The sequence below is a fragment of the Pelobates fuscus genome, chromosome 8, assembly GCF_036172605.1.
Source record: "Pelobates fuscus isolate aPelFus1 chromosome 8, aPelFus1.pri, whole genome shotgun sequence".
Lineage (NCBI taxonomy): Eukaryota > Metazoa > Chordata > Amphibia > Anura > Pelobatidae > Pelobates > Pelobates fuscus.
In genome coordinates this window covers 7,213,762-7,357,940 of record NC_086324.1, presented here as the reverse complement: position 1 = coordinate 7,357,940, position 144,179 = coordinate 7,213,762, and the positions used below count along the sequence as shown (strand labels likewise).

Below are 144,179 nucleotides of genomic sequence, written 5' to 3'. Positions count from 1 at the left end.
AACTAGGTTAGTCACCACCGAATGTTCAGCACCAGTGTCGATCATGAACGCACTCCTTTTTCCCCCTATTGATACATCGACCATAGGCTCCGCTCGACCAAGGGGGATGGAGCCCGGTCGGTATCAATAGTCCTCCATGACCGTATCAGCCAATCCTACAAAGTCCCTACCTTCTCTATCGCGGGACATTTGCGCTGCTGGATAGTACCTATCTTCCCTTACACTTCCTCTGTTCCCATTACTTCCTCTATTACCATTGCTCCCTCCGGGGCCTCCTCTACCTCTCGCTCTGCCTCTAAAGTTTCCGTAACCTGCCCTGGGTAGGTCTCTCTCGTACTGCTCTCTTTGCGGACACTCGTTTCTCCAATGCCCTTCTTCCTTACAATACGCACACTGATTCCTACTCAAAGGCTCCCTATTCGATCTACTATCGCCTCTATCTGTTCCCCGTCTATCTACGCCTGCGATCGCTACCGCTAGCATATCTGCCTTTCTACGCATCTTGCGCTCTTCCTCTTTCTTACTTTCTGTTTCCCTGTTCATGTACACTTTATTCGCTACCTCCATTAGTTGGGTGATAGACATACCTGCAAACCCTTCTAACTTCTGCAGCTTGCGCTTAATGTCTCCGTAAGCTTGGCTGACAAAGGCGGAGTTTACCATTCGGGAATTATCAGCGTCTTCCTGATTAAAGGGGGTATACAAGCGGTATGCCTCCAATAATCGGTCATAAAAGACACTGGGCGCTTCATCACTTTTCTGAATCACCTCAACTGTCTTCGACATATTAATAGCTTTCTTCCCTCCGGCTTTCATGCCAGCAATTATAGCGTCTCTATAGGCTTTTAGTTGAACCATATCTGCGCCATTAACATTCCAGTCGGGATCGGTATTAGGATAATGTGTTGCGGCCCATGCTGCTGGATTGGCTTGGTTTAAAGCACGGGCTTCATCCTCTAGCGCTTTAATGGCCGCTTGGTTAATCCTAGTCCTTTCCTCATTATTGAACAATGTCATTAATAACTGCTGGCAATCAGCCCATGTCGGATTATGTGTCTGAACTATCGAGGTGAACAGATCGGTCATAGCTTGTGGTTTCTCAGTGTACGAGGAGTTGTGGGTCTTCCAATTCAAGAGATCGGTAGTCGTGAACGGGACATATACGAAGACTGGGTCAGCATATGCCATTTGCCCTGCGGCATCGAGATAGGCTGACCCAGGATTCAGACGAAGAGGCATCTGGTAATGTTTGAGTTGTTGGGTACCGGTCAGTTGTCGGGTTAGTATAGGGCTACGTAAAGAGGCGTCGGTTAGAGGTTCCAGTCGGGGGGTAATAGGGCATGAGGATGTGGGAGCTTGATTTTGGGAAAAGTTGGTAAATAGAATACTCCCAGCCGAGCTAGAAGAAGCTTGACCGGAAGTTTGAAGTGGCGCCAAATCAGGATATTCAGATCTAACGGGGGTTGGTTCTGGTTCCGGAAGGGAAGGTTTAATACGAGGGGGGGGTGGATTCTGTACTGGAGGAGGAAGCGGAAGTGGATGGGGGCAATGAGGGGAGGGGTATAGAACTTCCTGCACTCGCGTCACCTCTTCCTATAGGGAAGTAAGGGGGCGGCAAAGGGATCTCGGACTCAGGGGGCGTGTCCAAAATGGGCCTAACCATAGCCCTAGTGGACAAACAAGTCCTGGCCACCATGAGGCGACATTGCTCCTCGTGGCATATCTGAATCCATCTTGGCGAGTCGTTTACGGCCTGTCTCCAACAATCAATATATGGAAACTGTCCGTAAAGTTCAGGCCTACCTGATACAGCCACGTGTACACGCTGTACCAGAGCTGGATCCAAACTACCACGTGGCGGCCATGCCGCAACCAAAGTAGGCCACTCCCTAGTGCACAAAGTGACCAAACGTACAGGAGACATTTTAACCCCAAAATCACATGTTTTAAATCCTTTTTTAAAATTCTTTACCATACAACCTAAGCGATCCAAAATCGTTGACTCCGACACGCCCATACTTATCAATGGAACGTCGTTGACAACGAATACTATGCACGCGTTCTATTCAACAGTCACACCCGTTTCCTTCGGCAACAGCACCACGTGGTACGGTTACCAAGTGAAACGTACACAATAACACAATAAACACTCAGGGAATTCCCGTACACACACAGCTGTTACACCAGTCACTAAATAATCAATATTATGCCCTTTGGCGAAACTATACAGTCACCCACGCTATAATTTTATAACAAGACACGGAGGCTCATATTGCATATCCCTTTCTTTACTGTTCACAAATAGCAGCAAAGGAAACAAACAGAATAAAAAAAAAAGAATGAACATGTGATAACATAGGCCCCTCCCCACTCAGGTCCCAGTATAACAGGCAGCACTTCCCTTCCATTTCCCTCTTTCTTTGCTGCTCTGACACAAAGATAAGTACATGCCATATTTTTTCTCTTCATATTCTCTTAATATACTGATTTTGTTCATTGATATTTTCTCTTATTTACTTGTATTTATTTATCCACTTATTTATTCGGTTATTTATTTATTCTTTATTTCTAAAGTTAGTATTTGTCTCATTGTACACTAGCCTCAGGGCCCAGACCTCCCCTGCCTATGTAGTCTTGTCTCCTGTCTGTTTCTTCTGCTCGGACTCCTTTCTGCGCATTTTCTCCTTCTTGTTTGGTAGTTTTACCGCGCATCTCGCGGGTGCCGCGAATCCCGTGAGATTCCCGGCGGCCATTTTTCTGACATCCTGTCCCTACATCTTAGTGTGTCACTGGTCTGGGCCCTGGTGAGAGCGTTTTTTTCCTTGCTTAGCTTTTTGGGTGACTAACCCATACGTTCTTTATTTTCTTATTACTCCTGCTAGTTTCCCATCATGCCTAAACCCAGACTATCTGCTGGGTCCGCTCACTCTGGGGAGTCGGATACCCCACTAATTAGAACTGAGGCCCCTGTCACCTCAGATATCTCGCCTTCTATGGCGGATGGAAATACCCACCCCGGTGGGTCACAGTTTCTAGCGCTACAGCGTTCAGAACAGACGCCATTATGGCAGCTATGGGGTCTATGTCCTCCACCCTCTCCCACACCATTTCACAGGCCCTCTTGCCCCGTCCTTCAGACGAGCAACGCTCGGGCCCATTGACACCCCAGGGAGAGGTGTCTAAAGAGGGTTTCAAAAAGGCTACCCGTAAGTCCAAACATTCCTCTGCCTCCAGAAACACCATGACTGGCGTACCTTCGGTCGCCCCAGAAAGCGTGTCCCATCCACGCAAAAGAGCCTTTCCGCGCCAGGCAGAACGGGCGCGGCTATGGAAATGTGCCAGAGCACAGATTGAGAGCGACACCGACTCAGAAATCGGGTCAAATGAGGAGGCTATGAACAAGTCGGATACCGACTCTGATGCGGATTCCGCCGATGGCGCTCTTGACCACCTTTCCTCTGCTCAGGCAGAGATGCCCGGAGGCGAGATAGGGACCAGGAACCCCGCGGCTGCGGGGCCCTCCCTCGTGGATCCTTCGGGGGTCCCACTCTTCGACCCGGATGACCTACACCATCCAAGGTCGGCGGAGTGGCTCCCGGCCGACCACGTTGCCACATACCTAGAAAATTGGGTCAGAAAACCCTTAAGCATGGCGGCCCGCAACAAATTGAGGGCGGAGTGTCCTAGGCCTATGGTGCCCAACAAGGTGTGTGACACCCCTGAGGTTGACCCCAAAATGACTCAGTTCCTCACTAAAATGGGCTGGAATCCCCGTAAAGGACTGGAGTCCGCTTTGAAGTCCTGCCAGGACAAGCACCTGGACATATTCGGACCTTTGGCCAAATTATTTGACTTGGCGGAAGACGCCAGAGCGGAGAACCGCATGGTCGACCCTGAAGACCTTAGAGGTTGGGTCCAGAGAGCAATTTGTATTGCTGGGAGTGTAAATACCTCCCTATCTATAGAAAGGCGTAAAGCCATATTATTCAAAATTGAGCCCAAACTGGCCAACCTCGCCCTTACGGAAGCGGGCAAAGACGCCCAAGGAATCCTCTTCGGAGATTCCTTCATTAAAGATTTAGGGCGCTTTGTGGGAGCATTCACGGCTCTAGACAAGGCCCAAGCCTCCATGAGGCGAGTATTCCAGGGGCGGGTCTCTACCAGGGCCGGCAGACTCAGGAGCCGTCTGTCCGGCCGCAGCTACCCCAATCCCGTGGCACGGGAAGAGGCTCCTTTCAACACCATAACCAATACCAAGAGGCCTCCCGCCCCATGTTTTTTCCATCCCGCGGACGTCAATGGCGATCCAGAGGCCTTCGGGGTAACCCAAGCTCAAGACGACCATACGGTGAGTTACCTCATACCACACATTTCTTCTCCGGGTTGCGTAGGGGGCAGACTCCAACATTTTTTCCCAGCCTGGTCACAAATCACTTCAGATCCCTGGGTACTGAACACTATTCGGGGTTTCAATGTAGAACTCACCAGCCACCCCATTCACATTCCCCCTCCTCGACCGATCCGCTTTTCCCTCCAGGATCGCGGACGGATCGACGAAGAACTTTCAACCCTCCAGTTCAAAGGGGCTATAGAACTAGCACCCCCCAACCCTGCGGGCGTAATAAGCAATATCTTCCTAGTGGAAAAGAAAGGCGGCCAATTGAGGCCAGTCATAAATTTGCGCCCCCTTAATGCCGTAGTCAGGTACCGCCATTTCAAGATGGAGGGTATTCACCTGCTAAGGGATCTCCTCCTCCACGGAGACTGGCTAGCAAAACTAGACCTAAAAGACGCGTACCTGACAGTGCCAATAGCGGAGGCCTCTCGGGACCTCCTACGCTTTTACTGGCGGCACGAAACATGGCGGTTCACCTGCCTGCCCTTTGGCCTATCCTCAGCCCCGTGGTGTTTCACAAAGCTTCTACGGCCTGTTATGGCCTGGCTACGCAGTCGAGGAGTTCGGCTAATCGTCTACCTAGACGATATTCTCCTCATGGCTCAGGAGCGTTCCACCCTCCTCACACATCTACGGCTAGCCATAAACCTCCTGTCACGCTTAGGTTTCATAATCAACTGGGAGAAGTCATGCCTGACCCCCGCCACCCGCTTGGAATTCCTAGGATTCCAAGTGGATTCGGGGGCAGCAACGCTGAGCCTCCCGATATCCAAAATTCGATCCATCCGCAAAGAGTTACGCAGGGCCCTTATCCGGCCCCAGCTCACCTTACGCCAACTGGCACGCCTCATAGGCCTGCTGGCCTCCTCAATCCAGGCCGTGTTCCCAGGCCCACTCCATTACCGAGCGCTACAGCGCCTAAAGATCGCTCACCTAAGAGCCGGGGCATCCTACGCGGATCTGGTATCTTTGGACAACGAGACGAAAGACGAGTTGCGATGGTGGATTCTCAACCTGTCCGCATGGAATGGCAAAGCCATCTTCGGCTCAATGCCAGAATTCACGATCGACTCGGATGCGAGTCTACACGGTTGGGGAGCCCACTGCGAGGGAATCTCAACTGGGGGCCGGTGGTCGGAGTCCGAATCCCGACTACACATCAATGCCCTGGAACTTCTGGCAGGCTCCTTCGCCATCCGCAGCTTCGCCAAGGACCGTGCCCTATCATGTATTCGGCTCCGCATGGACAATGTTTCGGCGGTGAGATATGTCAACCACCTGGGTGGTACACAGTCGGCGGTCCTGGCCAGATTGGCGAAAGACTTTTGGGAATTCTGCCTGGAACGGAACCTGATGGTCTACGCGGAGTACCTACCTGGTCTGCACAACGTCCAGGCGGACTGGGGTTCACGTTATCTCTCAGACACCAGCGACTGGAGATTGGCCAGGAAGGTGTTCTCCAATATATCATATCTCTGGGGACCATTTACCATAGACCTTTTCGCCTCCCGGCTCAATGCCCAACTCCCACGCTTCTTCAGCTGGAGGCCGGACCCAATGGCGGAGGCAGTGGATGCCTTCCTACAAGATTGGAAGGGAGGCCTCCTTTATGCCTTCCCCCTGTTTTCCATGATCCCTCGCTCACTCCTGCAGGCCCGCAAACACCGGGCGGAACTAGTCATGGTCACCCCATTCTGGGAAACGCAGTCTTGGTTTCCCCAAATGCTCGAGATGACGTTGGACTACCCTCGACTCCTGCCGGGACACCACGACCTGCTGCAAGACCCGACGGGACGCTATCATCCCCTCCGGCTAGAGGGCTCTCTCCCACTTCTGGCATGGCGAATCTCCGGGGACCCTGGGAAATCCAAGGAGTTTCGGACGCAACTAGACACTTATTGGCAGCAGCATGGGCTCCCGGCACTAGACGGGCATATGGGCCAAGGTTTCGAGGGCCGCCCCGCGGGACAACACCCACTAGTGTGCCGACTCGTCAAGGGTTCTAGATTTTCAAGGCCACCCAGGCCCCGCTACTCCACGACCTGGGATGTTTCCGTTGTATTGGCTTTCCTCTCATCCTGGCCCGCTAACGCAGGACTCTCCCTCAAACAGCTGTCCGCCAAATTGGTTTGCCTGCTCTGTCTCATCTCATGCAAGAGAGTCTCGGATGTCAGTGCACTGGACGTCGATGCCAAGTCATACACCCCGGACGGGGTAACTTTTAACATCAGCAGGCGCACTAAGACTTCCATCAAAGCGGTATCATACCCTAGTTTCCCTGCCTCTCCTTCACTATGCCCAGTGACCTGCCTTCGCGAATATGAAACTCGCACCGAACCACACCGCTCTACTGTCTCTCCTCAGTTGTTCTTATCTTTCCGTCCTCCTTTTCATCCAGTTTCCAGCACTACCTTGTCACGCTGGGTGAAATGGCTGCTGGCCCAAGCAGGCATTGATACTACAGTATTTGGCGCCCATTCAGTACGGGGGGCATCAGCCTCTTCTATGATGTCGGCAGGCGCCCGCCTAGAAGACATTATGAGGACAGCTGATTGGTCTAGGGAGTCTACCTTCCGAGAATTCTACTTTCGGCCGGCCCCACACACATTCGCTGTGGTAATGGATCAGCTTTAAACTTGCAATATGAGCCTCCGTGTCTTGTTATAAAATTGCATGATTTTGCTATTACATGACGAAAAGTCATGATTTTATTAAAGACACGGAGGCGAGTATTGTCCCACCCTTTTTTGTTGTTCTTACACACTGGTAAGTATATATCTCCCCACCCAAATTACTCATACCACGACACGCCGCATAGTATGGTTTGATACGGTAAGTGGGGCCGTCCTTAGACTTTGTTGTTTTCAATAATACTGGATATATTAATTGTTTTGTGGGACTGTACATACGGGGGTCTTTGTTCTCACTGGTGTAACCTTGAAACTAGTTGCAAGTATCGACTTTAACCTGTTGGCTCCTGTCCTTTATATCTTCACAGCTTAATCCGGCAAGACATCTAGCAATGGTCCGGTTTATTGTTCTCCTCCCGCTGTTCTCCATCGGTCCTATGGATTCTACGGTCACACTTCCCAGTTTTTGATGTTCTACCTTCTTCGGTTTTATGCTATTACCTTGGGACTTTATTCTCACACTACTCTAGTTATGGACATTGTTCTTTGGTCGCATCTGCAGAAAGAGGGAAATGGAAGGGAAGTGCTGCCTGTTATACTGGGACCTGAGTGGGGAGGGGCCTATGTTATCACATGTTCATTCTTTTTTTTCATTCTGTTTGTTTCCTTTGCTGCTATTTGTGAACAGTAAAGAAAGGGATATGCAATACTCGCCTCAGTGTCTTTAATAAAATCATGACTTTTCGTCATGTAATAGCAAAATCATGCAATTCTCTATATATGAATTACCCGTCTATAACACACCCCAGTAACATCGTCTTTTACAAATAGCGGTTACAGTACGGTTAGCATAGGTCAAAGCACAATTTAAGGTCACAATACAATTATTAGTGGTTATGGTGTTAAACATGCAATAGACGACAATGATTAGTACTTATATACAGTGTCAGTAAATATACAGGGTTATGGTACCGTGCACTATGATACAGCAACACACTATTAACACTCTCGCTAGACGGCTGAGCTCGCGCTATCTAACAAGATATACACTTTACTAACAATCTTTAACACATATACAATCCCAACTAAACTATTGGCCAGTACCTTGAATGGACTACCTAAAACTATTTACACCCGTTTTGGTTAGCCACACTGCCCAAGCACCACATATAGCGAACTAGAGGGCGGAATTTACAACAGAACCCTCTTAGTCTATTTACTCTATCAATAGTCTAGTGGGTTCCAAATTTACACGCCTTCCCACTTAGCCAAGATAGGTTGAGATCTAGCGAACCGAATTTACACAGGCGCCGCTTAGTCTCCCGGTCCCTCCGACCTAGCGAACGTAATATACACCCTAGAACGCTAGTCTAGACAAGACACCGGTGTCCGGCTAGGGCTATTTACACAGGACCCCGCCTGACTCCAAACCAAATCAAACGGTCTTACTAAAGAGCGTTCGATTGAGCGGTGCGCCTTCGCTCCTTCCCTCCGACAGAGGGGGCAGATTCCATACACAGATTTAAACCCCTTTTGGGCCTACCGCACAATCGGTATACCCCTAGTGGGTCCGCCGTCTAAAACAGCGGTCGTCTTACCTCCTCGTTCCTGAACCTGAGTTCACACTCATCGACGGGGACACCCCAGCACTTCTTACGTAGAGGCCGATGATCTCCTGGACAACAGACCAGTGGCGCCGAGACGAAGGGAGGTCCACGCAGAAGTTCAGGGGTGCAGCCGTAGAGAACGTGGGCAAAGATAGGCCGTCTCACGCCTCTGCCTCTCAGCTACCGTTGAACGATGAGCTTCCCGGCCAATGCACCAAATTATACCGGAGAAACTGACGGAAGCCAAGCACAGAGAGATGGACACAGGTTTCTTCAGGAAGGAAGAGATTCTTTATTGGATCACCGATCGGGACTCAGAGGGACTAATGTCACCAAAATAGAGCAAGTTCTGAGCCCCGGACAATAGTGCAGGCTCCTTATATAGGCACATAACTCCACCCGCACATTCTCTTGACCAATCAAATACAAATAAGAATTAACTTCCTGCTTGACCGCATGGCCTGTCCAGCACAATGGAGGAGGGGAATACTATATCCTGTTTTCTTGCACATGCTCCGTACACTACTGATCGTATCTTGCCTCGTGCAACCAACTGATCGATACGTCAGCATATGCACGTATACATGCCACGTGGTAATCTCGGCCTACTAAATTTGTTTTTACCGAGATTCCACCACATTACTTCAGACCATTATATATGATCTTAAAGTACATTCATTTTTTATCCAGTGTACATATCACTGATTGTGACCAGGGCCGGCGCGTCCATAAGGCGGCACAGGCGGCCACCTTAGGGCGCACCGGCTCTGGGGGCGCAAAATTCCAGTGACCGGCAGGAGGGAAGTGCTCCCTCCTGCCAGGTCACCTCCTGGATCCCCGGAGCTGCTGGGAGGCGTGCGGCTGCAGTTGATTAGGAGGCGGCGAGGGAGCTCTCTGATCTCTCTGACCGGCTCCCTCGTGCGCCTTTTGCTGATGCCGCGGGAGCCGGAATATGACGTCATATTCCGGCTCCCGCGGCATCAGAAAACAGGCTGCGAGGGAGCCGGTCAGAGAGATCAGAGAGCTCCCTCGCCGCCTCCTAATCAACTGCAGCCGCACGCCTCCCAGCAGCCCCACTGGACCACCAATGAAAGACCCACGCCAGCACTCCAGGTAGGGAGGCTGGGTGGGAAATTTACATTTAATTTAGATAATTAATTACTGTGTGTGTATGTGTGTGTGTGCATGTGAGTGTGAGTGTGTGTGTCTGTCAGTGTGTGTGTGTTCGAGTATGTGTCTGTGAGTTTGTGTGTGTGTCTGTCAGTGTGTGTGTGTTCGAGTATGTGTCTGTGAGTTTGTGTGTGTGTCTGTCAGTGTGTGTGTGTGTGTGTGTCTGTCAGTGTGTGTGTGTGTGTCTGTCAGTGTGTGTGTGTCTGTCAGTGAGTGTGTGTGTGTGTCTGTCAGTGTGTGTGTGTGTGTATGTGTGTCTGTCAGTGTGTGTGTGTTCGAGTATGTGTCTGTGAGTTTGTGTGTGTGTGTGAGTATGTATTTTTCTGTAAGCCTGTCTGTATGTATGTATCTGTATGACGGTATGCCTCTGTATGTATGTATGTGTCTGTATGTCTTGTACGTATGTTTCTGTATGTCTCTGTATGCATGTATGTAACTGGATGTATGTTTGTCTCTGAATGTCTGTATATATGTCTCTGTATGCCTGTATGTCTTTGTATGTATGTATGTGTCTGTATGACGGTATGCCTCTGTATGTGTCTGTATGACGGTATGCCTCTGTATGTATGTATGTGTCTGCATGCCTGTATGTCTCTGTATGTATGTTTCTTTATGCCTGTATGTCTGTATGTATGTGCCTGAATGTCTTTGTATGTATGTTTCTGTATGCCTGTCTGTATGTATGTGTCTGTATGCCTCTGTATGCATGTATGTCTTTATATGCCTGCATGTCTCTGTATGCATGTATATCTCTGCTTGTATGTCTCTGACTGTATGTGTCTGTATGTCTCTGTATGATTATTTCTGTCTTTGTATGACAGTGTACCTGTATGACTTTGACTGTGTGACTGAAAAATGATGCCTGTGTGCCTGTGGCTTGGGAGGAAAGACACACAGGTGAAGATGCATTTTTTTTTTTTTACTGAGGGTTGGGGGCGCCAAAATGCATCTTCGCCTGTGTAACTAAAAATCCTAGCACCGGCCCTGATTGTGACAGTTGAAGAAGATATCACTGTTATTGTACTATATACAAAAGCTTGTTCAACAGACAAACCCCAGCTGGTCCAATGGCTGGAGCTCTCTGATCCAAGCTAACATTGTATCAACATATTGTTATGATACTTGACCAGACTGAGACTTTAACTGTTGCAAACATTGGGACTTTCTCAAACATTGGGACTTTCTCATTCACCAATTCATTGGTATTTTAATTGAATTATATTAAGTTTTATTCAGCTTTATACGTTTATTTCTTAAAGGTATATTTCACTCACCATAACTACTCCTGGATCCTCATTAGATGATATCTAATATCTTGTTTTAATTCTGCATTTTGGGGTATTTTAGTGGGAGCCTGTCATTTTCAGTAGAGTAGTATCTCTAGCCATACAATTGAAGATTATACTAGCTTTAGTGTACTAATAATCTTAATTTTAGTAATGACAGGAGGCGAATATTTGCATATCTTTCTTTACTGAAAACTCCAGCAGCATAGAAACAGTAACAACCAATCAGAGAAAAGATATGATGCCCATAAAAGGCCCTGTCTATGACATCACTTCCTCTTTCTTTGAAGCGAAACAATAAATAGCAACAATAAACATAATCATAATACGTCAACAGTTCCACAACATATTAGAATAATCAACTCCAGTAGTTCCGTGATGTAGAGGTATGGAAGGTGAGTCTTTGTCTTGATGAGAGAACGTTCACGCTGCAAGAAAAAGAAAAAGGTGAAAGGACTCTGGCGTGATAACTTGTCCGCATACAATAAACATTAAGAATCTGATATACCAATGGATACTAGAATGAGTAACATATCAATATATATTAATTCTAAAGCAATGATATTTAAGAGTCTATAAACACAACATAATTCAAGGTACATGTCTAAATATTCAACCTATACAAGTCTCTCAAGCCACATATCTAAGTAGCAAACATACAACAATAACGTACTTACCTTCCTGAACATAAAGGGCATATTCTGTTCAACCCAATAAAACATGGGAGGGATCCTATAGGGTGGGAAATATTCGCCTCCTGTCATTACTAAAATTAAGATTATTAGTACACTAAAGCTAGTATAATCTTCAATTTTACCACATGACAGGAGGCTTCATATTTGCATTTTTAAAGCTTAGAATTGACCAGTGTGAAGGAAGTATGAGATGTTTGCCGAAATAGAGCGTTCTAAACGTACCCTCTCGCGCTCAAACCGCGCATCGTATAATGTCGGTTAGGGAAGCGTCGGCCGAGAAAGACTTGTGGGGCCACCGCTCCCTTGACCGAGTGGGCTCTGACACAAGGTTCGACGCCCGCTAGATGCAATAGCCAGCGGCTCCATCTGGCCAGTGTAGTGGTAGGCACCCCTCCATGAGGTTCCACGTAAGAAGTCAGGAGTAGACCCGTCGCATGAATACGAAGGGGAATGATTTCGGTATACCCTATTAGTGTTCCGACCACACCTAGTTTGGTGTCTGACACAAAGTATGGGTATGACACCGAAGATGAACTGGACTTAGTTCGTCTCGATATGGTAAAGGTAATCCCGTCTGGTGTGATAGAGAAAAACCATCCATGTCGAAAGCCCTAACGTCCGTCACCCGTCTAAATAAGACGAGGCATAACAAGAGGGCTAGTTTGGCTAAAAGTCGTTTCCGTGACAAACAAGGATTGTCCTGCTATTCCCCCAAGGAATCACAGCACCACATCCACCTGCCAGAGGTGTGAATACTTGGGTGCCGGGTCTCGATAATTCGGCACCCTGTAGTAGTCGACAAACCAGTGGGTCTTGACCTACTGGTCCGCCCTGTACCGGAACGTGCGCCACCGATATGGCGGATCCGATCACGTTGAGGGATCGATATGACCACCCCAACGAGACCAGGTGTGACAGATAGTTAAGGATCGGTGGGGCAGGTGCGGCAAAGGGATCGGAATCCCTTTCCACCCAATAAACACTCCAGGCCAGACAGGCAGAAATATAGCATTTCCTGGTGCCGGGGGCCTGAGTCCCATCAGAGGTCTTAGTTGATGCAATAGGTCGTGGACATTTCAGGAGGCCCTGAAATCGTCCAGTCCACTAGTGCCAGTCGTCCTTCCATGACAAAGGAGTGGGCTTCCCCTTGAGGTCCCGTCAAACTAGAGGGGAGGTAGGGAGTGGTAGAGGGTCTTCGCGAGACGTCCCCAGGCGATCCGGGAACCACGGTTGGCATTATCCGAGGGGTGTCATGAGCAGGAGCGATATCCTGTGTGTGCATGTGTATCGAAGCACCCTTGCCATTGTGGAGAGCGGTTGGGTCCGTTTGTATGGGTTCATCCAACACTTCGCATCCGGAGGAAGAGTAAAAGATCGATTTGCCGATCCAAGTTTGCAAGTGAAATAGTCACTATTGAAATTCCGTCCTCACTTCTGCCGACCGTGGGATCCAGTGGTCGCATGAGTGACCGGCGTGTACGTATCTAGCCAGCAGTCGTTGCATGGCCCCGTAGTGTAGTGAGCCAGGGAATATCGATTGTATGGAGGAGGAGAGGAGGAGAGGAATCCCACAATCCGGTGAATGTTCTGAGAGGAATCGTATCCAACCTTAGAGCGTGTCCGACATCCATCCGTATAGGGGTGATCTTGTCGGGGACCGACGCGGAACGTAGTTCTCCAAGCCGATGTCGAAACCGAGGAACTGACCCGACACAGATGGGGGAGCGATTTGTCTGCGTACTACCAAAAACACGTGTAGTCCAGAACATGAAAGTCAACTTGGACTGCAAACGTAGCCTGGATTCGCAAGGGGTCAGCAAGTCTTCCGTGTACACGAGACATCGCACATCCAAATTCGCGGATGTGAGCCCTCGCCGGCTTCAGTAGCTTTGTGGGTACCACAGCGTCGTAAACTGCTGTATTAGTCCTCATCACTGGGATCGGAAGAAAAAATAGGTAGTATAGGGTAGCGGATATTGACAAGTATGTGTCCTCGGGGTCCCGATGTGTAAACCAGTCGCTATCGTTCAGGAGGTCTAGTAGAAGGTTGATTTTTTCTCTATCCTGAAGCGTTTGCATACCACGTAGGAGTTCCCTTGATGATAGGTTGACTCACTAGTAGATGAAGCGGTTGATGGTTCGGTTCCACTACCGACCAGTCCTCCAACAAACACCTTTCCCCGAAGGGGTGTGGAGGATATGCTTCAGGGAGGTGTGGGCTAAAGTTAGCGTGGTGGGTAAGTTCCCGCCGTCAAATAGTAGGTCTTGTGCTTCTGGGCCGAATACTAGTCGTTCTTATGCCACTCCTCAGATGGCGAGTTGTCTTCGTGTGAGTGATCTATTATGTCCAACGTGCGTGGTGGACAGGGTCGCGGATTCCCGGTGTTCTGTCTACTTGGTTTGTTCAATGGGCCACTGAGGCCGCTACTGCGTCGTTTAACAATGCCTAGAAGTCCTAGGGGGTTGAGAGTGTTCTCCATGACCCGTTCTCGTCCTGTTGGGGGATAGTGGCAGTCAGTGGGAGTAGTGTTTGAGGGTCAGCCCATAGGGGTGCTAGACTCCTGGTAGCACTGGGGATCACCCAGGTAAAGCGGCTTGAATTGCCTGCCTCAGATTGTCTGAATGTATGAAATACTCGTGTCAAGTGTAGAGGGGTCATCTCCATTAGTTTAATCCGGTTATTGGGAGCTGTGGCGTAGGCGCGATTGACCGGTAGTGCTGGTCCGGTTAGCCGGGTTCACCATAAATGCACGCCAGAGCTGTATGCACGGGTGTAACTATACAGGCTTATTATAGAAGCGCGTGGGACCTGTCTCCATAAGGTCTGCAGCCGTAGGGCCCACGTGTATTCGACTGGGGTCATCCCAGGTGGTGTGCCATGGTAACCCAGAGGACACCCACATTATAGTTGTTGGCACCTTACAAGTATTGCATGCATGTCTGGGGGTCACCCCAGGTGGTGTGCCATGAAAATTCACTCAGAGGACACCCACGTTCAATATGTACGCCAGGTACAGTAAATGTACAGATATGTGTCTCTGTGAAGGGTACTCCGCAATACACTCAGTACACTCATGATCCTGCCTGCAAGTCGTATCCAGCAAGGTTGTACCGTTGCTTTAATGTAAAACTGCCAGGCAGTGTTTGAACATCCATATATGTATGCAGTAATCAGTGATAAAAGTTGAGGCGTAGGACTTCGTGCACTCCATCGGGGTTCACCCCGGGTGGCGTGCCGTGGTAATCCAGAGGACACCCACATCAACGTAAAGGTCTATGAATGACCTTGCATGCCTATCTGGGGGGTCACCCCAGGTGGTGTGCCATGAAAAATACCCAGAGGACACCCACATCAACGTAATGGTCTATGAATGACCTTGCATGCATATCTGGGGGGTTACCCCAGGTGGTGTGCCATGAAAAAATACCCAGAGGGCACCCACATCAATGTAATGGTCTATGAATGACCTTGCATGCATATCTGGGGGGTTACCCCAGGTGGTGTGCCATGAAAAAATACCCAGAGGGCAACCACATCAACGTATTGGTCTATGAGTGACCTTGCATGCATATCTGGGGGATCACCCCAGGTGGTGTGCCATGAAACAATACCCAGAGGACACCCACATAAATTTGCACCGTCAGGTACAGTAATATAATATGACCCTTTGTAGGGTACAATAATATAATATAATATGCCCTTTGTAGGGTACAGTAATACAAAACGCCCTTTGTAGGGTACAGTGATATAGTTGATCTTGTTATAGGTACAGTATACGTTTCGTATAACAACTGCGATATTGTATGGCTTCACAATAATACATAGATTGTGTGCGTGCTCGACATATAATCATCCAGTGTAAGGCACCATAAGAAAATATATCCCTGAGAATAACAAATTATAATAGTATCAATAAATGAATGTGCCCAGAGAGGGGAACCCTGCAGGGGTTAATCCAGATGCAGGGCGCGGTGACCGGGTGATTCCTGTAGGGTATAGTAATATAGTATAACCCTGTGCAGGGTGTAGTAATATAGAGTGACCCTGAGTAAGGCACAAAGAGATAAAGATCCTGGGGTATAGGAAAAACATTGTGTCTCCTTTAATGCCTGCCTGTAAATATTTGTTTGGCAGACACTGTTGGCAGACACTGTGGCAAAAATCGCAACAGGGAAACGTTAAGGAATATCAGCACACGATCCTCTAGCCAGAGTGTAACTACACAGCAGATTGAACTCTTGCTGCACAGGGGAGTTGAACTCATGGAGGAAAAATCCCAGTGCAGAAGGGTATGGTAGTACCAGATCCCCTGAGGGGAGGTGTAATGTTATATGTCCCTGCAGGGATCCCTGACATAGTATGTGTACAACAATACACTTCACAGCCTTATAAATCATAAATAGTGCATGCTTTTTACATCCTTCACATAGATTCCGTATAGAAAAAGGTCCTTAGAGGGCTTGAGGATATTATCACTCAGTGGTATACAACTGCAAGTGAGTGAGAATTAGGGCAGAAAAGAATGCTTTAAGAGCAATCTTTTATGTTCGTTGCGGCGGTCGGGTGATTTCCGAACTGCCGTGTGTGAGGTAGGGCGGCCGTCGCGGATCTCGCGAGCCGCGAGATCCAAGATGGCCGCCGGCCGCGTGTGTAAGAACTGCCCGCTCGCGGCCGCGAGCGGACTGGAAGAAAATGCGGCAAACAGCGAAATTAACCCCGGCTACCCCCCACCCGTCCCCACCCGGCCCCCTGTATGTAAAAGAGAGCAGGTCCGCGCGGCGAGTGCGGCACGGACAGCCGTGACGCCCGCGGACTGCTGAACGGAGACAAAATACAAATACACTAAAACAATAAATCTGACAAATTCGATGAAAACAGGGGACTGTATATAGGGAAAGGAAAGGGACAGGTTATAGGTAGTCAGGGTGAGAATAAAGTACAATAGTATTAAGGAATAATTGATAAGACAGGTATATAGATAGAGAGGTAATGATTACTCTGACCTGTTGATGGCTGGAGCAGCAAAGAAAGAGGAAGTGATGTCATAGACAGGGCCTTTTATGGGCATCATATCTTTTCTCTGATTGGTTGTTACTGTTTCTATGCTGCTGGAGTTTTCAGTAAAGAAAGATATGCAAATATGAAGCCTCCTGTCATGTGGTAAAATTTACTCTAAATCTCAGATTTTCAATCTCAATCACAACCACTAATTTTTTTTTTGTATTTGGGCAGTGGAGTGTAAGAAGACACCTGGTGGACAGGTGGTCCAGTCTCCAGAGCCCAGGCCAAACCAGTACAAGCCTTTATTATTTATTTATTTATTCATTCGTTAGCATGTTTTATATCTGGCCTTTATTTGTTTTAGCATTTCTTAGCTCTGAGTTAATATTTTTTGTTTTGAGAATCTGGGGCACAATGTGTACATGTTATAGGGGTGAAGATGTAGATTCGGGGTTAACCCCTTAAGGACATGTCATGATTCCCTTTTATTCCAGAAGTTTGGTCCTTAATGGGTTAAGGTCGTATTTTGATGGTAATTTCCAGCACTTCGCATTGAGGTTATTTTTGAGGACGTTTGAAGTTAATTTGTCCTGAGGCCGCGTGCGATGAAGGACTCTCAGAGAGCGAACAGACGGCTCGGTGAATTATAACCCTATAGGGACCTAGGTAATAGCCCCCCTCTCTGCTCTCCCGAGTTTCGGCTCACAGTCACTGCTCCTGATTGAACTAATCTATCACTGATACATTTTGACATATGTTAATATTCCTGGATTCTGGCTGCAACACTTCAGGTTCGATAATAAATGAGGAATCTCCTGAGCACTCACAGACTGCATGATTTATATCCAAAGCCGTCCTATTTAGGATTTCATTGTATACCAGTCAGGCCCAGAGCAAGTGGCAAACCTCAGCCTGACATATTCTGCATTATGGATGGAGAAGCTGCCAGTTTGGGACCATATGCCTGGAGTTTATCCGCTAAACTGAGAATTAATCTGAATTAATCTGCACGTATTGGACTAAAACAGTCGGGCAGGAAACGCTGACCAATCAGTTATTTGGACTAAAAATTGCAATTCTGCGATCTGGCCAATTCTCAGCAATTTGCAGTTTTTTTTTAACTCAAGTTCTATTGTTTTTTTTTGTTTGTTTAGTTTTTTTAAACAAAACCTCATAGAGATAAAACGGAGGAAGGTACACATCTTGGGAAATAATATGGGAAATCTAAACTGCCACCATCTTTATTCCCTGTAGGGATTTTCCACAATAATTTAATATTTATACTTTAATAATAAGCCCCATATACCAACAGTGAAAGATGACCCATGTCGCCTGTTCAATACCCAGTGCTTTTTTCTGCTGAAAGGCTGTTCCAGGTATCTACTACCCTCCGCATATTGGAATGCAACTTCACGTGTAATTTATGATAATTTACATAATATTTTATGTCTTTTATTTATGTCTGAGATGTTTGCCTAATTAATACATGCTCCTTAATAGTTATAAATGGGACAACAATATTTAATTATGCATGCTTGGGGCATGTCTGATCCCTGAGCTTAATGAAGTGAATAAATGACTGACGGGAATTATCTGAGGATTCAACAATTTGCATAAATTAAATAAAGCAAATACCTGGAGCAGCCATGAGAGGGCGCCCTACACTGAAACGGTACAGCAAGGAGTTATATAGCGCCAACACATTCTGCAGCACTGTACGATATGTAAATAAAAGAAACATTTCATTCTAATAAACACTTCTGACATTCCGGATCAGTAGATATTTAAATCCGATCATTATTTGGGGAATCTGGGTTTCTAAAACGCGTTAGGGAGCAATCTGTTGTTTTTCAAGAAATATCAGGTTTTAGCAGTGACCGCATTCTAAGCGACAGTTCGTGGGTTTATTCCTCTAACCGCCAAATCGAATCGCAACATTTAGCTAATTAGGTGCGAATTCTGTAACTCGTTTACCGTAGCTTAAATTTTACAATTAGTTTTTAAGTCCCATTTCTGTATTTATTGAATAACCCCCTAAATGTTAGAATTGAGAGAGTCTTTGTGTTACTGCGCTCTCTCTTTCGTTGGCGCTCTATTAATAATAATTATAGTAATACAGTGTGTATGTCACATTACGTACTGCTACATTTTAGAAATGTCCATACTTTACTCGGTGCCTTTGAGCAGTAGTTGCGCTGGGTCACGGCACGGACCGATACATCGACTATGGTCAATAGAAGAAGCGTATTGTGACCTGGGGATACTATTTTTTTTTGTGTGGATGTGATAAGAGTGTGAATCTGTGATAACCACAGAAGGGTTAACCCCTTGCCCATAGACTATGTGAGTAGTGTAGAGGGGACACTCTTTTAACCGGCGGGGGGGAGGGAAGGAATCGAGTGTGGCTAGTACTTGACAATGATGTGCGTTTAGCATTAGTTACGAAGTGGCAAAGCTTCCTCTTGTTGTAAGCTCGTTGTGCTTGCATATGAGACTACATGGAGTAACAGCATATTAGGCTGATAGGCTTTGCAAGGAAAGTAAAGTTAGCAAAAAATAAAAAATAAACGAGGAAAGAAATATAAATAGAAAGAACAAAAAACGAAAAAAACTCGAACGGTGGCAGACATGTTGTACGATAATGGTGGCATTCAGAGTCCCCTTGGGTGGGGGTCAGCCTCTACTTCCTCAGGTGGGTGGCCTGGCATGTGAGGCTCTCTGGTTTTCTCTCGGGGTAAATTCCCGAATGGTTGCCGAGTTCAGCCAGGACAGGCCTGTTCCAGTCGGCGTTAAGGCCTGCAGTATGCCTGTTGATTTTAGGTGGGATTCCAGCTCCTGATATCCCTGTGCTCTGTGGGAAGTCCCGTTATGTGTAAACAATACAGCTCGTGGTGTCCCCCATCTGTAGGGAATCTCTCAGGCGCGAACTTGTTGCAGGAGGGGCTGCAATGATTTCCGCCAGGTTAGGGTGCTCTTGGTGATGTCTGGGAATACTGTTTTTATATTTATATAGCGCCATCACATTCCGTAGCGCTGTACAATGGGTCTGAGAGGGCTTGAAATCTAAGTATAAGGTCTGCAGTCGCCGACGCTGGCGCTCTAGTTGGCTTTGGTAGCCGGAACATACCATCCAGCTTCAGGGATTTCACCTGCTTTGGTGGGAGCAAGACTCCAAAAAGGCGCCGTCTGTAGTGGGGTAGGTCAGCGATGTCAACCGACTCAGGTATCCCCCGGGCTTTCAGGTTGTAACGCCTTCTCTGATCTTCTAAAGTATCCAGTCTATCTGATGTGGCGATCTACTGCTGTGCCAGGTCTGCTACCTGCTGTTCCACCATGGTGAGTCTGGTGTCGTGAGTACTTGGGCAGGCCTCCAGCTGTGAGAATTTTGATCTTTATAGAAGGCCATGCCTGCCGCCAGGTCTTTGTGGAGATCCGCCAGCATCTTTTTAAGTTGGTCCGCAGTGACCGGGTCCCCGATTTTCTGTGGTTCAATTTTGCAGTCTGGCATGGGCCCAAAGGATGCTCCTTCCAGGAGGTCTGAGGCAAATCGGCCAGCACCATTTTGGACCACGCGGCCTGCTGCGAGTTCCGCGGCATGTCTCCTATATCCCTGCCATGGGAGCTTTTGCTTTTTTTGTGTTGCGGCCCATAGTTTACCTGCCAGCTGTAGTGAGGTTTGTGGGGTCTTTTAGGCTTGGATTCCCCCATATAAAGCCACGTTAGAGCGGGTTAGAGCCAGAGCTCAGAGAAGTGCGACCACTCCGATGCACTGCTAGATCCGCCCCTCCGGGGGAATACTAGTTAATCTCCTCAATAAAGCCTTAAAATACATAACCTACACCCGCCATACTCTCAATGTAATCATTATTAAACCAGCTCGCAGATACAAAAACGATTACAACTTTTATACAGAATATGTATTACTACAATAATCACCAAGTGTAAAACCCGATTCTTTCACAAAATATTCTGGATCCCATTGTTCCGGCAGGGAATGTTAATCAGGGATTGCACAGTACAGGTAATCGATGGAATATAACACTCAGACACAGACAGAGAAAGGCTGACACTTTATTAACACAATTTAATAAAAACTGAAAATATCCAGTTGTCAGTAACACAAACACACTCACAAATTATAACTATTTCCGTAGATTGGCCGGCCACACATTAAAACATTCGTTTTTAATTTTGGCTGTTTAATTCATACCCTGCCCCTCCCCATTCCTGCACATTTTATCCACGAACCCTAGAATTTGGGGAATCCGAGACGGTCTAATCCCTAACTTGGAATACAATCTCCAGCTCGTGACTCCTGGCCGCCAATCTGCAGTTATCATTTTAGTTCATTTCCCCACTGTTTCATTTCTCCCAGTTTAGAGAATATTATTATTATCATTATTTTGCTACAAAACTATTCCCTTTGTCCTAATTATCAATCTAAACATTGACATACTTGAGCCATTCTCATTCTAAAATCAGTTTAATAAATCTTCTGGGCCATTTTGAGAAAGTCTCAGTTTTAACACACCAAACATCCCACGTATTTCTCGCCATGGCTCTCTATGGCTTCATGTCTCATACAGTTGAAGGCTGTGACGCAGTGATACAGAGGGTGTTTTAATAGATTCGCGGTGAATTAACCCTGCGAGATGCAAAGTGCAGGCTACCATAAGTCATTTGGGAAGGTTCCCCGGCTCAGTTCTGAAGGGTTACTCCAATCATTATAACCACTACTTCCTGCTATACAGCCCGCTGTAGTGCTTATGGTGCCTGGAGTACCCTGGCCCATACCCCCAGTAATGGGGCAATACGCTTGGAAACGGCAGGCTCTGATGCTCCCTGGTGGTCCAGTAAGGCGCTGCCAGTTTCTACAGACTACCACAGGACACAGCCATCACCATTCTTTGGCTGAGAGTGTTGGCTGACCGCTCTGAACCAATGACTGACATTCTGTGCAAGAGAGTTGCCCAGAGTTGACATTAGCCAGCCTGAAACCTTAGTCCTGGGCTGGCTAATCACATCCCAATAATGCTGCCAATGGTAGAGTTACGCCTCGGGCAGCACATGGGTTAAACTCCATATGTACAGCATCGCATAGTAAATCGCTGCGCACACAGTCTCCAGGCACCATAACCACGTCAAATCACGGAAGTTGTTGTGGTGTGTGGAGTAACCCTTTATGATCGCACAGCCTCACAGAATCACTGATATTTAAAGCAGCCTTGGTTGGCGTTGCCATCTCATGATGCCTCTCCCTGGCAGGCGACGGGTTAATGTGTGGCACATTCGGTCCTCGGGCCGCACTCTCCTGATCTCGCTGCTTTATGATGCAGAGATTTCCGTGGGGTTTGGAAGCGCTGAGTCGGCAGAACACCCTGGCATTTGCTCAGCACATTTGAAGAAGCTAAGTGAAATTACAGCCATTACAATACATTTTACATACAAATTGGGAGGAAACTTTCCTTTTAGCTTCCTTCCTGATGTGACTTTCGCTTTCAGCTTCTGTGACTTTCCTCCGAGCTGCACTTAACGTCGCTTTGGAAAGGTCAGGCCGATACAGAAAATTCAATCAGCGCAAAATGGATTGATAGAGGCTTAATTAATTTGCTGTTTGTCGCAGAAGGTTTAAAACCGAAATAAATGCAATAAATGGCAGCAGTGAACGCCACCGCGCAGGGCCCATCGTAAAATAAACGCTGTTTGTATTTGTCACGGCCATTACCGTCTTTAAAAAAAAAAAAAAAATTTAATTCTTTATTTTTGGTTTGTCGTCACTTCAGTTGCAAGTTAAACAGTACAACATGTTAGCATTCAGGTTACATTGCATGTTTACATATATGGAGTTACACAATTGTTGTTTCTGGTTTCGTTGTCTCGTGATTGCCTGAGGCGTTTGTTTTGTCTCAATCTGGGCTTTATACTTTTAGACGACAATTTTTATTTTATTTTTTCTCAAAAAAACATGAAAGAACATATATTATCGTCCTTCTAAAGAAAGGATTTTACAAGTCAGTGACCAGTTCCATGCAGTCGCACACATTGAATAATCTACAAGCGGAGAAATCAGTATCGCTACGGGTAGGATGGGCGATTGAACATAACCCCCCCACTCAAAAAAACAAGTGAAATAGAGGACATATTGAGGGACAGAAAGCAATGCGCACGTTTTAATTTAATGTCTTTGTCTCTCTGTCTCTGTGTGAAGATCCTATTCACGTAGAACGTGTAATATTCAGCTATGACATCATAATCCTTGAATTTCTCATCTGTACGATCTGTGCAGCATGGCGCAGCGTACACACAGATCTACCCATGCCTCAGAGACCCAGATTTTCGTGACTCCATTGCCACGACAGCCGACGTGTCTCATCTCAGCCCACAACTGGGAAGAACGTCTGATCTTCTGTATTATCACTTATTACTCTCTGTATTGTCCCCCAGCCCCCCATTCTTGCTCTCTGTATTGTCCTCCAGCCCCCCCATTCTTGCTCTCTGTATTGTCTCCCCCAGATCCCCCATTCTTGCTCTCTGTATTGTCTCCCCAGCCCCCCCATTCTTGCTCTCTGTATTGTCTCCCCAGCCCCCCCATTCTTGCTCTCTGTATTGTCTCCCCAGCCCCCCCATTCTTGCTCTCTGTATTGTCTCCCCAGCCCCCCCATTCTTGCTCTCTGTATTGTCTCCCCAACCCACCCATTCTTGCTCTCTGTATTGTCTCCACAGACCCCCATTCTTGCTCTCTGTATTGTCTCCCCAGCCCCCCATTCTTGCTCTCTGTATTGTCTCCCCAGCCCCCCCATTCTTGCTCTCTGTATTGTCTCCCCAGCCCCCCCCATTCTTGCTCTCTGTATTGTCTCCCCAGACCCCCCAATTCTTGCTCTCTGTATTGTCTCCCCATCCACCCTCCCCCCATTCTTGCTCTCTGTATTGTCTCCCCAGACCCCCATTCTTGCTCTCTGTATTGTCTCCCCAGCCACCCCACCCCCATTCTTGCTCTCTGTATTGTCTCCCCAGCCCCCCCATTCTTGCTCTCTGTATTTTCTCCCCATCCCCCCATTCTTGCTCTCTGTATTGTCTCCCCAGCCCTCCCCCCCCCCCCCCCCCCATTCTTGCTCTCTGTATTGTCTTCCCAGTTTTATAAACGTTACTATTTTGCCGCCATACAATGTCCAAGTACAAGCCCTTGCGGATACAGTTTGATGAATGACACTTACATTTTAGGCTGAAACATCAAACTGCCTTAAGCTTTATTATTATTATTTTTTTTTTTTTTATTCTTTATTTTTGCACACGATAGGTAAGGCAAGAGGAATACAACTGTGAGGCTTGCGCAGAAGCCGAAATACAAAGAACAATAGTGTAAACATGATAGTTAACATCAGCACACCCGACAAGCCACTCTATACTTCCTGTATCACTTGCCTCCCATCGGGGATTTTTAATTTTTATAATTCTTCGTTTTTACGCAAGATAGGAACAGCAAGATTTTAGTAATGTTTAGGCTTGCGCAGAAGCCCTCTTTGAAGAGAATCTTACAAAGATGTAGTGAACATAAGTACATATAAATAAGCCTCTCTTTGGTTTCCTCATTCCTTGCCACCTATCTAGGGTTTTATAATTATTCCAGGCTACGCAGCTGAATAAGGAGCTCTAACTCTGTATACGCTAGGTCTACCTTTAGGCATCCTCGTTTCTCCATTTGTTGGAACATGCCCGGGAGTATTATTATTTTTTTTTTTTTATATAAGTCAACCTCTTAGCTGCCTCCGTTTTGCCACTGGGAGATTTTGATAAACAATTTCAATCAATTCCAGTACATAAAAGAGAGGAACATTTGTGTGGGTGATGGGTGCAGTTTTAAGTCTGGACTGGTTACTGTGGGCAGACTGGCATTTATTGTGCAATGTCCCTAAACTCCCATTAGGTGGCAGTAATGGCCCAGATTTTAACTCATGCAAGGCGCTCAGTACATGTCTTCAATCAGGGCGTCAGATAAAGTTCTGCTACATTTATTGGGTTTTATAGGAAGTGATGCTGGTTTTAAAGGAACACTATAAGCACTAAAATCACGACATCTTAACAAAGGGATTTTTTCTCAAAGTAACTCCAATTCTAAGGAAACGTCACTATATACATTTGTCTGGAAATACGTTGGTGGGCGCTAAAGCAGATTCCCCGTAAGATTTTCTATTCTTGAAGGTCTTCAAATTCTACGTCATCACACACAGCACGGTGACGCAGAATGCAGCTTCTCATAGAGACGTGTTGGATTCAGCGCTTGTCTATGGAAGTATCGGACGGGCGGAATGCAGCTTCTCATAGAGACGTGCTGGATTCAGCGCTGTCTATGGAAGTATCGGACGGGCGGAATGCAGCTTCTCATAGAGACGTGCTGGATTCAGCGCTTGTCTATGGAAGCATCGGACGGGCGGAATGCAGCTTCTCATAGAGACGTGCTGGATTCAGCGCTGTCTATGGAAGCATCGGACGGGGAGAATGCAGCTTCTCATAGAGACGTGCTGGATTCAGCGCTGTCTATGGAAGCATCGGACGGGGGGAATGCAGCTTCTCATAGAGACGTGCTGGATTCAGCGCTGTCTATGGAAGCATCGGACGGGCGGAATGCAGCTTCTCATAGAGACGTGCTGGATTCAGCGCTTGTCTATGGAAGCATCGGACGGGGAGAATGCAGCTTCTCATAGAGACGTGCTGGATTCAGCGCTGTCTATGGAAGCATCGGACGGGCGGAATGCAGCTTCTCATAGAGACGTGCTGGATTCAGCGCTGTCTATGGAAGCATCGGACGGGGGGAATGCAGCTTCTCATAGAGACGTGCTGGATTCAGCGCTGTCTATGGAAGCATCGGACGGGCGGAATGCAGCTTCTCATAGAGACGTGCTGGATTCAGCGCTTGTCTATGGAAGCATCGGACGGGCGGAATGCAGCTTCTCATAGAGACGTGCTGGATTCAGCGCTGTCTATGGAAGCATCGGACGGGCGGAATGCAGCTTCTCATAGAGACGTGCTGGATTCAGCGCTGTCTATGGAAGCATCGGACGGGCGGAATGCAGCTTCTCATAGAGACGTGCTGGATTCAGCGCTTGTCTATGGAAGCATCGGACGGGGGGAATGCAGCTTCTCATAGAGACGTGCTGGATTCAGCGCTGTCTATGGAAGCATCGGACGGGCGGAATGCAGCTTCTCATAGAGACGTGCTGGATTCAGCGCTTGTCTATGGAAGCATCGGACGGGGAGAATGCAGCTTCTCATAGAGACGTGCTGGATTCAGCGCTTGTCTATGGAAGTATCGGACGGGCGGAATGCAGCTTCTCATAGAGACGTGCTGGATTCAGCGCTGTCTATGGAAGCATCGGACGGGGGGAATGCAGCTTCTCATAGAGACGTGCTGGATTCAGCGCTGTCTATGGAAGCATCGGACGGGCGGAATGCAGCTTCTCATAGAGACGTGCTGGATTCAGCGCTGTCTATGGAAGCATCGGACGGGCGGAATGCAGCTTCTCATAGAGACGTGCTGGATTCAGCGCTTGTCTATGGAAGCATCGGACGGGCGGAATGCAGCTTCTCATAGAGACGTGCTGGATTCAGCGCTGTCTATGGAAGCATCGGACGGGCGGAATGCAGCTTCTCATAGAGACGTGCTGGATTCAGCGCTTGTCTATGGAAGCATCGGACGGGGAGAATGCAGCTTCTCATAGAGACGTGCTGGATTCAGCGCTGTCTATGGAAGCATCGGACGGGCGGAATGCAGCTTCTCATAGAGACGTGCTGGATTCAGCGCTGTCTATGGAAGCATCGGACGGGCGGAATGCAGCTTCTCATAGAGACGTGCTGGATTCAGCGCTGTCTATGGAAGCATCGGACGGGCGGAATGCAGCTTCTCATAGAGACGTGCTGGATTCAGCGCTGTCTATGGAAGCATCGGACGGGCGGAATGCAGCTTCTCATAGAGACGTGCTGGATTCAGCGCTGTCTATGGAAGCATCGGACGGGCGGAATGCAGTGACTGTTAGATTGGACACAGATTATCTGACCAACGTTGTTAGGAAGTTGCAGCTGCTGAGAGTAGAGTGTCTCAGCACTGGAACATGGGTACATTTAAAGAATTTATATATAAATTGAAAAAAGGGCTCGGAACCTGAAGAAAAAGGGAACTCCATCATTAATCATTTTTAATATTAGCGTGTTCTTTCAATAAGAAATAAAATAAATCAGGAGTGTGATATTTTATGGCTAGTCAGTACTCATAGCATTTTGATCAAACGCCCTCATTACCTGCAGCAAGTGATGCGTAGCTCCCAGCACTGGTCACAGGGACACCCATAATGGACGGGTCTGACCCTAAGGCCTGCAGTACCAACTACTGTGCGTGGCCTAAATATTTAGCTCTACTGACATTTAAACATAATAATTATTATATTTGTGACATGCGTTGGTAACAGTGTAAAGTAGATAAATCAATGTATGGGAGTGTAGAGATCTACAGCGACTCCAGTATCTCTGTTTCGGGAGAATCTCTGGGGGACGCAGAGCGTATTTCAGGGCACGACGATGCTAATTGATGTCTCATTGTATCCATGCTTCCCTTATTCTCCGCTCTCTAGCTAGCCCCAGGCTAGTTATCTCCACGTGTTAGGTAGCCCCGGGTTAGTTATCGCCGCGTGTTATCAGTGATGCAGAATTAATTATTTAGTTCAAAGTGCAGGACCAAACACCCTGCCATTATTTTGTTTAATATTTACTGGGACCGGCACAGCGAACACCACCTGACGTGCCAGTGGTCACAGAGTTATAACTGCATTAAGAGGGGCCGCTGGGATTTGGGAGAAACTACTGTGTGTGATCTTCCAGACGGGCATTGATGTAACGTGCTGCTTTGTATAGTCTGTCCTTATCGAATGCTGATAAGCCCACTCAGATACCAAAATCAATGCAGAAAATCCATCATGCTCAAACATATTCTGTGCTGTTTCATCAAACACAAAAAACTCAATTGTCTCTTAATCATCTTAGTTTCCCATCTCAACGAGGCTCAGAATTTGATTAAACATGCTTTTTTCATTAAAGGTACAGTAACGCACAGTAATGCCACAATGAATAAAAAAGATGAAAGTTTCAGTATATATAAAGCTAACGGCACCTGGAGGCTGTTTTTAGCCTTTTGCTGCAGTAAGATACGTTGGATGACTGGGATTTAGAGAATTATTTAAATAAGAAGAACAGGGGTAGAATCAATACAGTGACAGCTATATCTGGTGTTGCTACTGCCCCCTCTCAATATTTTGTAATATTTCTACTGAAATTCTGATTGTTTGCTGTCACAAAGGACATAATCAATGATACATGCGGAGTGATCGGTGTAAAGGAGCGAATTCTGCCTCTCCGAGGGGGGATGGCGGAAGAGAATCTCAGGATGAAGATAACAGCGATCCCTTCCTGTAATCCCCATTGAGCTGGAGAGAGAGAGGAATATTCTCAAAAAATATACGGCCTGCGGTATGAAAAACTAGGCGGTCTGACCCCGGTGTAGCGGACCACGGGTAGCCTGACTGTTTAGCTCCGCTAATTCCTTCCTTAAGCCACTCGGGAACCATTAAAGCATACAGACATCCATTCCCCCCAGTAACCAGATGAAACATTGTTCTGGGAGTCAACTGACTTTACTAGACATAGACATAGTGTAAAACCCCAACAGCCTTATTTACATACAATGGTGCATAGAGTACTATAGTACAAGGAAGGGTGGGGTCAGACAATAGCAAGGGCTGATGGGAGATTGAGGAGGGACAGGGCAGTTAGTTTAAACTGGTCTTGCAGTGTCCCTGGGACAACGCCCTGCTGGGGAAACAATAGGACAGGAAAAAGGGGGAGGGGGAGAGGCACAGACAAGCAATATATTCAATATACCCTGCACAAATAATGGGCACAGGGTGAGTTATCCAAAATACAGAAGGAATCTCCAGAATTCCGCTACACCCGGGCACAAGCAATCACTGAGCAGCTGACTTCAAAAATAAAACCCACCACACAGGCTCCGTCAGACGAAACACTGAGTTACGCTTTAACTGACGACACAAAATCACCAAATCAGGAGGAAAATATTCTTAGAAGTAATTCCGGATAAACTGGACATTCTCTGTGAATTCCTGACAATTCCCACTTTAGTAAATAACTCTGATGGTTTTCCCTCAGTCCTCCCAATCCCCCAACAGACTGTCACCCAGCGTTAGAACCTGAGAGAACATGCGCTGTAATAAGGAAGACACGCCCACTTTATGGATGACCTCAGACAATACGTCCTCCGATCCTGATATCACACCTGCCAAAGCCGGCATGTCTGCAAATGTCAGCATTTTAAAAAATAGTTTAAAAAGAGAATGGGTGTAATGCAGCCTTTATTAGATGAAAACACCGTCATACTGCACCGGTATTAAAAAGGATTCATAGATGCACTATTTATACATGTGTATCGTGTAAGAGTACTCGCCAGAGTCGTCACTATTGTCTGTGTGCAGAACACCAATAATATAATACTATAGATATATTATGGGACGTGCTCCACTCTCCCTGTGGTGTGATATCTGACAGCTCTGTGGGGCCCAGTCATTGTGTGGCCCCCCCTGTGGCAAGCAGTGTTGGAGTAAAGTCCGTACGTGCTCAGAATGGGGGGACCGTATCGCCATTTACTTGCGGGGAGATTGATGTGAAGAATCTAATCACGGGATACGTATTTCCATATCAGAACAGATAGCTACAATCCCGTAGGTTCAGTTCAAGGACCTACATGTTAACTATAAGAGGCGAGATAGAACGCAATCTTTATAGCACTTAATTATTAATAGCTGGTATATATAGAGGGAAAATAAATCAATCTGATCTCGAGCTAAACGAAAACTGCAACTTAATTAAATGTTTCTCTTAAACATGTCTGCTATTCAGAGCAGTTGTCTTTGAAGCACTTGAGATAAGTAACAATGCAGGGATGAGTATTTCCTCGGGGGATGAGTATTTCCTCGGGGGATGGAGGGGGTAGCAGGCGGGTATTGCCCACCTCACTGGTGCTGAATGGGTCCTGTAAAGCAGACTGAGTCTACAGAACAGTAAAATAATTTTAATATACGCTAGAAGCTGATAACATGCTTTATATTAGCTAACAGCACTGACTATCCTACTTTTCCAAACAAGCTTCTAGATATTTACTGAATGCGAAAAAAAAACCAACCTCTTCATGCACACACAGTGTCCACATCTTTAAAGAACGCTTTCCTCTTGTATATGTAAAATCTCATTTCTTCAAGTCTCATTGTGTGGCCTATGGGTGTTTGTATAGTTCTGTTAATGAGCAGGTCAGCAGGGACCCATTGTATTGATCCTGTTATGTTTATATAAAGACTACGTCACAAAGTGACTCAGCCAATCACCAGCCTCCCACATTTTTTAGTGGAAGCTGAATGAGAAGGGCTTCATGGGCACAACAGAGGGGATTCTGCTATTGTGACAGGGGAAATGCTAAAATGTTCACTTGTTTGGTTAGAAAGTCTTCAAGGTTTTCCAATCTTTTATGTGTTTATACCCTATCTTTTGCTTGTTGATTTGGTCACATTGTTTTTTGTGTCAGGTTGTATTCTGTGCCAATAACTGTATTTATTTATCATTCAATAAAAACAATCACTGTATTGTTTGATGAGTTAGAAGAATACGATGCCTGTTACCCGGGTCGAATACTGCCCGGATCAGCTGGAATGGTTACTGGAGATGAAGGTGCGGCTGGGTATTCTATAAATAAACATTTAGCAGATGAAATCGCTCACCTGCAAAGATTACGCACTGATTGCAACCACCTCGTCACGGTGAAACCGTACAGAACCTGCTGGGAGTAATGGTGGGTTCAGAGCTTCAAATGACCCAGTCAATGTCAGATGAGATTCGTTGAGATATAAAGAGAGATCATGACTGGATCATTGCAGCTTTAACGCTGGTATAATCAACCTTTATTATAAATTATTAAATGATTAACAGTGATAGTAGGAATCACGGCAGACACGGGGGGAATCAGCAATTTATCACAGCCATTTAATACATGATAACGTTTGGTATTCATACCGTGCTCGCCCTATGGTGGAAGTAATCTTATAAACTCCCATTCCACGTTACTGAGAGCTCAGGGCTGGTACACAGGGCCGCGCGGAGGCCACGTTGGTTAAAGGTATAAGTTGGCGTAAATGTGGAAGTTTTCCTGTATTGAGGGATAGTTTGTATTGAAGCTGCCAATGTCTCAATTTGCCTCGGAGTTGCTGGATCAATAAATAGGATTCCCTCCCGCTAGGACTGAGAGGTTAGAAGAGAGTTTAACTGGAGACAGATTAACTGATTAAATGGAAGAATTGCAGCAAAACATTAAATTATCAGCTGTTTGTCTGAAATATGTGAACAAAAAATACAAAACCAGAACAAACAATCACAAACAATGCACAAACATCGCACTGTCTATATTTAGCGGTGTAACTTTACAATGTCATTCTGTTCAACGTAAAAATGTGCCTGTCTAACGAATGTCACAACCTATGTTATGTACTGTACTTATACATACCTTGATACCGCTGTTGTGGCGAACCAAGGCTGTTTGTTACACTTGTGCACGACAAAAATAAAACATTTAAAAAAAACAGCGCACAATATACACACAGAGTACACAGCGTGGACACAGTGCATACAATATACACACAGTGTACAAAATATACACACATAGTATAATATACACACAGTGCACACAATATGCACACAGGACACACAGTATAGACACAGAGTATAATATACACACAATATACACACCGTACACACAATACGCACACAGGGCACACAGGATAGACACAGAGTATAATATACACACAATATACACACCGTACACACAATACGCACACAGGGCACACCGGATAGACACAGAGTATAATATACACACAGTGCACACAATATGCACACAGGGCACACAGTATAGACACAGAGTATAATATACACACAATATACACACCGTACACACAATACGCACACAGGGCACACAGGATAGACACAGAGTATAATATACACTCTGAGTACACATTATACACACACAGTGCACACAATATGCACACAGAGTATAATATACACACAGTGCACACAATATGCACACAGGGCACACAGTATAGACACAGAGTATAATATACACACAATATACACACCGTACACACAATACGCACACAGGGCACACAGGATAGACACAGAGTATAATATACACTCTGAGTACACATTATACACACACAGTGCACACAATATGCACACAGAGTATAATATACACACAGTGCACACAATATGCACACAGGACACACAGTATAGACACAGAGTATAATATACACACAATATACACACCGTACACACAATACGCACACAGGGCACACAGGATAGACACAGAGTATAATATACACTCTGAGTACACATTATACACACACAGTGCACACAATATGCACACAGAGTATAATATACACACAGTGCACACAATATGCACACAGGGCACACAGTATAGACACAGAGTATAATATACACACAATATACACACCGTACACACAATACGCACACAGGGCACACAGTATAGACACAGAGTATAATATACACACAGTGCACACAATATGCACACAGGGCACACAGTATAATATACACACACAATATACACACAATAGTAACAGGAACACACACGTTTTCCTTGAACCTGTTCTAATCCGATGAGTTTCCCCCGTGTTAAATGCCTCGTCATGAAAAACAGACTTTACCTCATGATATGTACAAGTCTTTTCCGGCATATCCAGCTTAATACCCATCCCAATAAAACACAGACTACCACTTTTACATTGGAAAATTATGTCCACAGCTTTATTACACATCGTATAACATAAGGTCATTGCAACCACTTAACACACATACTAAAATACCCCTCTTCCACCCAAGGGTAATTACAACCCTGGCAATGACCCCAAAACATGAGTATAAACCTTAATATAACAAGAATAATAATCACATAAAACATAACACACCAACCAAGTGGCATGTTTACCAATATGTAACAAACTGTAGGGGCATAACGAGGCACCCTTACACCCCCAGGTTCGGAGCCACTGATGAGCTCGAACCTACAAAATCACTGTAAACCCCGTGAGTATTTTCCACTCAACCTTACCCTGCACGTTATTGACTCCCTTTACCCCGCCGCAGCTCAGGTCTTGACCACCTCAAGCCACCTGAGCGCTTCCACCCAGACAAATTAGCGCCTTAATGATACTCTCCTGAAACCCAAGGTTAAGTAGATCATTCCCCACCTCGGAGAGATGCACCCCGTCCACCCGATAATACCCAGGTAGCATTTCTTCAAGGTCCCGATGTCTAACCATAACCCCGCCTGTCCGCCTTATGAAAATTTACATTGTCTTATTGATCTTCCCCCGACACCGAGCCACCGTGGTAAGGTCCCAAGCATGTCTCCAATGCAGCCGAGGAATCATCTCGGTCCACACCACAACCACTTCAGGAGCTAATTCCCGTATCCAGTCCACGTCCCTCCATTAGCTTCAGTAACTCCCTCTGGAGAATAAGCGCTAAATCAGGCAAAATAGGCAGGCAGCAGGACCTGGTCGTCAAGTTTCTGGAACTACAAGTCGGACACTTGACCACACGAACACCGGTGAAAGTATACGAACGCCTGTTTCTTTCAGCAAAAAGCCAGGAGAGCGCTGTTCGGTAGGTTTGTTTGCACAAACAAGGCGAACAAACGCTACCTATGAGCCAGGGGAACCATTCGACTTTTTGTATGTTTTGGCTACTTAATCCACCAAGCTTTATCCATTGAGCAGTCTGCCTGCTCAATAAAATGTGAGTAACCACTTGGTATTTTATTATTTCACCTCTGGCTTTTAGAGCTCTGGAAACCGTGAGTAGGACCATATAGACCTCTTACAATATAGTACTTAGTACCTGTTGGGATATACTGCACCATTATTTGCTGTCTTTTTATTATTTCATACGGATTTCACGAATATCCCATGTCCATACCTTACTGAGGAATACTTCCCCTGACAAGATTGTGATTGACTTCTTATACAAGGTTTTATGTGGACTTTTTTGCTGTATTTATCAGGCATAGACTTTTTTGGACTTACTTTTTGGACTCTTGATTATTATTCATTATCCATATTTTGAACTCTTTTTGTTTTTTTAATCTTGTATGTATTTTCTCTTACATAGTGTCTTGTATATGTGCTTGTATAGTTTACAATCAGGTTTTTTTTTTCACCTGTGGCGCCGCCTCCCCCTTCACCTAATTATTCTATGATGACGAGGATGTAACAGGTCCCTCCAGGAGGCAAAGTGATTAGGAAATTCCTTCCCCTGACTTGACTTCTGTGAACGCGGTATCTTAGTTAAGATGAAGATATAGATATGGCCTAAAATAACAATTACCAGAAAGGACGAATAAAGATAAGCCGGCCCCAACTCTCTATGAAGAACAGTCATTAAACCCCCTCTGATGCAAATTATTTTATTGATATAAACAGCCAGCCACTGTTACGTCAAATCTAACATATATATATATACATACTCCTGATGTTTATTGTTGGGAATAAATTAATTATGGCCTCACAGGTATCCTATGTATTTGTTTAGCGGTATAATTGTTGATGTTCATGTTGTATCTTTATATACGTGGGGATGCCAGATACTACCCTGGGCCGGGAACGTTGGGTTCCGGGGTTACTGCTCATATGTGGGTTGGTCAGGGTGACCCCCTGAGAATGTGAACATATGGGGGTATGTTTGAGTTTGGGAGGGAGGCCATGGCAACTTCATGGTGAGCTCCCTTTCTATGCTTCCCTGTCTCCTGTCTAAATCACCCTGTGCTTAATGGTGTGGCTGGGAGGGCTCCATGTGGCCGGGAGGGCTCCATGCGGGTCGGAGGGCTCCATGTGCTCAGGGGGGCTCCATGTGGGTCGGAGGGCTCCTGCCGAGCTGATCGATCTGTGACACGCTCCGCTAGAACTTTAGGGAGAAGTAGCACTGCCCCCATGGTATGGATTATGTTGTTATTTTAACAGATTGGGCGCTCTGAGATGATTTATTCTGTGTTTCAGGAGATTTTTCATTTTTGGGGAATAATTATATTAGACTCTTGTGTACCAGGGGCTTAATTAAGTTAGTGGTGCTTGATCTGACACCCAGAGACGCCTGGGTGGGGTTACCACCTCCTCTCCCTCAGCCTCCTCTCCCCCAGCCTCCCCTCCAACGGCCTCCTCTCCCTCAGCCTCCTCTCCCTCGGCCTCCTCTCCCTCGGCCACCTCTCCCTCGGCCTCCTCTCCCCCGGCCTCCTCTCCCTCAGCCTCCTCTCCCCCGGCCTCCCCTCCCACGGCCTCCTCTCCCTCAGCCTCCTCTCCCCCGACCTCCTCTCCCCCGGCCTCCTCTCCCTCAGCCTCCTCTCCCCCGGCCTCCCCTCCCACGGCCTCCTCTCCCTCAGCCTCCTCTCCCCCAGCCTCCTCTCCCTCGGCCTCCTCTCCCCCGACCTCCTCTCCCCCGGCCTCCTCTCCCTCAGCCTCCTCTCCCCCCAGCCTCCCCTCCCACGGCCTCCTCTCCCTCCGGCCTCCTCTCCCCCCGGCCTCCCCTCCCACGGCCTCATCTCCCTCAGCCTCCTCTCCCCTCCAGCCTCCCCTCCCACGGCCTCCTCTCCCTCCGGTCTCCTCTCCCCCCGGCCTCCTCAACCCCCATCGTCCTCTCCCCCCAGCCTCCCCTCCTCCCGGCCTCCTCTCCCTCAGCCTCCTCTCCCTCGGCCTCCTCTCCCTCGGCCACCTCTCCCTCGGCCACCTCTCCCCCGGCCTCCTCTCCCTCAGCCTCCTCTCCCTCAGCCTCCTCTCCCCCGGCCTCCCCTCCCACGGCCTCCTCTCCCTCAGCCTCCTCTCCCCCGGCCTCCCGTCCCACGGCCTCCTCTCCCTCAGCCTCCTCTCCCCCGGCCTCCTCTCCCTCGGCCTCCTCTCCCCCGACCTCCTCTCCCCCGGCCTCCTCTCCCTCAGCCTCCTCTCCCCCCAGCCTCCCCTCCCACGGCCTCCTCTCCCTCAGCCTCCTCTCCCCCGGCCTCCCCTCCCACGGCCTCCTCTCCCTCAGCCTCCTCTCCCCTCCAGCCTCCCCTCCCACGGCCTCCTCTCCCTCCGGTCTCCTCTCCCCCCGGCCTCCTCAACCCCCATCGTCCTCTCCCCCCAGCCTCCCCTCCTCCCGGCCTCCTCTCCCCCAGCCTCCTCTCCCTCAGCCTCCTCCTTAGGATTCTCTGCAGCTCTGTATAATGTTTAAATCAAACATACAAATAGATCATAACAAAATTTAGTTCAACAGCGACAAATGGTGGCGATGGCCGTGCGCTAACAATCTCAGAGTGTGAAGATGGCGGCAGATAAAGGGTTTGGGGAGTCCATAACTTTTTATCAATGAACCAATTTCAATGATGTTACATACCCTTAATGCTTAACATATGGAGATGTGTCTGACTAGCTATGGAAGATGACTTCTTTAAATGAGTTCCACTGGCCACCTCGCACTTTCGATTCCATTGCTCTTTACGTTAGTTAATGTTTGCGGTTTTAGCTCCTGATTTTCTCACATACATTCTCCTTGAGCTGCTCAAGTACGCAGTTTGATCACGTACACGCGCTCCTTCAGATATACCCACAGGACATAATCGGGAGCTGAAAGGTCGGGCACAAGTGACGGCTAATTAGTTTAAGAATTCTATGAAATTATTTGTTTGCTAAACAGGTTTTGAAAACAAAATTCCACTATTTTTACTCTTCAGTACACACGGTGTAATTTATGGTATACGGGCAGTCAGTACACACTGTATAATTTATGGTATACGGGGCAGTCAGTACACACGGAATAATTATGGTATACGGGGCAGTCAGTACACACAGTATAATTTATGGTATACGGGGCAGTCAGTACACACGGTATAATTTACGGTATACGGGCAGTCAGTACACACAGTATAATTTACGGTAGACGGGGCAGTCAGTACACACGGTGTAATTTACGGTATACGGGCAGTCAGTACACACGGTATAATTATGGTATATGGGGCAGTCAGTACACACGGTGTAATTTACGGTATACGGGTAGTCAGTACACACTGTATAATTATGGTATACGGGCAGTCAGTACACACTGTATAATTTATGGTATACGGGGCAGTCAGTACACACGGTGTAATTTACGGTATACGGGCAGTCAGTACACACAGTATAATTTACGGTATACGGGGCAGTCAGTACACACGGTGTAATTTATTGTATACGGGCAGTCAGTACACACTGTATAATTATGGTATACGGGGCAGTCAGTACGCACGGTGTAATTTACGGTATACGGGCAGTCAGCACACACTGTATAATTTATGGTATACGGGGCAGTCAGTACACACGGTATAATTTATGGTATACGGGGCAGTCAGTACACATGGTATAATTTATGGTATACGGGCAGTCAGTACACACAGTATAATTTATGGTATACGGGCAGTCAGTACACACAGTATAATTTATGGTATACGGGGCAGTCAGTACACACGGTATAATTTATGGTATACGGGCAGTCAGTACACACAGTATAATTTATGGTATACGGGGCAGTCAGTACACACGGTATAATTTATGGTATACGGGGCAGTCAGTACACACAGTATAATTTATGGTATACGGGGCAGTCAGTACACACAGTATAATTTATGGTATACGGGGCAGTCAGTACACACGGTATAATTTATGGTATACGGGGCAGTCAGTACACACAGTATAATTTATGGTATACGGGGCAGTCAGTACACACGGTATAATTTATGGTATACGGGGCACTCAGTACACACGGTATAATTTATGGTATACGGGGCAGTCAGTACACACAGTATAATTTATGGTATACGGGCATTCAGTACACACGGTATAATTTATGGTATACGGGGCACTCAGTACACACGGTATAATTTATGGTATACGGGCAGTCAGTACACACGGTATAATTTATGGTATACGGGGCAGTCAGTACACATGGTATAATTTATGGTATACGGGGCAGTCAGTACACACAGTATAATTTATGGTATACGGGCAGTCAGTACACACAGTATAATTTATGGTATACGGGCAGTCAGTACACACGGTATAATTTATGGTATACGGGGCAGTCAGTACACACGGTATAATTTATGGTATACGGGGCAGTCAGTACACACAGTATAATTTATGGTATACGGGCATTCAGTACACACGGTATAATTTATGGTATACGGGGCACTCAGTACACACGGTATAATTTATGGTATACGGGCAGTCAGTACACACGGTATAATTTATGGTATACGGGGCAGTCAGTACACACGGTATAATTTATGGTATACGGGGCAGTCAGTACACACAGTATAATTTATGGTATACGGGCAGTCAGTACACACAGTATAATTTATGGTATACGGGCAGTCAGTACACACGGTATAATTTATGGTATACGGGGCAGTCAGTACACACGGTATAATTTATGGTATACGGGGCAGTCAGTACACACGGTATAATTTATGGTATACGGGCAGTCAGTACACACAGTATAATTTATGGTATACGGGCAGTCAGTACACACGGTATAATTTATGGTATACGGGGCAGTCAGTACACACGGTATAATTTATGGTATACGGGGCAGTCAGTACACACAGTATAATTTATGGTATACGGGCAGTCAGTACACACAGTATAATTTATGGTATACGGGCAGTCAGTACACACGGTATAATTTATGGTATACGGGGCAGTCAGTACACACGGTATAATTTATGGTATACGGGGCAGTCAGTACACACGGTATAATTTATGGTATACGGGGCAGTCAGTACACACGGTATAATTTATGGTATACGGGGCAGTCAGTACACACGGTATAATTTATGGTATACGGGCAGTCAGTACACACGGTATAATTTATGGTATACGGGGCAGTCAGTACACACAGTATAATTTATGGTATACGGGGCAGTCAGTACACACAGTATAATTTATGGTATACGGGGCAGTCAGTACACACGGTATAATTTATGGTATACGGGGCAGTCAGTACACACGGTATAATTTATGGTATACGGGGCAGTCAGTACACACGGTATAATTTATGGTATACGGGGCAGTCAGTACACACGGTATAATTTATGGTATACGGGGCAGTCAGTACACACGGTATAATTTATGGTATACGGGCAGTCAGTACACTCAGTATAAACAGTCCCGGGAGTGTTGTTGAATCATCTCGTTTTTGTACTTTGTGCCACTTTACAAATGTCTTATCTGTTTTCAGTTTCAGGACCCGTGAGGAGGAAGATCACGGACAGGGGGGAGTTTAAGGGGAAATCACAGGCTGCACCATTCCCAATACACTACAGCCAGTGGGTCTAACTGTTGTTAGACTAAAACTCCCAGGATTCTAAGTCAGCACATTTACAGTCTGACAACTATGGAAGCTCCGGGGATCTTGGGAGCTAAATACATTGCTACAGCCAGGTCTTGGTAAAAGCCTGAAGGTGCCACGCATCCATGGGAGCCAGCAAAAGTGATCATTGCCTGAATTCATGCCCCCTAATCAATGGTTTAAATGAGCCCCGTACATGCCACATGCCACCATTACCATCCATTAGTGGTAAATAGGCTAAACAGGCCCCCTATACCATTAAATATAAATATGAAACATGTCCCCTATACCATGTTCCAGTGATTAATGGGTTAAACATTCCCCTATATCATGACCCAGGGATTAATGGGTTAAACATGCCCCCTATACCATGTTCCAGTAATTAATAGGGTAAACATGCACCCTATACAATGCTCCAGTAATGAATGGGTTAAATTTGCCCCCTATACCATGACCCAGTGATTAATGGGATAGATACGCCCCCTATACCATGACCCAGTGATTAATGAGTTAAATATGCCCCCATACCAGGCCCTCCTTTGCCATCCCCCATGCCATGTTGTCCTTGCTATGCCCCCATGATATCCCAACATGACACGTTCCCTTATTTAAATGTTTTATGATTTATTTTAAAAGATTGTTTATTTATGTTTTGTTTTTTTATGTTTTAATGTTATTTTTAAAAATAATAAATGAATAACTAGTGTAAGCGTCCTCTGGATCAGTGTCACACTCTCTGAGGTCTGGCCTCCGATGACACACAGTCACAGACAGGATCCCACAAACAGCCGTGTTTTAACATTCCTGGCTGACAGACTGTAACAGAAAAGGCTGTCTGAGGACACACAGTGCGGCTGACAGGACAGATATTTGGGGAAATGTTTGCATTCAGAAGCGATTTGACTACAGACTAATGAATCCGAGGCACAGGAAAAAGTCCTCTGCGCTCTGTTAAAAATAACTGCTGTGATTTGATCAGTCAGAGCGGAGGAATAAAACTCTCTATATTTAGTTCAATATTCAGCGAAATAAGTGAAGCACACATTGAAGTCGAAACTTATCAATACAAATGTATTTACTCATTTATATCTTTGTCAGTTCTCGTCAATTCCTGATTTGGAGGAAACTCCAGAAGTTACCATTACCATTAGGTACACCACACTGGTAGCAATGTGAGCCGCGCAGGTTCCTGGGCCTAATATTTGTAGAAAATGTTTGGAATCTGAGACATTTAATCTTGAAATTCTAATTCCAATATAATACTCAACTTCACCCACAGAAAGCAAAGTTGTTAATTTAACACAGACATTAGGGATTTCTATATTTAATAGCATTGTTAAAAATTACTATTTAGTAGATATACCCCAATGAAAACACCCATGCATTTAATTCAGATTTTTTCAATTGTGATTATATCTAAAAGCAGTTTGTAGAAACTGTAGATCTCCTATCTGCAGCCTTTGCAAGCCCTCCCCTTCTGACCCCTCCCATACGTTCTGTGTCTGTCCAATCACAGACTTCCCAGTGCAGCTCAATGAGAAGTCTACACAAGGCAGTTGCTGTCTCTTGAGTTGATCTTCACTCAGCTAAACAAACCAGGAAGTAACATGACCGGTTGTGTGATTGACACCCAGCGGGGAGGGGTAACAAGTGTAAATATCTATTGAAATCTGCACTTTTTGCAGAACGAACAATAGCGTACACACTCGCTGAAAATTGATTTCCTATTCACTTTAATTTAATTCTGCTCTCTTGCCGTGCTCTCTGCATAGTCCTGCATGTTGGGGGCTGGTCTGCCCCTTACGTCAGTCATGCAAGTTATACCACTGGCCCACTTGACCAGAATCCCTACTTCCTAATGTTGGAGGAGAACTCACAAACTTCTCTAAACCCTAAAAGCACAAGGTGATTTCCGAGGCTTAATTCAGTAAACTCTGAATTTCAGCAAATGAAACCCATATTCTAACGTTCAGGTTACAATTATCAGACTAGACTAGAGCTAAATTGGAAAATATGTTTCCACGGCAGCAATTTTCCCCCTGTATTTTACAATTCAGACTTCGTCTGCTTCAAATTGAAGTTAAGTGTATAACCCAGAGAAGACCTTATTTACCAGCGTTTATAATGAAGGGTAGTGTCATTACATACAGGGGTTTATTCCCTAATCTGATAATGTGGGGGATTGAGGCCAAAACAGTTGGATCAGAAATATTCTCCAATTCGCAGTTTTTTTTTCCAATTCAGTCATTCTCGACACAGTTTGCAATTCACAAAAATCGGACAGATTTAATAAATCGATCCAATTATTGACTGAAATTATTTATAATAGATCTGCATCCCATTGATAAATCTCACCCAATATATCGGGCTTTCTCCTCTAGTTCAATGTGCGCCAGCACTGAACTGGATTGTGAAGTAAGTAGCCTATTTTTCTAATATACGGCACATGTAAAAAAAAAAACTGAGCATTTTATGTTAAAACAAAGCTTATTTTCAATGTTTTATTCAATGGTGTTTTTTCTAGAGAAGCAACAATTTTCCTTTAAAGGTCACACCAGTTATTTGGGGGTAAATTATGTAATTGGAACTGGATTTGCAGTTAATGACAATCCTCCCTTCTATTTCCTAGTGTTAACTTGGCCATCGTCCAATCAAATGCTCCCCATAGAAAACCATGGAGAAGGAATTGCGCATGTTCTGCGAGCCGCGATAATTTAAAAAGATTATTATTAAATATTATGTTGGTGTGATGTAAAATGTACTCACTCGGGTTAGAAAAGATGGCTGCCTAGACACAGTGAAATGACGTGCGTCATTTAAAAGGCGACCCACTGAAAGCAGATTGATTAACTGAACTCCCAGGGGTCCTGCATAAAAAACGCCACTTTCACATTTACACCACTTTCATCAGCATTTTCCGATGTATAAAGCTGTCACTCAACCCTTAGAATTGATGAGTTTTTTTGCACCTTTTCTGTAATATTCTAAATAATCATTATTTCCATCACTTTCTACGTTTTGTTTTCCTCCAGTTCGTTTCCTGATGGTTTTACCCAGGATTCCCCATTCCAAAATACGATAAACGAGTAATGTTACTAAGAAGGAAAAATAACTCATTTGTAATTTGAAGGATTTTTTATTCCTTAAACATAAAGAATGTGAAAACGTATTCCCTGTCACAGAAAATCCGCTCTCTGACAGCGGCGTAAAAATAAGAAATGGCACAATTTTGCGCTTTTTTAATATATATTCGAAGCGACAAATTTCTGTACAGAAACCCCCCATCCGAACGGCGCAGGAAAATAGCAAGATGGAGGAGGCACAATAAGAGATATTTTGGCGCCAATAAGAAAAGCTCTAGAAAGCAGCTTAAAACGAGAGCACGACACTTATTATACGTAATCTCTACATGTCACCGGCAGTCATTTCTCTCATTAGCTGTGCAGAGCCTCGCACCCAGCCTCGTTATACGCTGCTAGAGATATAGCGGCACAGCGGCTGGAGCGCAGGAGACTGGACACAGGAAAAGCTGGCATTTAAAAGTATCGTTCAGTGGGATAGTGAGACTTGCAGTCATAGCCACACCAAAGCCCCCACAAACCCTACAGACAGAGAACAGCATCAGCCCAGTGTGAATGTGGATTAAATAGCTATTTCTCTAAGGAAGCTATTAGAGCGGCTGTGGTTGGAATTAATAAAAAGGAAACTAAACTAAAAAGAACTATTAAATCAGACTGCTCGGGCAGTTTCTATCAGTGAGCTGCAGTGGTTATGGTACCTTGATGGGTCCTTTAATTGTCATCATTGATAAAGTAATAAAACATTAGTTTTGTGCACACATATTGAATAGGATCCACTTTACGGATTATTTCTACATTTATTAGGTGGGTGGCTGTCATTCTGGTCCCAATCATTACTGGAACCCAGTCTGTACCCCACAAGGAACCCTAATACCTGGTCTCTCAGCACTGTGCCTGTGTGTAAATCTGTCCTGGCTGTATTTAAACACAATGCGTTGTTCTATTTACCCCGTTAAACACGAAGCGTTGTTATATTTACCCCGTTAAACACGATGCGTTGTTATATTTACCCCGTTAAACACAATGCGTTGTTATATTTACCCCGTTAAACACAATGCGTTGTTATATTTACCCCGTTAAACACGATGCGTTGTTATATTTACCCCGTTAAACACGATGCGTTGTTATATTTACCCCGTTAAACACGATGCGTTGTTATATTTACCCCGTTAAACACGATGCGTTGTTCTATTTACCCCGTTAAACACGATGCGTTGTTATATTTACCCCGTTAAACACGAAGCGTTGTTATATTTACCCCGTTAAACACGATGCGTTGTTATATTTACCCCGTTAAACACGAAGCGTTGTTATATTTACCCCGTTAAACACGATGCGTTGTTCTATTTACCCCGTTAAACACGAAGCGTTGTTATATTTACCCCGTTAAACACGATGCGTTGTTCTATTTACCCCGTTAAACACGAAGCGTTGTTATATTTACCCCGTTAAACACAATAAATTGTTAAGCAATTCTGCTATAAACTTATACCTGACACCATGGAAGTCTCTCTCCTCGGGTTCTGTCTTATGTTTTATCCCCAGGAAACAATTCACTGAGATTTATCGCAGTCTCTCTGATTGTGAATTGGCTCACAATGCTGGCAAAATGACTTCTAATCATTAATGGCCAAAAAAGATAAGCAATGATTCTATTCTTGGCAGGAGGCCAGCTGCCTTGTGGCCCGATCTTAATCACTTCCAATGGATGGCAAACAATTAATAAAACACAGCAATTTATCTAGTGGTATAATGGAGACTATCTCAGTCACTTCATAGTTAGGAGGCGCAGTGTTAAGGGGGCCCACAGGGTGGTATTTACATTTAAAATGCTACTTACTGTAACTCCTATCAATCTTAGCACAGGCTCTCAACCCTACTTACTGTAACTCCTATCAATCTTAGCACAGGCTCTCAACCCTACTTACTGTAACTCCGATCAATCTTAGCACAGGCTCTCAACCCTACTTACTGTAACTCCTATCAATCTCAGCACAGGCTCTCAATCCTACTTACTGTAACTCCTATCAAACTCAGCACAGGCTCTCAACCCTGCTTACTGTAACTCCTATCAATCTCAGCACAGGCTCTCAACCCTACTTACTGTAACTCCTATCAATCTCAGCATAGGCTCTCAATCCTACTTACTGTAACTCCTATCAATCTCAGCACAGGCTCTCAATCCTACTTACTGTAACTCCTATCAATCTCAGCACAGGCTCTCAACCCTACTTACTGTAACTCCTATCAATCTCAGCACAGGCTCTCAACCCTGCTTACTGTAACTCCTATCAATCTCAGCACAGGCTCTCAACCCTACTTACTGTAACTCCTATCAATCTCAGCACAGGCTCTCAACCCTACTTACTGTAACTCCTATCAATCTCAGCACAGGCTCTCAATCCTACTTACTGTAACTCCTATCAATCTCAGCACAGGCTCTCAACCCTACTTACTGTAACTCCTATCAATCTCAGCACAGGCTCTCAATCCTACTTACTGTAACTACTATCAATCTCAGCACAGGCTCTCGACCCTACTTACTGTAACTCCTATCAATCTCAGCATAGGCTCTCAATCCTACTTACTGTAACTCCTATCAATCTCAGCACAGGCTCTCAATCCTACTTACTGTAACTCCTATCAATCTCAGCACAGGCTCTCAACCCTACTTACTGTAACTCCTATCAATCTCAGCACAGGCTCTCAACCCTGCTTACTGTAACTAGTATCAATCTCAGCACAGGCTCTCAACCCTACTTACTGTAACTCCTATCAATCTCAGCACAGGCTTTCAACCCTACTTACTGTAACTCCTATCAATCTCAGCACAGGCTCTCAATCCTACTTACTGTAACTCCTATCAATCTCAGCACAGGCTCTCAACCCTACTTACTGTAACTCCTATCAATCTCAGCACAGGCTCTCAATCCTACTTACTGTAACTACTATCAATCTCAGCACAGGCTCTCAACCCTACTTACTGTAACTCCTATCAATCTCAGCACAGGCTCTCAATCCTACTTACTGTAACTCCTATCAATCTCAGCACAGGCTCTCAACCCTACTTACTGTAACTCCTATCAATCTCAGCACAGGCTCTCAACCCTGCTTACTGTAACTCCTATCAATCTCAGCACAGGCTCTCAACCCTACTTACTGTAACTCCTATCAATCTCAGCACAGGCTCTCAATCCTACTTACTGTAACTCCTATCAAACTCAGCACAGGCTCTCAACCCTGCTTACTGTAACTCCTATCAATCTCAGCACAGGCTCTCGACCCTACTTACTGTAACTCCTATCAATCTCAGCACAGGCTCTCAATCCTACTTACTGTAACTCCTATCAATCTCAGCACAGGCTCTCAACCCTACTTACTGTAACTCCTATCAATCTCAGCATAGGCTCTCAATCCTACTTACTGTAACTCCTATCAATCTCAGCACAGGCTCTCAATCCTACTTACTGTAACTCCTATCAATCTCAGCACAGGCTCTCAACCCTACTTACTGTAACTCCTATCAATCTCAGCACAGGCTCTCAACCCTACTTACTGTAACTCCTATCAATCTCAGCACAGGCTCTCAACCATACTTACTGTAACTCCTATCAATCTCAGCACAGGCTCTCAACCCTGCTTACTGTAACTCCTATCAATCTCAGCACAGGCTCTCAACCCTACTTACTGTAACTCCTATCAATCTCAGCACAGGCTCTCAACCCTACTTACTGTAACTCCTATCAATCTCAGCATAGGCTCTCAATCCTACTTACTGTAACTCCTATCAATCTCAGCACAGGCTCTCAATCCTACTTACTGTAACTCCTATCAATCTCAGCACAGGCTCTCAACCCTACTTACTGTAACTCCTATCAATCTCAGCACAGGCTCTCAACCCTACTTACTGTAACTCCTATCAATCTCAGCACAGGCTCTCAACCCTACTTACTGTAACTCCGATCAATCTCAGCACAGGCTCTCAACCCTACTTACTGTAACTCCTATCAATCTCAGCACAGGCTCTCAATCCTACTTACTGTAACTCCTATCAATCTCAGCACAGGCTCTCAATCCTACTTACTGTAACTCCTATCAATCTCAGCACAGGCTCTCAACCCTACTTACTGTAACTCCTATCAATCTCAGCACAGGCTCTCAACCCTACTTACTGTAACTCCTATCAATCTCAGCACAGGCTCTCAACCCTACTTACTGCAACTCCTATCAATCTCAGCACAGGCTCTCAATCCTACTTACTGTAACTCCTATCAATCTCAGCACAGGCTCTCAACCCTACTTACTGTAACTCCTATCAATCTCAGCACAGGCTCTCAACCCTACTTACTGTAACTCCTATCAATCTTAGCACAGGCTCTCAACCCTACTTACTGTAACTCCTATCAATCTCAGCACAGGTTCTCAATCCTACTTACTGTAACTCCTATCAATCTTAGCACAGGCTCTCAATCCTACTTACTGTAACTCCTATCAATCTCAGCACAGGCTCTCAATCCTACTTACTGTAACTCCTATCAATCTCAGCACAGGCTCTCGACCCTACTTACTGTAACTCCTATCAATCTCAGCACAGGCTCTCGACCCTACTTACTGTAACTCCTATCAATCTCAGCATAGGCTCTCGACCCTACTTACTGTAACTCCTATCAATCTCAGCACAGGCTCTCGACCCTACTTACTGTAACCCTAGCCTACATACACCAGAAAACAATGCTTGCCTAACCCTAAGCATCCCTAAACTTGCAGGGAGTACACTGATATATATAAATATACACATGCTGATATTATTATCTATTATTGGTATTTATCAAGCGCCAACATATTCCGCAGCGCTGTACAATTAGAGGAGAGCGTACAAATACAAAATGTAAAGAGGGTCCTGCCCGTAAGCTGAGATCCAGCTATTGAAGCTGTTTTATACAAAGTGCTTAGCTCGATAGCCCAAGAGCTTACAATCAGGATATAATGGGGGTTTAAGACAAGAGGTAGAAGGGGGATTTGGAAGTGATGGCTAAAGGAGGTTCATAGAGAGTTATTGGTAAAATATAAAGGGAATGAGGTTATTGAGTGAGAATCGAGATAAAATGGAGAAATCCCGTATTGTTGTTTCTGGGAGCGTACGGTGAGGCCTTATATACAGACACGGATATATTTATATATATTGATCAGTCACAAAACCACTGACAGGTGAAGTGAATAACATCAGGGATGTATTTACTACAAGGCAAACAAGGCATTTGCATAGGGCGGCACTTTCAGAGGGGGCGCCAAAAAATGCCACCCCAAGCTCCCAGACAAATGCCTTGCTTGCCTTGTGTTCTGGGGCTGTCCACCTTACTGTGAGTGAGTGAGTGAGTGAGTGTAGCTGTCAGTGTGTGCCTGTGAATGAGTGAAAGTGTGTGTGTCTTTCAGTGAGAATGGGTGTGCCTGTGAGTGTGTGTCAGTGTGTATATGTCATTTTATGTGTATTTGAGAGTGTGTGCCTGCCAATGTGTGGGTGTGTCAGTGTGTGTCTGTCAGTGAAAGTGTGTGCTGGTTAAACAGTGTGTGCTTATGACTGTGTATCTGTCAGTGAGTGCATATATCCATGAGGGCATGTGTCTGTCAGTCAAAAAGTGGCCTTGACACGAATTGGGGGGTCAAATTCAGATTTTGGGGGTGTCCGAATTTAGTCGTGCCTAGGGCAGCACAAATGCAAAATACACCACTGAATAACATTGAAACATTGTTGCAATAGCGAATGTCAAGGAACAGTGGTGTATTCTGGTTTTGTGCTGCCCTAGGCACCTAAAACTCAGGCACCCCCACTACCCCTTCCAAATTTCTCTCCCTGACAGACACACGTCCCTCACTGATGCATGCACTGAGATACAAACAGTCCCTGTTTGAAGACACTCACAGATGCAGTCATCGTCACACAGATTGTTTAACCAACACACACTTTCACTGAAACATACACATTCAGATACATACACACTCACTCATTAACATTTACACTCACAGTTACACACACACTCACATTCACCGACAGACACACATACACAATCCCTGACAAACACATATAGACTCTTAGTGACAGACACACACTCACTAACACATACACACTCTAACAGACAAACACTAACACTCACACACTAACGCTCACTAACACACACACTAACACTCACTAACAGACACACGCTAACACTCACTAACAGACACACTCACTAACATACACACTAACGCTCACTAACAGACACACACTAACAGACACACACTAACACTCACTAGCATACACACTAACGCTCACTAACAGACACACTCACTAACATACACACTAACGCTCACTAACACACACACTAACACTCACTAACAGACACACACTAACACTAACAGACACACTCACTAACATACACACTAATGCTCACTAACACACACACTAACACTCACTAACAGACACACACTAACACTCACTAACAGACACACTCACTAACATACACACTAACGCTCACTAACAGACACACACTAACACTCACTAACAGACACACGCTAACACTCACTAACAGACACACTCACTAACATACACACTAATGCTCACTAACACACACACTAACACTCACTAACAGACACACACTAACACTCACTAACAGACACACTCACTAACATACACACTAACGCTCACTAACACACACACTAACACTCTAATAGACACACCCTAACACTCACTAACAGACACACTCACTAACATACACACTAACGCTCACTAACAGACACACTCACTAACATACACACTAACGCTCACTAACAGACACACTCACTAACATACACACTAACGCTCACTAACAGACACACACTAACACTCACTAACAGACACACTCACTAACATACACACTAACGTTCACTAACAGACACACTCACTAACATACACACTAACGCTCACTAACAGACACACACGAACACTCACTAACAGACACACTCACTAACATACACACTAACGCTCACTAACACACACACTAACACTCACTAACAGACACACACTAACACTAACAGACACACTCACTAACATACACACTAATGCTCACTAACACACACACTAACACTCACTAACAGACACACACTAACACTCACTAACAGACACACTCACTAACATACACACTAACGCTCACTAACAGACACACACTAACACTCACTAACAGACACACGCTAACACTCACTAACAGACACACTCACTAACATACACACTAATGCTCACTAACACACACACTAACACTCACTAACAGACACACACTAACACTCACTAACAGACACACTCACTAACATACACACTAACGCTCACTAACAGACACACACTAACACTCACTAACAGACACACGCTAACACTCACTAACAGACACACTCACTAACATACACACTAATGCTCACTAACACACACACTAACACTCACTAACAGACACACACTAACACTCACTAACAGACACACTCACTAACATACACACTAACGCTCACTAACACACACACTAACACTCTAATAGACACACCCTAACACTCACTAACAGACACACTCACTAACATACACACTAACGCTCACTAACAGACACACTCACTAACATACACACTAACGCTCACTAACAGACACACTCACTAACATACACACTAACGCTCACTAACAGACACACACTAACACTCACTAACAGACACACTCACTAACATACACACTAACGTTCACTAACAGACACACTCACTAACATACACACTAACGCTCACTAACAGACACACACGAACACTCACTAACAGACACACTCACTAACATACACACTAACGCTCACTAACACACACACTAACACTCACTAACAGACACACACTAACACTAACAGACACACTCACTAACATACACACTAATGCTCACTAACACACACACTAACACTCACTAACAGACACACACTAACACTCACTAACAGACACACTCACTAACATACACACTAACGCTCACTAACAGACACACACTAACACTCACTAACAGACACACGCTAACACTCACTAACAGACACACTCACTAACATACACACTAATGCTCACTAACACACACACTAACACTCACTAACAGACACACACTAACACTCACTAACAGACACACTCACTAACATACACACTAACGCTCACTAACACACACACTAACACTCTAATAGACACACCCTAACACTCACTAACAGACACACTCACTAACATACACACTAACGCTCACTAACAGACACACTCACTAACATACACACTAACGCTCACTAACAGACACACTCACTAACATACACACTAACGCTCACTAACAGACACACACTAACACTCACTAACAGACACACTCACTGTAACGGAGCTCCGTGTACCCCGACCGAGTACCCTCCGTTGATGGATGCTCCTAGCGCTCTCAGAGGACTCCAAGCACTGCAGACGACACCACAACCACCGCAGACTCCACAACCGCCGTAGCTTAACTGGAGCCGCGCCGTCTTCCTTCCACCCTGGATCGGCTTCTGTCCTCCAGGACCGTGTGGGGAAGACCTCTCCTCCAGGAGAGCGTATCTGGAACAAGCTCTTAAAAGAGCTAAGTGATTAAGAGCTCAGGGGAATATGCAGAGCATAGCAATCCCCAGTGTGATATAGCAGTTCCCTCCAATAACGAGACACGGCTACGTATTGAGGGTCAGAAGAGGTCTGAGGACTGGAACACCCAGCCTGCTTTTTATTAGGATCAGGTACATACAGGACACTCCCAGGGGGAGGATGAAATTGACCAATCACATGCATGGTAACACCCCCACGTCTCCTCCCCTCAGATAAACACATAACCCAATTAAAATGTACATTATTTTACTCAAGTTCTGGATGTACCCCAAAAACAGGATGTACCCCAAATAGCCCTTGTTCAGGGGAACAGTCTGTCCAAAAATCAGCCCATTCGGATGAATGGTTCGGGAGATACAGAGCTCCAAAGTTTTGACCGACCGCACAGACCAACTAGCCGAAAATAGTTCCATGAGTTTTGGCCTTGCGGTCGGTCTCCGTTCGCACGGTAAAATAGACGAAATTCTTGCCATCCATTCGCATCTTTGTGATCGCTAGAATCCCCATACTAAGTTAAGTATAACTACCGAACGGCCGGTCGTTCGGTAGTTTCCGTGCGTAGTTCTGGATGTCTGGAGGTCTTAGCGGTATTCGCCTGTTTGCGCTTCCGATTTCAGTTCCATGCGTTCACAGGCAAACACCGCTGTTCGCACGCAAGATGGCCGCGAACACGTGTAAAAGTCCCGAAATGGCGGCCACCTATTCAGAGCACAAAGAATTCGTATGAAATCATGCGAACGGCTTGTATTCTCCAGTCATGGTATTCTCATGCAATATATTCGCCTAAATCCCCTGGCTGTTCGGTTATATTAGCAGTCCAGACCTACATCATATTTAAAGGGTTCAAGACAGCCTAATACAAATCCATATGCCCGAATACAGGGTCCACAGTGCAATATAGTCCAGGACCATAGTCGCAGGGGAGGAGGCAGGCAAGCAGGCCTCTCCAGGACAAAGTGGCGAAGGGCACTTCGTCACACTCACTAACATACACACTAACGTTCACTAACAGACACACTCACTAACATACACACTAACGCTCACTAACAGACACACACGAACACTCACTAACAGACACACTCACTAACATACACACTAACGCTCACTAACACACACACACTAACACTCTAATAGACACACACTAACACTCACTAACAGACACACTCACTAACATACACACTAACGCTCACTAACACACACACTAACACTCACTTACAGACACACACTAACACTCACTAACAGACACACTCACTAACATACACACTAACGCTCACTAACACACACTAACACTCACTAATAGACACACACTACCACTCACTAACAGACACACTCACTAACATACACACTAATGTTCACTAACACACACTAACACTCACTAACAGACACACACTAACACTCACTAACAGACACACTCACTAACATACACACTAACGCTCACTAACAGACACACTCACTAACATACACACTAACGCTCACTAACAGACACACTCACTAACATACACACTAATGCTCACTAACAGACACACACTAACACTCACTAACAGACACACTCACTAACATACACACTAACGCTCACTAACAGACACACTCACTAACATACACACTAACGCTCACTAACAGACACACACTAACACTCACTAACAGACACACTCACTAACATACACACTAACGCTCACTAACAGACACACACTAACACTCACTAACAGACACACACTAACACTCACTAACAGACACACTCACTAACATACACACTAATGCTCACTAACACACACACTAACACTCACTAACAGACACACTCACTAACATACACACTAACGCTCACTAACAGACACACACGAACACTCACTCAGGATATAGAATGGACTAGATGTGAGATACCACAAAGGAGAGTTGAGAATGACAGGGCTAAGATCTGGGACTTCCAGATCCAGACAAGCAGGTAGTGGCCAATCACCCTGACATTGTGATGGTAGACAAGGAGCGGTGGACATTGCAGTGGTGGTGGACATGACAATACATTATCGATACATGAGTTATTTTATTCAAGGGTAGATTTGTTTGTGATAAGCATGCTTGCACGTTTTTAGCACTAGATAGCAGCACAGTAGTTTGAATGTATATATGTTTCCTCAACAGGAGCTCAGTGAGAACATTCAACATTCACATTTATTTTCATAGTTGGTTCTAATTTTGTTTTTGCAGATTGATTGCAGGTGATGTTCTCAGGCAGTTAATCTTCAAACAGGGACAGAACTGATATTTCTAAAACAGAATAAGAATTTACCATTTGGCCATATCGAGAAAGTCGGACGAATCAAGGGAACAAAGCCAAGCCAGGATTTTTGGGGCTTTGGTTTTCCCCTGTTTGTCTATTTGGAACGCTTGCTTTCCTGGCATTTTTTTTTTGTTTTTTTCTTTGCATAACCCTGGTATGGACAATGTGGGATAATGCCTTAGGACTCCTGGCACCATAACCACTACTGCCGGATAAAGGGGTTGTGGTACTTAGATTGCCCCTTTAAGGAATGTAATAAGCAGTGGCATATTTAAAAAATATATTAATGTTTAGAATTAATTTTTACTGCTTTTGAGCATATTAGATCACTAACTGTAACTTCTTCCTTTATTCTTTGTGTGGCGGTTGCACTAAGGTCCTATGATGTCTCTGGGATGTCATCTATTTACCGGAAGTGTCTAGGAGATTTATCTGGTTTTCAGGTGTGTCCTGGATTCCAGATTCCCAAACCACGTCCGAACTGTAATGTTCTAGAAGTGTACGTAATTCAGAGTTTGATGTATTGCACCTCTTCCTTCGTGTAAGATAAATGAGCGTTTTCACTCGGGTTTCTTTTCAACGTCTCTTTTGATCACTCACTTGGAGTTTCTAAGGCAATATCTGTCTGAACTGTCTCAGCTAATCTGTCCCAGTCTTGACCAATGTTATATTAAGAGAAAATAAAAGTGTCCTCTGATCCTTTCTCTAAATTTCACTTGTCACTTTTTGGACGGGTTTCACTGTTTGAGTAATGAAGAAGTTGTAGAAGAACTGGAAATATCTGAGGCTAATCTATTTACCTGTAGATTAAAGATTATTTAAGATATTTAACATGAGCCAAAATAACACGGGGTACGTGATTCAGTTCTTGTGTTGTTAGATATGAGGTGCCATAATGACTCTTTCCAAACAGTGAGATGCTGCTACAATTCCCAGTAGAATTAACATTATTTTATGTAGAAACCACGGATATATTCCAATATTTTGCGTATTGATAGAGCAGCATGGTTCCTCCTATTGTGGTTTCCAAGGTGGAATTCTTATAAGCGTTGATGGATGTGCTTCCATGTGACACTCAGTGTCTCTGCCATGGTTGTTTAAGGGATACATTAGTTTTCCATGTTTTCTATGCCCACTTGCAGAATGAACAGCAATGCATGGTTGTTATGGTACCCATGTGTTTGGTGCCAAGCATTCCCTGACCTTCATGCCCTTCCCACATTCATGCAGGCATGACCTTCCCTCTGTCTGATTTATAGGACCTTCAGATATCCAGCCTCTAGCCGGACAATATGACTAGGAATCTACACTGTGCCCTGACCATCAGAGCCTTCATGACTTGTCTAACCTACTCGACTAGAACTTACTTGATTAGAACCTTCCATGACCTGCCTATAGACTTGCATGAACTTTCTGGAACCTTCCATGACCTGTATAGAACCTTTCACAAACTGTCTAGAACCTTCCATGATCTGTCTAGAACCTTCCATTACCTGTCTATAACCTTCCATGACCTGTGCAGAACCTTCTATGACCTATCTATAATAATCCATCAACTATTTAGAACTACCCATGATATGTCTATAACGGGCCATGACTTGTCTAGAACATTTCATGAACTATTTAGAACCTTTTGTGATCTGTCTAACCTTTCATGACCTGTCTATAGCCTTCCATAATCTACCTAGAACCTTCCATCTTTCATGATCTGTCTAACCTTCCATGACCTGTTTATAACCTTCCATGTAGTGAAGATAGAGCCAAGGGACTGCACAAGTGTTAATCTCCCAAGGTGCCTAACAGACAGAGGTGGAATAATCTCTGTTCCCAAATATAACATAAAGAGGTCAGGGAACTCATTGGTGAATCCAAGGCAGACTTTATTGGACATGACTCAAATGATTCTGTATTAAGCAAAGTTATGATGGAACATGTTTCTCTCCCTGTTGCTCCTGGGGAAAATATCCTGTTTTTGAGTCCTGAACTGATTTTCTTCACTCACTACGTACATAACTCCATAAACTGACTGGAAGCTTCATCCTAATTCTTCAGTGAGAATTGTAGACATGGCGGGTGTACCACCTGAAGGTTAACCCCCCCATTGATCACACACGCAAATATTCCTCTTGTTCTTCTTCTACTGACTCCAAAGTACAGAGCATGATGGAGCCCAAAGGACAGAGCATGATGGAGCCCAAAGGACAGAGCATGATGGAGCCCAAAGGACAGAGCATGATGGAGCCCAAAGGACAGAGCATGATGGAGCCCAAAGGACAGAGCATGATGGAGCCCAAAGGACAGAGTATGGTGGAGCCCAAAGGACAGAGTATGATGGAGCCCAAAGGACAGAGTATGATGGAGCCCAAAGGACAGAGCATGATGGAGCCCAAAGGACAGAGCATGATGGAGCCCAAAGTACAGAGCATGATGGAGCCCAAAGGACAGAGCATGATGGAGCCCAAAGTACAGAGCATGATGGAGCCCAAAGGACAGAGCATGATGGAGCCCAAAGGACAGAGCATGATGGAGCCCAAAGTACAGAGCATGATGGAGCCCAAAGGACAGAGTATGATGGAGCCCAAAGGACAGAGTATGATGGAGCCCAAAGGACAGAGCATGATGGAGCCCAAAGGACAGAGTATGATGGAGCCCAAAGGACAGAGTATGATGGAGCCCAAAGGACAGAGTATGATGGAGCCCAAAGGACAGAGCAAGATGGAGCCCAACGGACAGAGCATGATGGAGCCCAAAGGACAGAGCATGATGGAGCCCAAAGGACAGAGCATGATGGAGCCCAAAGGACAGAGTATGATGGAGCCCAAAGGACAGAGTATGATGGAGCCCAAAGGACAGAGTATGATGGAGCCCAAAGTACAGAGCATGATGGAGCCCAAAGGACAGAGCATGATGGAGCCCAAAGGACAGAGTATGATGGAGCCCAAAGTACAGAGCATGATGGAGCCCAAAGGACAGAGCATGATGGAGCCCAAAGGACAGAGTATGATGGAGCCCAAAGGACAGAGCATGATGGAGCCCAAAGGACAGAGCATGATGGAGCCCAAAGGACAGAGTAAATGTATATGGTTTTTTATTCAGCTTTTATTGAGAGTGCATGATGACGCTATGATATGGACATAAAGAACAAAACAAATCTTCAAACAACAAGAGAAGCTACACGGAAACGTAAGGTATTAAGGGAAAACGGAATACGGTAAACAAGCCCATGCTGGCATGATACACACAGCAAAATACAATTTGGCTGCATAACACTATCCATGGCAGGAGGAAGTTTAACCAAAGCGATCTGAAGAAGACATCTTTAGTCGGCCCTTGTGGAATTGGGTCCACATGGATAACTTTCCCAAACGCTGTATCAAGTAAATAAGAGAAAGCACCAATAATTCTCTTTTAAAGTGTCAGCACTGGGCTGTTTGGAGAGATGGGTTATTAAGTGACAGTCACTTGCAGCAAGCAAACAGTTCAAGGTTAAGAAGAACGTTTGAAAAGCAGAGTTTCTATATTATTTCTTCTCTCCTGCTACTCTGTGACGGACCCAGCTTCACGGTCCTTCTCTATCAGCAAGGAGAACGGATCACTTTATGGCCGAGAGTTAGGAAGTTAATTGATGCAGAATTATGCCTGGGTCAGCGTAAAACAGCCACAGACGATATCAGTTGTCGTTCTTTGCTATCAGTAATGGCGTTTTATAACCGCTTGCACTTATATCACATGTAATAAAAGGATCGTTTGTAGGACAGAAGATTGTAAAGTTTAACCCCTTAAGGACACAGCTTCAGAAGCTGGACATACCCTTAAGGACACAAGCAATTTTTGCATTTTTTGCTGTTTGTGTTCAACTGCAATTTGCATTTCTCTCATTTATTGTACCAACACATATTATATACCGTTGTTTAGACAACAAAAAGGGGTTTAATTTGATGTGACCTATACATGTATAAATTCTCATTTATTACACAAAAAATGCAAAATAATGTGGAAAAAAACGCTTTTTTCCCCACGTTTTGGAAATAATAATGTGTGCATAATATGTCCAGCTTAGGAAAAGTAATTCAAAATCAATTCATTTATGTGTCTTGATTTACAAAGTACATAATATGTGTAGGATTTCAGTTTATTTTGAAAGTTATGTAGGAAATTGGCATTCCGTGAAATCTTTGTTTGTCACATATCAGTTTTCATAACAATCGAATCAAATATCTTGCAGTTAACTTATGTTTATTCAAACATAACAATCCATCTGGTAATAACAAATGTCTTTAACATTCTTTGTCCAATACAGAGAGCAATTTTCTAGATGTTATCCATTTTTGATGTTAAAGGTATTGGCCACGAATTCTAAACTACAATCAGTTTTATGGGTTTAAAATTCAGTTACAGAGGGGAGTATACATAAGATTGCCTTACTTTAAAATAAGTGGCTATCTTAGAAAAAGGGGAGTTACTTAGCATCATTTGAAATCTATGATTAAAGTCATACGTTATATTTGGCGGCAAGCTATGTAAGACAAAGAACTTCTATATACATGATGTAATGAATAATTGCCTGTAGAAATGTGAGTCTTCAAAGGAATTCAGGCTTTCAAGGCTAGGTCAAAGGTTACTATAAACAAGCCCTTCAACATCACTCTTAAAGTGAACCAGATGTGGTCTCCATTCCTTATACAATGAAAGTCTGTAATACTCTATAGGCCAAGGTATGGCTTCTCAATTTCAGTGTTCTTGAAGCAATCCGAATAAAACTTATAATATTTATATCAACACATTAAATACATTTAAAGTACATAATAATATTTTTCAAGCCCCTCTTTGATGCTTTATGTAAATATAATGCATCATAATAACTTATACCAATTATTTATGGGATTTTAATTTTGTTTTCTGATATTGATCTAAGTATCAGTTTACAAGGAAAGGCCTTTTAACACAGCCATTTCCAGTTGTCTGTATTGCTTTTTACACTCCAAGAGGGAGAAGCAAGTCATTTTAACCCTTTCATTTCTGAACTCCTAAGAACAAAATTCTTGTTACGATTACCTTTACATTTTTCACTAATTCATTAATTTACCTTGGGCATTGATTTTACCGAACATTAATAATAACGGTATCATAGTTATTATGCTGTGTAATTGTATACAGTTTATATTAACCAGAAAACACAATCGGTTTGATTTAGTCCATGAAATACTGTCCTCTCCAATCGAATCCACAAGCACAGTCTCTTTGAAAGTCCATAATGTCCTTTGAAAGTCCAAACAATTTGTCCTTTTATTTAAAATCATACAGGTTTTTGTCCATGTAAAACAGTATTGGCTCTGTAATGAAAAACAGATGGCAGTTTACTATTCTTATACATTAATAAATGTCTTATACATTAGTAAATGTCTTATACATTAGTAAATGTCTTATACATTAGTAAATTTCTTATACCTTAGTACATTTCTTTTACATTGATCACTAGACACAAGAATTGATTTATTACACTTTGTACCAATGTTTGCTTTTTAAACCTGTAACACAGTTTGTTCTAATTTTTATTCTTAGACCAACATAAGGACCATAATGACCTTCCCAACTTGCTTTTCATAGACCTGGTGTTTTAAATGATTTACCATTGCCTTGTAACCTGGCTTAAACATATCTGCATAATTTCCCTGTGTTACTTCTTTATATGTATTTAATTTATTTTTACATATATAGCGCCATCAGATGCCGTAGCGCTGTACAACTTTAACACATAGTTTACCATAAGGGACGACATTCGAAGTAGCAAACTTCAATTCTAACAATAGATGTTCCTGTAATACTTTCAACTATTCAGCATGTTCTGCTGTAACTTTGAATGTACTTGGAACAAAAGGTTTATTAGGGAAAGTGATTACATAGTTCTACATGTCACTAACTCATGAGGTGACACTTGAGTTTGGATTTGCAGGAATAGACATTAATACTCCTGGTAAATATGTTAACCAATTACTCTTATCTTAAAGCATTTTTATTTCTATTTTATTTTATTCATTTTAATTTAGAATTTAATTTATATAGAGTCCCATGGTCTTTTTGCCAACGGAACTCTCTGCAATTTTGGTTTCTAGTATTTAGGTCTTGGATTAAATTGAGCACATATGAGACACTTCTGCAATATATTTATACACTTTTTGTTTTAAATTAGGATGATACAATTTATTTTGCAGGACCTTAAATAGTTGTCCTGTACCCAAATGCCCTGTGTACGATGATTGAATACAATCAGCCCTTGTAATAAGCCACTAGGTACAAATGTTTGTGTTTCATTGTGTTTAACCCTGTACATGCCAGTTTCAGTATCTAGATCCATTCTTTCTATACTGAAAGCTACATCCTTCCATTCTCTATCTGATCTTATAGGGTATTTGTTGTTTGTCTTTTACTAATAGTTACACTCATTACATTTTCCAAGTATTACAACTCCTCAAACAAAGTTTCCTTTGATTCCTGATCTACAAGTCTGTTTCACAACAACAAGTTAAACCCTTTTTTTCTTTTTCATAATTAAACAGTTCTGCCAGAATACCTGCATGCTTTAAAGCTTTATCCTGAGAATCTACCATTCCTCATTTCTCCATATTGGGAGGTGAAGTGTTAAAGCTTTAACTACCTAACTGCTGTCACTGATTACATTCACTGGGTCATATATTGTTATTTCTAGAACTTTCTTTACAGACTCTAACTCCGCTTTCTGAGCAGACATATGGCCTGGCAGTCTATCTTTGCAATTCTTTTGTTTAATCGTCATATATGTCATAACCTGTGTGATGTGATCCATCAACATAAAATCTCATTCCTCCACATACAAACTAGAAATCCCTTGTATTGTTTGCTTCTCAAAGGAGATCTGGATTATATTTCCATTTCCTTCTGACATCAAATCAGGAATAGCATATCTTTTACTGGTTTCTACCCTGGGTGGTTTATTTTGTAACTGGCTATACACTCCTAACTCAGAACAATTTTGTAACAGTTTTAGATATTTGGGGGGTTTGTAAATTTATCTGTCCAAATCCTGCCATTTGTTGTGTTGCTTCTAAAGCTCATCATACAGCCATGAGCTGTTTACATAGGAAAACATTCCTCTTTCCACTGGATACATAATTTTAGAAAAATATCCCAGCATTCGTAAAGATTCATGCTACCTTTGCATTAAACTGCTATTAATGAAGAGACACCTGCATAACATTGAACAATATATGGTACTGTTTCAATGGGAGCAGCTAGCACAGGCGCTTGTGTGAGAGCATCTTTTAACAGATTTAACTCTTTTCAAATTCCCCTGTCCAGATGATCTTATCTTTTATATTTTAGCATATTGCATAAGGGTTTTGCTATCCCTGCCATACCATATATAAATTCTCTGCTAACATTTATCAAGCTTAAACATTTCTGTAGATGATACACTGTCATTGGCCTTGGCAATTGCTGCAATGCTTTAACCCTTGCTGTACATGGCGTTTTACATTCTGGATCTATATTAACTCCTAGGAAAGTAAATCTTTCCTTCAAGATCTGCACTTTGAATGTGTTCAGTTTTAACCCATTATGTGCCAGTGTTTGACAATTATCACACAGTATCTGCTCACGCTCTTCCCTTGTTACTGTTTGAACTTAACAGATCATCAATATATTGCAAAATCTTATTCCCATACCCCAGGAATTCCAATACTTGAGCCATTGCTTTATGAAAGTAAGCTGGCGAGGAGTGGAAGCCCTGTAGCAACACCTGGAACAGATATTGATGATTTTTAAAGGTAAAAGCATAGCGATACTAGCTATCTGGATTGAATGGTATAGAAAAGAACACATTGACTATATCCAATACAGAAAGTACTTAACATTAGCATCTATTTGCGCCATGATATCTGATGAGATTTACTTATTCACCACATACGTGTCTACAATTAAACCATAAGTGCCATTGGCTTGATTATTAGCCAAATGGTGACTTACATTTGGAATTACCCACTCTCAACACTCCTTGAGATACCAATGCTTTTATCACCTGATTCACACCTTCTTCTTATTCTTTGGGATCTTATATTGTTTAACTGCAGGGGGTCTAGAACTACAATTACAACTTGCAAATTCACTATCCCACACTCTTGTTTAGACTTAGAGCACACTGTGGGGTATTTAGTTTTAAGATATGGCACAACCTCATCATCTTGTTGTATAGAAGGTGACACTTCACTCTGTTTTACAGTTATATCATGACTAAACTATCTTAAATTATTAGGTTTAACCACTCAACCTGTTTTGCTCTCACCTAAAGCTTGCCATAAAACCAAATTTAATAACTTAAATTTTTAAAGGCAAGCGTGTTTTATTAGAGTCATTCCTGCTCCTGTTTCTAATAAAACTCTGTTATTTTTCCCTCTAGTCTTCCATAAATATATGGTCGCCCATCTTCACTTCGTTATCAGCATGATAGATCTGATAATAGCTAGGGGTTTCACATCCCTATTTATTGGTGAGTTTAGGCAGATTTTACTTGTCGATTTGTGACACCTTTCTTTCAATGGCACTTAACATCAGTATACACTCTTCACATGAATTTGATATGTGAGGGGGGTTTGGTTGAAGATGTATGCTCTGTTTTTACAGCTGCCACTCTCTGTAGATTCTTATGGTCTGGGAAATTCAATTTTCTTTCCCTTTCACTGGGTAAGTTTTTTTCTTCATATTTAGGACAATATCTCCTAACATGACCTTATTGGTTGCAATTATAGCATACCATAGAATTACTCTAATAAAACCCTATAATATCTATCTTGGGGTGTGGCCGAATAGTTTTTAGTACCCTGGTAATTTTGTTAATTTTGTGGTCTTTCCTTAAACCTCACTCTAAAATTACCATATTCAATTAATAACCTCATTTCTCCTTCTACCTTCTTCACTAGACACATTTTTAATAGGGGCCAGTCCTGCTGAAGTATCCCTAGACAAAAGTGTGTCTGTGCAACATTTTAGTTATTCCTGTGTTTTTCCTTTTTAACAATTGCAAGGATTTCATAATTTTCATAGCAGCAAAATCTCTTAATCTAGCTCATTTGGTTACCCTGATATTATAGAGACATATTCACTAACACTCTGCCTATGTTACTCTTTAGACATAGTAGACTGTTTTGTATCATTAATCAAATTCCATGCCTTATTCCTTAAATTAGCACAAACATGTATATCATAATTTTCTCCATTTAAATTAATCAAAAATAGAAAATTCTAAACTATTCAAACCAGTTGCACACTGTACAACCATTAGCAATATATTTGGAAACAATTCCTGCAACTAAACTCTGGGCTTTTCACATTCCTTATCCTCCAACACATCAATGAGTTAATTTTTAACCCATTCACTTAATGAGGCTGGCAGCCAGATCAAACGACATCTGGTGGCTACCACATCACTAAATTTTTGTTTATTCATTTCACCTTCAAAAACCCTCATATTGTAAAAAGGTCCTCTCTGCTCATCATATTTAGACACATTTTTAATCAATCTGGCTAATCTGAGAGTATCCATCTGACCCTTTTTCTTGCACAATTTCCCCATTTTCCTATATCTTTTCTTCTCTTCTGCCCTTTTCACACAACTTCTACTTTAATCCAAATCTTTCAGATTTTTCCACAAAATATCTGTAACATTCCCCAGACTAACAATTTTTGCAAATTGTCAAAATTAGTAACAACGTCTAATATTGGACATGTGAGACATTGTTTTATGGGTTCTATTTAACAGATCAGTCTGATTCTTAAGCATTTCTTTCATTATATTAAAATCTTAATTTCCTTGACATTACTTAAACCTTTCAACAACTGCCGAGAGTCTGAGTTTTTGTTTCAACTAATGTTGCATCCAATGCACTCTCAAAAGAGAGCCATGGGGGGCGATTTCCTTCTTTTAACACTTTTAAGGAGATTTACAGTTTAGCTAGAGGCTAGGTAAATTACTAGACCTTGCAACAACACATATATTTTTCAATTGTTTTTAACAACACATTTCTTTTTTGTTTCGATGTATTACAAACATAACAATTACTGGTCTTTTTAAGTTGACACCATTCCTTTATAGAATCATTAGTTTCCAGAAAGCCTTTTGCCAGTAATGCAACTTTTTCTTTCCCTTTTAACCACATTGCTTTGCTCATTACCAGTTAATCTGTCTAACCATTTCAATACACAATAGCGTTTTCAGGATTAACTCTTTTACAGACAGATCCTGTTACATTTGACAGCAGTCATTTGCTGCCAATCCATAATTAACTAAACAGTTAATACAATTTGTTTCAATATACATATGAGCAACTTCTACAGACATGTTAAAGACACATACCCTTGAAGTATTTGATTTCCACAGGTGTGCGCATCATCTGATGGAAGAATACTTTTTGGAATATGTAGTTATTTCTTGAGAATCCTCCGAAATGCCATCTTCGATCTGCAATTCGTCATAACATTTATTTCTTCATAAATAAAGTATGGATAAAAGGATACAGATTGTCCTCTCAATTATTATCGTTTTATTCTTCCGTCAGTACTGAGCATAAATTTCCACGTTCGAACGATTTCCCCTGCGCAACTCTATTTTCGCATAGTAAAACTGAATGTTTAAATAAAGGATTTTTGGGATGCCATCCTGCTGTATCAGTCACTTGTGTTTCTCCTGTTTCAAGCCGGGTACTAAAGCTTTTTCTTCAGGGAACAATTTCAACTTTTCTTCAGTGATTTTCTTATCTTCTTCTAGTAATCTTCTTGTAGCTTGTAGCAGTCATAATTCAGGCTTAATTCAAAAGTTTGCTGTTGTTGGTGTTGGTGCTGTTGGTGCCCGCATTCTCCACCATTAAATGTAGGAAATTGGCATTCCGTGAAATCTTTGTTTGTCACATATCAGTTTTCATAACAATCGAATCAAATATCTTGCAGTTAACTTATGTTTATTCAAACATAACAATCCATCTGGTAATAACAAATGTCTTTAACATTCTTTGTCCAATACAGAGAGCAATTTTCTAGATGTTATCCATTTTTGATGTTAAAGGTATTGGCCACGAATTCTAAACTACAATCAGTTTTATGGGTTTAAAATTCAGTTACAGAGGGGAGTATACATAAGATTGCCTTACTTTAAAATAAGTGGCTATCTTAGAAAAAGGGGAGTTACTTAGCATCATTTGAAATCTATGATTAAAGTCATACGTTATATTTGGCGGCAAGCTATGTAAGACAAAGAACTTCTATATACATGATGTAATGAATAATTGCCTGTAGAAATGTGAGTCTTCAAAGGAATTCAGGCTTTCAAGGCTAGGTCAAAGGTTACTATAAACAAGCCCTTCAACATCACTCTTAAAGTGAACCAGATGTGGTCTCCATTCCTTATACAATGAAAGTCTGTAATACTCTATAGGCCAAGGTATGGCTTCTCAATTTCAGTGTTCTTGAAGCAATCCGAATAAAACTTATAATATTTATATCAACACATTAAATACATTTAAAGTACATAATAATATTTTTCAAGTTACAGGTCACAAACTACAAGGTCTAAAATAAAATTTCAATGTGAAACAATTTTAGAAGTTGGTATGTTTGTCTTGGAAGTTTAATACCCATTACAGGAAACATAATTGCCACACAAAAGTATATATTTATCTAAAGTAGACATCACAGGCTATTTACCTAAGGTTAGTTTGACACTTTTTTGCGTAGCCATTTCACCGCCAAACTCTGCTAAATATTGGAGTAAAATTGTGTTTTTTCTCTATTTTGGCATATTCACATATAAGAAGGTTTTTGTAATGTGTATTTCGTAAATCTAGTGTGTGCTATCCCTGTACAGAACCCCATATTGTGTTCAGCTACATCTGCTGAGTACAACGATACCCCCATTGTATACCTTTGCCCCTATTTTGTGAAGCTACAGTGCCATTTCAGTTTCTATAGTTGGAATTTTCATAGATGGTCATATGTCTGAATTTGTGGCATTATAGCCATTTGACTGTTCAAATAACCCCATAAAGGCCTTCCATTTGTGAAAGCAGACACTCCAGGGTATGTTATTAGGCATATATTATACCCAGTGGTGTACACATGACCTATGGGGCCCCGGCGCGAAAATTGATCCGTGGGCCCCCCCCGCACGCTTACTCTGCGCAGGTCGGGGCCGCAACACATGGCGGCGGGCACCTGGTCGCAGGGGTTGCAGGGTTGCGACCCCTGCGACCGCGGTATGTACACCAGTGCATGCAGATGCACACACACTTAAAGGACCACTACAGACACCCAGATCACATCAGCTCAATTAAGTGGTCTGGGTGTCAGGTCCCTCTAGTTTTAACCCTGCAGCTAAAAGCATAGCAGTTTCAGAGAAACTGCTATGTTTCACTGAGGGTTAATCAAGCCTCTAGCGGCTGTCTCACTGACAGCCGCTAGAATCGCGGAAGCTCTTCTAAGACACTGAACGTCCATAGGAAAGCATTGAGTAATGCTTTCCTATGGGCGGTTTGAATGCGCGCACGGCTCTTGCCGTGCATGCGCATTCGGAGCTGAGCGGCAGAGGGATCCCCAGCGCCATGGGAGTCCGGCGCTGGAGAAAGGTAAGTGCTGAAGACACACACACACTCTCACGAACAGACGTATACACACTAGCTAACAGACACACACATTTACTGACAGAGACACACTCAGCGACAGACATACATACACACTCACTTACAAAACATACACTCTCACTGACAAACACACACTCACTAACAGACACACACAGTAACACACTCACTGACACTCACTAGCAGACACACACTCACTAACACTAACACACACTAACACTCACAGCAACACTAACACACACACTAACACTAACACTCACACACACACACACACACACACACACTAACACTTTTTTTTTAATTAAATCCCCCAGCCTCCTTACCTTTTGGAGTGCTGAGGGGATTCCCTGGGGTCCAGTGGTGCTGCTGGGCTCCTGGGCGGGCGGCCGGTCACTGGGCAGGCGGGCAGGCAGGCTGGCCGGTGCACGAGGGAGCACTCTCCCCTGAGTGCTTCCTCTTCAGCTCCCTCGCGCGCCACGTACTGATACCGGCGTATCAGTGCGGTGCGCGAGGGAGCTGAAGAGGAAGCACTCAGGGGAGAGTGCTCCCTCGCGCACCGGCCAGCCTGACTGCCCGCCGGGTGTAAGCAGGGCCAGCCTCGGGGGGCCCAGAGGTGGCCGGCTCCTGGACCCCCCAGGAGAAGAGGCTGGCCCAGTGCGTACATACCGGGTTACAGGGGCGGCCGGGCATTTTCGCTGGGTATTTCTTACATTTGATAAGTGCCACTGTCATAAATTCCCCCTAAGTATGCTCAGTTACCTCTTCTGAGTAAAACAATATGCCCAATGTATGACCCAGACACTATTTTGTGAAGTTACAGTGCTGTGAAAGAGATGTGATAAGTTCAGGTTTTTAAGTGTGAATTTACATGGAGAGTTTTAATGGGTCCGTATTCTATTTTTAAATATGTTAGCAGGCTGCTTTTTCCAATTACCCCCAAAAGGCATACTATTTCTTAAAGAAGACGCCCAAGGGTATTTCAAATGGCAAATTTTGAACCTTAGCGTGGGATAATTTTTCCGTTAGCTTGTATCAAGTGCAGTGGTAAAAAGCATTTTTTTTCTGCCTTTTTGACACACAGTGAGTTTGTACTGTGTATTTTGCAAACCTTATGTGTGCTACAGCTATATAATACTTCCTATCTTGCTCAGCTGTGTCATCTGAGCACAGCAATACCCCCGTATGTACCTTTGCCAGGTATATGCGGACATTGAAGGGGCACATTTGAGACACAGCCATTTAAGTTTTTTCAAACTTTACATTTTTACGCTGTGTCCATACCCCACTTTGGAGGTTTGTTTGTAGGTTAATTATTCCAGCTACCCCATAAATGCATACCATTTCTTAAAGAAGACACCCCAGGGTATTTCAAAAGATGTATTTTGAACCTTACCGTGAAATTATTTTTCCGCTAGCTTGTACCAAGTGTAGTGGTAATAAGCATTTTGATATGCCTTTTTTTACACACACGAGTTTGTAATATATATTTTGCAAACCTTATGTGTGCTACGGCTATATAATACTTCCTTTCTTGCTCAGCTATGTCGTCTGAGCACAGCAATACCCCCATATGTACCTTTACCAGGTATATGACAACGTTGAAGGGGCACGTTTGAGACACAGCCATTCAAGGTAGAATTTTTACGCTGGGTCCATGCCCCAATTTGGAATTTTTTTAATAGGTTGTGTATTCCAATTACTTCACAAAGGCATACCATTTCCTAAAGAAGACACCCCATGGTGTTTCAAAAGGCATATTTGAAACCTTACCGTGGTATCATTTTTTTCGCTAGCCTGTACCAAGTGTAGCGGTAATACGCATTTTCCCCCTTTTTTAAACATTTTTTTTAACTTTTAAAAAGTTTTATTTAGCTTTTAACAACGTGTTTTACTATTTTAAAACTTTGTTTAAACTTTTCAAAAGTTTTTTTCACTTTGTATTGTTTTTTTTTAACTTTTAACCCCTAACTAGCCTAACCGTAAATCCCCAAATTTCCCCACTAACTTCTACCCACCTTAGCTAAATAAATAGCAGTGATCAAAGGGCAGGGAAGGGGTTAAATTGTATTTGTAAGAGGTGAGGGGGTGGTGGGATTTTGGAACTAACTGGTTTTTTTACAGCCAGAGACAGATCAGCACCGATCTGTCTCTCTGCGGTTCACAGCTCACACAGAGCTGCACGGGTTTCACTGCAGCACGTGTGATCGTTCTGACTCCCGGTCAGAGCGATCACATGGGCTGAATCAGTGAAACTGCCCATGGTAGTGTGCCTCCGATATGGAGACACACTACAGGAAGATTAACCCCACGATTGCCGCGATTGTGGCAATCAGGGGTTAATTTTCATTTTGGACGGAAAATTTCCGTCCAGCGTCCTTAAGGGGTTAAATAGAGATTTGTTTGTCCGCAGACGTGTTTACCAACAGACGCTCACATGACAACGATACTATAGATGTGTATTTTTTATTGTTAAAATCTATCTAATGAGGATTTTAAAATAGTTCAAGCAACCTCATAAATAAACAGTAGTGAATACAAAAGAATCTGGATACGTAATGTCCCCTGTAAAATCATCCGAGTATAATGCTTTTTATTCATCATTGCAATGAACGCCAACACAATACGATGACTTTTTCATCCTCCAAATCATATCATTTTCTTAACATTTTCCAATGTCCACCTTTGATGGACTCCTGTAATCCCTGTGACCGCTAGCGATGGGTATCAAAGCAGATTGGGAATCTGGTATTTTGTCATTTTGCTGCTTTCTCATTGTTTTACAGCTTCTGCAGGCAGCAGATGGAGGGATTCTTTTGTGGAATTGGAGGAAATTCCTCTGGAGGGTTTGGCTGGAGGTCCTAAAACATTTTAATTTTATTTTTCTACGCTAAGAAAGGAATTATCTCTTTACCGCATTGCACCTATATTTCTTTGCATTACCGTGAGCTGAGTGACTGGCAGTGTGAATCCATGTCTTTGGGGAGATTTTACCTTTGGCAGCTGAGGTTTCTCGATGATGTACCCCGATTCTCAGTATATCTGCTCATATCCCTGACATGTTTTCCTATATCTTTGGAGATCTGCATCGTTTTTTGGAGAACTGTGTTTATTTTCCTAGATGGAGAGGCAGATCAGAGGAGGTTTCACCGTAGAGGAATTTTGTGTTATCATTCAACCTCATTCGAGAGGTCTGTAAAATTGTTAGCTGTAAGTGGTGCGGGTGTTAATAATGGAAGGACATCTATCTCTCTGTCTGTCTGTCCTTCTGTCTTAAATAAGCTGTTGATTTTTTTGTCTCTGCTAAATGTATTGCTGACAGCATGGAGTGTCGCTGTTTGTGATAACACAGTTGGGTACGTGTTTGCAGGTGTGATGTTTGAAACAGTATATAAACATACACAGCAATAGGGAGACTACTTTAAGCAAACTGTGTACAGCAGCTCATGCCATATAAAAAAGGTAATCTCGAAGAAATGAAGTCCTTTAACCTATTCTAAGTCTATATCTACATACAGATAAATGTAATAAATACACACTATTGCAGGTAATAACAGTGTGTGATTGGTCTGTTAAGATAATGTCACCAGAAATTAATGTTAATCTTTACCCTCAGGGAATGACTTACTAAACAGAGATTTCACATAGATTATCATCTAAAAAAGGATAATGGGAAATGCAGTTCAAATTGCCTACCCTCGTATCCTTTAGTAGGGTGTTCAGAAATACTCAATCTGTAACTCCTATGAGCCTCAGCCAGCCACTTGGCAATGATTATGACTGGCAAATGTCCTATATCTGCGAGAGGCCCTTAGACGTCCAAAAAAGTATTTTTGTGGTGATTTTATAATGTGTAAAATATTCTCTCTTCATTGTTGGAAAAACAAAAACATGTGCTGGAGAAATTTTCATTAGATCCACCTTCCGCTTCTGAATAATTTTTACCTGTTTACAAGAAAAAGAAAAGTGTCCTGGTTTCCTACACTGAATATACTAGATCGCTCCGTTAATTCCCTGGATTACTAAACCTGCACTGGTGGTCTATATGTGACATCACATCACCGTGCCCTGTACAGGAGCCTACGAGGCTCACCATGCACAGCTACATAGAATAGCAGCCAGTGGGAGCTGGGAAGGGCTATGGGCACATATCAAAGTATATTAGCAACCCACAAAACCCTTTGAAAACCAAAGATGGCGATTCATTCTGCCTATAATTTGCTGGTTCACTACAAGTCCCTGTTTAGTTAATAAACCGGATTGCATATACTGCTGACAAACATAGATTGATAAAGCAATATTTATACGTAATATCGCATTGCTGTAGACAAGAAATTGTGGGAGCTGGCAGGTGACCTGGATTTAAACCTGGATTTAATTTAATCTATGTTTACTGGGGAATTTATTAACCTCTTGTATAGATTAATCAATATAACTTATCTGAAGTGGACTTTGCTATCCACACTATTGTTTATAGCCAGTCATCAGGAAAGGCTTATGGGACATACGTAAATGAAGCATTTCATACATTTCTTCACGATAAAACGGCTCTGCTAGGAAATAAATAAATGTAGATAATTCTGATGCGCTGTGTGGAGATCAGACATTGAACCGGCTCAGTGTTGTTTTGGTTATTGTCTGTGCAATCATTGGCTAGCTACACAATCAGCTGTTATCTTGCTTAATCACGCAGTGACACCATTTACACTTTATCTCAAATATTTTAATAGCCTTCAATATGAGCGCTGTACAATTTGCCAGAGTACACCCTCAGAGTTTCTGCCACGGGCTGCACATTGCTGAGGTGAATGTTTACCGTATATTAGTGCTGTCAGAGAGACTTAAACTTTCCGACCGAACCGACGCCATGCTGATCAGACCCACAAGGTCCAAACTGCAGTCCACGGCGGGCTTCTGGTCACGGATCCTTTTGGATCACAACCCATGCTATGTTTTTTAAAAGCTATGTTTAAAACAGCGTCCATTGCTAAGGTTAGCTGCAGAAACCCAGTATTAAGTGTGAAACATGATGCTTGTCCGTGCTCATTTGCATGTCAAGCTGAGAACTCTGGGATAGCTATGGAAACATGATTTCTCAGGTTTCTCTGCCCAAGTAGGACCCTTCAAAGTCCAACTAGAGTCACGCCAGTGGTGCATAACAGTAATTTTTGTATTTGCACTGAGGTGAGTCGTATCATTTTGGCCTCACCCCAATCTTTTTGGTACCTTCTGTATATTAGGACATTTATAAAAAAAAACAAAAAACAGGTAGCCCTATTTCTTCTAGAAGGGAATTTAGCAATTTATCAAGAAAGTATTGTACCAGAATGACTAGTTGGTTTCATCGAAATCCACTTAAAGCCGCAGCTCCCATTTCTTTCATTTTCTACACCTGCTGAATTAAAATGATGCAGTGATTTAAAAGCTAGCCCTGATCAACGTGGATGGATCTTATATAATTACTCAGCAGTAGTTATGGCAGTCACTAAAAGGCATCACTGCCTGCAGCTGTCATGTTTTCTGAGAGCCACAAATCCAGAGATATGGTTTAAATATCCCTCAAGGTTAATTCATAATCTGAGAGAAACCCTTTAGCAAATTCTGGATGCAGTTCTTGGAATTGTATGGCTGTAATATTATGACCCAAGTTTTGGACTGGGTTACTAATCAACCTGCGGACTCTGCACATTGGAGCTTACACCGGCACGAATGGCAATAAAGTGGGAATCGTGGCGGATTGCAGCAAAGTTAAAAGTGAATTTCAAATCCTAGCCCACAATAAACAAACTGGAAATATATTTAACTTGATGAATTCTAAATTTCAGCCTGAAATATTTGGAATTCACACTTTAGTGAATAGGTCTGCCGAAGCAAACCAGCGCAGGCTCCAGTGTGTAACGTCTTCAATAACGGGAACGCTGGCTGATGTTATTAAATATCATTTCACTAACATTCCAATTACAGCAAGCTGAAAACGGAATGATAGGATTTAGGCCTCATTAGCCAAGCTGCGGTTATAGCTGAATTTGGCAATTTTTTCAGTTCGTCTGTTTTTTCCTCATTTTCCCCATTCAGTTCAGTTTGCTATAATTTGTACTTTAGTGAATAAATCGTTGCACTGGCTAATCATTTCCCCAACATCCTCAGCACCACATTCATGTTTACTGGCCAAACACAGACAAACATCGGACATTTAAAGAAATTTGCATCAGATGCCAGAGTGTGCAGAACAGCTGGACATCTGATCCAAATCCATTTTCTTAAATAAGGAGAAGTTAAAAAACATTTACAGGCTTTAAGCTGTTTGCAATGACCAAATCAAACAAAAGCAATTGAAGTAAGTCAACACAACCAGTGGCGTACACATGACCCATGGGGCCCCGGTGCGAAAATGTATACGTCATCTTCCGGCTCCGGTTTCAGTGCGGTGCGCGAGGGAGCTGAAGAGGGAGCACTCAGGGGAAAGTGCTCCCTCGCGCGCCCGCCAGCCCGGTGATACCACGGCCAGCCTCTTGGGGCCCTGAGTTGGCTGGCTCCTGGGCCCCCCAGGGGAAGAGGCTGGCCACAGTGGGTACATACTGGCAGTGGTGTATCCTGGTTTTGTGCTGCCCTAGGCAGGACAAAACTCAGGCGCCCCCCCTCCCCCCGCGCCCCCCCTCCTCCCGCGCCACCCCCACCCAACCTTTCCCCCCGCCCCGCATACTAAATACACACACACACACATTCACTGACAGATACGCATACACTAGCTAACAGAAACACACACACACTAACAGACACACTCACACTCAGTAACAGACAAACACACTCACTAACAGACACACACTAACAGACACACACACACTCACTAGCAGACACAAACTAGCAGACACACACACTTACTAACATACACACTCACTAACATACACACACAGTCAGACACACACACTAACAGACACACACACTAACAGACACAGACACACACACTAACAGACACACACACTGACACACACACACTAACAGACACAGACACACACTAACAGACACAGACACACACTAACAGACACACACACTAACAGACACAGACACACACTCACCCAGATTAACACATTTTTTTAAATTTATTTTTAACACTTTTTTTTAAATTTATTTTTAACACATTTTTTTTATATTTTTTTTAACACGTTTTTTTTTAATTAACCCCCCCCCCCCCCCCAGCCTCCTTACCTTTGGGAATGCTGGGGAGGGGGGTGTCTCTTCTTCCCTGGTGGTCCAGTGGCTGCTGGGCGATCGGGCGGCCGGCGAGGGAGCACTTCCCCTGAGCTGTCTGCTCAGCTCCCTCGCGCGCCTCAGAGTGAGGCTGGGAGCCGGAATATGACGTCATATTCCGGCTCCGCCTCCCAGCCTCACTCTGCGGCTGGCGAGGGAGCTGAGCAGACAGCTCAGGGGAAGTGCTCCCTCGCCGGCCGCCCGCCCGCCAGGCAGTGCCGCCCGATCGCCCAGCAGCCCGCCGGCATGTCTGTTAGCCGCAAGGCTAACAAGACATTTGCCTTGGGCATTTGGGGGCGGCTTTTTTTGCCGCCCCCTGGAAAATGCCGCCCAAGGCAAATGCCTTGTTTGCCTCGCGGCTAATACGCCCCTGCATACTGGGTCGCAGGGCGGCCGGGCCCCCTGGTGGGCCGGGCCCGGTCGCAGCCGCGACCCCTGCGACCCTGGTATGTACGCCACTGAACACACCGATTTCTTCACAGGGTTCCCTGAAATTCAACTGAAATTGCAACTTATAATGACTTCTCCAGTCTCAACATTATTCAACCCCTGCATGGCAAGCATATTTAGTATTCAGCAGAGCACCCTTTTGCTGTTATGACTTGCTGCAAACGAGATTCATAGCCAGACACCAGCTTCTGTCAGCGTTCCTGAGGGATCTTGGCCCATTGTTCATGAGCAATGGCCTCCAGTTCAGTAATATTCCTGGGTTTGTGAGCTGCAACCACCTTTTTCAAATCCCACCAGAGATTTTCTAGGGGGCTAAAGTCATGTAATTGTGATGGCCCCTGTAGAATTTTCTAAGACTTCTTCTGCAACCAAGCCTTGATGGAATTTGAGGTATGCTTGGGATCATTGTCTTGTTGGAAGGTCCAATGACGTCCAAACTTCAGCATTCTCCCAGACGACATGACGTTTTCTCTTAGAATTTCCTGAAACTTCAATAAATCCATCTTGCCTTCCACACACTGCAGGTTTCCAGTGCCAGAGGATGCAAACCAGCCTAAAAGCATCACCGAGCCACCACCGTGCTTAACTGTAGGCAGAGTTTGTAAATATAAATGTAAGTGCTTAGTAAATAAGCTCCTGAATACATTGTCAGGGGTAACACTCATATAAGGGTTCTCAGTAGTTAATCCACCTTCACATAGGTGGTATGAGGATCAAGGGAGCCGGGTATAATTTATCCTCTATTCGGCATATCAAACAAGCAATGTATTCACTGTATCCAATAAACTGTATACACTTCAAGTACCTTAACAGACACAAAGAAAAAATATATATATATATATATAGTGTGATATTGTCAATGTATTGTTCTTCCCCTTAAAGGAACACAGTGTATGTGTGGTATGTCTCTAAAAACCACAAAAGCACAAAATATATAACATAGCACAGCAGTGTCCAAGGCTGTGTTTCCACTCTGACAATGTGCACGATCAGACCAATCTCCTAGCAAAAGCCAGGATGAATGATTCAAAGAACAGAGGAATGCCATTGAACCACACCACTGAACAACTCTAGGAAGCCGCTCTCCGTATCAACGCGTTTCGCCGCTCACTCTGGGTTTTAAACATAGAAAACAATCCCCCTTCTTTATCATTGTTTTAAAATACCGGGAATTTTTGTAGACATGAACATACATAGATTACATAGTACATGTTATTTATTAAATTTTCTATGCATGGTTCATATATTATTTATTTATGAAATATTTTACCAGGAACGATACATTGATGTTTCTCTCGTTTTCAAGTATGTCCTGGGTCCACAAAACATTGCATTGTTACATTAGGGTACAATAAAATACAAAAACAATATAAATACACAATATTTTCAATGTTTAAAACCTTGAGGAGTCTTTATTATATACAAAGCTCTATATCTTCATTAGGACAATGTTTTATTATACATAGTGAGTGGCTCTACATAGAATAACTTCTAATACGTATTGAGTGTAGGATGATACTATATAGATCTATATTTTTACGGTATACTCTTTTCGTTTGTTGAAGGGGGATGGTGTGAGATTTTTGCTGAGTTACATTAGTAGACATCTTGAACAAATTTTATTGCCTGGAGAAGGATTAAATAATATTCATAAGGCAATGTTTTTATTACACCATATTTTGTGATTACATTATATATTTTTATTACATTACATCATTTTATCGAGATAAGATTTCCATACATGTTAATTGTTCCTACTTATATTGATCTCTATTTATTATTGAATGTGATAATATTTCTATTAAATAATGTGTTTTTGCACTCTTTTTTTATTAAATGATATCATGGATACATATATACTTGTTTAAATAATTTAATTAACATTATTTTTAAATTATTATTTCACAGTATTTTTTCGTTGCTGTTCATATATTTGTATTATGATGAACAGCACATGAATGATTCTGCCAACATATGTTAGCAGTACTGTGACTTTAAGAATGTGGAAATTCAAATTGTTCCATAAGGTTTATATAGATTCTGCACAATGCCGCCACCCTCTTTATCTTGAAAAGCCCACAGTGAATGGGCGAAACGCGTTGATCTGAAGAGATGTCCAACGGTGTGTGTCAATAGCATTCCTCCTCACTCATCCTGGCTTTTAGTAGGAGATTATTCTCATCGGGCACATTGACAGATTGGTAACATAAATACAAAAAGATAGTCCTACACTCACTCCCATCACTCCTGGGCGGCAGAAACAACCACAGCCCCAATACATACAGTAAAAACCAAAGAAATAGTTACCTGCGTTCTCTCCTTAATCCCTATGTATATTTAAACAAATGGAGGTCATTTAGTTACTCCAATGGCCATTGGAGGGATGCCCGCCTGCCAACGTCAAGGCAGAGCTCCCTAGGTGGGTCCTACATTGACCTTTAACCTTGCTTCCTTGAGCTTATGGCAAATATATCTCTAATGAGACAGAGAGGGGTATTTTTCTATACACCCCTGTATACTTATTAACTTAATAGTGAACACATGGGATGGGTGGCAGCATTGTAACAAAGCTGTGTGATACAAAAAGTGAATACAAATACAAAAAGAAAAGTCCTGCGCTCACTCCCATCACTCCTGGGCGGCAGCAACGACCACAGTACACATCAGCCTCAATACATACAGTAAAAACCAAAGAAAAGGTTATCTGAGCTCTCTCCTTAATCCCTATGTAGGAAATTTGGGAGAGAGCGCAGGTAACTTTTTCTTTGGTTTAAATTGGTAACATAGCCTTGGACACTGCTGTGCCTTACTGTGTTATATATTGCGTTCTTGTGCGGTTATTGGAGACAACCATCACATATACACTGTGTAAGAGTTCCATTAAAGAGACACTATAGTCACCAAAACAACTTTAGCTTAATGGCGCAGTTTTTGTGTATAGATCATGCCTCTGCAGTCTCACATTAGTGCAAACCAGTTCTCTGTACACAAGAGATACAGCAACCTCAGACGATCATTACAGCATTGTTAGGCATCGTCAGTGAGGTATAGTCGATATCCCTCTAGGCACCGTGAGAAAGTGGTCCACGTCTGGTGTGACAAACGCTCCTTACCCTGGACATTTGCCACGAACTTCGAGAGAAGTGTAGAAGTTGGCCTCCTGCCCACCGACTATGGGCCATATACATTGTGCCAAACCACCTATTTTTCCTTCTGTTCGCAAGACATTTCCCTCCTGGTTCGTGTTATATATATATATATATGTATACGAGCGTTGATTGTGATATAACAAACTTGCAGATAACTTGTGATTGGATAACGCGAGACAAGGTGCTACAGCTATTAAAGAAAATTAATGTAAATAAAGCTCCGGGGCCTGACAGTATCCACTCACAAGTACTTAAGGAGCTAAGTGGGGAAATAAGTGAACCTCTGCATTTAATTTTTCAAGATTCTTTTGTTTCAGGTATTGTACCGGAGGATTGGAGGAAGGCAGATGTTGTTCCTATATTTAAAAAGGGTTAAAAATCCTTGCCTGGAAATTATAGACCTGTGAGCTTAACTTCTGTGACTGGAAAATTATTTGAACGGCTATTAAAGGACCACTCTAGTGCCAGGAAAACATACTCGTTTTCCTGGCACTAGAGTACCCTGAGGGTGCCCCCACCCTCAGGGACCCCCTCCCGCCCGGCTCTGGAGAGAGGAAGGGGTTAAACTTACCTCTTTTTCCAGCGCCGGGCGGGGAGCTTTCCTCCTCCTCTCCATCTTGATCGCGACGTCATCGGCTGAATGCGCATGCGCGGCAGGAGCCGCGCTCGCATTCAGCCGGTCGCATAGGAAAGCATTTACAATGCTTTCTTATGGACGCTTGCGTGCTCTCACTGTGATTTTCACAGTGAGAAGCACGCAAGCGCCTCTAGCGGCTGTCAATGAGACAGCCACTAGAGGATTTGGAGGCTGGATTAACCCTCATTATAAACATAGCAGTTTCTCTGAAACTGCTATGTTTATAAAAAAAAGGGTTAATCCTAGAGGTACCTGGCACCCAGACCACTTCATTAAGCTGAAGTCGTCTGGGTGCCTAGAGTGGTCCTTTAAGGGATAATATTCAGGAATTCATTGGGTAGAACTTTGTTATTAGCAATAATCAGCATAGTATTATGAAACATAGGTTATGTCAAACTAACCTAATTGCATTCTACAAAGCAGTAAGTAGAAGTATAGATCGGGGTGTTGCAGTGGATGTGATCTACTTGGATTTTGCCAAGGCATTTGATACACCTCACAATAGGTTAGTCTTCAAACTAAAAGAAATTGGTCTAGATGATTATTCTTGTTCTTGGGTAGAACATTGGCTTAAGGATAGAGTACAACGAGTTGTCATTAATGGTAAATTTTCAAGCTGGACAAAAGTGGTAAGTGGTGTTCCTCAAGGTTCTGTTTTGGGACCGCTTCTATTTAACATATTTATAAATGATCTTGAAATGGGCTTTGAAAGCCATGTAACAGTGTTTGCAGATGACACAAAACTTTGTAAAGTAATAAAATGTGAGCAGGATATTGCCTTGCTGCAGAGGGATTGGATAGATTGGGGGACTGGGCACTAAAATGGCAGATGAAATTTAACGTAGAGAAATGCAAAGTTATGCACTTTGGGGTTAAGAATGCACAAGCAATTTACACCCTAAATGGTAGTGAATTAGGGATAACCACACACGAGAAGGATTTGGGAATTGTTCTGACAACAAATTAGGCAGCAATATGCAATGTCAATCTGCCTTTGCTAAGGCCAGTAAGGTTTTGTCATGTATAAATAGGGGCATAAATTCTCAGGATGAAAATATAATTTTGCCTCTTTATAAATCGCTGGTAAGACCACACCTTGAATATGCTGTGCAATTTTGGGCGCCTGTTCTAATGAAGGATATCATGGCATTGGAAAGGGTGCAGAGACGAGCTACAAAATTGATAAAAGGAATGGAGCATTTTAGTTATGAAGAAAGGTTAAAAAATTAAAATCTCTTTAGTTTTGAAAAACGGTGCCTGAGAGGGGATATGATAACATTATACAAATATATTCGGGGCCAGTACAAACCATTATCTGGAAATCTATTCATAAACAGGGCTATACATAGGACACGAGGTCACACATTTAGGCTTGAAGAAAGGAGATTTCATCTAAGGCAAAGAAAAGGGGTTTTTTTTACAGTAAGAGCAATAAGGATATGGAATTCTCTGCCTGAAGAGGTGGTTTTGTCAGAGTCTATACAGATGTTTAAACTGCAATTGGATAAATACTTGCAAAACACAACATACTGGAATATAATTTCTAATTAGTGGGGTAATAGCTGCTTGATCCAAGGAGACATCTGACTGCTATTTTGGGGTCAAGAAGGAATTTTTTCCTAGTGTGTTGCAAAATTGGAAGCGCTTCAGACTGGGTTTTTTGCCTTCTTTTGGATTAACAGCAAAAACATATGTGAGGAAGGCTGAACTTGATGGACGCAAGTCTCTTTTCAGCTATGTAACTATGTAACTATGTAAATGCATTAATTAATATCTGATTATTATATGTAAAGTCTAGAATGTAAACTCATTGAGCAGAGCCCTCCACGTCTCTGTTCCTGTACGTCTAGTTTTCTGGTTACAAATACATGTCTGTTAGTCCACCCACTGTACAGCACTACGGACTCTGATGGCGCTATATAAAAAATAATAACAATAATAATAAAGTGCCCTGTTTACAAGCTCTCTGTAAATGATGTGAAGTAAAGGTTTATCACCTATTAAAGGCTATTCTTAATCTCGTGGTATTTATCAGTGAAACGTTTTACAGTACAGATCAGTGTGAGGGATGAAAATACTAAAAGTTCAGAAACCCCTGACCTCCCAGGGCTCACTTCCACTTTGATGTGTCTGATGCAGTGAATGGCACAATTCATTGAAATTGTCTTTAATCCCATCACATGACTGCGTGGCGTTGGTTTAACTGTGTTTATTGTAAACAAGTATCCGCTGAATGAACAGCCTCAGCATGCAACCCAAGAATCTCAACAGACTCCCTCTGGAACATCCTATGACAACAAACAACACACACACAACACACAACACATACAACACACACATGTCTTGGGCTGGTCCAAAGGTTAGCAAGAAATGCCACATGTGCTTTAATCACTGGTGAAAATGACAAACATCATTGGCAGTTTTTAAGAGGGGGCAGTGACCTCTACGTGAATGATTGACTAGACTTGTCAAAATAGCAGAAATAGATGCACAGATTGTGTCAATCTGCGTGAGGACCCAAGCATCAGCAGACATGGGGGATGATCTGAAAAAAGAGAAAGGTACATTAGACTGGGATTCAGGGACAGACCCTGCTCCACTGCATGGGCTGGGATGGTGCATGGGCTGGGATAGTACATAGATAGTGCATGGGCTGGGATAGTACATGGATAGTGCATTGGGTGGGATAGTGCATGGATAGAGCATGGGCTGGGATAGTACATGGATAGTGCATTGGGTGGGATAGTGCATGGATAGAGCATGGGCTGGGATAGTACATGGATAGTGCATGGGGTGGGATAGTGTATGGGGTGGGATAGTGCATTGGGTGGGATAGTGCATGGGGTGGGATAGTGTATGGGGTGGGATAGTGCATTGGGTGGGATAGTGCATGGGGTGGGATAGTTTATAGGATGGGATAGTGCATTGGGTGGGATAGTGCATGGATAGAGCATGGGGTGGGATAGTTTATAGGATGGGATAGTGCATTGGGTGGGATAGTGCATGGATAGAGCATGGGGTGGGATAGTGCATGGGGTGGGATAGTTTATAGGATGGGATTGTTTATGAGGTGGCATAGTGCATGGATAGTGCATGGGATGGGATAGTACATGGATAGTGTATGGGGTGGGATAGTGCATTGGGTGGGATAGTGTATGGGGTGGGATAGTGCATGTGGTGGGGTAGTGTATGGATAGTGCATTGGGTGGGATAGTGCATGGTGTAGCATAGTGTATGGGGTGGGATAGTTTATAGGGTGGGATTGTTTATGAGGTGGGATAGTGTATGGGGTGGGATAGTGCATGGATAGTGCATTGGGTGGGATAGTGTAGGGTGTGGCATAGTGTATGGGGTGGGATAGTTTATAGGGTGGGGTTGTTTATGAGGTGGGATAGTGTATGGGGTGGGATAGTGCATGGATAGTGCATTGGGTGGGATAGTGCATGGTGTGGCATAGTGTATGGGGTAGGATAGTGTATGGATAGTGCATTGGGTGGGATAGTGCATTGGGTGGGATAGTGTATGGTGTGGCATAGTTTAGAGGGTGGGATTGTTTATGGGGTGGGATAGTGCATGGATAGAGCATGGGGTGGGGTAGTGCATGGATAGTGCATTGGGTGGGATAGTGCATGGGGTGGGATAGTGTATGGATAGTGCATTGGGTGGGATAGTGCATGGTGTGGCATAGTGTATGGGGTGGGATAGTGTATGGATAGTGCATTGGGTGGGATAGTGCATGGTGTGGCATAGTGTATGGGGTGGGATAGTTTAGAGGGTGGGATTGTTTATGAGGTGGGATAGTGTATGGGGTGGGATAGTGTACAAAGTGGGATAGTGTATGGGGTGGGATAGAAGATGAGGTGGGAGAGTGTATGGGATGGGATATGATATGGGAGCGTTCATGGGGTGGGATGATGGATGGGTGGGATAGGTTATGGGGTGGGGTAGCAAATGAGGTGGAATAGGTTATGGGGTGGGATTGTTTATGGTATGGGATAGCATATTGGGTGGGATAGCATATGAGGTGGGATGGTGAATGGGGTGGGATTGTTTATGGGGTGGGATTGTTTATGGTATGGGATAGCGTATGAGGTGGGATAATGTATGGGGTGGGATGGTGTAGGCTGTGGGATAGTGTATGGGGTGGGATGGTGGATGGGGTGGATTGTCGGTATTTGTCTTTATGTGTCCAATATTTCTGGGAAAAGGTCTATGCTATATTTCAGGACAATTCCTTGGTATAAAGTTGTTATTGTTTATTATTTAGCAATGTGATCCTGTTTGGAGAACGTCTTACATCTGTGATAAAGCTTTACTTTGTGCTGGTCTGGATGTCGTTTATTGATAATATTAATTTACTGTACACTGACAGCGGGATAACTCTCTCAGACCTTAGTGAATCCCTCCTGTACACTGACAGCGGGATAACTCTCTCAGACCTTAGTGAATCCCTCCTGTACCCTGACAGCGGATAACTCTCTCAGACCTTAGTGAATCCCTCCTGTACCCTGACAGCGGGGTAACTCGCTCAGACCTTAGTGAATCCCTCCTGTACCCTGACAGCGGGATAACTCTCTCAGACCTTAGTGAATCCCTTCTGTACCCTGACAGAGGGATAACTCTCTCAAACCTTAGTGAATCCCTCCTGTACACTGACAGCCGGATAACTCTCTCAGACCTTAGTGGATTCCTCCTGTACACTGACAGAGGGATAACTCTCTCAGACCTTATTGAATCCCTCCTGTACCCTGACAGCGGCTAACTCTCTCAGACCTTAGTGAATCCCTCCTGTACCCTGACAGCGGGATAACTCTCTCAGACCTTAGTGGATTCCTCCTGTACCCTGACAGAGGGGTAACGCTCTCAGACCTTAGTGGATTCCTCCTGTACCCTGACAGCGGGATAACTTTCTCAGACCTTAGTGAATCCCTCCTGTACCCTGACAGCGGGATAACTCTCTCAGATCTTAGTGAATCCCTCCTGTACCCTGACAGCGGGGTAACTCTCTCAGATCTTAGTGAATAGATACAAATACAAACTCTTGGGTTCATTTTTTTTTCATTTTTAATACATAGACAACAGTTTTGTTTTGTTTTTAGTTAGTAAATCATTAACAAAATGGCAAATTAATCTGGGAAAAACAGGGCCATTGATTGGCTGTTGGAGGTAAAAATGAACCCCAGAGTTTCTATTTGTATCTATTGATTAAGATGAGCGATTAGTATTTACTAACTCGTGTTAAATATCGCTGTTATTTTATGGAACCCCAGGAAATTAAATCTCTGGAATCAATAATATAATAAATTAAAGTTCTTAGTAATCTCAGCCAGCCACATATCCGGCAGAGCATTATAAGAGTGGCCATCCAAAGCCATGAGACTCCTTTTTGCCTTTCCTTTTTGAGAAGAAATCTGCTGATTTAGGAATTGGACCTGTGTGTCTCTGGATATTCACTGTTTCTGTCACTTTCTCCTGGAGGAAAATATTTTTGAGAAGATTTGTGCCCGTTGTAAGCTCCATGTAGCTACTGACAGCATCTCTCACTGGGATGTCTTGGAGTTAATCAGCGCTAAATTCACAGTTCCCAACTCTCGACTGATACTTCTCGACCTTTCTGATACGTTGTCATTGTTGGCTGATCATTCTACTCTCTGTACTGTCACATCCTTGGACCCACCTATCCATCCACCCAGCCATCCAATCCATCCACCCAGCCATCCATCCATCCATCCATCCACCCAGCCATCCATCCACCCAGCCACCCAGCGATCCACCCAGCCATCCATCCATCCATCCACCCATCCATCCATCCACCCATCCATCCATCCATCCATCCATCCATCCACCAATCCACCCATCCATCCACCCAGCCATCCAGCCATCCATCCATCCACCCAGCCATCCAGCCATCCATCCACTCATCCATCCATCCACCCACCCACCCATCCAGCCATCCAGCCATCCAGCCATCCATCCACCCAGCCATCCACCCACCCACCCATCCATCCACCCACCCATCCATCCACCCAGCCATCCATCCACCCAGCCATCCATCCACTCACCCATACAGCCAGCCATCCATCCATGCACCCATCCACCCAGCCATACAGCCATCCACCCACCCAGCCATCCAGCCATCCACCCATACAGCCAGCCATCCATCCACCCAGCCATACAGCCAGCCAGCCATACAGCCATCCATCCACCCACCCATCCAGCCATCCACCCATACAGCCATCCATCCATCCACCCACCCAGCCATCCACCCACCCATCCACCCAGCCATCCATCCAGCCATACAGCCATCCATCCACCCAGCCATCCAGCCATCCACCCACCCATACAGCCAGCCATCCATCCACCCACCCATACAGCCATCCATCCACCCATACAGCCATCCATCCATCCATCCACCCATACAGCCAGCCATCCATCCACCCACCCATACAGCCAGCCAGCCATCCACCCACCCACCCACCCATCCAGCCATGCACCCAGCCATCCATCCATCCACTCACCCATCCAGCCATCCACCCACCCATCCACCCAGCCAGCCATCCATCCACCCACCCATCCAGCCATCCATCCACCCATCCATCCATACAGCCAGCCATCCACCCATCCATCCATCCACCCATCCACCCACCCAGCCATCCACCCATCCAGCCATCCACCCACCCAGCCATCCACCCACCCAGCCATCCACCCATCCATCCAGCCATCCATCCACCCAGCCATCCACCCAGCCATACAGCCAGCCATCCACCCAGCCATACAGCCAGCCATCCATCCATCCACCCACCCATCCATCCAGCCACCCACCCAGCCATCCACCCACCCACCCAGCCATCCACCCACCCACCCAGCCATCCATCCACCCAGCCATCCATCCAGCCACCCACCCACCCAGCCATCCATCCATCCACCCAGCCATCCATCCACCCATCCACCCACCCATCCAGCCACCCATCCATCCATCCAGCCACCCATCCACCCATCCATCCAGCCAGCCATCCACCCACCCACCCATCCAGCCATCCATCCACCCAGCCATACAGCCATCCATCCACCCAGCCATCCATCCACCCATCCACCCAGCTATCCACCCACCCATCCATCCATCCACCCACCCATCCAGCCATCCATCCACCCAGCCATCTAACTATCTAATTCAGTAAAACATGTGGTAGACAACTGATCTATTTTCCAATAACCTGTTAGAATTTAGAAGTTGAAATTACATCAATTAGCAAATAAATTCATTGACTGGATTTTCATGATTCCCCAAATGAATCCTGTGGAGTTTATTCACTAACCTTTAACCTGCGGTGAACTGAAAACTGAATAGCACATTTTAGTGAAACATTGATGATTTCCAATATTCCGCTATCGTCATAACTTGGCTATTTTAGCCCAATTATTACAAGTTGGTTTTAATTCACTCCAATTCGGTGAATAAACTGCACGGATTCTCTGAAATATTAAATTAGTTCTGAAATTGATGGAAATCACTCTATTCACAGTGAAATTCTTGCAGAGATTGTCCATGACGTACAAGAGAAAATCATCACAAAATGGATCTCGTTTTCTTTTTCTAAAATCATGTCAGATCTCCTCTGCTCTTCAGCCTTTACCGTCCCTTTAACATATTACAGAGACTGACCCTGCTATTCAGCCTTTACCGTCCCTTTAACATATTACAGAGACTGACCCTGCTATTCAGCCTTTACCGTCCCTTTAACATATTACAGAGACTGACCCTGCTATTCAGCCTTTACCGTCCCTTTAACATATTACAGAGACTGACCCTGCTATTCAGCCTTTACTGTCCCTTTAACATATTACAGAGACTGACCCTGCTATTCAGCCTTTACCGTCCCTTTAACATATTACAGAGACTGACCCTGCTATCCAGCCTTTACCGTCCCTTTAACATATTACAGAGACTGACCCTGCTATTCAGCCTTTATCGTCCCTTTAACATATTACAGAGACTGACCCTGCTATTCAGCCTTTACCGTCCCTTTAACATATTACAGAGACTGACCCTGCTATTCAGCCTTTACCGTCCCTTTAACATATTATAGAGACTGACCCTGCTATTCAGCCTTTACCGTCCCTTTAACATATTACAGAGACTGACCCTGCTATCCAGCCTTTACCGTCCCTTTAACATATTACAGAGACTGACCCTGCTATTCAGCCTTTACCGTCCCTTTAACATATTACAGAGACTGACCCTGCTCTCCAGCCTTTACAGTCCCTTTAACATATTACAGAGACTGACCCTGCTATTCAGCCTTTATCGTCCCTTTAACATATTACAGAGACTGACCCTGCTATTCAGCCTTTACCGTCCCTTTAACATATTACAGAGACTGACCCTGCTATTCAGCCTTTACTGTCCCTTTAACATATTACAGAGACTGACCCTGCTATTCAGCCTTTACCGTCCCTTTAACATATTACAGAGACTGACCCTGCTATTCAGCCTTTACCGTCCCTTTAACATATTACAGAGACTGACCCTGCTATCCAGCCTTTACCGTTCCTTTAACATATTACAGAGACTGACCCTGCTATTCAGCCTTTACCGTCCCTTTAACATATTACAGAGACTGACCCTGCTATCCAGCATTTACCGTCCCTTTAACATATTACAGAGACTGACCCTGCTATTCAGCCTTTACCGTCCCTTTAACATATTACAGAGACTGACCCTGCTATTCAGCCTTTACCGTCCCTTTAACATATTACAGAGACTGACCCTGCTATTCAGCCTTTACCGTCCCTTTAACATATTACAGAGACTGACCCTGCTATCCAGCCTTTACCGTTCCTTTAACATATTACAGAGACTGACCCTGCTATTCAGCCTTTACCGTCCCTTTAACATATTACAGAGACTGACCCTGCTATTCAGCCTTTACCGTCCCTTTAACATATTACAGAGACTGACCCTGCTATTCAGCCTTTACCGTCCCTTTAACATATTACAGAGACTGACCCTGCTATCCAGCCTTTACCGTTCCTTTAACATATTATAGAGACTGACCCTGCTATTCAGCCTTTACCGTCCCTTTAACATATTACAGAGACTGACCCTGCTATCCAGCCTTTACCGTTCCTTTAACATATTACAGAGACTGAACCTGCTATTCAGCCTTTACCGTCCCTTTAACATATTACAGAGACTGACCCTGGTACTAACATGTGTACATAATGCATTATCCCTCTCCACATTTAGCTGCAGGCGATCATGGGATTGTGAAAGATGTCTGTATAACAAAGGCTCCTCTGTGAGCGCCAGGGGGTCACGTATTTGTGACCTGTAGAATTAGCAGCTTGGAAACGGATCACTGCAAAGTTTCTCCTCGATATTTGGGTTTATCGCTATCTGACGATGACTGAGAACAAGTTCTGTTTTACAGTTTTAGTTCAAAGTGTCATCACGTTTTTCTTTAAATTCTCTGCTCTTACACATCAATTCCCACTATCCTCACTCAGACACACAGTGTATAGTCCGCGATACACAGTGTATAGACCAGTGGTAGTCAACCTTTTTCTAACTACCGCCCACTAATGCATCTTTTTGGTTGAAAACATTTCCTTACCGCCCACCAGTTTTCGCGCAAGTGCGGAATATTTTTTTCGAAAGGGGGGTGTTTAAAAATAAATAAATGTACGTACATTTATCTTTTTATTTCAATTAATGCATGTTTATAATGTTTTTAACCTTATAAAGTTTAATGAGAAAACAATAAATTGAAATTACCTTTACTAGTGATTAATGAGATCCTTGAGGTTGATGCTGCAAGGCTTATTTGATATCTGGTTCGATTTTCTTAAGGAACAAACGAAGGTCTCCTCTTTCGGTGATATTCAGACGACTTCTCTGTTTGCGCATAATATGATTTCTCATCTGTGCGTCAGCTCCCCTCTTCTCCCTCCTCAATTCCCCTCCCCACCTTTTTTCCCCCCTTTTTTTAACCTTCCTTATAGCAATGCCCAGTAGGAAGGCTGAGCTAGGTATCCCACTATAACAGACTGGCACACATACATACATACATACAGACACACAAGACACACATACATACAAACATACAGACAGACAGGCACACACACACACACACACACACACACGACATACATACAAAGACACATACAGACAGACACAAGAAACAGACACACATACATACACACATATATACAGACACACACACACGACACATACTAAGACATACATACATACAGACACACACAAGACATACATACAAAGACACACACACACACAAGACATACATACAAAGACACACACACACACACAAGACATACATACAAAGACACACACACGCACACAAGACATACATACAAAGACACACACACACACACACACAAGACATACATACAAAGACACACACACACACACAAGACATACATACAAAGACAAGACACACATATATACAGACATACACATACATAAGACACACATACAGACACAAACAAGACATACATACAAAGACAAGACACACATATATACAGACATACACACACACAAGACACATACATAAGACACACATACAAAGACAAGACACATACATAAGACACACATGCAGACACACACAAGACATACATACAAAGACAAGACACACCTATATACAGACATACACACACACAAGACACATACAGACACACACAAGACATACATACAAAGACAAGACACACATGTATACAGACATACACACACAAGACACATACATAAGACACACATACAGACACACACAAGACATACATACAGACACACACAAAACATACATACAAAGACACATACACAAACAAACACACATTATATTTAAGTCACCCTCCTCTTTCCTACCTTTAAAGTGCAGGAGGGTGACTTTCCCTGGGGTCCAGTGGTGGCTCAGGTGGATGGGAGTCAGAGTTCCCACTCTGACTCCCTCCTCCTCCTTCCTCCCGCGCGGCTCTCAGTATGCTGGGAGGAGTGACCGGGGAATCACTCCCTCCCAGCAGAGATGATGCCATCACAGGGGGCCCGGTCAGCGCTGGGCGCTTTAACAGCGCGACCGGGCCCCCTCACAATCCACATCCATCGGGTGGCCCTGACAGCATGGGCCACCCGATGGACCCCTCCATATGCGGCCCCGGCGGTTTGCCACCGGGGCCGCAAGTGATGATGGCGGTACCCAGTCACAGGGGTACCGCCGGCTCGCGCTCGCCCGCCTGCCCAGTCAATCACCCAATTTGTAAAAAAAAAAATGAAAATCTCTACCGCCCACCTGGAATCCTGAAACGCCCACTAGTGGGCGGTAGGGACCAGGTTGACGACCCATGGTATAGACAGTGACATACAGTGTATAGTCAGCGACACATAGTAAATAGACAGCGACACAGTGTATAGACAGTGACACACAGTGTATAGTCAGCGAAACATAGTAAATAGACAGCGACACAGTGTATAGACAGCGACACACAGTGTATAGTCAGCGACACATAGTAAATAGACAGCGACACATAGTAAATAGACAGCGACACAGTGTATAGTCCGCGATACACAGTTTATAGACAGCGACACACAGTGTATAGTCAGCGACACATAGTACATAGACAGCGACACAGTGTATAGACAGTGACACACAGTGTATAGTCAGCGAAACATAGTAAATAGACAGCGACACAGTGTATAGTCCGTGATACACAGTTTATAGACAGCGACACACAGGGTATAGTCAGCGACACATAGTACATAGACAGCGACACAGTGTATAGACAGTGACACACAGTGTATAGTCAGCGACACATAGTAAATAGACAGCGACACAGTGTATAGACAGTGACACACAGTGTATAGTCAGCGACACATAGTACATAGACAGCGACACAGTGTATAGACAGTGACACACAGTGTATAGTCAGCGACACATAGTAAATAGACGGCGACACAGTGTATAGACAGTGACACACAGTGTATAGTCAGCGACACATAGTAAATAGACAGCGACACAGTGTATAGACAGTGACACACAGTGTATAGTCAGCGACACATAGTAAATAGACGGCGACACAGTGTATAGACAGTGACACACAGTGTATAGTCAGCGAAACATAGTAAATAGACAGCGACACAGTGTATCGTCAGTGAAACATAGTATATAGACAGCGACACACAGTATATAGACAGCGACACACAGTGTACAGACAGTGACACACATTGTACAGACAGCGACACATAGTAAATAGACGGCGACACAGTGTATAGACAGTGACACACAGTGTATAGTCAGCGAAACATAGTAAATAGACAGCGACACAGTGTATCGTCAGTGAAACATAGTATATAGACAGCGACACACAGTATATAGACAGCGACACACAGTGTACAGACAGTGACACACAGAGTATAAATAGCGACACATAGTATATAGACAGCGACACACAGTGTACAGACAGCGATACACATTGTACAGACAGCGACACACAGTGTATAGTCAGCGACACACAGTGTATAGTCAGCGACACATAGTAAATAGACAGCGACACAGTGTATAGACAGTGACACACAGTGTATAGTCAGCGACACATAGTACATAGACAGCGACACAGTGTATAGACAGTGACACACAGTGTATAGTCAGCGACACATAGTAAATAGACGGCGACACAGTGTATAGACAGTGACACACAGTGTATAGTCAGCGACACATAGTAAATAGACAGCGACACAGTGTATAGACAGTGACACACAGTGTATAGTCAGCGACACATAGTAAATAGACGGCGACACAGTGTATAGACAGTGACACACAGTGTATAGTCAGCGAAACATAGTAAATAGACAGCGACACAGTGTATCGTCAGTGAAACATAGTATATAGACAGCGACACACAGTATATAGACAGCGACACACAGTGTACAGACAGTGACACACATTGTACAGACAGCGACACATAGTAAATAGACGGCGACACAGTGTATAGACAGTGACACACAGTGTATAGTCAGCGAAACATAGTAAATAGACAGCGACACAGTGTATCGTCAGTGAAACATAGTATATAGACAGCGACACACAGTATATAGACAGCGACACACAGTGTACAGACAGTGACACACAGAGTATAAATAGCGACACATAGTATATAGACAGCGACACACAGTGTACAGACAGCGATACACATTGTACAGACAGCGACACACAGTGTATAGTCAGCGACACACAGTGTATAGTCAGCGACACATAGTAAATAGACAGCGACACAGTGTATAGACAGTGACACACAGTGTATAGTCAGCGACACATAGTACATAGACAGCGACACAGTGTATAGACAGTGACACACAGTGTATAGTCAGCGACACATAGTAAATAGACGGCGACACAGTGTATAGACAGTGACACACAGTGTATAGTCAGCGACACATAGTAAATAGACAGCGACACAGTGTATAGACAGTGACACACAGTGTATAGTCAGCGACACATAGTAAATAGACGGCGACACAGTGTATAGACAGTGACACACAGTGTATAGTCAGCGAAACATAGTAAATAGACAGCGACACAGTGTATCGTCAGTGAAACATAGTATATAGACAGCGACACACAGTATATAGACAGCGACACACAGTGTACAGACAGTGACACACATTGTACAGACAGCGACACATAGTAAATAGACGGCGACACAGTGTATAGACAGTGACACACAGTGTATAGTCAGCGAAACATAGTAAATAGACAGCGACACAGTGTATCGTCAGTGAAACATAGTATATAGACAGCGACACACAGTATATAGACAGCGACACACAGTGTACAGACAGTGACACACAGAGTATAAATAGCGACACATAGTATATAGACAGCGACACACAGTGTACAGACAGCGATACACATTGTACAGACAGCGACACACAGTGTATAGTCAGCGACACATAGTAAATAGACAGCGACACAGTGTATAGACAGTGACACACAGTGTATAGTCAGCGACACATAGTACATAGACAGCGACACAGTGTGTAGACAGTGACACACAGTGTATAGTCAGCGACACATAGTAAATAGACGGCGACACAGTGTATAGACAGTGACACACAGTGTATAGTCAGCGACACATAGTAAATAGACAGCGACACAGTGTATAGACAGTGACACACAGTGTATAGTCAGCGACACATAGTAAATAGACGGCGACACAGTGTATAGACAGTGACACACAGTGTATAGTCAGCGAAACATAGTAAATAGACAGCGACACAGTGTATCGTCAGTGAAACATAGTATATAGACAGCGACACACAGTATATAGACAGCGACACACAGTGTACAGACAGTGACACACATTGTACAGACAGCGACACATAGTAAATAGACGGCGACACAGTGTATAGACAGTGACACACAGTGTATAGTCAGCGAAACATAGTAAATAGACAGCGACACAGTGTATCGTCAGTGAAACATAGTATATAGACAGCGACACACAGTATATAGACAGCGACACACAGTGTACAGACAGTGACACACAGAGTATAAATAGCGACACATAGTATATAGACAGCGACACACAGTGTACAGACAGCGATACACATTGTACAGACAGCGACACACAGTGTATAGTCAGCGACACATAGTAAATAGACAGCGACACAGTGTATCGTCAGTGAAACATAGTATATAGACAGCGACACACAGTATATAGACAGTGACACACAGTGTACAGACAGTGACACACAGAGTATAAATAGCGACACACAGTGTATAGACAGCGACACACAGTGTATAGACAGTGACACACAGTGTATAGACAGGGACACACAGACGCTGTGATTTGCATTGTTCGATGCTCAGGTGTAGAGGAGGGGTATGGGTGCTGTGGGGGCCCCACATTTTTTTTAAACCACTCCAAAACGGTTTGATAGAAATAGGAGCCCAAGGACTTTCAGCACCATAACCACTACAAAACAATACAATGAACGGTATCAATACAGTCTATTGTAACAATACAATATGCTGTATCAGTATAATGAGCTGTATCAATACAATCAGCTGTAATAATACAATGAGCTGTAATAATACAATGAGCTGTAATAATACAATGAGCTGTAATAATACAATCAGCTGTAATAATACAATGAGCTGTAATAATACAATGAGGAGTATCAATACAATGAGCTGTAATAATACAATGAGCTGTAATAATACAATGAGCTGTAATAATACAATGAGCTGTAATAATACAATGAGCTGTAATAATACAATGAGCTGTAATAATACAATGAGCTGTAATAATACAATGAGCTGTAATAATACAATGAGCTACAGTATTTACACTGCCCAGAGCATCCCCCAACGATAGATAACATTATTAATCTAAAGGTGGTAGACGCGTGTCCCACTATCCCGGCAGGGGTGGTAATATCTAACACATTGCAGGGAGGACGGCTAACAGTGTCTGGGATGTAAATCGATCCTAGAAATGTGAAATTGCCATCAGTCTGCCCCTGGGGCCGTCACTGATCTGGGATGTACAGGGTTAATGTATTTTGCGCCAGGAGCTAAGCTGCACCCCCGGGGGTGGGAGACGAATTATGCTTAACGATGGCGAGAAAGGGAGAGTATGAGGCAGACACTCACCGCATGCCAGCACCCCAAACTCACCCCTGTCCCCCACTTTCCACAGGAATCAAGAAAGGATTCGCAAAGGTGTTTGGTTCCGAATCAAGCCCTACCAAGAAAGTACCGGTAAGTTAACCTCTTCACTCCCTGTATGAGCTGAATTAACCTCTTCACTCCCTGTATGAGCTGAATTAACCTCTTCGCTGTCTACATTGCCTGAATTAATCTCTTCACTCCCTGTATGATCTGAGTTAACCTCTTTGCTGTCTACATTGCCTGAATTAATCTCTTCACTCCTTGTATGAGCTGAGTTAACCTCTTCACTCTCTACATAGCCCGAATTAACCTCTTCCCTCGCTGTATGAGCTGAGTTAACCTCTTCACTCTCTACATAGCCCGAATTAACCTCTTCACTCGCTGTATGAGCTGAGTTAACCTCTTCACTCTCTACATAGCCCGAATTAACCTCTTCACTCCTTGTATGAGCTGAGTTAACCTCTTCACTCTCTACATATCCCGAATTAACCTCTTCACTCGCTGTATGAGCTGAATTAACCTCCTCACTTCACGTATGAGCCGAATTAACCTCTTCACTCCTTATTTGGCCTGAATTTACTTTTTCACTTCCTATATGAGCTGAATTAACCTCTTCACTCCCTACATGGGAAGAGTTATCCTCTTCACTACCTATATAGCGTGAATTAGCTTCACTCCCTACATAACCTGCATTTACCTTTTCACTCAGTGAGATGGGTTAACCTATCCATTCGCTAAGAATTGAGTTAACCTGTTACCTCCCTACATAGGCTAAGTTAATATATCCCCTTCCTCCGGGAGTTAACCTCTTACCTCCCTACATAGGCTAAGTTAATATATCCACTTCCTCCGGGAGTTAACCTGTTACCTCCCTACATAGGCTAAGTTAATATATCCCCTTCCTCCGGGAGTTAACCCCTTACCTCCCTACATAGGCTAAGTTAATATATCCCCTTCCTCCGGGAGTTAACCTCTTACCTCCCTACATAGGCTAAGTTAATATATCCACTTCCTCTGGGAGTTAACCTCTTACCTCCCTACATAGGCTAAGTTAATATATCCCCTTCCTCCGGGAGTTAACCTCTTACCTCCCTACATAGGCTAAGTTAATATATCCCCTTCCTCCGGGAGTTAACCCCTTACCTCCCTACATAGGCTAAGTTAATATATCCCCTTCCTCCGAGAGTTAACCCCTTACCTCCCTACATAGGCTAAGCTAATATATCCCCTTCCTCCGGGAGTTAACCTCTTACCTCCCTACATAAGCTAAGTTAATATATACCCTTCCTCCGGGAGTTAACCCCTTACCTCCCTACATAGGCTAAGTTAATATATCCCCTTCCTCCAGGAGTTAACCTCTTACCTCCCTACATAGGCAAAGTTAATATATCCCCTTCCTCCGGGAGTTAACTTCTTTACAATCTATATGTCTATGAGTTAATCTTTACGCTCCCTACATAGTAACCTATTCAGCTCTTTGTAATGTATTCAACAGTTCCTGCTCTGTCCCCACTGAGAGGAATGTATTAATTCATTAATTCATCTTTATTGCAGCATAATATCGCCAATCGCTTCCTTTCCTCAGCTCTGCTCTATAATACTGTGCCACGGGCCCCCAAACTGCCTCAGGGGCCACACAATGGGTCTCTCTTCAGTGGCAGAACTAAAGAAGACAGGGCCCTGGTTTGTAAGCCCCCCATCGCAAGGATGGGCAAAAGGTAGATTCCCATCTGTAGTACAACTCACACAATGCTTTGCCAGCTGGGGCTCTACCTTTTGCCCATCCTTGCACTGAGCAGTTGTTTGTGTATTAGAATGTAAGCATGTTTTTGTATGGAGTATGTGTGTGAGTGTAGTTCTGTATTTCTGTGTAGTGTTGTGTGTTTTTATGTACTGTTGTAAAAGTTTAGCAAAAGATACAGAGACGCTCAGAGTCACACACTGACACCCATGCAAATAATCAGACACACACATTAACACACATACAGATATAAACACACAGTTACACAGACGCATAGACACACACACTGACACACATGCAAATAATCAGACACATATTAACACGCATACAGATATAAACACACAGTTACACAGACGCATAAATACACACACTGACACACATGCAGATACACAGACTAACACACATACAGATATACACAGACGCACAGATTTACATATTAACTTACACCATACAAAACTTCAGGGGTATGGGATATATATATATATATCCTCCAAAGCCTTTGAGGGTATAGGAGATATATCTACTGTGGAGAAAATAGAAACACATATAGTGCACTCTGTGCAGAAGGACGTGGTTGTACACCATATAATAGGAAGCACTCACGTGGTTCAGAGCCTTTTGAGGATTGGCTCTTAATCACTCTTGCCTTGTGTCCTTTAGGTGACACACACCTTCAACTCCAAATAGAGAATATCCCGCAAAACAGGAGAGAAAAACAGGGAAAATTCGCCCTAGTGTTGAAATCTTTTGTTGCGGTCACCGGCCCGCCGAGCCTCACGGTCGTGCCCGACCGGCACGACCGCTCCGACTACACGAGCTTACCTGCTCGTCGGCGAGCCGGGAACCGCGCGTGTAGTTCTTCCGGGCATCACGCCCGAATCCAATATGGCGCCGACCACGTGGTCGCGTCTAAGGATAGCCCCGCCCCCGAGAATTATACTAACGTGTGCGTGACGTCACGACGTCAACGCACACGCACGTTCTGGGGTCAGAGGTCGCCCTCTGACCAATCATAGCTTAGAGAGGGGTATTTAAACCCCTAATTCACCCTAGTACTTTGCCATGTCGTGGTTTCAGTTTCCTGGTTTCCTGAAAGTGCTAGTTTCGTGTTTCTGATTTCCTGGTATCCTGATCCTTGGCGTTTCCCTGGTTATTCTGATCTCTGGTTTCCCTGACTTGGCTTGTCTTATCGGTATTGAGTATTTTCTGGCTTCCTTGACCTCGGCTTTCCCTTTGACCATTCTCTGTCTCTAGCGTATTAGTCCGGCCATTCTAAGGTCCGGTTTACGCTCTGTCCTGTTATTTTTCCTTTTCTGACTTATGTATATGTTTACATAGATTCTGCGTGCTGGACCACATTACTAGTCGTGACATCTTTAAAACATCAATATGCAAACATGTGTATGCAGGTGAAGGTTGCTTCTCACCTGGACAGGACCCTGTAACCTGGCTCTAAGTAGAAAAGGAGCGTACTCCTTCCCTCTTTAGTTGGATGGAAAATGCACCAAATATACTTTAAAATAAATTAAAATAGTATTTATTTCAAAAATGTAAATCAATCTTAATACATAAAATATATTGGTGTGTCCAAAACGCGTTTCGCCGATTCCATTCGGCTTTCTCAATTGGAATGGAATCGGCGAAACGCGTTTTGGACACACCAATATATTGTATGTATTAAGATTGATTTTAAGTGTATGAAAAGAATACTATTTTAATTTATTTTAAAGTATATTTGGTGCATTTTCCATCCAACTAAAGAGGGAAGGAGTCATCCCAAAAAGGACTCATACGCTTTTCTACTTAGAGCCAGGTTACAGGTTCTTGTCCAGGTGAGAAGCAACCTTCACCTGCATACACATGTTTGCATATTGATGTTTTAAAGATTTCAACACTAGGGCGAATTTTCCCTGTTTTTTTCTCCTGTTTTGAGGAATATTCTCTATTTGGAGTTGAAGGTGTGTGTCACCTAAAGGACACAAGGCAAGAGTGATTAAGAGCCAATCCTCAAAAGGCTCTGAACCACGTGAGTGCTTCCTATTATATGGTGTACAACCACGTCCTTCTGCACAGAGTGCACTATATGTGTTTCTATTTTCTCCACAGTAGATATATCTCCTATACCCTCAAAGACTTTGGAGGATACATATATATATCCCATACCCCTGAAGTTTTGTATGGTGTAAGTTAATATTATTTAGCGCTACACACTTTCACTCTTACATACTGGCTATGTAAATTAGTGTTTTTTTCCACATGTAATCACGATAGGATTGGAGAGTACCTATTTTTATGTGTGAGAGCTGCTGTACTAGAAGAGCACTTATTAATATTGAATTTAAGCACCTGACAACACAGAATATTTTGTTATATTGTTGAGCACAGATATACATGCATATATACACACGCACTAACACACATTCAGATACACAGATGCACAGATACACATACTGACACACATTCAGATACACAGACACACAGGAATGCACACATTCAGATACACAGAATGATACACAGATACATACACTAGCACACATGCAGATACACACACACTAAAACACATACAGATACACAGATGCACAGATACACACACTGACACTCATGCAGATACACAAACACACAAGAAGACATACAAATCCACAGAATGACATGCATTCAGATACTCAGATCCACAGAAGGAACACACAAATACAAGCACTGACACACAGATAGATACACAGACACACAGAATGATAAATATTGAGATACATAGACACTCAGAATGACACACGTATACAAACACTGACACACATGCAGATACACACACACACACACACTAACACATACAGATACACAGACAATTATACACACACTGAGTAGACTGCTGTCTACTCTAAGGCATTCTCAGTTTAGTTAATAACCCTGATAATAGCCTTACAGCAGCGACCATACCTACCGACCCTTCTCCTGCTGTCTAAGGCATTCTCAGTTTAGTTAATAACCCTGATAATAGCCTAACAGCAGCGACCATACCTACCGACCCTTCTCCTGCTGTCTAAGGCATTCTCAGTTTAGTTAATAACCCTGATAATAGCCTAACAGCAGTGACCATACCTACCGACCCTTCTCCTGCTGTCTAAGGCATTCTCAGTTTAGTTAATAACCCTGATAATAGCTTAGCAGCAGCAACCATACCTACCGACCCTTCTCCTGCTGTCTAAGGCATTCTCAGTTTAGTTAATAACCCTGATAATAGCTGAGCAGCAGCGACCATATCTACCGACCCTTCTCCTGCTGTCTAAGGCATTCTCAGTTTAGTTAATAACCCTGATAATAGCTGAGCAGCAGCAACCATACCTACCGACCCTTCTCCTGCTGTCTAGGGCATTCTCAGTTTAGTTAATAAAATATTCCTGATAATAGCCTAGCAGCAGCGACCATATCTACCGACCTCCCGAATCAGCATTTCAGGCTGTGTGAGACATTCTCACTGACGATACAATGATACAACGATACAACAACACAATGATACAACTGATACAATGACACAACGACACAATGAAGCTTGAGAAGTAACCAATGCTGCCCTGTGTTTGACCAGATGGGGATTCACGAGAATAGGCAGCCGTTTCTGGTAAATCGCTGTTCTGATTTGCGCGTGATTAGACACCTGGCTGTGAGAGAGGCCATGTTTATATATATACAAACACAAGCCCAAACTCCAGCCCTCAACCCCAAACAATATACAAACAGTATCGGTCACCACACGGGTGCTTCCCAGTGCTGTACATCTCGAAGTGGGGTGTATAAATAAATATATATCAAAGAAGTCAAATCGGGAGCAAAAAATCCCAGAGCGTGCTCCTGATTGGACTTCTTTTAGATATATTTCTCTATACACCCCTAACCTGTGTAAGTTGTATACAGCACCACGCACAGCGTGTGAGGGACTGTCCGCAGGCTGGCTCCTGTACGTATGACGTGTTATATACACATTTTGTTATCATTTTCTCCTTGTCATCCTCTTTTTTACAGAAACTATGTGGGACGAATTATCCTCTGAGCATCCTCTTTATTGTCGTCAATGAATTCTGTGAACGATTCTCTTACTATGGAATGAAAGGTACGCAGGGCAGGGGGGAGGCAGCAGACCACGGCATAGTAAGAGGGTAGAGGGTTATATTGTACTCAGTATGTGTATAGAACTATTTATATAAAAATACACTAACAAATCCTATTAAACTGAATCCATTGCAGGCACAAGCCAAAAACTATAATACAGCATGTTTCAGCAGTTATAGTGCTAGGAGGCCGCTGCTGTAGCCCAAATTTCTATCCATTTTCTTTCACAGCCCTTTACACCTCTTAATCATTTTACTTCCCAATTCAGCCCACAGACTTGGGCAACGTGAGCGGATATTGGGTTTGTAAACCTGCGCGGCTCTCTACCTGCGCATCTAACATTCACTGTGAACATGTCGCCCCTCACAGACAACGCCTTGGCATTATTAGTGCTATAGAACAATACTAACACGATTCAGACATATAATGTGAGTGGCCATTAGAAGCATGGTGGATGGGTAGGTCCTATTCAATCAATGCGTGAACATGGCAGGCGGAGAGCAGAGAGGTTAGCCGGCCAATATGTTGGTTTGGCTTTCTGCATTGGTCTCAGACTGTCTCCAAGCTGTGTGTGGTCATTAAGATGGAGGTCTTCAGAATCCAACATTAATCACACTATGTTTACCAGACACGTTCTATAAGAGCTGTTATGATTTCAAAAAATGATGCTTATTTTTTTATTTAAGATAAATACATTTCGTAGGAATAATTCTCAAAAATGCATAAATAGAAAAAAAAATACACAAAATAATTTGATTAAACATAATGTGAGAAAAAAAACCAATAACTGTAAAATGAAGAGCACTGGGGGAAATTCCCAATTCGTATCATAATCACCCTACACTGCAAAATACTTCCATTTTGTGTATTTATTTTACTGGCAATTTGTTATTAATAGAATAAAAAATACTATTAGTGCAAAATGTATAAAAAAAAAAAGCTAAAGCCACGATAAATGCTAAAAGTCAGTATTGTCCTTAGTAAATGTATCAGATGACGCAGAGCGCAGTATAGGAGACATAGCCTACTCGTTCCACACGTGGCTGCTTCTTGTAGCTCTGAGTCGGAAAGTTAATGAAAGGCCAAGGCCAAACACCCATTTATAAACCAAATAAAACATAATCTGGTCTCTTCCCGGCAATATCTCGTGGACTTCTGCCCATCATTTATGGAGGTTTATGGCCTATAAATGCACGTACGCTGATATAAAGACAGTCTGCAGCCAAATCAAGAGATAATCACTGGGTTGGTTAGAACAACATTTAACAACATTTAAAGTGACCATGCTATGTCTGCAGATAGAAACCATTTTATTAAATGTTTACACATGGCTCCATTCTTTTTATATTTCCATTATATATAATAATAACAAAGTATTTAAGCAGGAAAGGTACATTCAGATTACTCTGGTTTCCAAGTACGTCCTGGGGATGTTACCTTAGCCCAACATCCAGGGGTTGTTACTATTACCCGATCTAATGGTACTCAGAATTTTATTTAATAAATAACACCGCACCACCGGATTGGAGGGATAGTAAAATAATTTACATAAAACGCCCTATCCGTGCCACTGCAAAATGTTATAAAGCACTAGATTCAGTGATGTCATCATGGCACAGTTTGAAATGACACCAATGGTACGATGCTGTGGACTGTCACTCCCATCTGTCTCAGCCATATAATGCGCGCACTGCTTCTACGACAATTAGCACTGTTATGACGCTGCGCTCTTATGAATGCAGCTCCATTACACATCACAAAACGGACGCTGGGCGCGAATCCTCAACGTGCAGTTACCACCATTTTATGTAAGATGACTCTGCCCAACAGCTTATGACATGGCGGCCATAGACCACGCAGCAGGCTCTCTGCAATACGTTTAGACAGAGATTCTAGACATTTTTAACCACCTCATTCAGTGATAAAAATATTTGACAAACTTGTCTAGAGATATTTTTGCTGAATATGTTTAAATATTAAATTCCAGCGATGGACGTACTCCAAATATTCAACAGTTTATTCACTAACGAGTAAGTTAGGCTGAATCAGAAAAGAAACAAACCCAGTGGCTAATTATGGTAAATTCTGTTTAATGGATAATCTGTAAAAAGTGACAATTTAACCCTGGACTTCTGTCCTGCAATGACTAAATACCAATCTATAGACGCCTTCATGTAACGGGATTAATAACGTCAAGTAGGGAAGCCTGCGGTAGCAATGAGAGCAATAAACAGATATTTATTTTCCTGCAATATCCGTGACGGCAAAATAAAACAGAAATAGACATCCATGCTATAGTTCATATCTCAATAATATCAAGACCTCCAAATCCTGCCTCCTGGCTGTGAACTAGATAGTGCAATGGCTGCATAATAGTCATTATGCTAATATATCAAGTGACTGAAACGTTGTATATCAGTGAGAATGTTTATTTGGAACATTCAGAGTTGATTAAATGGCTGGATCCCAGGGAGTGTGAGACACTTTGTTAGGGGCTATAAGTATATATATATTTTCCTGTTGCCAGTTACCTGTCCGCACAAGGCTATTCCCCGTATAAAGCTGCAAACCGTAATGTATGGACTATTAAGGAAATGTAAATTTAGGACGAAATAGCAAAAAGGAAAAAAAAAATCTCCAATTTAGCTATTTTACCAATTAAAATTTCTCTTAATTCTCTTGAGAATTATTATTAAATACTAAATGGGTCAACCTCTAAATATTATATAGTAAATACATTTAAAAAACCCAATTCCTCCATAGAGTACCCAACCCACGAATGATTGATATATATTTAGAGCGTCAATAGGGATATGACAGTGTATAAACATCCCAGCAGTGGGGGGCTCAGGCTGGAACACGGGGGGCAGGCGGGTACAGCCAATAGAAAGCGCATTATTTAATATATTCTAAGCACAGCATGCGACGGCGGGCTCGTTGGTAAATACACACTTTATTTATCGTTTGCCTTTGCAGCTGTCCTCACCCTTTACTTCCTGAATTATCTTCACTGGGATGAAAATTTGTCGACCACGGTGTACCATGCATTCTCCGGGCTCTGCTACTTCACCCCCATAATCGGAGCTCTCATCGCTGATGTCTGGCTCGGAAAATTCAAGTAAGGATCTGGACCCAGCTCTGAACTAAACCTGACCCTCTGAGATTGTCCTAACGTGACATTACCCTTCCTTTAACGCTCCAGTACCGGGGATAATGGGATCGTCAGGTTTACCAGAATCAATATTACACCCCATAAACACTTTCATGGAATTTCAAAGTTAATAAATGTGTCTTTACCTCACAGCAAGAATTCACATAGAATGGAGGTACCCAGAGTATAATTATACACAGAGTACAAATATACAGAGTATACATATACACAGAGTACAAATATACAGAGTATACATATACAGATATAAATCTACACAGAGTATAAATCTACACAGAGTATAAATCTACACAGAGTATACATATACACAGAGTATAAATCTACACAGAGTACAAATATACAGAGTATACATATACACAGAGTATAAATCTACACAGAGTATAAATCTACAGAGTATACATATACACAGAGTATAAATCTACAGAGTATACATATACACAGAGTATACATGTATACAGAGTATAAATCTACAGAGTACAAATATACAGAGTATACATATCCACAGAGTATAAATCTACACAGAGTACAAATATACAGAGTATATATATATCCAGAATATAAATATACAGAGTATACATATACACAGAGTATACATATACACAGAGTACAAATATACAGAGTATAAATCTAGACAGAGTACAAATATACAGAGTATACATATACACAGAGTATAAATATACACAGAGTATAAATCTACACAGAGTATAAATATACACAGAGTACAAATATACAGAGTATAAATCTACACAGAGTATAAATATACAGAGTATAAATCTACACAGAGTATAAATATACAGAGTATATATATACAGAATATAAATATACAGAGTATACATATACACAGAGTACAAATCTACACCGAGTATAAATATACAGAGTATATATATACACAGAGTATACATACACAGAGTATACATATACAGATATAAATCTACACAGAGTAAAAATATACAGAGTATACATATTCACAGAGTATACATATACAGAGTATAAATCTACACAGAGTATAAATATACAGAGTACAAATCTACACAGAGTATAAATATACAGAGTATAAATCTACACAGAGTATACATATACAGAGTATATATATATATACAGAATATAAATATACAGAGTATACATATACACAGAGTACAAATCTACACAGAGTATAAATATCCAGAGTATAAATCTACACAGAGTATAAATATACAGAGTATAAATATACAGAGTATAAATATACACAGAGTATAAATATACACAGAGTATAAATTATAAATATATATAGTGTATAAATATACAGAGTATAAATCTACACAGAGTATAAATATACACAGAGTATACATACACAGCGTATAAATAGACAGAGTATAAATAAAAAGTATACATATACACAGAGTATAAATATACACAGAGTATAAATTATAAATATATATAGTGTATAAATATACAGAGTATACATACACAGCGTATAAATACACAGAGTATAAATATACAGAGTATACATACACAGCGTATAAATACACAGAGTATAAATTATAAATATATATAGTGTATAAATATACAGAGTATACATATACACAGAGTATAAATCTACACAGAGTATACATATACAGAGTATACATACAGAGCGTATAAATACACAGAGTATAAATAAACAGAGTATAAGTATATAAATCTACACAGAGTATAAATCTACACAGAGTATAAATATACACAGAGTATACATACACAGCGTATAAATACACAGAGTATACATATACACAGAGTATAAATCTACACAGCGTATAAATATACACAGTATAAATTATGAATATATATAGTGTATACATATGCAGAGTATACATATACAGAGTATACATACACAGAGTATAAATAAACAGAGTATTCATACACAGAGTATAAATAAACAGAGTATACATATACACAGAGTATAAATCTACACAGAGTATAAATATACACAGTATAAATTATGAATATATATAGTGTATACATATGCAGAGTATACATATACAGAGTATACATACACAGAGTATAAATAAACAGAGTATACATATACACAGAGTATAAATCTACACAGCGTTTAAATATACAGAGTATACATACACAGAGTATAAATATACACAGAGTATACATACACAGAGTAAACATATACAGAGTATAAATTATAAATATATATAGTGTATAAATACACAGAGTATACATACACAGAATACCATAACACAGTCTGAATAACCATGCTCTTATTTTCTCAGTTATATTCCCAATCTCTATAAATAAAAACTCATTGTGATTTTAACATATTTTTATTAAAATAATATTGATTCATTTTTTGCAGCACGATTTTCTGGTTGTCTATTTTGTACGTCATTGGTCATGTAGTGAAATCTGTTGGAGCCATTCCCACCATCGGGAGCACTGAGCTTCATGTGTAAGTAAGAACATGTCTATCATACTGTCTGTCATACTGCTCTCTGAAGCGTGTTTAATACGTGTGCATTGCAGGGCATTGTCTATGGTCGGGCTGATTGCCATTGCCTTTGGTACCGGTGGTATTAAACCCTGCGTCTCGGCGTTCGGTGGAGACCAGTTCGAAGAACATCATGTAAGACTTAACTTTTTGCTGTTGTGGGAAGACCCAAAAACATCTGAATGACAATAAAGGCTGGAATTGTTCCCATATTAACACATTCAAAATACCATTGAATGATTTGCTGCAAGTTCAACGTGAGAGCCCCGGCTAGGAGGGACGAGGCTGAAATCTCTCAGCCATTCCCAAACTTCCCGACTAGGAGGGATGAGGCTGAAATCTCTCAGCCATTCCCAAACTTCCCGACTAGGAGGGACGAGGCTGAAATCTCTCAGCCATTCCCAAACCTCCCGACTAGGAGGGACGAGGCTGAAATCTTTCAGCCATTCCCAAACTTCCCTACTAGGGACGAGGCTGAAATCTCTCCGCCATTCCCAAACTTCCCGACTAGGAGGGACGAGGCTGAAATCTCTCAGCCACTCCCAAACCTCCTGACTAGGAGGGACGAGGCTGAAATCTCTCAGCCATTCCCAAACTTCCCGACTAGGAGGGACGAGGCTGAAATCTCTCAGCCATTCCCAAACCTCCCGACTAGGAGGGACGAGGCTGAAATCTCTCAGCCATTCCCAAACTTCCCGACTAGGAGGGATGAGGCTGAAATCTCTCAGCCATTCCCAAACTTCCCGACTAGGAGGGACGAGGCTGAAATCTCTCAGCCATTCCCAAACCTCCCGACTAGGAGGGACGAGGCTGAAATCTTTCAGCCATTCCCAAACTTCCCGACTAGGGACGAGGCTGAAATCTCTCCGCCATTCCCAAACTTCCCGACTAGGAGGGACGAGGCTGAAATCTTTCAGCCATTCCCAAACTTCCCGACTAGGGACGAGGCTGAAATCTCTCAGTCATTCCCAAACTTCCCGACTAGGAGGGACGAGGCTGAAATCTCTCAGCCATTCCCAAACCTCCCGACTAGGAGGGACGAGGCTGAAATCTCTCAGCCATTCCCAAACTTCCCGACTAGGAGGGACGAGGCTGAAATCTCTCAGCCATTCCCAAACTTCCCGACTAGGAGGGACGAGGCTGAAATCTCTCAGCCATTCCCAAACTTCCCGACTAGGAGGGACGAGGCTGAAATCTCTCAGCCATTCCCAAACTTCCCGACTAGGAGGGACGAGGCTGAAATCTCTCAGCCATTCCCAAACTTCCCGACTAGGGACGAGGCTGAAATCTCTCAGTCATTCCCAAACTTCCCAACTAGGAGGGGGCGAGGCTGAAATCTTTCAGCCATTCCCAAACTTCCCGACTAGGAGGGACAAGGCTGAAATCTCTCAGCCATTCCCAACCTTCCCGACTAGGAGGGACGAGGCTGAAATCTCTCAGCCATTCCCAAACTTCCCGACTAGGAGGGACGAGGCTGAAATCTCTCAGCCATTCCCAAACCTCCCGACTAGGAGGGACAAGGCTGAAATCTCTCAGCCACTCCCAAACCTCCTGACTAGGAGGGACGAGGCTGAAATCTCTCAGCCATTCCCAAACTTCCCGACTAGGAGGGACGAGGCTGAAATCTCTCAGCCATTCCCAAACCTCCCGACTAGGAGGGACGAGGCTGAAATCTCTCAGCCATTCCCAAACTTCCCGACTAGGAGGGACAAGGCTGAAATCTTTCAGCCATCCCCAAATTTCCCACCGTTTTCAGAGACAGCGAAGGTTGGGAGTTTATGGGACGCTTTAATTTAACTTATTATAAAAAATTAATAGATGCACCGTGCGTCAAAGCTCCATGATGTTATTTCATAGCAATCCGTGGCATTATGCGAAGAAGCAAACGCCATGGAGACATCACCGGGGGGAACGCGTATCGTTATCCCAGGGTGTGATTGTTAGTAGAGAATCAGGTGTAATCCAAAGAAGAGATGTCACCATTAATCTCTGAGCTGTAATGCAAGAAACATGAGTAGTTATAGTGTTTGTTGTTATTGCTATATTCATTGTTTTATTTCTTTTTAGGTAAAAGAACGCGCTAAGTTTTTCTCCATTTTCTACCTTTCCATTAACGCTGGGAGTTTAATCTCCACCCTGGTGACACCCGTACTCAGAGGTAAGATTTCTTTATCTCCATGGACACCGACAGGGATAATTTACTAAGCAGTAACTTGCAATTCTTACTTTGATGGGTAAAATTCAGGCCAGAGTAGGCGAGCTGTGTGATATCACTTGCGTTGTCAGTCTCTGTGAATAGATTTTGATATCACTTTATTTGAGATTTTCATAAATATTCCCTTCCATGGTTCTCATGTTACCAGTAATTTCACTCAGTTAATATTCACACTTTATACAACACATTGCTCTAAATTCTACTGAAATGTTAAAGACCCCCTAACCTGGAGCCTGTTTTTCTCTCTCCCAGGGGGTGTCCAGTGCTTTGGGACGGATTGTTATGCGTTGGCGTTTGGCGTCCCAGCCGCCTTGATGTTTTTTGCGCTCAGTAAGTGTGTTCAGGAAACCTGCACTAAAACCAAACAGAGAAATCAGTAATGTGTTTAAAGGGACAGTCCAAACCCATAAAGCACTTCAGTTTGCTGGAATACGTTGTGTGAAGAGCGTTTCATTTTAGAAACAGTGCAAACGTCAATAGAAATTGGCACATTTATAAATGAACCTTGTTACACCCTTCTGGCTGTCAATCAAACACCTGGCCCTGTTACATCCTGGTTTGTTTAGCTCAGTGGAAATAAACCCAAGAGGCAGTAATTGCCCAGAGCACCTGCCTTGCAAAGACTTCTCATTGAGCTGCATTGGGAAGTCTGTGATTGGACAGACACAGAAAGTCTGGGCGGGGTTAGAAGGGGAGGGCTTGCAAAGGCTGCAGACAAGAGATCTTCAGCTTTTGCAATCTGTTTTTAGATATATTCCCAAAGAAAAAAAATCTTTATTAAATACATGCAAGTTTTCATTGGGGTATATTTACTAAACAGTGAAGGGGAGGGGGGATTGGGCAGTGGAGTGTCCCTTGTAATGTGGATTTTTTCCGAGATAATAATTTAATTCAGGTAAAGGCTCTCACTGTCTCACAGAAACCAAAACATTCCAGAATTCAGACAGATAGTGCTTTGTGGCCTGATGATAATCTAATTTGTAAAATGTAGGCCAAAAAAAAGGATTTGCTCAAAAATGTTTGTACATTTGTTTTTCCAAATTTTGGCTTTAAAATTTGTAATTTGCCAATCATTTCCGGTTTAGCCTACTGTTTAATGAATACATACCTAAAATATCCCTAGACTATATGGCTTTAAAATACATGTATGGTATGTGACTTTTTAGTAATGGTTTAATTTACTGGCGCTGTGTATTCCCCTCTTCTCATCGATGTTCTTATCTTGCTCTGTGCTGCCAGTTTATTTCGGTCAGTATCTCTTCCTTTGATTTTGTTTCCTAGTCGTGTTTGTCAGTGGCAGTGGGATGTATAAGAAATTGCCTCCAGAAGGGAATGTTCTGTCTCAAGTCTTCAAATGCATTGGAGTAAGTATGAGGCAGCGCGTTTCACCGTTATCGCTGGTTTCTGTTTTGGGACAGAACGGGGGAGAATTATAAAAGTGTCTCCTAGACTTGTACCCTGTGAAGTAATTATTACACTTATTTATTCATCTGTTAGGTATTAAACAGTTCCTCCTTTTTTCCTCTATTGGTCACATGATCTGTGAATAAAAAGAAAATTTAGTGACTCTCCCCTAGCCATAATTCAGCTTTTTTTTGGCTCATTCAAGGTCTGTTTTGTTGTTTCGTGATGTGGTTATGGTGTTTCAGAGTTACGGAATTCAGAATAGCTGATCATTGCACGAATTCCGGACATATTGTAATTCATTTGAAACAAGTAGATGCTGCAAAGCTGTAAAACTGGAGCATTGTTCGTGGAAACCATGGAATACAGGGGCAGAACGTCATTATCTAACGCGGCCAGTTCTGCAGCTAATACTAAGTTCATTTTAAAGCTCAGGAAATATTTGTGCAATTTTTTATAAATGTAATTTTTTTTACAGGGATTAATCGTATGCATTAAAACATGTGTTTGCCTTTAAAATGAAACCCCACAATATAACCAACATTCAACATTGAACTCGGCCACGTGTAGCTCTGCCACGTTCAATAAACAAAACACTGAACCCTGAATCGCCCCATAAAATGATTACTGGATTCTTCATGTCTCTATAAATTCCATCTCTCAGATAGGACACTTTGCCGCTGAGTTGCTAATGGTCAAACTTTCACCGACTCATTTTTTTTTTATTGTTTAGTTTGCACTATCGAACCGATGGAGCCATCGCGGAAAGCAACATCCTAAGAGAGAACACTGGTTGGACTGGGCCACTGAAAAATATCCTGTGAGTAGGGTGCCAGGGCTGGGGAGGACAGGGTATAGAGTGCCAGGGCTGGGGAGAGCAGGGTATAGAGTGCCAGGGCTAGGCAGAGCAGGGTATAGAGTGCCAGGGCTGGGGAGGACAGGGTATAGAGTGCCAGGGCTGGGGAGAGCAGGGTATAGAGTGCCAGGGCTGGGGAGAGCAGGGTATAGAGTGCCAGGGCTGGGGAGAGCAGGGTATAGAGTGCCAGGGCTGGGGAGGACAGGGTATAGAGTGCCAGGGCTGGGGAGAGCAGGGTATAGAGTGCCAGGGCTGGGGAGGACAGGGTATAGAGTGCCAGGGCTGGGGAGAGCAGCGTATAGAGTGCCAGGGCTGGGGAGAGCAGGGTATAGAGTGCCAGGGCTGGGGAGGACAGGGTATAGAGTGCCAGGGCTGGGGAGAGCAGGGTATAGAGTGCCAGGGCTGGGGAGGACAGGGTATAGAGTGCCAGGGCTGGGGAGGACAGGGTATAGAGTGCCAGGGGTGGGGAGAGCAGGGTATAGAGTGCCAGGGCTGGGGAGGACAGGGTATAGAGTGCCAGGGGTGGGGAGAGCAGGGTATAGAGTGCCAGGGCTGGGCAGAGCAGGGTATAGAGTGCCAGGGCTGGGGAGGACAGGGTATAGAGTGCCAGGGGTGGGGAGAGCAGGGTATAGAGTGCCAGGGCTGGGCAGAGCAGGGTATAGAGTGCCAGGGCTGGGGAGGACAGGGTATAGAGTGCCAGGGCTGGGGAGAGCAGGGTATAGAGTGTCAGGGCTGGGCAGAGCAGGGTATAGAGTGCCAGGGCTGGGGAGGACAGGGTATAGAGTGCCAGGGCTGGGGAGAGCAGGGTATAGAGTGCCAGGGCTGGGGAGAGCAGGGTATAGAGTGTCAGGGTTGGGGAGAGCAGGGTATAGAGTGTCAGGGCTGGGCAGAGCAGGGTATAGAGTGCCAGGGCTGGGGAGAGCAGGGTATAGAGTGTCAGGGTTGGGGAGAGCAGGGTATAGAGTGTCAGGGCTGGGGAGGACAGGGTATAGAGTGCCAGGGCTGGGCAGAGCAGGGTATAGAGTGCCAGGGCTGGGGAGAGCAGGGTATAGAGTGCCAGGGCTGGGGAGAGCAGGGTATAGAGTGCCAGGGCTGGGCAGAGCAGGGTATAGAGTGCCAGTGGTGGGGAGAGCAGGGTATAGAGTGCCAGGGCTGGGGAGAGCAGGGTATAGAGTGCCAGGGCTGGGGAGAGCAGGGTATAGAGTGCCATTGCTGGGGAGAGCAGGGTATAGAGTGTCAGGGCTGGGGAGGACAGGGTATAGAGTGCCAGGGCTGGGCAGAGCAGGGTATAGAGTGCCAGGGCTGGGGAGGACAGGGTATAGAGTGCCAGGGCTGGGCAGAGCAGGGTATAGAGTGCCAGGGCTGGGGAGAGCAGGGTATAGAGTGCCAGGGGTGGGGAGAGCAGGGTATAGAGTGCCAGGGCTGGGGAGAGCAGGGTATAGAGTGCCAGGGCTGGGGAGAGCAGGGTATAGAGTGCCAGGGCTGGGGAGAGTAGGGTATAGAGTGCCAGGGCTGGGGAGAGCAGGGTATAGAGCGCCAGGGCTGGGGAGAGCAGGGTATAGAGTGTCAGTGCTTGGGAGGACAGGGTATAGAGTGCCAGGGCTGGGCAGAGCAGGGTATAGAGTGCCAGGGCTGGGGAGGACAGGGTATAGAGTGCCAGGGCTGGGCAGAGCAGGGTATAGAGTGCCAGGGCTGGGGAGAGCAGGGTATAGAGTGCCAGGGCTGGGGAGAGCAGGGTATAGAGTGCCAGGGCTGGGGAGAGCAGGGTATAGAGTGCCAGGGCTGGGGAGAGCAGGGTATAGAGTGCCAGGGCTGGGGAGAGCAGGGTATAGAGTGTCAGGGCTGGGGAGGACAGGGTATAGAGTGCCATTGCTGGGGAGAGCAGGGTATAGAGTGCCAGGGCTGGGCAGAGCAGGGTATAGAGTGCCAGGGCTGGGGAGGACAGGGTATAGAGTGCCAGCGCTGGGCAGAGCAGGGTATAGATTGCCAGGGCTGGGGAGAGCAGGGTATAGAGTGCCAGGGCTGGGCAGAGCAGGGTATAGAGGGCCAGGGCTGGGGAGAGCAGGGTATAGAGTGTCAGGGCTGGGGAGGACAGGGTATAGAGTGCCAGGGCTGGGCAGAGCAGGGTATAGAGTGCCAGGGCTGGGGAGAGCAGGGTATAGAGTGCCAGGGCTGGGCAGAGCAGGGTATAGAGTGCCAGGGCTGGGGAGAGCAGGGTATAGAGTGCCAGGGCTGGGGAGAGCAGGGTATAGAGTGCCAGGGCTGGGGAGGACAGGGTATAGAGTGTCAGGGCTGGGGAGAGCAGGGTATAGAGTGCCAGGGCTGGGGAGAGCAGGGTATAGAGTGCCAGGGCTGGGGAGAGCAGGGTATAGATTGTCAGGGCTGGGGAGAGCAGGGTATAGAGTGCCAGGGTTGGGGAGAGCAGGGTATAGATTGTCAGGGCTGGGCAGAGCAGGGTATAGAGTGCCAGGGCTGGGGAGAGCAGGATGTAGAGTGCCAGGGGTGGGGAGAGCAGGGTATAGAGTGTCATGGCTGGGGAGAGCAGGGTATAGAGTGCCAGGGCTGGGGAGAGCAGGGTATAGAGTGTCAGGGCTGGGGAGAGCAGGGTATAGAGTGCCAGGGGTGGGGAGAGCAGGGTATAGAGTGCCAGGGCTGGGGAGAGCAGGGTATAGAGTGCCAGGGCTGGGGAGAGCAGGGTATAGAGTGCCAGGGCTGGGCAGAGCAGGGTATAGAGTGCCAGGGGTGGGGAGAGCAGGGTATAGAGTGTCAGGGCTGGGGAGAGCAGGGTATAGAGTGTCAGGGCTGGGGAGAGCAGGGTATAGAGTGCCAGGGCTGGGGAGAGCAGGGTATAGAGTGCCAGGGGTGGGGAGAGCAGGGTATAGAGTGTCAGGGCTGGGGATAACAGGGTGCAGAGCGCCAGGGCTGAGGAGAGCAGGGTATAGAGTGTCAGGGCTGGGGAGAGCAGGGTATAGAGTGCCAGGGCTGAGGAGAGCAGGGTATAGAGTGCCAGGGCTGGGGAGAGCAGGGTATAGAGTGCCAGGGCTGAGGAGAGCAGGGTATAGAGTGCCAGGGCTGGGCAGAGCAGGGTATAGAGTGCCAGGGCTGAGGAGAGCAGGGTATAGAGTGCCAGGGCTGAGGAGAGCAGGGTATAGAGTGCCAGGGCTGGGGAGAGCAGGGTATAGAGTGCCATGGCTGGGCAGAGCAGGGTATAGAGTGCCAGGGCTGGGGAGAGCAGGGTATAGAGTGCCAGGGCTGAGGAGAGCAGGGTATAGAGTGCCAGGGTTGGGGAGAGCAGGGTATAGAGTGTCAGGGCTGGGGAGAGCAGGGTATAGAGTGCCAGGGCTGGGGAGAGCAGGGTATAGAGTGTCAGGGTTGGGGATAACAGGGTGCAGAGCGCCAGGGCTGAGGAGAGCAGGGTATAGAGTGTCAGGGCTGGGGAGAGCAGGGTATAGAGTGCCAGGGCTGAGGAGAGCAGGGTATAGAGTGCCAGGGCTGGGGAGAGCAGGGTATAGAGTGTCAGGGCTGGGGAGAGCAGGGTATAGAGTGCCAGGGCTGGGCAGAGCAGGGTATAGAGTGCCAGGGCTGGGGAGAGCAGGGTATAGAGTGCCATTGCTGGGGAGAGCAGGGTATAGAGTGCCAGGGCTGGGGAGAGCAGGGTATAGAGTGCCAGGGTTGAGGAGAGCAGGGTAGAGATTGTCAGGGCTGGGGAGAGCAGGGTGCAGAGTGCCATTGCTGGGGAGAGCAGGGTGCAGAGGGCCAGGGCTGGGGAGCTCTGGGTGCGGAGTGCCAGGGCTGGGGAGATCAGGATGCAGGGGCTGGGTAGAGCTGGATGCAGAGTGCCAGGGCTGGGGAGAGCTGGATGCAGAGTGCCAGGGCTGGGGAGAGCAGGATGCAGAGTGCCAGGGCTGGGGAGCTCAGGGTGCAGAGTGCCAGGGTTGAGGAGAGACGGGTATAGAGTGCCAGAGCTGGGGAAAGCAGGGTGCAGAGTGCCAGGGATGGGGAGAGCAGGGTGCAGAATGCCAGGACTGTGGAGAGCAGGATGCGGAGTGCCAGGAATGGGGAAAACAGGGTGTGGAGTGATAGGGCTGTGGAGAGCAGGGTGTCAGGGATGGAGAGAGCAGGGTACCAGTAATGGGGAGAGCAGGGTGCAGAGTGCCAGGGATGGGGAGAGCATGGTATAGAATGCCAGAGCTAGGGAGAGCAGGGTGCAGAGTGCCAGGGCTTGGGAGAGCAGGGTGCAGAGTGCCAGGGCTGGGTAGAGCAGGGTGAGGAGTGCCAGGGATGGGAAGAGCAGGGTATAGAATGCCAGGGCTAGGGAGTGCATGGTGTGGAGTGCCCGGGGATTGGGGAGAGCAGGATGCAGAGTGCCAGGGATTGGGGAAAGCAGGGCGTGGAGTGATAGGGCTGGGTAGAGCAGGGTGCAGCAGAGTGCCAGGGCTGGAGAGAGCAAGTTGCAGAATGCCAGGGATGGTGAGAGCAGGGTGCGGAGTGCCAGGGGTGAGAAAAACAGGTTTTGGGGACTGGGTATGGAAACTTCTTGCAGTGCCCCATGTGATAAAAAATGTACACACCAATCATTCTTTGTTTTTTTCCAGAATAAAATTATCACTGAGGTGAAAATGGTGACCCGGGTTCTGTTCCTGTACATCCCGTTACCCATGTTTTGGGCTCTGTTTGATCAGCAGGTAAATGAGACATGGCTAAAACAGTGAGTCTGGGAATAGAGCAGAGATGGAGGATGTATCCAGCTCCTTCATTTTGGGATAAACATTAGAAGATAATGAGTATTGGAGGGTCTCCCACTTCGAGTATCCAATAAAATGAATGGCTTCTCCTACTGCACTAAAAACGCAGAATGAATGGCTCCTACTACTGCGCTAAAAATGCAGAATGAATGGCTCCTCCTACTGCGCTAAAAACGCAGAATGAATGGCTCCTCCTACTGCACTAAAAACACAGAATAAATGGCTCCTCCTAGTGCACCAAATACTGCTTTTATCATAGTGTCTCCCAAACCTATATATCAAATATTTTTGTTAAATTTGTCTCTTTTTCTAGGGATCACGATGGACTCTACAAGCTACAAGAATGGACACAAAATTAGTAAGTCCTATAGCCCCTTTTGTCTTTTAGCATCTTCTTTAAACATTACTTGTATTTAGTAAAGAATAGTGTATCAGATTACTAATGTCTCTGCCATGCCATATCATATCTCCTACACAACAATCACACCTTGCTAATTCATTTACACTAGTAATGCATTTGTGTTGTCAGCAGGACTGTTTTCACTATTTTTGATTGAACAAAAAATTCTTTATTTCGAAATAAACAGTTTACAGTTTAAAACATATCTGCGTCAAAGCGCAGTGTCAGACATTCTTAACTATTCTCACTGTTTTCACTATTTTTTGATTTAACAAAAAAGTCTTTATTTCGAAATAAACAGTTTACAGTTTAAAACATATCTGCGTCGTAGCGCAGTGTCAGACATTCTTACATACTTTATATCTTGCTAGCAGTCAGTTTTGGGCACTTTGGGCTGAGACCTTTATTTGTGCCCAAGTACCAACTGCCAACCATGCAAACATTAAATGCCCCCATACCTTCCCACCAAAACAACAATAATAAATAAAAGGGGGAGGGGAGGTGAGGGGGCTTTCCGACTCTTTATCTAATAGGGGTTTTGTTGATTGGGGTCAAGTCTCTGGAAGAAGAAAGGGGCGGAGGGGGGGGGGGGCTGAGGGGTCTAGGGCTCAGTCCTCTTCTTCTTCACCGAGGTTATCTATGGTGTCATAGTCTCTGAGCAGGCTGTGGACCAGCCTGCGGCAGTCTCGGATAGTGACTTGTTCCCTCCTCAACACCAAGCGATTCCTGGCGAACCATAGGGCATCCTTCACGCAGCACAGTAGGCGCCATGCGTCCTCAATTGCCCCCACTGTGTGCGTTCCGGGAAATAGTCCATACAGGATAGAGTGATATGACAGATGCTGTCTCTCAACTGAGTCTCTGAGTTCTCTTTCCAGGGCTCCCAGCAAAGCCTGTGCAAATTTGCACTGCCAGAAGAGGTGTAGAGAAGTTTCCTCCTCCACAACACACTGCGGACAATGTCTGTATCTGCACAGCCCCCTCGCATGCATGAATGTCCTTAGGGGGAGGCCTCCCTGGATGGCCATCCATGCCATGTCTTTGTGTCTATTGGTCAGCCTGCCGGATGCCACCTTCTCCCATACAGTCTCTGTTGTGGCGGCTGGCAGCCTGTTTTCACTATTTTTTTGATTTAACAAAAAAGTCTTTATTTCGAAATAAACAGTTTACAGTTTAAAACATATCTGCGTCGAAGCGCAGTGTCAGACATTCTTACATACTTTATATCTTGCTAGCAGTCAGTTTTGGGCACAGTCTCACAACCCAAGACAAGGATGGTTACCAGTGGATGCTATTTAATGTTGAGGTAGAAATCACAACTATCCTTACACTAGCGGTGAGTGTAGAGTAGTATTTATTTACACCCAGATACTTTAATATAAACCCCCAGCACTCAGACGAGGCAGGTGATTTAAAAAGCTGCTCCAACTCTGTGGTATTTGTGATGGAAGTTGCAAAAGGTAAATCCCATAATGCATAGCACCAGGTCATTTGCATATTATTCACCATTTTTATTTCCAACCTTTGAAGACAAATGGATAGTAAATTCCCTTGATATCATTGATTGGTTAAGCAGGAACGATTTCTTCCCATGATATAATATTAACTTAACCCTAGATACCATCTTTATCCTGTAACTGGGTGCCTCCATCTTAGCTCTCTGCCAATCATTGTTATAAGCTGTGCCTGGAATTAACTGGTTTGATCTGTAATTTGCTAAATATTTAATATACATTTAAAAGAAAATTAAGCATGACTAAAAATAAAAAAATTATATCTAGTGATCGGTGATTTTGTAAATATTTCTGATTAGTATGTTACATTATATTTTGCAACACCATATATATATATATATATATAAAAATGAATTTGTGAGCTCTTAAAATGAAATTAAATATAGAAATGCAGACATGTATTCAGCTCTGTCCCATGTGATACCCTGATTGTGCAAAAGAACACAATAGTAATAATGTTTTATTTTATTTTTTTTAATTCTTTATTTTTGTGGATAAAGCATGGTGGTTACAATTTCACATGTTAGCATAACTTTGAGTACATAACATTAGTCTGAATAACAATTATAACATGTTTGTGGAGACTATCCAATTTTTAAATGTGTGATAGCTTTGTTCGCCCTCTCTCGCCCGTTCCAGGTGGGGATTAGTGTTGTGCCGAGGGGCGCATGTTTATTGTGGTGGGTGCCCATTAGCATCTTGGTAAGAGGTTGCGCACGGCATTAATAAAGGGCACATCTGGGGGGGGTAAGGTGTTGGGAGGCGCTCGCTTAGCGCTGTGACTGCCCATACGCTTTAGTGGGGGTATATTAATGTGCCTTTTGGCAAAGGGCACGTCTGGGAGGGTAGGTGTCTGGCTTGGGTCTTTCTGGACCTTGGCGGAGCATACACTTAAACCAACGCCTTGTGATGTGGCCTAGCTCACTAGCCAAGTGTGTGAGTAGCTATCGAGGTTAAAACTGTTTTTCACACACATAGTACGTAATGGGGGGGGGGGGAGGGGAGATTCACTTAACTGGGTAATTTGGACAGTAGCTGTCGGAGCCAGTGGGGGGAGGTTATGAAGAAATTAACATCTTTGGAAACTATTAATGCACCTGTTGTTGTAACAGGTAAAAGTACATGGAACCTGCGCAGCTGCGCTCGTATCAGGTAGGTAGGGCAGCCATCTGCAGAGCCTCTCCTCTGGGCACGAAGAGGGTAATATTTGCGACAGTCCAGGATGGTTGGGCTATTTCTTGGGTCGTCTGCGCCTGTATGCCTAGCGATCGTAGGAAGGTTGGTATTTCCGATGTATGTGTTAGCTTGTGTATCGTGCCAGACTTGTCCACTTGCAGGCGGCGTGGTCCCCACTTGTATGGGATAGCTTGTTCCCGTAGAAGTTGCGTGACCTGGCGAAAATATTTCCTCCATTGTATGGTGTGTCTGGAATAGTATCTGTAAAAGGCTAGTTGCTCTTCTTCGAACTGCACCGTGGGAGAGCCTCTTGTGGCCCCCATTAGTATTTCCCGGTCTGAGTCTCTCACGAATCTTATCAGTACATAACAGACTCCAACACGCGGCGTGGAAGGTGCCCTGGAGAGTCTGAAGCAGGAATCTATGGTTACTTGCTTAGCTTGCCGTGGTGTCAGCAGCGTGGCTATGAGCCTGCGGCAGTAATGAGGCAGTTCGGTGCCAGAAATTGTCTCCGGTACTCCCTGGACTCTTAGATTCCGTGCCTTATGCCTGTCTTCAATGTCGGCTAATTGGGCTAGTTGATCGGCACATTGTTTGCGCAGGGAGTGTAATGCAGCATCTGTGGCGTTTTGTGCTAGGGTAGTAACCCTTATGCCTTCCTCCGCCGCCGCCACCCTGTTGGCGAGTGTAGCTACGTCTTCCCTCACAAGCGCCATGTCCACTTGGAACATGGTCTTTATTTCCTTCACCAGGGCTTTTATATCAGCTTTGGTGGAGGGTGCTGAGTCCCCCTGATCCTGGGGTCCCTGGGGTGGCTGTCGCACTCAATTCAGGGTGGAGGGCTCTGTGTAACTGCTATCCTCATCCGAGGATTGTGAGGCATAGGCCTTGGGCTGCGCGGAGAAAAGCCCCGATATCTCCAGATCCCACGCTCAGATCTGCCTGTTGATTTTTGTTCTTTTTCCCATGTTGTGGGGAGCCTGTGTGCCATCTGTACCGCTCGGTGAGTCGGTGTATTGCATCTCCGGGTGGCCGGTTACGATCCAGTACACGGAGCTGCAGTGATCTGCAACTATTCCGCTCGGGCACTGGCTCCGCCCCCAATAGTCATAATGTTTAAATTTTATTCTGTGTTGTTTTTTATTTTGTCTGTTTTTACACTTTATTTACGGGTTCCAAAAATTGCACCTTGCTAATGCATTTACACTAGTGGTGCATTTGTGTTGTCAGTGGTGTCAGCAGGACTGTTCTCACTATTCGTTCACTGAACAGTCTCACAACCCAAGACAAGGATAGTAATCAGTGCAAGTTATTTAATGTTGAGGTAGAAATCACAACTATATTTACACTAGCGGTGAGTGTAGAGTAGTATTTATTTACACCCAGATACTTTAATATAAACCCCCAGCACTCAGACGAGGCAGGTGATTTAAAAAGCTGCTCCAACTTTGTGGTATTTGTGATGGGAGTTGCAAACGGTAAATCCCATAATGCATAGCACCAGGTCATTTGCATATTATTCACCATTTTTATTTCCAACCTTTGAAGACAAATGGATAGTAAATTCCCTTGATATCATGAATTGGTTTAGCAGGAATGATTTTTTTTCCCATGATATTATATTAACTTAACCCTCTTTACACCTGGCAGTCAGCCTAGAGAGAGCCACCTCCATCTTAGCTCCCTGTCAGTCATTGTTATAAGCTCCGCCCATTACAACTGGCAGTCAATATAGAGAGAGCCACCTCCATCTTAGCTCCCTGTCAGTCATTGTTATAAGCTCCGCCCTTTACACCTGGCAGTCAGTATAGAGAGAGCCACCTCCATCTTAGCTCCCTGTCAGTCATTGTTATAAGCTCCGCCCTTTACACCTGGCAGTCAGTATAGAGAGAGCCGCCTCCATCTTAGCTCCCTGTCAATTATTGTTATAAGCTCCGCCCTTTACACCTGGCAGTCAATATAGAGAGAGCCGCCTCCATCTTAGCTCCCTGTCAATCATTGTTCTAAACTCCGCCATTTACACCTGGCAGTCAGTATAGAGAGAGCCACCTCCATCTTAGCTCCCTGTCATTCATTGTTATAAGCTCCGCCCTTTACACCTGGCAGTCAGCATAGAGAGAGTCGCCCCCATCTCACCTCCATCTTAGCTCCCTGTCAATCATTGTTATAAGCTCCGCCCTTTACACCTGGCAGTCAGTATAGAGAGAGCCACCTCCATCTTAGCTCCCTGTCAATCATTGTTATAAGCTCCGCCCTTTACAACTGGCAGTCAGTATAGAGACAGCCACCTCCATCTTAGCTCCCTGTCAATCATTGTTATAAGCTCCGCCCTTTACTCCTGTCAGTCAGCACTGAGAACAGCCATTTTCAATGCCTGCGTTGTCTGAACTGGATTATATAATTTTTTAAATCTTTTTTTAATAGAAAATAGAGCATCTCAGAAAAAAAAATATTAGCACAAGTTATAGATGATTTTCAATATTTTATTCAATCGTGTAAATTTTATAGAAGTGACAGTTCCCCTTTAGTTTGAGATTATATTCTTATAAACTAGAATAGGTCGATTAGCCCCATTTAGGGATAATTTGAATAAGACATAAAGGAATACTCCAAACACCTAAAGCAGCTTAACTGTGTGAAGAGTGCGCCCTTTTTTTTATTTTACAAAAAGTTCAGATTTCAATAGAAATTATTTATAAATTAACCTTTTTATACTCCCCTGGCTGTCAGTCAGACACCCGATCTGGTTACTTCCTGGTTTGGTTAGCTCAGTGGTGCTAGATTCAAGAGGCAGCAATTGCCCAGAGCACCTGCCTTGCAAAGACTTCTCATTGAGCTCATTGGGAAGTCTGTGATTGGACAGCCACAGAAAGTCTGGGCGGGGTTAGAAGGGGAGGGCTGGCAAAGGCTGCAGATAGGAGATCTGCATCTATTGTGAGATGTTTTTAGATACACCCTTAATGCAAAAATGCATTATTAAATACAGGCTTGTTTTCACTGGGCATATATGTAGTAAATAGTGATTATTATAATAATTTTGTATTTGTGCAGGGGAGTGTAGACCTTTAAGTTTGTAAAAATGTGGATCAGCCCGGATTTGGTTTGTTTAATTTGGATGACTGTAAATTTGTTGAATCACCCCGGATGATTATTCCACAGTTTGTGACTACAAATAATCGCACACTGGATCCGATCACTAACACATGGTTTTTGGAAACCTACAAGCAAAGTTCAGAATAAAGTACAGAGTTGGCAAAAAAATCTTCATCCTGACGGATCTGGAGATTTTTAGTCAACGCAGACTTTTGTATATTTTACAAGTAGTGTTTTAGGATAACAAGTTGCTGTTTAGTTAAACAGGTTGTTTCACTGATATTATTTCCACAAATAATGACTTGTTTCACCGGTTAGCCAAACATGGCGGCTCATGGATACGCAACCGTCTGCAGATACTAATCCCAATCATTCTACTTTCAGGGAGGATTTGTTGCTCAACCGGACCAGATCCAGGTATGTGATTATCACCACCCTCAGACACAGTAATTGCCTCATCTACAACAGCCATCAACCACAGCCATTATACTCACTCACAGCCACTCCCATCGCCCACAGCCATCATCCTCACCAACAGTCACTCCCATCGCCCTCAGCCATCATCCTCACCAACAGTCACTCCCATCGCCCACAGCCATTATCCTCACCCACAGCCACTCCCATCGCCCTCAGCCATTATCCTCACCCACAGCCACTCCCATCGCCCACAGCCATTATACTCACTCACAGACACTCCCATCGCCCACAGCCATCATCCTCACCAACAGTCACTCCCATCGCCCTCAGCCATCATCCTCACCAACAGTCACTCCCATCGCCCACAGCCATTATCCTCACCCACAGCCACTCCCATCGCCCTCAGCCATTATACTCACTCACAGACACTCACGTCGCCCACAGCCATTATACTCACTCACAGACACTCCCATCGCCCACAGCCATTATACTCACTCACAGACACTCACGTCGCCCACAGCCATTATACTCACTCACAGACACTCCCATCGCCCACAGCCATTATACTCACTCACAGACACTCACGTCGCCCAGAGACATTATACTCACTCACAGACACTCACGTCGCCCAGAGCCATTATACTCACTCACAGACACTCCCATCGCCCACAGCCATTATACTCACTCACAGACACTCACGTCGCCCACAGCCATTATCCTCACTCACAGACACTCACGTTGCCCCCAGACATTATACTCACTCACAGACACTCCCATCGCCCACAGCCATTATACTCACTCACAGACACTCCCATCGCCCACAGCCATTATACTCACTCACTGACATTCACGTTGCCCACAGCCATTATGCTCACTCACAGACACTCCAAACGCCCACAGCCATTATACTCACTCACAGACACTCCAAACGCCCACAGCCATTATCCTCACCCACACCCAGCTGCTTCCACGACTTTCACCTACAGCCACTTCCATCACTCACATCTACAGCCACTCCCACCGGCACACTGACTGCCACTCCCATCACTCACACCTACAGCCACTCCCACCACGCACACTGACTGCCACTCCCATCACTCACACCTACAGCCACTCCCACCACGCACACTGACTGCCACTCCCATCACTCACACCTACAGCCACTCCCACCACGCACACTGATTGCCACTCCCATCACTCACACCTACAGCCACTCCCACCACGCACACTGACTGCCACTCACATCACTCACACCTACAGCCACTCCCACCACGCACACTGACTGCCACTCCCATCACACACATCTACAGCCAATCCCATCACTCACATCTACAGCCACTCCCATTACTCACACTCACAGCCACTCCCATCGCCCACAGCCATTATCCTGGCTCCCGCTAGGCTTCCAGTTACTAACCCCTGTCTGACTGATCCCAGTAATCTTATCTTATCGCAGGTTATGAACCCACTTATGATCCTTATCCTGATTCCAGTTTTTGACCTTGGAATTTACCCACTGCTTAAATGTTGCAAGATCAACTTTAAGTGAGTATGGTGATAAGTCTTGTGCTGAGCGTGTCCTTATTACATATAATATATCTTATCAGCAGCTGCAATTAGCTGTCTGTCTGTGTTTTCCTTCACAGGCCTATCCCAAAAATGGCGGTGGGCATGATTGTGGCAGCTCTGGCGTTTGTCGTGGCTACCATAGTGGAAATTCAGATAAATGTAAGTTACAGTCTCTACTAACCTTATATAGAGCTGACTCTGTGCTCCATAGTAATCACTGAGTGTATGACGCACTCTGACATCATAAGCATGCAACCAATCAGCATCAGCAGCTGCGAAGAAGGTTCAGAGTAATTTCTCTCGCCAGTTTGTTTCTGTGTGTGCAGATTCCAAGTGGGGGAGAAATTGCCAAGCATCTTAAAACATGCATTTTATACTATCCCATGACAAGAATACCTACATACATATAAGTCGCCATATTAACCAATTAAACTCGCCAGAACTTGCTAAAAAAGAGGATCAACAACTTTAATTTAAAAGAAAAAACTCTGAATATTTAATGTTTGTCACACTGACTGCCATTTCCTTTCTCTGCCCAGAAAACCATCCCGCCGGTTGCTAAAGACAAGGAATGCTATGTGCAGTTCATGAATTTTGCCGACACGGAGCTAAAGCTTAATATTAAAAACCAGGAGTTTGTAGTAGGCAGTCTGAAAGAATCGGTCTTTGAGGTAAGTACTGTGCGCAGTATAAACGAATCTTGTGATTTATTATTAGGGCAATGTAAAACCACCAGTCCCAGGACACAAAGAAAATATATGGTTTTATATATTCCTGCGATATCGGGATTATATACATTCTCTGGATTTAATAAATTCACGTGGATACGTCTTTAAACATGAATATTATTTTGTTATTAGGCCACAAATCCATTCTTGCTGATCACAATAAGGACTGCTGTCTATAAGTTAATTGGATGCCTCTGTATTAAAGCATGACTTTTATAAAACACCCAAACCACTCTTCAGTGGAGAACTCTTTTTACGTCTCTGCATTAAACACTCATTTATTGGCCTTGATTAATAACTAACCCTGAATGAAGGGTTAAACCCCCCTTATACTAATACGGGGGTATATTGAGTCTCCACGCACCACATCTCGCTGTTTAATGAACAGACCCCTCAATGTGTACAGTGTTTGCAATATTGCAATGTTTATCTGACTGAACTGAATCGTTTTTACAGGATCCAAGTTATCATAAAATAGAGCTTGACGGTAGCCAACTACATATTAATATCGCTTTGCCAGGGGATTCATTATGTGAAGCTCATTTAAATGAACGCTCCGACTATACCTTACTTATCTACAACCTCAATGGAGCCCTGACATGCGAACAGGTAACTCGCCCGATTCAAATACCAGCAGGGTATATATGGTATTACCAGCAGGGTATATATGGATAATACCAGCAAGGTATATATGGGTATTACCAGCAGGGTATATATGGATAATACCGGCAGGGTGTATATGGGTATTACCAGCAGGGTATATATGGATAATACCAGCAGGGTATATATGGTATTACCAGCAGGGTATATATGGTATTACCAGCAGGGTATATATGGATAATACCAGCAGGGTATATATGGTATTACCAGCAGGGTATATATGGTATTACCAGCAGGGTATATATGGATAATACCGGCAGGGTGTATACGGGTATTACCAGCAGGGTATATATGGTATTACCAGCAGGGTATATATGGATAATACCAGCAGGGTGTATATGGGTAATACCAGCAGAGTATATATGGGTAATACCAGCAGAGTATATATGTTTAATACCATCAGGGTATATATCGGTAATACCAGCAGGGTATATATGGGTATTACCAGCAGGGTATATATATGGGTATTACCAGCAGGGTATATACCAGCAGGGTATATATGGGTATTACCAGCAGGGTATATATGGGTAATACCAGCAGAGTATATATGGGTATTACCATCAGGGTATATATGGGTAATACCAGCAGAGTATATATGGGTATTACCAGCAGGGTATATATGGGTAATACCAGCAGGGTATATATGGGTATTACCAGCAGGGTATATATGGGTATTACCAGCAGGGTATATACCAGCAGGGTGTATACGGGTATTACCAGCAGGGTATATATGGGTAATACCAGCAGGGTATATATGGGTAATACCATCAGGGTGTATATGGTTATTACCAGCAGGGTATATATGGGTATTACCAGCAGGGTATATACCAGCAGGGTGTATACGGGTATTACCAGCAGGGTATATATGGGTATTACCAGCAGGGTATATATGGGTATTACCAGCAGGGTATATATGGGTAATACCAGCAGGGTATATATGGGTATTACCAGCAGGGTATATATGGTATTACCAGCAGGGTATATATGGATAATACCAGCAGGGTGTATATGGGTAATACCAGCAGAGTATATATGGGTATTACCATCAGGGTATATATGGGTAATACCAGCAGGGTATATATGGGTAATACCAGCATGGGTATTATCAGCAGGGTGTATATGGGTAATACCAGCAGGGTATATATGGGTAATACCAGCAGGGTATATATGGGTAATACCAGCAGGGTATATATGGGTATTACCGGCAGGGTATATATGGGTATTACCAGCAGGGTATATACCAGCAGGGTGCATACGGGTATTACCAGCAGGGTATATATGGGTAATACCAGCAGGGTATATATGGGTATTACCGGCAGGGTATATATGGGTATTACCAGCAGGGTATATACCAGCAGGGTGTATACGGGTATTACCAGCAGGGTATATATGGGTAATACCAGCAGGGTATATATGGGTAATACCAGCAGGGTATATATGGGTATTATCAGCAGGGTGTATATGGGTAATACCAGCAGGGTATATATGGGTAATACCAGCAGGATATATATGGGTAATACCAGCAGGGTATATATGGGTATTATCAGCAGGGTGTATATGGGTAATACCAGCAGGGTATATATGGGTAATACCAGCAGGGTGTATATGGGTAATACCAGTAGGATATATATGGGTAATACCAGCAGGGAATATATGGGTATTACCAGCAGAGTATTACCCTACACTAACTAGACCCAATACTCACTATTTTGCAGCTGTTTTTCTTTTTGTGCCCGCAGCATTTTCTGTCACACAACGTCCTATAAAAGACATTATATATAATGAATGAACTTGTTACTCCGCCACCTGTACATATATTTACTGTGCATATGGTACAAAGTGCAGAGCATGCTGGGAAAACTGTGAGGGCACAGATAAGCTCCCTTTGACATGGCTAGACCTTGATGTGTCCTGGGTATATTACCGAAGCTAAATCAAAATCAATAAGCATCTATGAAATAACTATATGTAACAACTACATAATGGATATGAAGGGTCTACTTGGCTATTAGATAGACTTTGCAAAAGTAAAAGGAATCACATTACTCTTAATAGCATCTCTAAAATAAATGCCACCTGGTAATGAAGTAAGAATCTGTTGTATATAGATCAATATTGTACAAAATCTGTACAAAATGAGATAAAAAGTTAATGGTTCCACTCACATACAGCAGAGCCTACAGGCCAGCTCCATGTATATCACGTATAATGGCTAAATGCACATATAACAGAACCTACAGACCAGATCCATGTATATCAGATGTAATGGCTACACTCACATTTAACAGAGGCTACAGACCAGATCCATGTACAGTATATCAGATATAATGGCTACACTTACATATAACAGAGGTCACAGATCAGCTCCATGTATATCAGATATAATGGCTACACTCAACATAGCAGAGCCTACAGACCAGCTCCATGTAGATCAGATATAATGGCTTAACTCACATATTACACTACCTACAGATCAGCTCCATGTATATCAGATATAATGGCTACACTCATATATAGCAGAGCCTACAGGCCAGCTCCATGTATATCAGATATAATGGCTACACTCACATATAGCAGAGCCAACAGACCAGGGCCATGTACAGCGGATATAATGGCTACACTTACATATAGCAGAGCCAACAGACCAGGGCCATGTACAGCGGATATAATGGCTACACTTACATATAACAGAGCCTACAGACCAGCTCCATGTATATCAGATATAATGGCTACACTCACATATAGCAGAGCCAACACACCAGGGCCATGTACAGCGGATATAATGGCTACACTTACATATAACAGAGCCTACAGACCCGCTCCATGTACAGCGGATATAATGGCTACACTTACATATAACAGAGCCTACAGACCTGCGCCATGTATATCAGATGTAATGGCTACACTCACATATAGCAGAGCCAACAGACCAGGGCCATGTACAACGGATATAATGGCTACACTCACATATAGCAGAGCCTACAGACCCGCTCCATGTACAGCGGATATAATGGCTACACTCACATATAGCAGAGCCTACAGACCAGATCCATGTATATCAGATATAATGGCTACACTCACATATAACAGAGCCTACAGACCCGCTCTATGTACAGCGGATATAATGGCTACACTTACATATAACAGAGCCTACAGACCCACTCCATGTACAGCGGATATAATGGCTACACTTACATATAACAGAGCCTACAGACCCGCTCCATGTATATCAGATGTAATGGCTACATTCACATATAGCAGAGACTATAGACCAGATCCATGTATATCAGATATAATGGCTACACTCGCATATAGCAGAGACTATAGACCAGATCCATGTACAGTATATCAGATATAATGGATATACTCACATATAGCAGAGCCTACAGACCAGCTCCATGTATAATAGGACTGTGACTCGGCACATTCCACTGTAAGCACAGGAGGTTATTGCTTTAATATTGTTTGCTTCAAAGGAAATCAGCAGTGGCAATTGGGTATCACATATCCAATGCTTATAATATAACAGAATATAATAAGATAAAAGTGTTTAGCTTGTCGCTAGTCTCCAGGTAAATGCTGAAGCTCTAGATCGTTTTATTTCCCAAATTAATATTACAAATTGTATTAACCCTGTAAGGACGAGATAACATTGACAGGAATTAAATGTTTGACTTTCTTATTCTGTAACTGAAGCAGTAGTCACTGAGCTATCTCACCAGCTTTACAAATCTGCTGATCCTTTCTACGCCGTATACATTGTATTATTTATTATCATACACATAAGGTTATTTATTAGAGGGGCAATATTTACATGAAATGTAATGTTTGTAACCTAAATAACGTAGCATCTATCCAGGTTGCTGTCCGTCTATATGTAACAAGGCCCAGTGAATACAAACTAGACCCCCGCAGCGTGAATCTAATGCTGCGCTATTTGTTAAATCCTAGTGATTATGCTGTGAGCTTTTTTACTTGTGATTAGAGAGACCGTTTTGAATGGTCTGTCACGGCATGAATTGTGTGTAAGTTGTGTGTTCATAGGCTTGTAAAATAAGAGTGGGGTTTACACAGCACAAAAAAATATCATACAAACGTGTTCTTTAATTTTCCTTTTCAATTTTTAGTTTACAGATTCGAAGACCAAACCGTCCAATGGACGAGCGGCTGTGAGGTACGAGTTTAGCTACAACTTGTGTTCACTTTTATCAGTCCCGCCACAGATATGACAATAATTAAATGCCATCTGCTAATAATAAACAGTCAACAAATGTACCACAGAGTAAATATATCATTCAAATTCTACATACAAAACACAGGAATCTGTGGGTGTACAAAGCTGCCCAATGAACACCCAGTCACTGGCTGATAGCCAGTAATTAAATTCAAAGTTCAGTGGCTACTGTGATAAAGTCATCATATTAAATTCTGGTGGTAGGGGAGGTATATCCACCATTTGATTTTTATCCCTGGGTTACAGGAGGGGTGTTGGTTTGACACGGCTGGGATACATATGCTCCCGTCTGGGGCAGCCTTCTTGCCCTGATTTACCGGATTAGACAATATAATTAATGTATTCCACTGTTTTGTGGCTAATACATTCTTGCCAAGAAGGACAACCTCCTGTAAGGGGAATTATTGCAGAATTGCTTTCAGTTTGGGCAGCAGACCCCTTCTTATGTTTTGATGAGTGATGCTGTATTAGAATACTGAACTACGGATCCCATAAACCCCAACTCAGCACTTCAAATAGAAATATTAGCGTCACCGTGTCCGCTATGTTTGGCCTAGATGGAACTTGAAGAATTGAAGGAACTTCAAACCCTGGGAACTGCGAGTGAGACTAATTCTACTAGCTCCAACGTTAAAGTGGAACTGCCGCCCAAAATTATTTATCTAAACAAGCTTTAATAAGTTCAGCTGGAATTATCCCTCGAGGATCTGTCAAGAGTTTCGGCATGGAAGCGGCCATCTTGGAAACATATCACAATTTCAGAATCGTGACAGTCCCAGATATCAAAGGCGGCAGAGATCATGTGATGTGAGCAGCCAATCAGTTTAGAGTAGCTCCCAGAATTCCACTGGGAAAGAAACGGTTGTTCCATCTTTACGAGGATGCTCAGTGTCCAACATGCCCAACGTTACCCAGAATAATAAAATTTGTATTTAGGAAAACATCTCAGATATAAAAATATAAGATTTACGAGAAGCTGGATAGGTTTTAACACGCTGCATGATTGTATAACAAACTATAACTGATGATTTGTTACAAAAAGTTTGACATATTTAAAGGTTTCATGATTTGTAGAGAATTTGCGTGACGGACCCAATGCTGTGATTTGCTGATCTCCTACCCTACTCTTATTTATACAGGTTCATTAATTTGCTGAATACGTCTGTGCAAGTTTTCGCTGGCGAACAAAATGAGACTCTTTCATCGGACATCTCCGCAACATCTTATATGGAACAAAAAAGAGGAATGTAAGTCTCTTTAGGCATTTTGTATGGCAGGCGTAAACTCATCAACACTGGCCGAGGGTTCGTGCCACTGACGCCAACATAGGCAGTTCCCTGGTACCCCATCATCAGGGAACCAACCTGGATTGGCAGGACAGGACTCAAAGACTGAGACAGACCTGCTGGATCCAGGACTGCTGGGAGGTGTGCAAATTCAATTTTCCTCTCTTTGAGGCCCATATAGAGCCGAAAAGTCTCTAGGTCAGGGGTTCTCAACCTTGTACTCAAGGACCCCCTACCAGTCCAGGGTTTAGGGATTACCTGGGTGTGTCTACGGTGTTTAGAAAAAGAAAAAAAAAACACCTTAGAGTCTAAGGTGTTTTTTCCCCCCATTTTCTAAACACCTTAGACACACCCAGGTAATCTCCAAATCCTGGACTGGTAGGGGGTCCTGAGGACTGGGTTGAGAACCCCTGCTCTAGGTACAGTGGCAGTCCAGCAAAGCCAGACGGGAGTGGTCAGGATAGAGAGAAGCCCACTGGAAATACAGAGGACTGGTTACAGCCCAGCCGCTATATTTGCAGTATGTGGCATTTTACTCCAGTAAAGAAAGAATGTTTGTATCATGCCGGCTTTATGGAAATCTGTTATAAACCACACAGCTAGGAGTAGGGTATTAATGTACTTTTTAGCAAATATATATATTTTGTCGTAATTCTTCTGATCATTTTAGACAGATAATCGATAATAATTTATATACCACAATTATTTCTGAGGAGAATAAATAAATACATGTGTATTATAACTGCAGCTATAAGGTTATGGTGTAAGGAGGCCCCCTGTCTCTCCGCACACAGTGTATTATAACTGCAGCTATAAGGTTATGGTGTAAGGAGGTCCCCTGTCTCCTCGCACACAGTGTATTATATCTGCAGCTATAAGGTTATGGTGTAAGGAGGTCCCCTGTCTCCCCGCACACAGTGTATTATAACTGCAGCTATAAGGTTATGGTGTAAGGAGGTCCCCTGTCTCCCTGCACACAGTGTATTATAACTGCAGCTATAAGGTTATGGTGTAAGGAGGTCCCCTGTCTCCCCGCACACAGTGTATTATAACTGCAGCTATAAGGTTATGGTGTAAGGAGGTCCCCTGTCTCCCCGCACACAGTGTATTATAACTGCAGCTATAAGGTTATGGTGTAAGGAGGTCCCCTGTCTCCTCGCACACAGTGTATTATATCTGCAGCTATAAGGTTATGGTGTAAGGAGGTCCCCTGTCTCCCCGCACACAGTGTATTATAACTGCAGCTATAAGGTTATGGTGTAAGGAGGTCCCCTGTCTCCCTGCACACAGTGTATTATAACTGCAGCTATAAGGTTATGGTGTAAGGAGGTCCCCTGTCTCCCAGCACACAGTGTATTATAACTGCAGCTATAAGGTTATGGTGTAAGGAGGTCCCCTGTCTCCCCGCACACAGTGTATTATATCTGCAGCTATAAGGTTATGGTGTAAGGAGGTCCCCTGTCTCCCCGCACACAGTGTATTATATCTGCAGCTATAAGGTTATGGTGTAAGGAGGTCCCCTGTCTCCCCGCACACAGTGTATTATAACTGCAGCTATAAGGTTATGGTGTAAGGAGGTCCCCTGTCTCCCCGCACACAGTGTATTATATCTGCAGCTATAAGGTTATGGTGTAAGGAGGTCCCCTGTCTCCCCGCACACAGTGTATTATAACTGCAGCTATAAGGTTATGGTGTAAGGAGGTCCCCTGTCTCCCCGCACACAGTGTATTATAACTGCAGCTATAAGGTTATGGTGTAAGGAGGTCCCCTGTCTCCCCGCACACAGTGTATTATAACTGCAGCTATAAGGTTATGGTGTAAGGAGGTCCCCTGTCTCCCCGCACACAGTGTATTATAACTGCAGCTATAAGGTTATGGTGTAAGGAGGTCCCCTGTCTCCTCGCACACAGTGTATTATATCTGCAGCTATAAGGTTATGGTGTAAGGAGGTCCCCTGTCTCCCCGCACACAGTGTATTATAACTGCAGCTATAAGGTTATGGTGTAAGGAGGTCCCCTGTCTCCCTGCACACAGTGTATTATAACTGCAGCTATAAGGTTATGGTGTAAGGAGGTCCCCTGTCTCCCAGCACACAGTGTATTATAACTGCAGCTATAAGGTTATGGTGTAAGGAGGTCCCCTGTCTCCCCGCACACAGTGTATTATATCTGCAGCTATAAGGTTATGGTGTAAGGAGGTCCCCTGTCTCCCCGCACACAGTGTATTATATCTGCAGCTATAAGGTTATGGTGTAAGGAGGTCCCCTGTCTCCCCGCACACAGTGTATTATAACTGCAGCTATAAGGTTATGGTGTAAGGAGGTCCCCTGTCTCCCCGCACACAGTGTATTATATCTGCAGCTATAAGGTTATGGTGTAAGGAGGTCCCCTGTCTCCCCGCACACAGTGTATTATAACTGCAGCTATAAGGTTATGGTGTAAGGAGGTCCCCTGTCTCCCTGCACACAGTGTATTATAACTGCAGCTATAAGGTTATGGTGTAAGGAGGTCCTCTGTCTCCCAGCACACAGTGTATTATAACTGCAGCTATAAGGTTATGGTGTAAGGAGGTCCCCTGTCTCACCGCACACAGTGTATTATAACTGCAGCTATAAGGTTATGGTGTAAGGAGGTCCCCTGTCTCCCGGCACACAGTGTATTATAACTGCAGCTATAAGGTTATGGTGTAAGGAGGTCTCCTGTCTCCCTGCACACAGTGTATTATAACTGCAGCTATAAGGTTATGGTGTAAGGAGGTTCCCTGTCTCCCTGCACACAGTGTTTTATAACTGCAGCTATAAGGTTATGGTGTAAGGAGGTCCCCTGTCTCCCTGCACACAGTGTATTATAACTGCAGCTATAAGGTTATGGTGTAAGGAGGTCACCTGTCTCCCCACACAGTGTATTATAACTGCAGCTATAAGGTTATGGTGTAAGGAGGTCCCCTGTCTCCCTGCACACAGTGTATTATAACTGCAGCTATAAGGTTATGGTGTAAGGAGGTTCCCTGTCTCCCTGCACACAGTGTTTTATAACTGCAGCTATAAGGTTATGGTGTAAGGAGGTCCCCTGTCTCCCCGCACACAGTGTATTATAACTGCAGCTATAAGGTTATGGTGTAAGGAGGTCCCCTGTCTCCCCGCACACAGTGTATTATAACTGCAGCTATAAGGTTATGGTGTAAGGAGGTCCCCTGTCTCCCCGCACACAGTGTATTATAACTGCAGCTATAAGGTTATGGTGTAAGGAGGTCCCCTGTCTCCTCGCACACAGTGTATTATATCTGCAGCTATAAGGTTATGGTGTAAGGAGGTCCCCTGTCTCCCCGCACACAGTGTATTATAACTGCAGCTATAAGGTTATGGTGTAAGGAGGTCCCCTGTCTCCCTGCACACAGTGTATTATAACTGCAGCTATAAGGTTATGGTGTAAGGAGGTCCTCTGTCTCCCAGCACACAGTGTATTATAACTGCAGCTATAAGGTTATGGTGTAAGGAGGTCCCCTGTCTCCCTGCACACAGTGTATTATAACTGCAGCTATAAGGTTATGGTGTAAGGAGGTCCCCTGTCTCCCAGCACACAGTGTATTATAACTGCAGCTATAAGGTTATGGTGTAAGGAGGTCCCCTGTCTCCCCGCACACAGTGTATTATATCTGCAGCTATAAGGTTATGGTGTAAGGAGGTCCCCTGTCTCCCCGCACACAGTGTATTATATCTGCAGCTATAAGGTTATGGTGTAAGGAGGTCCCCTGTCTCCCCGCACACAGTGTATTATAACTGCAGCTATAAGGTTATGGTGTAAGGAGGTCCCCTGTCTCCCCGCACACAGTGTATTATATCTGCAGCTATAAGGTTATGGTGTAAGGAGGTCCCCTGTCTCCCCGCACACAGTGTATTATAACTGCAGCTATAAGGTTATGGTGTAAGGAGGTCCCCTGTCTCCCCGCACACAGTGTATTATAACTGCAGCTATAAGGTTATGGTGTAAGGAGGTCCCCTGTCTCCCCGCACACAGTGTATTATAACTGCAGCTATAAGGTTATGGTGTAAGGAGGTCCTCTGTCTCCCAGCACACAGTGTATTATAACTGCAGCTATAAGGTTATGGTGTAAGGAGGTCCCCTGTCTCACCGCACACAGTGTATTATAACTGCAGCTATAAGGTTATGGTGTAAGGAGGTCCCCTGTCTCCCGGCACACAGTGTATTATAACTGCAGCTATAAGGTTATGGTGTAAGGAGGTCTCCTGTCTCCCTGCACACAGTGTATTATAACTGCAGCTATAAGGTTATGGTGTAAGGAGGTTCCCTGTCTCCCTGCACACAGTGTTTTATAACTGCAGCTATAAGGTTATGGTGTAAGGAGGTCCCCTGTCTCCCTGCACACAGTGTATTATAACTGCAGCTATAAGGTTATGGTGTAAGGAGGTCCCCTGTCTCCCCACACAGTGTATTATAACTGCAGCTATAAGGTTATGGTGTAAGGAGGTCCCCTGTCTCCCTGCACACAGTGTATTATAACTGCAGCTATAAGGTTATGGTGTAAGGAGGTTCCCTGTCTCCCTGCACACAGTGTTTTATAACTGCAGCTATAAGGTTATGGTGTAAGGAGGTCCCCTGTCTCCCCGCACACAGTGTATTATAACTGCAGCTATAAGGTTATGGTGTAAGGAGGTCCCCTGTCTCCCCACACAGTGTATTATAACTGCAGCTATAAGGTTATGGTGTAAGGAGGTCCCCTGTCTCCTGTACACAGTGTATTATAACTGCAGCTATAAGGTTATGGTGTAAGGAGGTTCCCTGTCTCCCTGCACACAGTGTTTTATAACTGCAGCTATAAGGTTATGGTGTAAGGAGGTCCCCTGTCTCCCCACACACAGTGTATTATAACTGCAGCTATAAGGTTATGGTGTAAGGAGGTCCCCTGTCTCCCCACACAGTGTATTATAACTGCAGCTATAAGGTTATGGTGTAAGGAGGTCCCCTGTCTCCCCGCACACAGTGTTTTATAACTGCAGCTATAAGGTTATGGTGTAAGGAGGTCTCCTGTCTCCCCGCACACAGTGTTTTATAATTGCAGCTATAAGGTTATGGTGTAAGGAGGTCCCCTGTCTCCATACACAGTGTATTATAACTGCAGCTATAAGGTTATGGTGTAAGGAGGTCCCCTGTCTCCCCGCACACCATGTATTATGACTGCAGCTATAAGGTTATGGTGTAAGGAGGTCCCCTGTCTCCCCGCACACAGTGTATTATGACTGCAGCTATAAGGTTATGGTGTAAGGAGGTCCCCTGTCTCCCCGCACACAGTGTATTATAACTGCAGCTATAAGGTTATGGTGTAAGGAGGTCCCCTGTCTCCCCACACAGTGTATTATAACTGCAGCTATAAGGTTATGGTGTAAGGAGGTCCCCTGTCTCCCCGCACACAGTGTATTATAACTGCAGCTATAAGGTTATGGTGTAAGGAGGTCCCCTGTCTCCCCGCACACAGTGTATTATAACTGCAGCTATAAGGTTATGGTGTAAGGAGGTCCCCTGTCTCCCCGCACACAGTGTCTCATAATATTGTAAAGCGCTACGGAATCTGTTGGCGCTATATAAATGGCAATAATAAATAAAAATATTATAACTGCAGCTATAAGGTTATGGTGTAAGGAGGTCCCCTGTCTCCCCGCACACAGTGCATTATAACTGCAGCTATAAGGTTATGGTGTAAGGAGGTCCCCTGTCTCCCCGCACACAGTGTATTATATCTGCAGCTATAAGGTTATGGTGTAAGGAGGTCCCCTGTCTCCCCGCACACAGTGTATTATAACTGCAGCTATAAGGTTATGGTGTAAGGAGGTCCCCTGTCTCCCTGCACACAGTGTATTATAACTGCAGCTATAAGGTTATGGTGTAAGGAGGTCCTCTGTCTCCCAGCACACAGTGTATTATAACTGCAGCTATAAGGTTATGGTGTAAGGAGGTCCCCTGTCTCACCGCACACAGTGTATTATAACTGCAGCTATAAGGTTATGGTGTAAGGAGGTCCCCTGTCTCCCGGCACACAGTGTATTATAACTGCAGCTATAAGGTTATGGTGTAAGGAGGTCTCCTGTCTCCCTGCACACAGTGTATTATAACTGCAGCTATAAGGTTATGGTGTAAGGAGGTTCCCTGTCTCCCTGCACACAGTGTTTTATAACTGCAGCTATAAGGTTATGGTGTAAGGAGGTCCCCTGTCTCCCTGCACACAGTGTATTATAACTGCAGCTATAAGGTTATGGTGTAAGGAGGTCACCTGTCTCCCCACACAGTGTATTATAACTGCAGCTATAAGGTTATGGTGTAAGGAGGTCCCCTGTCTCCCTGCACACAGTGTATTATAACTGCAGCTATAAGGTTATGGTGTAAGGAGGTTCCCTGTCTCCCTGCACACAGTGTTTTATAACTGCAGCTATAAGGTTATGGTGTAAGGAGGTCCCCTGTCTCCCCGCACACAGTGTATTATAACTGCAGCTATAAGGTTATGGTGTAAGGAGGTCCCCTGTCTCCCCGCACACAGTGTATTATAACTGCAGCTATAAGGTTATGGTGTAAGGAGGTCCCCTGTCTCCCCGCACACAGTGTATTATAACTGCAGCTATAAGGTTATGGTGTAAGGAGGTCCCCTGTCTCCCCGCACACAGTGTATTATAACTGCAGCTATAAGGTTATGGTGTAAGGAGGTCCCCTGTCTCCCTGCACACAGTGTATTATAACTGCAGCTATAAGGTTATGGTGTAAGGAGGTCCTCTGTCTCCCAGCACACAGTGTATTATAACTGCAGCTATAAGGTTATGGTGTAAGGAGGTCCCCTGTCTCCCTGCACACAGTGTATTATAACTGCAGCTATAAGGTTATGGTGTAAGGAGGTCCCCTGTCTCCCAGCACACAGTGTATTATAACTGCAGCTATAAGGTTATGGTGTAAGGAGGTCCCCTGTCTCCCCGCACACAGTGTATTATATCTGCAGCTATAAGGTTATGGTGTAAGGAGGTCCCCTGTCTCCCCGCACACAGTGTATTATATCTGCAGCTATAAGGTTATGGTGTAAGGAGGTCCCCTGTCTCCCCGCACACAGTGTATTATAACTGCAGCTATAAGGTTATGGTGTAAGGAGGTCCCCTGTCTCCCCGCACACAGTGTATTATATCTGCAGCTATAAGGTTATGGTGTAAGGAGGTCCCCTGTCTCCCCGCACACAGTGTATTATAACTGCAGCTATAAGGTTATGGTGTAAGGAGGTCCCCTGTCTCCCCGCACACAGTGTATTATAACTGCAGCTATAAGGTTATGGTGTAAGGAGGTCCCCTGTCTCCCCGCACACAGTGTATTATAACTGCAGCTATAAGGTTATGGTGTAAGGAGGTCCTCTGTCTCCCAGCACACAGTGTATTATAACTGCAGCTATAAGGTTATGGTGTAAGGAGGTCCCCTGTCTCACCGCACACAGTGTATTATAACTGCAGCTATAAGGTTATGGTGTAAGGAGGTCCCCTGTCTCCCGGCACACAGTGTATTATAACTGCAGCTATAAGGTTATGGTGTAAGGAGGTCTCCTGTCTCCCTGCACACAGTGTATTATAACTGCAGCTATAAGGTTATGGTGTAAGGAGGTTCCCTGTCTCCCTGCACACAGTGTTTTATAACTGCAGCTATAAGGTTATGGTGTAAGGAGGTCCCCTGTCTCCCTGCACACAGTGTATTATAACTGCAGCTATAAGGTTATGGTGTAAGGAGGTCCCCTGTCTCCCCACACAGTGTATTATAACTGCAGCTATAAGGTTATGGTGTAAGGAGGTCCCCTGTCTCCCTGCACACAGTGTATTATAACTGCAGCTATAAGGTTATGGTGTAAGGAGGTTCCCTGTCTCCCTGCACACAGTGTTTTATAACTGCAGCTATAAGGTTATGGTGTAAGGAGGTCCCCTGTCTCCCCGCACACAGTGTATTATAACTGCAGCTATAAGGTTATGGTGTAAGGAGGTCCCCTGTCTCCCCACACAGTGTATTATAACTGCAGCTATAAGGTTATGGTGTAAGGAGGTCCCCTGTCTCCTGTACACAGTGTATTATAACTGCAGCTATAAGGTTATGGTGTAAGGAGGTTCCCTGTCTCCCTGCACACAGTGTTTTATAACTGCAGCTATAAGGTTATGGTGTAAGGAGGTCCCCTGTCTCCCCACACACAGTGTATTATAACTGCAGCTATAAGGTTATGGTGTAAGGAGGTCCCCTGTCTCCCCACACAGTGTATTATAACTGCAGCTATAAGGTTATGGTGTAAGGAGGTCCCCTGTCTCCCCGCACACAGTGTTTTATAACTGCAGCTATAAGGTTATGGTGTAAGGAGGTCTCCTGTCTCCCCGCACACAGTGTTTTATAATTGCAGCTATAAGGTTATGGTGTAAGGAGGTCCCCTGTCTCCATACACAGTGTATTATAACTGCAGCTATAAGGTTATGGTGTAAGGAGGTCCCCTGTCTCCCCGCACACCATGTATTATGACTGCAGCTATAAGGTTATGGTGTAAGGAGGTCCCCTGTCTCCCCGCACACAGTGTATTATGACTGCAGCTATAAGGTTATGGTGTAAGGAGGTCCCCTGTCTCCCCGCACACAGTGTATTATAACTGCAGCTATAAGGTTATGGTGTAAGGAGGTCCCCTGTCTCCCCACACAGTGTATTATAACTGCAGCTATAAGGTTATGGTGTAAGGAGGTCCCCTGTCTCCCCGCACACAGTGTATTATAACTGCAGCTATAAGGTTATGGTGTAAGGAGGTCCCCTGTCTCCCCGCACACAGTGTATTATAACTGCAGCTATAAGGTTATGGTGTAAGGAGGTCCCCTGTCTCCCCGCACACAGTGTCTCATAATATTGTAAAGCGCTACGGAATCTGTTGGCGCTATATAAATGGCAATAATAAATAAAAATATTATAACTGCAGCTATAAGGTTATGGTGTAAGGAGGTCCCCTGTCTCCCCGCACACAGTGCATTATAACTGCAGCTATAAGGTTATGGTGCACACAGTGTATTATAATTGCAGCTATTATGTTATGGTGCACACAGTGTATTATAATTGCAGCTATAAGGTTATGGTGTTGTGATGTATCTAATGTCAATGTTTGCTGAATTTATCAGACTAGAAGTAAAAGCCATAATTGAAGACGAATACAAATTTGACATTGGATTACTAAATTTCGGAGCAGCGTACACTGTAATCCTCACAGAGGTAAGGTCCTTTCTGGTATGAATAGTTTAATTTACAGAGATCATGCAGGTTATTTTTTAGTTTTGGAAATGGTTAATCAAAAAGTATGTGTTTCTATATTGTTTAACCCTTAAGGACACACAACAGTGCTGTTATTTACCGTCCCCCTGGTTCCCCTCTTCTCTTCCTTGACCACTTTGCTGCCTGGCTACCCTATTTCCTCTCTTCTAACATTCCATCCCTAATTCTCGGGGACTTCAATATTCCTATAAACCCACCTTTGACCTCTGCAGCCACTAAACTACTTTCAATGACTTCCTCCCTCGGGCTATCGCAGTGGGCAAATTCTCCCACCCATGTAGCTGGCAATACCCTTGACCTAATCTTCACTTATGCATGTACAGTATCTAATATCTCTCTTGCTCTTGCTCTTGCGTACCCCCTCACTCAACAACCTCAGCCTAACCCCCCTCAACTCAGGAGGGACCTTAATTCTCTTGATCTCCAACAGTTGTCAGCTGACATTGATTCACAACTGCTGTCCATCCCTTCCCTCTCCTGTCCTTCACTGGCCATCTCCATATATAACTCTACTCTTACATCTGCCTTGAACACTGCAGCGCCGCTCCAAACAAGCACCTCAAGGAGGACCCGCCCCCAACCATGGCATACTAAATCAACACGCTACCTGCAAAGATGCTCCCGTTGTGCTGAACGCTCCTGGAGGAAGTCTCGTACACAATCAGACTTTCTCCATTATAGATTCATATTGTGTTCATACAGTGCAGCCCTTGCCCTTGCCAAACAGTCCTATTTTTCCTCTCTCATTAGTTCATGTTCCCGCAACCCCAGGCGTCTCTTTGACACCTTTAATTCTCTTCTTCACCCTGCTGTGGCCACCCCCAAAACTAACCTTACTTCTGATAACTTTGCATTTTACTTCACTGACAAGATTAAACAGCTAAGGAAAGAATTCTACCCTCCTTGCCTTTCTGTTTCTCAATCACACATAGATCATGCCTTTCCTACCCTTCAGACATTCTCCCCAGCTACTGACCAAGAGGTGGCTGCTCTTCTTTGCTCCTCTCGCCCCACCACTTGCCCGCTCGATCCTGTCCCATCTCACCTTATCAGATCTCTCTCCACTTGTCTCGTGCCTTCTCTAACACACATCTTCAACTGCTCGCTCTCTTCTGGCATCGTCCCTGCTGACCTTAAACATGCCACTGTAGTACCTATACTAAAAAAAACATCCCTCGACCCATCCACCCTCTCTAACTACCGTCCCATATCCCTGCTCCCTTTTTCCTCAAAGCTTCTGGAAAGACTTGTCTTTACCCGTGTGTCTCATTTCCTCAATTCCAACTCTCTCCTTGACCCCCTTCAATCTGGCTTCCACCCTCTCCACTCTACAGAGACTGCCCTTATCAAAGTCACTAACGACCTAATCGCAGCTAAATCCAAAGGCCACTACTCCATACTAATTCTTCTTGACCTCTCAGCGGCCTTTGACACCGTTGATCATGCTCTCCTTCTTCAAACTCTTCAATCGCTTGGTCTCTGTGACTCTGTCCTCTCGTGGTTTTCCTCTTATCTCTCCCAACGCTCATTCAGTGTCTCCTTTTCTAATGATACCTCCTCCCCTCGCCCTGTCTCGGTTGGAGTCCCCCAAGGCTCAGTCCTTGGTCCCCTTCTATTTTCTCTTTATACTGCCTCTCTTGGCAAACTTATTACCTCTTTTGGATTCCACTACCACCTGTACGCTGATGACACCCAGCTATATCTCACCTCCCCGGACCTCTCCCCTGCCGTCCTGCAACGTGTCACTGCTTGCCTTTCTTCCATCTCTGACTGGATGTCCTCCCGCTTTCTGAAACTCAATCTCTCAAAAACTGAGCTCCTTGTCTTTCCTCCTCCTAATACTGATCCTCCTCTTTCGCTCTCCCTTCAAGTTTGTGGTACCAACATCAGTCCATCCTTGCAAGCGCGCTGTCTTGGCGTCATACTTGACACTGGTCTCACCTTTGAGCCTCACATCCAGCATGTTGCCAAATCCTGTAGATTCCATCTTAAAAACATAGCCTGCATCCGCCCCTTTCTTGCACCAGATACTACCAAGGAGCTTGTCCATGCTCTAGTAATTTCCCGCATGGATTACTGTAACCCTCTCCTGATTGGTCTTCCCAAAAGCCGTACTGCACCCCTACAGTCCATAATGAACGCTGCTGCTAGACTGATTTTCCTCTCTAGTCGTTTCTCTCACACCTCACACCTCTGCCAGTCCTTACATTGGCTTCCTGTATGCTATAGGAGTCAATTCAAGGTACTAACTCACACCTATAAAGCATTGAACAACTCTAGCCCCTCTTATCTCTCCTCACAGATCCATAGGTATGTCCCTTCTCGGTCTCTCCGCTCTGCCCGTGACCACCTCCTGTCCGTTGTCCGCACTCGTACGGCCAACTCGCGCTTGCAGGACTTCTCGCGGGCGGCTCCCTTCCTATGGAATAGCCTGTCTACCGCCATCAGACTCTCCCCTAGTCTTGCATATTTAAGAAGTGCCTTAAAACCCATCTCTTTAGGAAAGCTTATGGCCTCCAAGACTAACCAATACCTCACATACCTGTCTCTTGCCCTCTCCTAAAGGGCAGTCCACCTTATTTGATTGCAAATTCCTGTCCTAATGTGTTTTACACCCCACCTCCTATAGAATGTAAGCTCGATCGAGCAGGGTCCTCTTCAACCTATTGTTCCTGTAAGTTTATTTGTAATTGTCCTATTTATAGTTAAATCCCCTCTCATAATATTGTAAAGCGCTACGGAATCTTTTGGCGCTATATAAATGGCAATAATAATAATAATAAATAACGGAACTATTCCGTCACGATTCCATTTTATTTCTGAAGTTGTGTCCTTAAGGGGTTAAAAGCTCTAAACCTTTTGTGTAGAAACATCCAAAAACTTTGTGTGTGGGAGGGCAGCCTTTTGCTATCTTACTGCGTAAATCTGGCGCTGTGTACAGAATTTCAAACCACACAGTTTTGCACAGGTCAATATGGTCGCTATTACTTGGGGGGCTGTAGGAACTTTGAAAAGAAAGAAGAGGCTATTGATTTTTTTAAGCACTTACTTAACGAACCTGTCGTCACACAAAAAATAAAACAAATTGGGAATACTTTACTTTTCTAACCAAGGAGGCAATGCCAATATACACGAAATAGTATCCAATGTATTCAGTTATTCTGCCTCCATGGTTTACTGTCATTGAAATGATAAACCCGTGTGTGTGTGTGTGTGTCTCTGTGCGTATATAAAACATACACCCTTACTCAACGGGAGCAAAGTTATCTTTAAATACTTTTTGGGTCGACACTCGGTTACCTGCAAAGTATAAGCAGTGTTTGTTCTCCATGCAGAGGCTATTATACATGCAGACATTTATTCGTAATAAAAAATGAGGAGCGTTTTGATTTAACGTAAAAGTGAGTATTTTCACACAATGATAATGATTCCCTGTTTCAGTACAGATCTAGGTGTACGATACTTGCTTTTCTGCTAAATATTTTGTTTCTTATGGGGTTTCTTTGTTAAAACATTAATTGTGAATAACTGACAATGGAATTTCAAATTTTAGAGCAAAAATACCTCATTTGGGAAAATAGTTTAGCAGAAATTAATTTTGGCCTAAAACATGCCCTGTCCATCCTTCATTATCCTCGGTTTAGACCAGGGTTCTCCAAACTCTGGGCTTCCAGATCTTGCTGAACTACAACACCCAAGATTCTCTGGCTATTTCATACAAAGACTCATGGGTAGTTCAGCTAATATTAACTAATAGGTAAATGCATGCAGCTCATGTCTCAGCAATGCCTGTTCTTTTCATTTAGAGAAACCCCACCACGAAAACCATCGAATTCAAAAAGACAGAAGATGTTGAAGCTAACAGTTTTCACGTGGCTTGGCAGATCCCACAATACGTACTTCTCAGCGCTGGGGAGGTTATGTTCTCTGTCACAGGGCTGGAGTTCTCGTACTCCCAGGTAACAACCCGTCTCTGCCCTCCAAGGGGCCACGTTAAGGAAACAGACAAGAAAAAAATAGTTACAAATGTATATATATATTTTTTTATTGCTTTCAGTAATCTGAAGTCATAGTATGGTAAGAAAATTAATAAAATGTTTCAAATAATATTGAACATTATGGATGGCTAAAAAAAATAAACTAGGCAATAGATGATCACCAGGGCAAGCACATTGTGAGATCCTGTGCAGGGGAATCATGTTAAATTTATATATTGTTAATTAATGAGAATATTGACTTTTTTAAGAGGCAATTAATAATAGCAGTCAGATGGCAGAAAATGCTTTGGTACCCCTCCCCCCACGTTTGAAATTAATAACTATAACTCAAACGGATGCCAGAGCACAGGTGGAGACCTACAGGGGCCAGGGGGGCCACTATGCATTTAAGCACAAGCCCCCATGGCACGCCTTCAGCATAAATTCTCAGTCTAGCTGATGAAATCTCTGCCGATCTCCAAAAATGCTCAGCCCTGTGTTATCAAGATGAATTATCTGATTATTAATCCTTTGTTGTTATATACGGTAATTACATTTGTTAAAATCCACCCTTTCCGTCCCGAAGGCGCCGCCCAGCATGAAATCCGTCCTGCAGGCGGGATGGCTGTTGACCGTTGCTTTTGGAAACGTTATTGTGCTCATTGTCGCTCAGGCGGGATCTCTGGAGCAGGTAAGTGTTCACCCTAGTAATTTAGCAGAGTCAATCGGAGAAACATTTCCCTTATATTTCTGGGATATTACAGAAATCCTTGATACACAAAGTGCATCTATTGATATAGAGAATAAATGTCATTATGGCAGCAATGAAACGCCCGCCATGTCTTCTTCGACCATTAGGTGTCAGTAGTTGGACTTGCACTCTGTCGGGTCACTTTGTGAATGTAGTCATGGCATGTCTTGTCTTGCAGTGGGCCGAGTTTATCCTGTTTGCTGCCCTTCTAATCGCCGTCAGTATCATTTTCTCCATCATGGGATATTTCTACGTCCCTGTAAATCCAGATGACCTAAAAGAGGAGGACGAGAGCGCAGGGGAGCTCGAGAAGAAGCCATTACCAGTTAACTTCTACGAAATGAACATCGAAGAGAAGAAAACTAAGATTTAAAATTCGTAAACGCAAGAGCGAGATGTATATATTTCATCCAGATTTTCTTCCCTTAAAAAAACAAAATTATTTTACAGACATGTAATGGTTACTTTTAATGAATTGCTAAATTGAATAACGAACTCAGCACCTTGTCCACAACCCAACCTTGAATACTACTGTTCAAGTAGTCCACGGACAGGGAGCGAGCAGACGGGAATCCCAATATGCAGCACTTTAATTCAAGAGAGATTTTTGGACGACATACTCTGACAATTTCTCCGAACAAATCTCATAGTATTATATTAATACAGATATGGACACAAAACAGTTTATTACCTCGAATTTTCTGTAAATCTTAATGATATTATAAATAAAATTATACAGATATCTGTTTCTATTTTTTTTTTTTAATTCTTTATTTTTGCAGTGCATAAAGATATCACAACGTGTATGTGATACCCCAACGGCAATCCACATACTATCAATAACAAGTATTACAGTGAATAAAGAAAGAAGGCGGTAATTATATGGTGGAACCTCTACCAAGTCTAAAGGTAACAACAACTAAAATAAAAATGAATAAAAAGTTATTTATGACACGGAAAGCAGAGATTATAGAGCTTATCTATCCGTGGGAGAGAGAAACCACCATGTCCTCTCACATCCAATAGGAAAAGAAATTAGTAATTTAGGATCCGATTCCATACTTTACAAATGATTTTTTCAAACTATTAAGAAGGGCAGGAGAGCACGGAGTTAGGGCCTACCTCTCCCTACCGGCTTTGGACACCACATCGCCTGTTCCATCGCTAATACCAGAAGAAATGACCCCATACCTGACAAACAACGTTGTCTATCCTACGGCACCTCGTGAGTTGTATTTGGATTCGTAGCAACACATGCAGCAATTTCTTCTTATTA

The 144,179-nt window shown here is 44.0% G+C and overlaps 1 protein-coding gene and 1 non-coding gene across 2 annotated transcripts; one reads left to right on the top strand and one right to left on the bottom strand.

Annotated features, from left to right (window-relative positions):
- The first annotated feature begins 79,898 nt into the window (after positions 1 to 79,898).
- SLC15A2 (solute carrier family 15 member 2) lies at positions 79,899 to 143,655 on the top strand. The gene is made up of 23 exons (XM_063429188.1): positions 79,899 to 79,976; positions 93,121 to 93,182; positions 98,848 to 98,935; positions 101,911 to 102,052; positions 104,424 to 104,516; positions 104,591 to 104,690; positions 106,623 to 106,713; positions 107,023 to 107,100; positions 108,052 to 108,134; positions 108,908 to 108,994; positions 113,626 to 113,715; positions 114,089 to 114,133; positions 120,343 to 120,375; positions 121,832 to 121,920; positions 122,022 to 122,103; positions 122,484 to 122,615; positions 123,129 to 123,281; positions 127,460 to 127,506; positions 128,706 to 128,813; positions 138,025 to 138,115; positions 141,982 to 142,134; positions 142,739 to 142,843; positions 143,082 to 143,655. The coding sequence occupies exons 1-23, from the start codon at positions 79,949 to 79,951 to the stop codon at positions 143,274 to 143,276; spliced, it is 2,175 nt and encodes a 724-aa protein (XP_063285258.1). The 5' UTR covers positions 79,899 to 79,948; the 3' UTR covers positions 143,277 to 143,655.
- On the bottom strand, positions 118,037 to 118,162 carry LOC134572147 (U4atac minor spliceosomal RNA). Its single transcript, XR_010085257.1, has one exon. It is a non-coding gene; the product is annotated as a U4atac minor spliceosomal RNA (small nuclear RNA).
- Positions 143,656 to 144,179: the final 524 nt, after the last annotated feature.

Bases quoted from the DNA above. Each gene is read 5' to 3' on its own strand.
- SLC15A2 (XM_063429188.1), top strand. From the start codon at position 79,949: ATGGGGGATGATCTGAAAAAAGAGAAAG. The intron at 93,183-98,847 runs GTAAGTTAACCT...TCTTTTTTACAG, and splicing joins GCCCTACCAAGAAAGTACCG to AAACTATGTGGGACGAATTA. The intron at 108,995-113,625 runs GTGAGTAGGGTG...GTTTTTTTCCAG, and splicing joins GGGCCACTGAAAAATATCCT to AATAAAATTATCACTGAGGT.